The following is a 115067-nucleotide window of genomic DNA, read 5'->3' on the forward strand; positions in this document are numbered from 1 at the left end:
CGATAGCTGTTAAACCAAAATATCAAAGGACCAAGGTGGCTCCCTTGAGGAACGCTTGAGTTTGCAAAGATGAGATCAGAGATTAAGAACAACAAAACAATCTGACCCATGAAATAAAAGAGTGCACAATCAAGAGCTTTAAGTTTAAGATAAACAATTTGCTGAATGATTAAAGGCTTCACTAAAATTTGTAGTGGTAACGTCCACTTTTTTCCTTTCTCTATTTCGTTTAGAGTTTTAGACACAAATTCTGTAAGATTGTGGTAGATTTGCTTTTGAAGAAGAAAGAACAGATCCAAATGAAAATAGCAAGAGAAAGTCATAGGCAATTTTTTTCAAAAAGCTTGGGTATTGAAAAAATTTAGCTATAAGGCTTTTGTTCTTATATGGGTTAAGAAATCGATAGACGAAACAGTGCTTACAGAGGTTTACATACGAAGCAGACTTAATTTTTTGGCGACAATATCATCACTTATTTCAAATCATTTGTATGCTTTAAAAAGTTCATAGACATAAGTTCTTTCCGTAATTTTACTACCATTTCTATTTCGTCATTACTGTTGTTCTCTCTAAAATAATTCAGCATACAGATTGTTCTAGTCTTTATGATTTGGAGAGCTACTATCTTTTAAAGTCGGTTATCATCCATTTTTAAGGCTGTCATTATGTATTCCACTTGCATTTTTCAGGTTCGTATAAAAATAGGTGATAGTCCTGTTTCCAGCATGATGACGTAGTTAGATTCGTTTGCAGTACTTTCGTAGAAGTCTCTGAACCGTTCCATATCTTTTCGTTTCTCAAGTCTGTGTAGCTCCAATTATTTTGAACTTGCTGTTACGATCTTTATTTTTGTATAGAAACAACTATTCCATGTTAAGCTAATCGCGCTTTTCGCCACACTTAAATTTCGCGTGAAAGTAAATCCAAGATGTTTAAATTTTCTCTTGTGTTCGGTCCCTGCCTGTGCCATCTAAAGTTTTTTTTTCACGGGTACTGCCTCTTGTGAGGAGTTGATAAATTCTCCAAGAGTAATTCTTGTCATGAAAGGAGCTTTCTGAAATTAGCCGTTCCGATTCAACTAAAACTGTTGGTCCCTCCATTCCTGACAACATTACTCGCACACAGAAACGGTTGAGAGAAGTAATTCACTAGGCCCTAATTCTCAAGAAACTATTGCGCGACCTATTTTATTTATTTGTTTATAACAGCTTCGATGATGCTCTGACCACTTTAGTGTCAATTTCCGTTTGCATAGTTAACATAATGTACTTAAAACATATCGTTAGAAACGACGATTTTCCGGCCAAAACAATTGTCAAATTCAAGCTGCTGTAAAGCTTGAACTGCGAAGAGATAAATAAGCAAATGGAAGTGATCCTCCAAATAGTCAATTGGACCTTGTAAGGAAATAATCAGAGATAATTTTATTTCTTGGAAGTATAATACTGATTGATAATTTGTTGAGCTGTCAAGTAAGTTGTGAAAATAAGAGTTCTTAGAAAAATTAAAAGAAAGTGAAATTAGTTCAGTCTTTAAATATCTTTTTACACTGAAATTGAATGTTTAAAACCTCTGCTCAACGAAAACGTTAAAATTCTGAGTAAGTTTTAGAGAATAAGACACTAACTTCGCAAAATAAAACAACTGCATCAAAGACTAAACTCTAACCTCAACAAATGAACAAGAGGGGGCTTTCAGACACTTCTCCAGAAAAAATAGTAACAGAAAAAAGAGGATCGAGCTATTACCACAACATGGGAAATGACAATATTGTTTTTAATAGGGATATACTAAAAGAAATCCTCCGTGAAAATAACGCCTAGCTTGTCAGGGAACTTCCCACCAAAAACGACTTCCAGCATCTTTTCACAGAAATAACAGCATTGAAAACAAAACATGCAGAAATATCAGCTAAAGTTTCGCAACTCGAAGACAGAAACAAACAATTAGAATCCCAAATTGATAAGCTGTTGAGAACAATATTGACATGACAGAAAAAGCTTAATCTGTTTGCTCGAGTCTACTTAACCTTAACACAATCAGCGAAGTTGAAAGTGCCTTCAAAATACAAGGTCAAAACCTAGGTAAATCAACAATAATTGTACAAATGAAGACCCGTGAAGTAGCTTCTAGGATACTGCGTAACTCTGGCAAACTTAAGTCTACAGGTATCACAATAAGTAAAGACCTTCCATATAACGTGCGCCAAAGAAGGTCAAAATTGTATGCGCTAATGAAACCACTGCGAATGGAAAATCCGGAGAAAAAGATTGTCTTGAGGGACGATAGGCTGCATGTTCAGGATAAAATATTCACATGGGATACGTCGGAAGGTTTAAAATGTGGAAATTTAGACGGAACACAAGTTTTGCAAGAAACATTAGGGAAATTATCAATAGGTGCGAAAAATGTAATAATTGAATTAATGAATGGCAACGTAAACAATGTGCAAACACAAGAACTGTCACTGTCAGGTTCGGGACAGGCTTCAAGTTCAGAATTGTCAGGAGGCAAACTTGCAAAAACCGAAACATCCGCTGTACACACAACTGAGAGTTCAGATGAGCCAATTTTCTGAGAAACTGCCGTCTACCAGAATCAAGAAAATAAAACATTTAAAATTTTAAGTTATAATATTGCTGGAATGAAAAATAAATTAGCTATTGTAGATTTTTTAACTATTTAAAAGAATTTCATATATTTTTATTATTTGAAACACATTTATTAAATTATGAAGAAAGTAGGTTCAGCAATATTTTTATGAATTATGACCTTAAATGGATAAAAATAATGTATTTGGAAGAGCGAGTGGAGAACTTTTTGCGTTACGTAAAAATCTGGGAATCAATTTGGAATTTGAATTGATAGGTGATACTAACATCAACTTGAAGTAAATATGAATAATTTGTATATATTACCTATTTATCTTAATTGTAATCACTTGCAACGCGATTTTAATACTCTGTGAACTGTTAAATACACTAGAATCAACAAATCTGATACTAATTGGGGACTTTAACGGCCGAATAGGACTTTCTCGAAACAACTTTATATCTGGGACAAACTCCGCGCTTTTATATTCCAATCGTCAATCCAAAGATGAGTTATGTGATAACAAAGGATATAAAATAATCGAGCTCTTAGATTCCTTCGACTGCCAAGTTTTGAACGAAAGTTGTGACGGAGATGTTTCTGGTGAATACACATTTTTAAGAGGTACATCGTGTTCTGTTATAGATTACTGCTTTGCTACTGGAGGTTGGCACGACCTCCTTTCGGACTTCAATTTGTATTAGCAACTAATGGAAACATGATTAAGGCAAAAGAGCTTACTCCCTTGCCGAAGTTATACTGGAATGAAAAAATGTTGAACTCCTACCAAACAAATTTAAAGTTCGAACTTCTCCATCTGTATACAGTCGGGGAAACTCCGAGTATAGATCAGTTGACTGAAATTATCAATAAATCAGCAAAGTATCCTACACAATATCGTGGAAGGAATGGACAAAATAAAAAGTGGTTCGACAATGACTGCATGAAGGCGAGATCGAAATCATTTGCTTTTCATAAATTGCTTAGAAAATATAATACAGATATTTTTAAAAACCTCTACGGCAAAGCAAACAAAAACTTCAAAAGTATCTGTCATGCTAAAAGAATAGCGTATCAGCAACATAATATTGGAAAGATAAACTGTTCCCGATCTTCCTCAGACTTTTGGAAAGCAGTCAATTTTTTAACCGGAAGAAAAAATCAGATTTCGGATGGTCTTCGAGCCCAAAAATTATACATACACTTTAGAGAACTTTTGAACACGCCACAAACATCACCCAGTATCCACTACGTAGAACCCCAAATTAACGATGAGTATCTAGATTTATACCATTTGAACTAGCTGAAGTTATTCAAGTCATCAAGAACGCCAAATAAAGGGTGATTTTTGTAAGGTTAGGATTTTCATGCATTAGTATTTGACAGATCACGCGGGATTTCAAACATGGTGTCAAAGAGAAAGATGCTCAGTATGCCTTGACATTTCATCATGAATAGACTTACTAACGAGCAACGCTTGCAAATCATTGAATTTTATTACCAAAATCAGTGTTCGGTTCGAAATGTGTTTCGCGCTTTACGTCCGATTTATGGTCTACATAATCGACCAAGTGAGCAGACAATTAATGCGATTGTGACCAAGTTTCGCACTCAGTTTACTTTATTGGACATTAAACCAACCACACGAATGCGTACAGTGCGTACAGAAGAGAATATTGCGTCTGTTTCTGAGAGTGTTGCTGAAGACCGTGAAATGTCGATTCGTCGCCGTTCGCAGCAATTGGGTTTGTGTTATTCGACCACATGGAAGATTTTACGCAAAGATCTTGGTGTAAAACCGTATAAAATACGGTGAATGGCGATCGCTATCGTTCAATGCTAACAAACTTTTTGTTGCCAAAAATGGAAGAACTGAACTTGGTTGACATGTGGTTTCAACAAGATGGCGCTACATGCCACACAGCTCGCGATTCTATGGCCATTTTGAGGGAAAACTTCGGAGAACAATTCATCTCAAGGAATGGACCGGTAAGTTGGCCACCAAGATCATGCGATTTGACGCCTTAAGACTATTTTTTGTGGGGCTACGTCAAGTCTAAAGTCTACACAAATAAGCCAGCAACTATTCCAGCTTTGGAAGACAACATTTCCGAAGAAATTCGGGCTATTCGAAAAAGTTACCCAAAATTGGACTTTCCGAATTGACCACCTAAGACGCAGCCGCGGTCAACATTTAAATGAAATTATCTTAAAAAAGTTAATGTCATGGACCAATCTATAACGTTTCAAATAAAGAATCGATGAGATTTTGCAAATTTTATGCGTTTTTTTTTTTTTTAAAAGTTCTCAAGCTCTTAAAAAATCACCGTTTATAATAAAGCATTAGGAGAAGATGGAGTGCCTTTCGAATTTTATAAAAATTGTTGTACTGAATTCGCCCAAGCCCTTACAGATAAGTTTAACCGACTTTCCACAGAGCTTTAAAAAAACTATCATATACCCGCTTCATAAAAAAGGAGATTTTACAAATCCAGCTAATTATAGGGGGATATCCTTCCCTAACTCTGTATCCAAATTGTTTACCGCTCTAATCTTCAACAGACTAACGAAATGGATTCAAAAAAAAAATATCCTACACGAATTCCAAGCTGGCTTTAGAGAAAATTATTTCACAGAGGATCAAATCTTCACGATGCTTAACATTGGCCAAATATATAAGCAAAAACATAAGAAACTTTATGGTTTGTTCGTAGTTTTCAAATCAGCTTTTGATTCCATTCCACGGGAGGCACACTTTTTCAAACTCTACAGGATGGGGGTAAGCAGCAAATTGGTTTATATAATAAGAGCTTTGTATGAGAACAATAAAGCAGCGGTATGGGATGGATTCTTCTTGTCTGATGAATTTCCAACGTCGATGGGTGTGAAACAAGGTTATATTTTGAGCACGCTACTTTTTATACTGTTCATCAACGATATAACGGATGAAATTGGGGGTGGAGTGGAAGTTAGCCGTATAACAATACCAGGCCTTATGTATGCTGACGATTTTGTCTTCCTAGCCGATACAGTTAATAGTATGCAACTGAAGATCAAAAAGCTTGAAAAGTACTGCAAAGCCTGGAATCTAACGATAAATTTAGAAAAAAACCAAAATTCTGGTGTTTAGAAACGGTGGAGGTCGATTCTCGAGAAACGAAACCTGGACTTACAAAGGGGACCCTATCGAAGTTGTTAGAGAGTACAAGCATCTGCTAGCAAACAACGCAAACTGAAATTACACAGGCTTCACTACAGCAGCGTTAAATATAATTTACAAGGAAACACATACTTTTTGGATAGGAATAATACTGATATGATAAGAACTATTATTTATTATTTATTATTTATTTATTTATTATTTATTTATTCAGTAGCAGTAATCAGATATTTGTACAATTTAACATTTGTATTTTAGAGATTTAGGATAAATGAAATTATTCCTTTACAACTATAATTAATAATGTGTATAACGATATATATATTTTTTTATATTAGACAGTTTAAGGGAAAGCTACAAACAAAAACCCTCATACAAAACTTAAACCTAATATTGCAACACTCCCATATCAAACATTGTTTATTTAAATTATTTACCATACCATACATTATAGAGGGTAAGAAATTTGAAGTTGGTTTATTAATACATTATCAGATAAGTTACAATTTTGATAGAATTTTTCATTTGAGATATTAATGAGAGTGTCTAAAAAGTTGATATTGGCCAAATCATGTAGTCTCTGTGTTGAGTAGTAACGTGGTAGATCAAGTATAATCTTAAGTATTTTATTTTGACATCTTTGAAGTTTTAATTTATGTGTTTTGGCACAGTCGTACCAGACAGGGGCACCATACAAGAGTATCGCTTGAAAGATTGTTTTGAATATAATTAGTTTATTTTCTCTACTGAGTTTAGAGTTCCTACAAATCATAGGATATAGAATTCTAATGTATATATTTATTTTATCAATAGTGGTAGATATATGTTTATGGAAGTTTAATTTTGTATCAATCATAATGCCCAGATATCTACAATGCTCGGACCAATCAATGTTAACCGAACCTAATTGAAGTTGAACATTACCCGGTAAAAAACATGCTTTCCGGCGACGAGTAAACCAGATTGCTTGTGTTTTATCCGGATTTATTTTAATTTTCCACTTGAAAAAATAATTTTCTAATTGAATTAGAGAAGATTGTAGTTTTTGGTGGACATCTGAATATGTAATCCCTGAACAGAAGATAGCCGTATCGTCGGCAAACATAGCAATTTTGACTTCCTCTCCAAGAAAAGGTACGTCAGATACGAAGATATTGAAAAGTATGGGACCTAGCACTGAACCTTGAGGTACACCAAATTCAATATTTTGGATAGAGGATGTTTCGTTTTGAACTTTAACTAGGAATTTTCTTCCATTTAAAAAGCTTTGAATTATTTTAATTGTTGGCAACGAAAAATTTAACACATAAAGCTTATGTATCAATCCGTTGTGCCATACTGTGTCAAAAGCTTTAGCAATGTCTAACAGTATCAAACCTGTCGATTCTTTTGAGGAAAATTTTTGAGATACGTGTTTTTTAATCCTTAAAATTTGTTGGATTGTGTTGTGGTTGCGCCTAAATCCGAATTGAAAGTCAGGTAAAATATTGTATTCAGTTAAGTGATTATTAAGTTTTTCTTGTATAATTTTTTCAAATAACTTACTAACACAATTAAGTAGGCTGATGGGTCTGTAGCTATTAGCATCATCCTTGGGTTTGCCAGGTTTAGCAATTGGTATAACCAATGCTGTTTTCCAGCTTTCAGGATAGTAACATATTTTGAGACATATATTAAATAATGATGTAAGGTATTTTATACCAGAGGGAGGAAGGGCTTTTAGAATTTTGTTATTGATGCCGTCCAATCCAGCTGATTTCTTATTTTTTAAGGACTTGATAAGTATACGTACTTTTTCGGTATTCACCAAATAGTTGTCAGGAAAAACAATGTTAGCTTGGGCTATGCTAGTAATAGATCTAGAAACTGTATTGAAAGTATTACTGTCATTAAGGTTAGCAGTAATGTTGTGGTTTTTTGCAAAACTTGTTGCTAGGAGATTAGCTTTATCCTTTGGAGCAATTAAAAGCTGATTTTGTGCTTTAAGAGGTGGAATATTAGTACCTTTTTTCTTTAGTATTTTAGTAACCTTCCAAAACGGTTTACTAGATTTGTCAAATGAAGATAATAAGCCATTCCATCGGTAGTTTTGGAAATCTGAAATTTCTTTCTCAATTATTTTGTTAAAATATTTGACATTTTCAAGGAAAAAGTCGTAACGATAGCGGAGCCATTTACGTCTTTCAAAGTTTCTCATACGAATTAAGAGCAATATGTTGTCGGGAAGTTTATGTTTTTGTCTATGGGCTGTTGTAGATAGCTTAGGGATTGCAACTTCGGAAGCCCGGTTAACAAGAGATACAAAATTGACACATAGGGAATCGACTTGATGCGAGCTGATGTCAACGTTAGATGCGAAATCATTCATTCTACAGTTAGCATTAATACAGGATTTAAATAGATTCCAGTTAGCAGCAGAATAATTGTAAATAAATGTGTTCTGCTGAACAGGGTGTACATTGTCTAAAGTTATATTTACGGGAAGGTGGTCGGAACCAAGCTTATTATAAGTAAATGGCCTGGTGCAGTAGTTGGGTATGTTAGTGACGAAAAAGTCAAGGGTAGAGGGACTCTTGCCTCGAGATGTGGGGACATAAGTATAGTTAGGTGGATATAGCAATGAAAAGCTAGGATAAACTTCATTCACTTCGTATAGTAGATTGCCCCAACAATTGGCGCGAAGACAATTCCATTGTTGATGACGACAGTTTAAATCGCCTCCAACAATAATTTTGTTGCGAAGTCTAAAAATTTTTCGTAAGTCACTTTTAAAGTCGCGAATTTTCTCGGCGGTTCTATTTCCACCAGGGAAATAGGCGGAAAAAGCACTAATTTTGGAATTGTTACCTAAACATATGTCTACTCCTATTATCTCAATACACCGTAGATGTAAGTTAGTATGAACAGTGTGTTTAATTTCTTTTCTTACTATCACAGCGACACCCCCACCATCTGCGTGCTTCCTGTCAAGACGATAGCAAATGAAATCTGGATGTGAAAATGATTTATCAACTTTTAACCAAGTCTCTGTAACTAGGGCAATATCAACTTTTTTATTTATAATGAAATTGAAGAATTCAAATTTTTTCTTGAAAATGCTTCTTGCATTCCAAGTAATAATTTTAAGAGAGGAATTTAACATATTAGTTTGAATAGACATACTTAATAGCTAGTGATGTAATTACGTTGAATTGATCGGATTTAGTGAGGCATGAGCTTAGCTTAGTCATGACTTCAGTTAATAGAGAGTTAATCTCTTCGAAAGAGAACAATTTGTTGCTATCATTAGCGTTAATAGGTGAATTGTTCTCAAGAGGAACATGTGGATTCATTCTAGTTTTTGATGACGATGACTTTGTAGTTGTTGGTACTTGTTCAACATAGCAATGTTTAGAAGGTTGAGGCAACGTAGGAAAATGTGAAAGAGAAAAACGATCATGTGAGACTTGGTGCTGCACTTTAGGTAAGGCTTGAGCTTGAATGTTGTTGACGTTATTGATTTGACGACGAGAATAAACTTTTTTTCGTATATCCAAATATTGTTTACGACTTATGCAGTTGGGATCGGATGATTTGTGCGGACCGTTGCAATTAGCGCAGCGACTAACATCAGTCGAAGTACAGTCATCAGTTTTGTGGGAGCCGGAGCAGTTTGCACAAAAACTATTAATGTGACAATTTGAAGACCCATGACCATAAAGCTGGCAATTATGACACTGTGTAACCTTCCCGGGGTTATGTTTTTTGAAGTCCCAGCGAACAATAGTGTTAAATATGCTAGGAAAACATCGCCTTAGTTCATTTAATTTGGTAGTGCCTCGTTCAAAGTAAACAATATATATGTAGCTTTTGAATTGATTTTTGGTAGAAATTGTTTTTACATCGATGCATTTTAAACCAAAAGAGATGAGTTCTTCTTTGATCAGTTTATCGTTTATTAAGTCAAGGCCTGACAAAATAACCTTGAGAGGTCTGGTTTCCTTGCGTGTATAAGAAAAGAATTGACACTGTTTATTTGTTAATTCAGTTTTGATTTTCTCATAGGTTTCGAGAGAGGGTGATATAATTTTTTGCCCGAGGGAGATATTCTTGATTAAATATTTGTCAATGTTTAAGTCGTTCAGAATGCCACGCACTTTTTGATTTGTAGATTTTAAAACCACTATTGGAGGAACATTTTCTTTAATGACGTTCAAACGTTCATTATTATTTTCACTTTCCATTTCGTTTGTATCGGCCATAAGGCTTTGCAACGGTTGGTAATAATTGTGTTTATTAGACATTTCGGAAAAATTATTATAATTACTTTTGGTTATATTTATAAGCTTACTGGGAGGGCGGTCGACGCCTTCACCAGAGTTACTACGAACTCTTTTACGAGTAATTGTAAGGTTTATTTGCGGATGACAATAGGAAAGCACTTGCACTCACTACCGAGTTCGGAGAGAGAATGATAAGAACTATATTTATGGTAAGAGGTGAACTTATAAATCTTAACTACATGCCACACCGTCCTGAGCTGATTATATTGTGCGATCTATGCAACCGTGATGAGAGGGAGGACGTTTACCATTTTATTGCTGTGTGCCCAGTTTTAAATGCAATTCGTATATAAACGGTGATTTTTTAAGAGCTTGAGAACTTCTTTTAAAAAAAAAAACGCATAAAATTTGCAAAATCTCATCGATTCTTTATTTGAAACGTTAGATTGGTCCATGACATTTACTTTTTGAAGATAATTTCATTTAAATGTTGACCGCGGCTGCGTCTTAGGTGGTCCATTCGGAAAGTCCAATTTTGGGTAACTTTTTCGAGCATTTCGGCCGGAATAGCCCGAATTTCTTCGGAAATGTTGTCTTCCAAAGCTGGAATAGTTGCTGGCTTATTTGTATAGACTTTAGACTTGACGTAGCCCCACAAAAAATAGTCTAAAGGCGTCAAATCGCATGATCTTGGTGGCCAACTTACCGGTCCATTCCTTGAGATGAATTGTTCTCCGAAGTTTTCCCTCAAAATGGCCATAGAATCGCGAGCTGTGTGGCATGTAGCGCCATCTTGTTGAAACCACATGTCAACCAAGTTCAGTTCTTCCATTTTTGGCAACAAAAAGTTTGTTAGCATTGAACGATAGCGATCGCCATTCACCGTAACGTTGCGTCCAACAGCATCTTTGAAAAAATACGGTCCAATGATTCCACCAGCGTACAAACCACACCAAACAGTGCATTTTTCGGGATGCATGGGCAGTTCTTGAACGGCTTCTGGTTGCTCTTCACTCCAAATGCGGCAATTTTGCTTATTTACGTAGCCATTTAACCAGAAATGAGCCTCATCGCTGAACAAAATTTGTCGATAAAAAATCGGATTTTCTGCCAACTTTTCTAGGGCCCATTCACTGAAAATTCGACGTTGTGGCAGATCGTTCGGCTTCAGTTCTTGCACGAGCTGTATTTTATACGGGTTTACACCAAGATCTTTGCGTAAAATCTTCCATGTGGTCGAATAACACAAACCCAATTGCTGCGAACGGCGACGAATCGACATTTCACGGTCTTCAGCAACACTCTCAGAAACAGACGCAATATTCTCTTCTGTACGCACTGTACGCATTCGTGTGGTTGGTTTAATGTCCAATAAAGTAAACTGAGTGCGAAACTTGGTCACAATCGCATTAATTGTTTGCTCACTTGGTCGATTATGTAGACCATAAATCGGACGTAAAGCGCGAAAACTGAACACTGATTTTGGTAATAAAATTCAATGATTTGCAAGCGTTGCTCGTTAGTAAGTCTATTCATGATGAAATGTCAAAGCATACTGAGCATCTTTCTCTTTGACACCATGTCTGAAATCCCGCGTGATCTGTCAAATACTAATGCATGAAAATCCTAACCTCAAACAAATCACCCTTTAGTACTTTGGAGAAAGGACGCTTGAAAAAGAGGATTTGATGGGTGTTCTGAATGGCGACCGTGTTTGGGATGTTCTATACAGATACACAAAAAGTGCACTTGATTACAGAAGGAGAATTAGAGATGCTGATTTTTAGAAAGAAAAAAGATTGTTTCTATTTCCGATAAATTAAGTATATTAATAAAAAGTCATTAAAACTAAACTAAACTAACTAATACTGAATTTCCGCCAAGATTTCATCAGCTGACAGCCTTAAAATAGCCTCATTGAAAAGAAGCCACTATATGAGCTCCCTTTCATTTTTAAAGAACTTTCTTATGTGAATTTACTCAACTTAAAGGAATTTACCCAAGTATATGAAATTTCTTAGAATTTCAAACTGAAATTCCTTCCTTACAGAAATTGAGACACATCACATAACTTAGATGAATTATTCATGCATAATATTAACAACAATCTGTCTTAATTTCTGGTTGAATTTCTTTACACCCAACGGGCTTGAACTTTAAGTCTATAAATAAAAGAAACACACATTACCATACTAAAGAAGGTCCGATACAAACATTTTAATTGAAATGCCCTTTACATAAATTTAAGGTTCATATCTCGGGATGTTTAGTAAATCGGGCATTTATTGATTAAACGTTTGTTACACAATTCTGTAATTTTCTACTACAATTGATTAAGTCTTTGGTAAGTCATTTGCTTGCTTATGGTCAACATGTACAAAACCGAATTTGCCACCAAATTATTCCAAAAGGGTGGCAATAATCAATTTAATAACATATATTGCTACATTCCTAACTTTACCATAAGTTATATAGCTTCATTTTGTTTGGTTTATTTGAAAACGTAGATAGCTGGTAGTATATTAAAACCCAAACACGTCTAGCACTCGTAAACAATTTAATTTCGTTTCGCATTTCACTTGAGTGCAATTACAATTGTCTGGAGTAATTCTGCATGTCTTGTAACTTAACTACCGCACCGCAACAAACACAAAAGATGACAAGTTTTTAACCCCGACAGCTAACCACAAGGCACAGTGGAATATACATCCATTTCCAAAGATCTAAATTACCCGAAAAGTATTTAAATCGGATCAAAAAGATACACAATTGAAATAAAAACGGGATTAAAAGAGGTTTTTATTTAAGAGGCGTGTCTGGGGGCGGTAATTGTCGGTATTTATTCTTAATTGTTTCAAGCGACATATTCAAAAAAAACTTGAAAGCCATCGCACCTTATGCCGTTGACACTCTTAAAAATTTGATTTGAATTTTACGATCCAAAATTTTGGTAGCGCTTTTGATAAATTAGGGAAAACGGTTCGATATCTTTTTTTTAATCATACATTTTTACAAATTTTGCAAAGAAAAGTAATCTTGCTATGTCAAAAACCCTCAGTTATTATTGAAATTGTGTCCGTTCTCCATATAAACTGCCCACTGTTCAATTTATTATACGCATTGTCGGAAGTGGTGGTGGCTGATGGTGTTCCATTAAAGTGATAATATATACGACTACATCAGACTGCGATAACTCACAAAACGTTGACCTCAAAAAAATGTGCTACATGCTATCGATTTCATGAAAAAGTACGGACGGATGATTTGAAACAAAAGAAAAATAAAATAAAACAAAACAAAAAACAGCTGTAAATGGGAACGATGCATAAAAGATGACAACAAAAAGAAAACACATTTACTACAGATTCAAGTCTTTGTTATGAAATTTAATCGAACGTTAAATTAATCGCAGTCGTCGCTCATTGTCCCGCATCAGGTCGAAAAAAAACACTTGTCCAGTGCCCAGCTTAATCGGGGCAGAGCGCGGAGAGTGTGTTACAATCAAGCTTATCAATTACAATTTTTGTATTCTGCCACAAAAGTATCAAATTGTTTTCTTTTTTTATTTTCGTATAATTTTTTTGTCCGCAGTGAAATATTTGTTGGTATCGTTTTATTTTGGTGTAAGGGAAAGATGACGGTTTTGGGCAAAAGGTTTAATGTATGGGATAAATTATATTATTCGTACCTTGTCACTTTGATACTTTAAGCCTATAAAAGCGCTTAAGTACATTATTCCATGTTTTTGATCCATTTTTTAAAACCTTTCACAATTTATGTATATTTGTTTACTTTTGTAGTTGTGTAAATGTAGGCCTCAAAAAATTAAAAAATTGACGTTAAAGAAAGTACGGAAGCTTAATGTATGTTCAAGGCCCACAAAATGTTCCATAAACCGATAAGCAAATAAAATTGGCAAATTCTCGTCCTACTTTTTTCAGCTTGACCTTTAATTTTGGTGGGGCAGCTTCAACCACATTCATTCGGATTAATTCAAGGAATCTTATTTTAACTTGCAAATTAATAACCTTCTAGCTTAACTTGCAGCTATTTGAAGGAAAAGTTTAGGAGAAGACATTTTAAGCAAGAAATCGAAAATTATTTGTAGGATGCGTGTAAAAAGTTGATTTGTACTATTAAAGGTACGCTGGGTTGGAAACTAGAAGATATTAGATCTTTATGATAAAGATGAAATTGAAATGACGAACAGGTGTCTCTACGTTCTTCTAAAGTTTTTAAAATGAATAATTGAAGGATCATGAAAAGGTACAACTCGAAGAACAAATCGGTGGAAACGTTTTTCAAAATCTTGAAATGTATGTACTCGAGAAAGAGTCGAACAAAGCTGCTTTTTGAAAATTTTGTTGAGCAACGTTTTACAAAGCCGAGTGTAGAATTGACTGAAATATTATATCATCTATATATATGGGTTAGAAAATTGAGCTTCCAATAATATAAGAGCCCCAGGTCAAGTATAACTTCCACAGAGGAAAGGGTTGATTATTGAGAAAGTATTGACGGCTCTGTTCAAAGCATTTTACTGACATTTTCTTAAATTTAAATATTAACACTTTTTTTTGACAGCAGACTCAGAAACTATCAAGTTTCCAGTTCAAGAAAAGAAGAGTCATCCATCGACGTAATAATCTTAAGAACGTTGCATCATCAGCATTAAGTCAGATATGCCAGTCTTTATCATTTTCATGTTCGCGCACCTAATTTGCGCTAAGACTTTATGCACTTATGGTTTGCAGGATGAATTCAGGTACGGAGGCGGTTTATATTCTGGTTGTTGTATGTTCGCTAAATAAGGAGCATAGTAGCAGCAAGAAGTTGAGTTAGATGCCTTCTTGAAATCTTCATTTATAATGCTTCTCTTCTTGTCTTCAAGAATGCTAACATAGTATTGACGAACAGGTAATAAGTTTTGCTGTTCCCATATATCCATAAAATTACTCATTAAGGCGGCCTTAAATTTTGTTGCCCAGTTTGGTCGTTGGGAGTTGTTATGGGTTCTCAAGATTTCGTTGTAACACTTTTTAATTAGGCGCTCATCAGAGGCATTCAACAGTTTTTCCCAGAAATGCAAAGCTCTTTTCGCTATCTCGTAATCTAATGGAAGTGTGCCAGTTTTTAAGCGAACCACATTGCTTTCTGTGTTTTTAGATAGACCAAGCAACTTCTTTAAAACTGAAGTTTGAATAACTTCAATTTTGTCTCCAGCTTCCAGACCTCATATCTCCGCACAGTATAGGAAAGTCGATTTAATTGTTGAATTATAAACTTTGATTCTTCCTTCCCAGTTTTCCATGTAAGAGCTCCTCATAGCTTTTTCGGTTACTGCAGCTGCTGCTCTTGCCTTGGTTTTGAAGACATTCATGGTTTCAATCCAAGATCCAGTTCGACTCAAGGTTATTCCCAGATATTCAAAGTTATCTACAACTTCAATTGAGTCTTCTTTATATGTAAATCTTTCCGGGCATGATGATATTTTTCTTTTTGCAAAGTTTACTATCTTCGATTTTTCAGTATTTAATGTCATATCTTTTGCTGTAAAATATTTTTCAAGTGATTTCAGAGTTTTTCTTAAATGAAGCTCAGATTGAGCGAAGACAGCAATATCGTCGGCAAATGCTATCAGGATAACATTTGTTGTTTCCGAAATGTCTATTCCTGTAAGGCCCCCGATTCTTAAGAATTCTTCCAAATCATTTATATATAAGTTAAATAGGAGGGCACTTGATGGATCACCCTGTAGAACACCCTTTGTGACATTCGCTTCTTCTGTTAGGCCACTTGTTGTCTTAATAGCAATTTTGGTTTTCACATATATGTTTTGAAATGCATGTATTATTTTCCAACTTGCTCCAATGGATCTAAGGTGGGTCCATAGCTTATCGTGATTCACACTATCGAACGCTCCTTTAAAGTCAACGTCATATTATTGTACGACACTTTGAGGAGAGAGCTCATTTAAACCAATCGTAGCAAGTTTTACATGGAACACGTTGGACTAGTCTTAGGCGTTGTTTAAATCAAACACAAATTCCCCAAGATTACTGCCTGTAGACTTATTCTTTTTAAAACTATGTTGTCTAGGAGAAATTCAAATATTTTTCTAATATGGGACATTTTGGGACCTTTTTTATGTGTATTGATAACCAGATTTCAATAATATTCGTATTCTTTCATGTTCATACTTTTAGCTTTATTTTCATTACATTTTTGGTTGTCTTATGATCAATATTCATTAACTCGACCATTATCGCATTTAAACTTAAATCAAAGCCTATTAGACAATGTTAAAACAAACATTGATATTTTGTTAGCGCATTTTTACAAATAGGGTAAAATAATATACCCGTGTTTTTTTTTGGGATTCCGTATATAGTACAGCGAAAAATAAAAAAAAAACTACCCACGTTATTCCGCAGAGGATTTCTTCAGAAACAATAAGGAAAAATGTAAACCTATTTAATTTGTTCTCACGTTTTTTATTTTGTTAATTGATGCTGATGATGAAAGCGGTTCGTTTGTAGATTATGGCCAAACTGTGTGTAGGCAGATGGCGCTGTATTTGTTGACAGTGACAGAACAAATATTCCAACTCATGTCTATTTCCGTAAATTAAATAACTTATTGTTAAAGGTAGTCACACTAAAGTTGTTACTTGGTCGCTAAAAAATTGTGAATGACTATACAATAATTAAAAACATGCATTTACACAAAGATTAAATATTAGTTAAGTTGTCAGCTTATTGATAAAACACACAGGTAACTTAATTAGCAAACATTAATTTAAATAAATTGAAAAGAAATTCTGTCGAAAAGAAGAGTAAATTTTTAGCTTTAAAATGACGTCATTGCACACTTCGCTACGGACACATCCATCAAGCCTCAAGGAGGCATCAAACGTACCAACTAACGTCTAAAGATTAAAAACTTGAAAAGTGTTACTACGGATGGTTTTCTTCAAAAAAAAACACTCCTATTATACTTGATACTCAGAGCATTCAACAAAGAAAATCAAAGATTTCTAGACAGAATTAAATGATATCTAAGCTGTTCGTTAAATTAAAACTGGAGAGCATTAACAATAACAATCTTGAGATAGTAAGCTAAATTCAAAACTAAACTAGTTTTTTTCAGGAATACGATTTTGTGGAAATTCTTTTCTGTCGACTTATCAGTATTGGTCTGCAGCTTCTCTATTACGACGAATCGTTAATACTCATCAAAAATAATTGCACTTTGCCATTCGTTTTAAATAGAAAATAGAACACAATTCAATCTAAATCATGTCTGTTTAAGCACCCGAAGAAAAGAAAGAACTCATCACGAGAAATCTTCAAGAATTTCTTTGCTGAAGGAAGGTGTCATCAGAATCTATGGGGGAACAACTACGACAAAAAAGCCACATGTCGCTTTCTTTAATGTACAAAACTTTTGATTTGCTACTTGAGGTGACCGACCGCTTTGCTGATCTGGACAGCAAAAATGCCCTTGGTCCATTCTTAAATTTAGGACACATCAGTACTATGAACAAGCCATCAAAGAAATTCTGACTTAAATTGGAGTTAAAACTCGTTAAGAGAACAAATTACAAACTTTCGAGGACGTACACACTTGGCGTTTATGAACTCACTTCCGTTGTAAAGAGCACGACGCGAAGAAAGTTTAAGCCAAAGTAGACTATCAAGTCCAATATCAACTATTGTGTGCCTTCTCGTATCCTGGATTTACAACGTCATCAAGGAACTGCTGCATCCGCTCATAAAAGAAGCCTGGACCACCGAAAGCTTCCCTGATGAGTGGAAGAAGAGAATGATCGTCAAGGTAACAAAAAAAGGAGATCTTACAAATTGTGAGAACTGGAGAGGAATTCGCGTATTAACTGCGTTGTCAAAATAATAGCAAAAGTCATGCTGGAACGCATCAGCGAACACCTTGAGGCCACACTCGATGACGAACAAGCAGGATTGCGCGCTGGATCCTCCTGTATTGATGATATCAACACCCTGCGTATCATTATTGAACAGTGCGTTGAATATCGATCACCACTACACCTGCTGTTCATCGACTTCGAGAAGGCCTTTGATAGCGTTAAAAGGTTTGATTTGCGGAGGAGAGGCATCTCAGAAAAACTTATTGCTATTATTAAAGCAAAATATGATGGATCGGTGGTAGGTTGTCAGATGATATTGAAATCCGTAGCGAAGTCAGACAGGGCTGTATTGTGTCGCCAATATTGTTTTTTTTGGTGATAAGCGATTTACTGCTCGCAGCTTTGTCAGGCAGCAAAGAGATCCAATGGACTTTGACAACCTATTTTAAGCACTTAGACTACGCGGATGATGTTTGATTACTCTCTCATAGGATCATGGATCTCCATCAAATGACAACAAGTGTGGAGAGAGAAGCAGAAGTTCTTAATTAATTGTTAATTCCAGCAGAACAAAAATGATCAGCCTCGGAACCCGACCATCCTCTCAAATAAATATTTCCTCGCAACCGGTAGAAATCGTGGAGAGTCACCATCGAAGGCGGAACCGAACAAAGGTCATCTGCTGCATTGGCAAAGTAAAAGCGGCGTTCGGTATGTTGTCGAAAATTTGGAGAAATACCTCTATCAGCTTAAGAACAAAGCTACGACTGTTTCGCACAAATTTTGAATCTGTGCTCCTTTATGGGAACAGTACTTGGAAGGTTACTTCAGGCATAACACTTGAATAGATGTCTCCGTAATATCCTAAGGATTTTCTGGTTAAACCGTATATCAAATGGGGTCCTTTATAAAAGGACAGACCAGGAAACTATAGACTCTATAAATACAAAGACGTAAGTGGCAATGGATTGAACGTACCCTTCAAAAAGGTAACGACTGCATTGCAGGCCAAGCAATGCAGTGGAATCCGCTCACACAAGAAGGGAGAAGAGCTGGACAGCCGAGAAGCACATGGCGCAGGACAGTCGAGGGAGCTGAAACACATCTCCGGAAACCGTACACGATTGCGCGTAGGCGTAGTAAAGGCTCTATGCCCCTTAAGGAGTTCCCAACGGACTTAACAGGTCTAAGGACCTAGGGAAGAAAGTAAGTAATGGTTTAAGTGGTGAAAAGATGTCCTCATCTTAGGAAAATTCCAAAATTGACTAGCTTGACTTCCAGGCCAATGTCAAGAAGAAGCTGAAGAAAGCTTTCTACGATCCTGGAAACATCACCGACAATCGTCTGACGTCGCTTGTGAAACATGTAATATGATTACTTTCCAAAGACGAACGAGAAGAGCGGAGATAATGTCATATTGAAGACATACAAGGAAATTAAGGGCTGTTTCTCCCAGAATAACTTGCGTCCTGCAGATTTGAAAGCCACGGTGGAGAATCAGGAAGATATTCAAAAGTCCTAAACTTAAACTGATCGGTGTGGACTGGGTGTTAACCCACACAAAACCGATCTGGTTTTATTTTCGAGGAGATACAAAATTCCATTTGTCAACCCTCCTTATATTTAAGGAATCTAATTAAAATTCTCAGACGAGGCTAAATACCTGGGTCTTGTCTTAGACAAAAAACTAAATTGGAAACGCAACGTACAGGAAAGAGTCAAAAAAGCTACTGTAGCTCTCTTTTCTTGCAAAAAAGCTATTGGTAATAAATGGGGTTTACAACCCAGAATCACGCATTGGCTATACACATCGGTAATCAGACCGATTTTAACGTACGGTGTGGCAGTATGGTGGACTGCTTTAGAAAGGTATAAACAGGGATAAGTTAAATAAAGTCGAACGTTCAGCCTGCCTATGTATAAGCGGATCGCTTCGCACGACCCCGTCTGCGGCACTGGACACCTTGCTCTACCTTACACCTCTTGACATATTTAGCAAACAAATTGCTGCAAGCTCCGCCATTGGCCTCAATGCTTCGTCGCAGTGGACTAACAACAACATTGGCCACTCCGTAATTCTAAGGTACTTAGAATCAATTCCAAAGCACACAGACTACACCATCCCAGAACTAAAATTCGACAAAAACTTCCATATTTCTATACCTACCAGATCTTTTTGGGAGGATAGGACATTCTTGGAGGATGAGTCAATCCATTTTTAAACAGATGGGTCAAAAACCAAAGAAGGGGTTGGTGGAGGTGTATAGTCTGAACGACTGAAATTAAGTTTCTCATTTCGCCTTTCCAATCATTGTAGCGTGTTCCAGGCGGAACTTTTGGCGATTAAAGAAGTCTTGTCTTGGCTCAAAGAAAACGTGATATCAACATCTGATATCCGTATTTTCTCTGACAGCCAGGCCGCTTTCAAATCTCTGGACTTTGTCTCTACAAACTCTATAACAGTCCATAACTGTCGATCATCTCTAATGGAGATGGCGCAACAGTTTAATATTTACCTTTGCTGGGTGCCGGGCCATAGAGACATTCCAGGTAACTGTAAGGCAGATGAACTCGCTAGGAACGGTACAGTACAGCCCATCCTACCACGTTTGGCAAGTACTGGCATACCAATCGCTACTTGTAAACTGCTGCTAATGCAAGACGCTGTGAGGAGGGCAGACACCAGGTGGAACAACATGACCACGTGTCAAGCCACAAAAAACATCTGGCCAACATTAGATTTAAAACGTTCAAGGTGCTTGCTCTCTCTAAGCAGATCGCATATAAGCTCGATAATAGGTGTCATAACCGGACACTGTCTAATAGGAAAGCACGCCACGAGACTAGGCGTATTCTCAAATGACTTTTGCAGAAGCTGTATGGACGAGGAAGAGGAAGAAACGGTTCTTCATCTTCTCTGCACATCCCCTGCTTTAGCTCGAAAACGCTAGAATTACCTAGGAGAATTCTTCTTTAACGATCTAAACTATCTAAATCATATCGGTATAATCAGTCTCTCACGTTTCGTAAGGGACTCAAGCTGGTTCCGTTGAGCTTAGGAGGAAGCCTCAAGATTCATGTTCCATTAAACTGGCCTAAGTGTATCCGTTTCCATCTTGGACAGCCACTATAACCTAACCTAACCTAACCTAACCTAACCTAAACTTCAAAAACTAATTTTTGAAGCATTTGTTTGATATGAAGGCAGTGTATAAAAAAATAAACAGAAACAAACTTTGTTTTTATTTTACAATAGAGTTTAAGCTTTTAAAAAAGAATTTTTCCAATTTAGCTTCTGAATTTTCTAATTGTCTTTTTTTAAACTACTATGCTAAGAATATTATTTTTGTTTACTCATGTAGTGTAACTACATAATGGTGTATTTACTTATCAGCACTTCATGGAATTAATTATTCATTTCTAGTTAAATCAATCTATTGTTTCGCTGTTTGTTGAAGTATATTTGGGTTCGCTGTTAGATAGTTCTCAAATATCTCGCTTATCGTCATGAAATGAATTATGAATGTGCTCTATCTATATTTTTTTGTTCTCTGTAAAAATGTCGTGTCTATTTATAACTTAACAGTTTTTTTTAAAATCAAAGTTGTTACTCTATTTGAACATCAATTAATATTCGCCAATAAAAAAAAGCCCGTGAAGGCCATTAGACAGCATGTCAAATCAAATTTCTCAAAGCCATCAACACTTAAACAAAAAAAACATAAACAATTTGAAAACATTTAAATAATTAACAAGCTTTGTTGGTAACAACAGTTTTGCTCGAAACAAAAAAAGAAAATAAATAAATAAAATTAATTCGCATCAGGTTCTTTTTTTTAATTCCCTGTGCAACAACCAACAACGACTGTTTTTGAAGTTTTCCCATAAAATGGTTTTATTTTTTTATTGGAAAGTAATCCGCCCACTTTTGTCATACACCGCCAAACAACTTTGTTAACATAAAAGGTCAGGTGGTCACGTGAATATGTGTTTTACCAAAATAACATTGACAACAATAAAAAAAAATAATTTTATAAAAAAGAAAATTAAAATACTTTTGTTGCCATTTTTATTTTATCATTTTCAAAAAAAAAAGTAAATTTACATTTTTGATGAATTCACAAAACTTATCATGCATACTTTTTTCCATATATTATACCTATATACATAAATATGTGTACATTTGTATATTGGTGGTGATTAAATTTGCATGATTATATTTCGCTTAAGTACCTGGTTTTCCGTTCGTCCATTCGTCCGTCCGCCCGTTTGTTCGTCGTCAATTATTGTCGGTCTTCATGCATATTTTAAACTTCCCATGAAAATACATACCTATGTAATTTTTCACAACTTAACAAAGTTCTCATGCTTTTTTTTAATAGCTGTAAAACACTTTCGTTTTTATGTCCATAATGCTTCCATGGGTCGTATATGGACAAGTGGCATTAAACGTGCATAATACAGGGAAGGATTTTATCCAGAAAAAAAAGTGCACTACAGTATTTTCCAATAAGAAAACTGGTCAAACATTCAGGAGCAGAACATTAACATTACCCGTGACATTCTATAAATAATATAGTAAAAAATATCAAGAAAACGCATCGGCAGTAGTCAGATTTTTGTATTTAAAGGTTGGCACAAATGAAAGAAACCCTGTCAGAATAATAATAGAAAAAAAACACAAGCAAAAGAAAGTTTTGTGAAAATCAAAACTTAAAATTAACTTCAGCAAAAAAAAAAACTAACTAGAACGCGCTGAGCCTGGCAAAAATCCAAGTTTCAAACCCTCCCAGTGGGTGCCGGGCGGTAATGTTCACCACAGTTGTCTTGCATGTTATCAAGATGGAGATCAGCTAAGGTGAGGTTGAATTGCTGAAGTTTCCTACTCCTTAATAGTAGCAAGCTTTAGCAATGCAATTTGACCATAGATACGGGGTCCCTAATTTCAGTGGTGGTGTGAGCGTCTTACATAATCCGTGCCGAAGAATGAAAGGCTGGGGGGCAAACCAGTCGCTAACGAGCTCATTCGGATGCCTTGGCAGGGTCCGTCTTATCTTCTGCCTTACCCCGGTACATCGGCTCTGCCGTGTGCGGACAGGTTTTCTAGGGATTTCCTTAGTGAAATCATTACTAAGGTTATCAATGACTGGGAGGGCTTGAAGCTCAAGCTTATCCCAGCTAAGGACATCCCTAGACAACCGAAGGTTTGCATTTGGTTGCCGCTCATAAGCATAAAGCCAAGCGGACAGGACCTGATCCGCGGTCTTCAGAGGCAAAATCCGCTGGTCCCCATGCACGATTGGGCTTTAGTTAGAGCAGAAGAACCGCAGAAGACCAGCGCCTCTTACCTTCTGAGGATTAGCGAGGAGAGTCTAGGGGCTCTCGAAAAGGCCGATAGAAAACTCAGTTTTGGCATAAGGAATGCCAACATTATAATTCTGCGGAGTCAGGGAACAGACACTGACAAAGCTGATGACAACGTCGAGGTCGACGATGTTATAAGCGGAGTCGAGATCCCCAGCGAGTTGCAGGGCCCCAGCTCTGCAGTTAAAAATAATTAAAAAACGCGTTGAAGGTCATCCAGATTAATCACACTCTAAGTGTGCTTCAGATAATCTGAGAGTTTTCCTTAGGGAGGTAAACTTCGACATTGGCGTTATCCAAGAACCGTGGTAACGGCCTCAAGGTGCGAGGCCTCCAAGACAACCAATACCACCTCTTTTATAAAACGGCAGATCAAGACCAAGGTAATCCCAGAACTTGTATTTTCCGGAAGAGGTGTGCAAAATTCATAATCGAAGCTAAAATCAAAAAGGCAAACCTTCTGATGGGAGGCGACGCAAATGCTCGGCATACCCTTTGGGAAGTTCTGAGATCAACGAACGAGGTGAGTTACTTTTTGATTTTATTATTGAACATAATATGACCATTTGTAACAGAGGCAATACTTCCACTTTCGTCTTTCCGAGCTCGGAAAATTATGATGGATGGGAGGATGTGCTTGATTTTACTTTAGTAAACAACCGTAATTTATTAGTGGATAATTGGAGAGTTTCCCCTTTGAATTCGTTTTCGGATCACAAGTGGATTCTTTTTCATATTAATTTCGAGTCGAAAAACCTTTCGCCTTATAGAAATCCGAAAAGAACTGACTGGAAGAAATTCAGTCAAATTGCTAATTCCAAACTAAGCAACTTACCGAATCTAACTGAATCGATAGGAGACCTTGAATCATAGGTGAAAACCTTTAAAGCTTTTAGAGTCTCTTCCCCAGTTAAATATAGCAGTAAACCCCTTCCTTCTTGGTGGAATGAAGAACTGTCCAGTCTTAGGAAAATAACGAGGACAATTTTCAATATCTGCCACAAACATAAGTTTTACCAACCGTATAATGACTCTCTTAAAATTTAAAAGCAAGCGCTGTCATCAGCCAAAAGACAAGGCTGGAGAGAATACTGTCAATCAATCGAAGACATAAAGGACTCCGCAAGGCTCAGCAAAGTTTTACCGAAGGAACATTGTAATCCTTCATTTCTAAAAAAGCCTGATGGAGCATGGACAGCCTCTCCAGCCGAACCTCTTGAGCTACTGAAGAAGACGTACTTTTCTGGTTGCGAGAGTGATAACCATCGCACTACAGCGCAAATTGGATCTCAGGGTAGGTTGCTTTGAGATCGCCATTTCTACATACCTAGAACTAATAAAATGGACAATTTTCAAGAAGAAATGGTAAGAAAACATCTGGAAATGGAGATTCTATATAAAAAGTTCATTTAACAATTGCTGCAAGGAAGGGGTTTGTTCGTAGACTAGTGCATTAACATGTTGTGTTGAAGCAAGCTTAAAACTCGCCTCACTTCCTTATAAACCTGAATCGAGTATGAATAAGCTTGATTCGATTCCTTGATTGATTTCGGAGTTGAGTAATTTTTTTTTAAGAAAAACCTGGGTGTAGGAGTTGGTTTTATTTGCATATTTGTGTACAAAAAATATAGTTTTGTTTTAATCAAATTAAAAAACAATTTGCACATGGAGTAGGGAACATATTCTTTTATGGTGCTGAACTATTCAGTTCTACATTGTTTAACACGAATCAAACTATTTCACTTGCACTTCATAAGAAACATCGAAAAACCATTTGCATTTTAGAAAGTGCTGTCAAACTTAATCATTTTTAAATCTTCTTGTTTGGTGGAAACACCAAACAAAATTATTTAATCTAAACTGAGATATACCTTTGGTGGAAACATAGCAAAACTTAATTATCTCTTATATTGTTTTCTCTTGCAAAATAATCCCAGTTAGTTCATTTGTACTAACAAAACTAAATAATATCAACAGTAACAGATTGATTTTTTCCCCAATGGAAAACACATGATTACAAATGCAAAATTACTCAACGAACATAGCCATCGAGATACAAATGCAATATCAATCGTACCAACATTTGAGAATGAAATATGAGTCTCGAAATCCATTCGAGACTCGTATAAATGTCAAAAACCCATCCGTAGTAAGATTCTACTTTAAATTTTATCGGTAGTGTTCATACTACGGATATTGTTTTTGTTATTCGTGTAAAATCCTACTATACTGTTGATAGATTTTCCAACAAAGAACGGGTATTGAGTAATGCAATTTTTGAATCTATAAAAGCAGTTGATTACAAAATGGAAGAAGGCGGAAGGCCCTATTATAGTCTGTCAAAGGTCTTTAAACATTAACATACATATAATTTGTAAACAGACCATGTTTCTGCTAGTTTTCTTTTGCTTTCGAAGTCAAGTTTGCAGCAAATTTCTAACAGTAAGTTAATAAAGGCAGAAACAACATTTTTATTAAAAGAACTCTGATTTTTATTGGAATTAAATATTGAGATGGCCAAAGCATACGAAGGACACTATAACACTTACCCACAGTTCTATTGATATGATCCTCCAAAGTCAGGGTTTTATTAAACAAAACACCGAGGTTTATAGCTTTGTCGACATACATGATGGCATTTTCTTTGAGAGCAACTTGAGGAAAACATGACACATCCATCTTATTCCTAGCGATGACGATGCATTTCGATTTTATCAGGTTAAGCAGCAAGCAATTTTCTTTTGACCATTGATCGATTCTTCTTAAATCTTCATCAATACATGCAACGTAGTGTTCAATCATCCCTAAGGGACAACTTAGGTACAGCTGAGTGTCGTCGGCATACATGAGAAAGGAACAATTTTTTACAATACTAGGCGACTCGTTCACGTACATTGAAAAGAACAAGGGGCCTAATATTGACCCTTGTGGAACACCATTCGCTGCAGGTAAGAAGATCGATATTTGTTGATTATGTTCAACCGCCTGTTCACGTTCTGTTAAATAAGAAAACAATAGATCGACTGCAGATTAGGAACATTTGAAATAATTTGAGAGCTTAAGGCAAAGAATGTTGTGATTTATCATATCGAAGGCCTTAGAGAAATCGAGAAGAATTAGAAAAGTAACGTTGTCCATATCAACTGCTTTTCTGATATCCTCAGAAACACTTAACAAGGCAGTAAATCAGCTATTTTTCTTTCGAAAACCGGAATGTTTTGAGGTCAATAAGTCAAACCGTGTTAGAAACTCGTTTATTTGCTTTTGAAGTATTCTCTCAAAAACTTTCGACAATAAAGGCAATATAGACATAGGTCTTAACTCATCTCTTTTGGAATTTTTTGGTATAGGAATAACCTTTGCTTTTTTCTTTAGAGAAGGAAATTCACGTGTTCTTAAAATCGAGTTAAAAATGAGTGTGATAAATGGTAGCAAGGTAGGGAGAACAATTTTTAAGAACTTAGGGTGCATCATGTCGCGTTACTTTTTATCGATAGAAAGGCCTCAACTACATCCTCCGGGGTAATGGGAGAGATGTCGAAAAGGGGTGTATTAGGCCTAGCATTTGATAAATTATTCTCCGATGAATTAACCCGGTCTGGAAAATGCGAAGTGCCTCTCGTGCTTGAGACGAAAGATAAGTTTAGGGCATTTATGTCAAGCAAATCTGTAGATTTTTTATCGAATTTTCCAATTCCTATGTTTTTCACATTCTTCCAAATCTCTTTGCTTCCCTATGCGGCATTGAAACGTGTTGAATATGTTTGAGCTTTGGCCTTGCGTATCTCCCGAATAATTTTGTTTCGCAGTTTGGAATAATTTACATAAAAACTGTCAATGCGAAACAATTTCCAGCGTTTGAAGAATAAATCTCTTTTTTTAATGAGAGAGAGAATACTTCTCGTTATCCACGGTTTGCTATTTGGACTGAAAGTTTTAGTTCTTAGGGGCACATGACTATAATAAAGTTCATTATAGGGCGAAGATATGTATATCTAAAAATGAGTTCCAACTAATAGTATTAAGATTTTGTTCCAAGGCGGCGTAGTTCAAATTACGAAAATCCCTGTATTCGATGGTATGGTTTTGCTAATGTCTTTCAACGTGGAAATCATAAACTAAGAAAATAAGGTCGTGTTTTGAAAAAACAGGAGCAGATAGTTGATCGTAGTGAATAACTTTATTTCGATCACATACTAAAAATAGATCCAACAATGAAGGATTACCATTTTTAGGGAAATGTGTAGGCTCAGATATGTTTACAGAAAAAAGATTAAGCGTCAGAAATTGGTCATACACGTTATTTTCCTCTAAGATATTGCAATTGAAATCACCACTTAGGATTATGTTAGAGTACAAAATTGAAACCTCTTCTAAAGTAGAGATAAGAGGAGAAATACAAACGTTTCTGTTGGGTCGATATACTGTTAATTGGCTAAAAAATAAAAATCGATCTTACAGCATTTTGAAATACAGAATTTTGAGGTTCAGTATTTTGAGATAAAGTATTTTAAATACAGTGTTATGATCCATACAGTATTTTGGCTCCAATCCAAACAGCCTATAGCCTATAAACAGCATTTTTAAAAACGAAATTTTGATATACACAATTTTGAAACTCTGAGATACAGTATTTTGTACAGTATTTTATGCATACAGTATTTTAAATACATTATTATAAACCATACAATATTTTAAATACAGTATTATAAACCATACAGTATTTTAACCCCAACCCTTTAAAATCCTAGTTATGTTAAATAAAACACGGAATAATTGAAACGATTAAAAGCAAAGGACCTAAGTGGCTACCTTGAGGAACGCCATAAGCAGCTTAAAAAGTATAGGAGGGAGTGCATCTGAGCGAAAATTCTATAGATGAGTCGTTCTTAGTAACAAATCTATATCAAGAAAACTGGTCCGAATACAGAGGTAGTCAAAAGTATTTACATAACAAACTATTTTAGTGCGCATTCAATTAGAAAAGCTTTTTCTTATTGTTGTTGTTGTTGCAGTGCAACAAAATGCTATGTTGTTTTAAGACTTATGTATGCCTTAGCGACCAAAGTCTATTTGGTAAGGATAACGGTACATAGGGCAGAAAACAAACCAAATGAAGTGATGATTAGCGGTAGTCAAAAGTATTTACACAAATTTTTATTGCGTCAAAAGTATTTACACAATGCAAATTATTAAATTAATTTTTCATTTATTTTTCGGCTTTGGAGTTAAGTAAAAATTTATAAAATTTCTAGAAAAACTGTTTATAATTTAGTTAAAAAGAAGGAGACGAACAATTGCTTGGATAATTGAAAGAGAACTACGAGGAAACCGGTGATGACTCAAAGAGAATGCAGAAAACTGATAGGCACAATCATACAAAATCTCACAGTAAGTTAAGTAGCATCGAATCAGCTTATTGGAAAAAAGTCAGTGATGCTACACTGCGCCGGAGATTAAAAGAAATTAACATAAACAAGTACGTTCTGAGCAAAGTGATCGATATTTCTGAAAACAACAAAGCGAAACGCCTTTCAATTACATCCGAAAGCCTCCACAGTTTTGGTATAATGTGTTGTGGACAAATGAGGCTGCATTTCAATTCCAGGGCTCGTTTAGTATACACATTATGCATTTATAAAGTGAAAAGAGGGAAGATGCAGTTCAGCCGCTAAACAGATTCGGAGATGGCACGGTGATGTTTTGGGCATGTTTATCTTACTACGGTTTCGGAGATTTGGTTCGAATTGTTGGCACTCTTAAGCAGTCTGGGTATACAACAATCTTAAATGACCATGCCTTTGTATCCGGCAATAGGCTTTTTCCAACTATCGACTGGATTTTACAACACGACAATTCTCCATGTCATAAAGGATGGTTGCCTACAAGACTTTTAAGTGCAGTAAATCAAGTTGTTCTTCTAAACATAATTGAAAATGTTTAGGCTTTCGTCAAACGTCAGAGGACAATTGATAAGAACCGAAAACGCAATGACACAATTGCTGAAATAACCGAAATTTGGTCCAAATTAACAGTTGAATTTGCGCGCAATTTGGTTGGATCAATTCTAGCCAGATAGCAGGCAGTTATTGATGCCAAAGGAGATGTAACCAATTATTAATTTCATATCTAAAAATAATTAGTTAAGCTAAACTTCAAAATTTAAGAATTATCATTAATCTGGAGCATAATAATTAATTTAAAGTTTTGTGTAAATTCTTTTGACGCAATATAGATAGATTCATGATAATAAGTTTAAAGGATATTTTGTCGAAGGCTAAGATTGAGCTGAAAAATCCCAGCTTTACAATTCGAAATTTAAGGTAATTTATAATTGGATAAAATGTCGTAACAGAAATAAATTACAATGTTTGTTTCTTAACTATCTCCAATTGATAGTCAAGTTATCAAGTTAAAAACGGCTAAAATTTATTCTAAAAGAAAAAAAAATAAGTATATAATTAATAGTGGTGAATTTTAAGTAAATAGAGCATGAGTTAGAAAGAAGACTACTCGAAATGATACCTCTTATTGGAAACATTTTATAAGTCATACTCTTTTATTAGCCGCGTTTTATTATCACCGTGATCTGATCCGGATCAGATCATGATAATAAAACAGCATTGGATCATCATATTTTTTATTATTTAAAGTTTGGTAGCAGTGTCAAATTCGTTCTTTCAAAAGTGACATTTCGAAGCAAAAAAAATATAAACAAATATTCATTTTTATTTCTTTTCTCTATTAAAAACTTTTATAATTTGCAGTTTTTATTTGAAAGTGATGAAAGCGAAGAATCAAACAATTCAATTTTATCCTTATTGAATCTTATCGATGATGATTCAAGTTTCAGTTGTAGCTCCACAACTTCTGAAAATGTGCAAATCACAAAAATCAAAAAATGTTGAAAATACTTTTACATGGGATTTTTTTGAAATCATTCTTTAAATTAAAAATGGTTGTAAGAAACACTTAGGTGACATAAATTAGAACTCAGAACCGTCTAAACCATCTCAATAAGGAGAGCAGTTTTGAAATGACAGTAGTTTGTATGTAACACTTCCAAGAATTTCGAGAGAAAATCATACAAAATTCTTAAAAGTGTTACATACAACCCACCGTCATTTCAAAACTACTCTCTTAATTGAGATGGTTCAGACGGTTCTGAGTTCTTATTTATGTCACCTAAGTGTTTCTTACAACCATTTTCAATTTAAAGAATGATTTCAAAAAATTCCCATGTAAAAGTATTTTCAACATTTTTTTCTGCTGCAGCTTTCTCGATTTTATTTATGTTTTTTGACATTTAAAGCAGGGTTGCTAATAGAACATTTTGCTCAATGATTTTTTTTGTTCCTTTTTTTTTTGGAAAATAATACCCATAAATTATGTCAAATATACATTTTTTGGACTTAATTATTTGAATTTCACCAATTAATTAGTTTTGTTAAAATATCTAATTATTTCATGGATTATATACCAAATAAATAAATATAAAGCTTCTCGCTTTTTATTTAAAAAAATATTTTATTTCAGTCAAATTAAAATGTTTATATGGCAATACAGGTTTTATTTAATTTGTTTGCAATGATACCAACATTTACATGTGAAATCACAATGATAGAGCGCTCCTTGTTGTGAAAAAAAGAATTAAATTTTGGATCTCAAATTGAGATCCAAACACAAAGCAGGATCTTGTGTTGTTGTTGTAATGCATGTAAATCCAAGATCCGGATCAGATCATGGTGATAATAAAACGCGGCTATTATTAGGTAAATAGTGTACTTAGTTTCAAGACCCTCTTAAATCTCAAAAATTAAAAATAGTGCCTAGAAGTAATTTACATATCCTCCATGTGATGTAATTCCGCCCATGAAACAACTTAGTGCGGTGGCAAGTTTAAATCCTTTATCTGCCTTTTTACTTATGTTAGGATATTGCGCAGGACTACGACCTGTACATTGTACGACCTTATCCATCATCAAAAGCCACGACCTTTCGTTGTCGACTACCATAAAATGAGAGTATAGAAGTTTAATGGTGGTCATTACTTGCAGGGAAGTGGGGGATGGTGGAGATATAAACAACTGTGTGTAAAGGAAACTACGTACATACATACCTATACATATTTAAGGATTTAAGGATTCTTAAAAAAAAAAGAATGCCGGCTACGATTAAGGGATGTAAATTTAAAAAGGTAGTTAAGTTATACAACTAAATTTATATTGTGAGTATGCTATGCATGTGCTATACAATGAAGAAAAAATGTTTATAAAATATCCACTAACTATGTTTTTTTTCTCTTCTAGTTTTATTGTAATTTTAGGGAAAAAGGCAATTTTTTGCAGGTTGCTTCAAACCTTTTTGAAAGGTCAGCATTTGCGTAGGTTTTGTCGGTATTTGAATTTCGTGTTTGATGGCAATTTCGAAAAAGTTTTACAATTTGTTTTGTATGAATTGTAGACATAAAATAAAACTTTATTCTCAATGAATAAAGATAAAGATTGACAAAACAAAAATATGTTAAGAAAAAATGCAAACTAAACTTATCTGCTTTCGTCTGCAATGGCTAATAAAAAAAAGAAGAGTTAATCTCGTTATTTTAGTGCTTTTTGTGTCTGAATAGCTCATCTTAAGTAAATATAAGTTTGGAAATTTTATGAGATAAGCTATGCCTTAATATGATTTTATTTTTGACACGAAGTTTTTTTTTAATTTGGGAGTCCTTGAAAATATGGTTTTTAGGGTCAATAAAATGATACCGACACGTGCTGTATGAAGATGATAAGTGTACAGAATGAATTTTGAGTCATGACTCTTTCGAACTAAGAATTCTGGTAAAATTTTCCACAGATCCACAAATCAGCAATTAATTATATGGTTTTGTGGAGTGCAAAATATAGTTCTTTGTGATAAATTAATTTTATTTTGTTTCTGATTGGGTTAGGTCACCCTAAAGAACTTTTTATTGATAATTTTTCATAAAAACTACATAATAAATATCATTCAAATTTACAGAAATGGGGTTTATTAAACATTTTATTGAATGGTTAGAATATTTTATTTAAAGTGATTAATTTCAAAATAATAATTTTACGAGCCGGACTAGCTGCTCCTATCTATAATTTTTAAATTAAAATGAGTTAGAAAATTGATATATAACAACTGCTAGAATTAACGCTGTCGGGTTGTGTCAACAGGCAAAATAATATCTGGCGGAGAAGATACAATCACGAACTATAAAAGCTGTACAGCGACTTGCTCCAGCCGGAAGGATATTAAAAGCCAAGCATTAGGGAACCAGAAGCAGAGGTAGACCGCATCCCCGGGATAGTGATCAAGTTGATGCCGGCACACGCCAATTTGGTATTTATAGACAGCCAGCTAGAGATCGAGTAAGCTGATGGGATCGATTACTTAAGGTCCAGGAGAACAATGTGCTGGAGCGCCAACTAAAGTAAAGTAAAGTAAAGTAAAGTAAAGTAAAGTAAAGTAAAGTAAAGTAAAGTAAAGTAAAGTAAAGTAAAGTAAAGTAAAGTAAAGTAAAGTAAAGTAAAGTAAAGTAAAGTAAAGTAAAGTAAAGTAAAGTAAAGTAAAGTAAAGTAAAGTAAAGTAAAGTAAAGTAAAGTAAAGTAAAGTAAAGTAAAGTAAAGTAAAGTAAAGTAAAGTAAAGTAAAGTAAAGTAAAGTAAAGTAAAGTAAAGTAAAGTAAAGTAAAGTAAAGTAAAGTAAAGTAAAGTAAAGTAAAGTAAAGTAAAGTAAAGTAAAGTAAAGTAAAGTAAAGTAAAGTAAAGTAAAGTAAAGTAAAGTAAAGTAAAGTAAAGTAAAGTAAAGTAAAGTAAAGTAAAGTAAAGTAAAGTAAAGTAAAGTAAAGTAAAGTAAAGTAAAGTAAAGTAAAGTAAAGTAAAGTAAAGTAAAGTAAAGTAAAGTAAAGTAAAGTAAAGTAAAGTAAAGTAAAGTAAAGTAAAGTAAAGTAAAGTAAAGTAAAGTAAAGTAAAGTAAAGTAAAGTAAAGTAAAGTAAAGTAAAGTAAAGTAAAGTAAAGTAAAGTAAAGTAAAGTAAAGTAAAGTAAAGTAAAGTAAAGTAAAGTAAAGTAAAGTAAAGTAAAGTAAAGTAAAGTAAAGTAAAGTAAAGTAAAGTAAAGTAAAGTAAAGTAAAGTAAAGTAAAGTAAAGTAAAGTAAAGTAAAGTAAAGTAAAGTAAAGTAAAGTAAAGTAAAGTAAAGTAAAGTAAAGTAAAGTAAAGTAAAGTAAAGTAAAGTAAAGTAAAGTAAAGTAAAGTAAAGTAAAGTAAAGTAAAGTAAAGTAAAGTAAAGTAAAGTAAAGTAAAGTAAAGTAAAGTAAAGTAAAGTAAAGTAAAGTAAAGTAAAGTAAAGTAAAGTAAAGTAACTGCTAGAAAAACAAGTAGGATTTTTGCGATCTATTGATTTTTTTTTCAAAATGACGCACTTTTAAAGTTAAAAAATTCAAATTTGTCTATAAAAGTATCGCATAATTATAAATAACATATTTAAAAAGAAAACTATGTAATACGATTTTTTCACGAAAGTGAAAGTAATATCTTTAAACTCTTAAACTTTTTTTCTAAGCAAGTCCACTGCGTGATTAACCTTTTCGAAATAACACGGAAACTTTTTTTGCTAAATTACGAATATTTAGTTGCTTCTGGGTGGTACGCAGGGTCGTCTAGTTGAAGAAAACGTCACCATAACATCGAGATCTTCCAATTTCCGTAAATAAGAAATCATAAGCTTTTTTTTAGTTTAGTTAGTAATTTAATTAAAAAAAATTAAATTTACTTGCATCCCAAACGTTTTACTAAGAAATGAATAAGGAACGTTTCGTTTCGTTATGAGATTTCTTTATATCTTAAACATAGATATTATAGCATCATGTTCAGGAGTAACCCTTCATATCACTTTAAAGTCAATTGTGGTGTACCTCAAGGGAGTCACCTTGGTCCATTGTTGTTTATTTTATTTATTAATGATTTACTTTTTTTTAAATAATTTTATATCGCAAATCTTTGCAGGTGATGTTAAAATATATCGAAATATTAACTCCATTAACAACGACTGTAAGGAGCTATAAGAAAATCTAAGTAAATTTTGGGACTGGCGTAGCAAAAATTGTTTGATTTACGAATGTAAGATAATATTTTTTACACCTAGATGTAATATAATAAATTTAGACTTTATGTTGAATTCGTCACGCTGAATAGAGAATTCAGTTTTTCTAACCTTGGTGTTGTTCTACACTTGTGTGGGCACAACTATTCCGGTCATATTATTAGAATGAAAAATATTCAACGCAGATTTTTAAGATTTTGTCTTCATTATTACCTCCATACGCACAAAGGGTATCATTAATAAATGTCTCATTTCTTTCTGGTTACAGAGTATTTGCAGTTCTGCTTTATAGATGATATTAGTCCTTAGAACTATTTTAATCAGATTGAACTATGGCGCTTATAGTGCATTTAATCAATTAGTCATCATTGACAATCTCAAATCTGCGTTTGTGAAATTTAATTTTTTGCTAAAGTAGTTTAAAATATGTTAGTTTTTAAATAAGGTAATTGAAACGTAAAAACAATTAAATTGCTTAACAACCTCATATTTTTTTTGGTTTCTGCAACTTAATTTACTAAGGCTTTTTTCCAGTACTGAATATTCTTATCAATTTAAAACTTAACCTAAGAACATTTTAAAATGTTTAAGAAAACAAACCAAATGTTCTACACTCCTACGTGATCAATAACATAGTAGCGTTATCTTTGCACAGGAAAAGGGCCCTTTCCTATATTAGAAGCTCCATTCAATTCTTTTTTCCAGAGTGGCTTAGAATCCAAGTTTTCGATATCTAGTGTTAATTTTGTAAAACAAAATTAGAATAGATGTTATTTTATTAGTGAACTTAATTTGTTTAACATTGGATTTTTCAATTAAAATATAAATCATTAACGATTAATTAAATTTTAAAACACATTTCGACTGAGAGGTGACGAAAAAAAATCTAGTTCTCCCCATTCGCCTTTAGCTATAAGCTCACCAAGATCTATCTACATGCAAAGTATGAAATAATTACAAATGACACACCTTCGAGTGCAATTTTTACCACCCTTGTCAGCGGTACAAGTAGACAGATTTGGTGGTCTTTTTGTCTACATCTCGAGAACTTTCTTTTGATATGACTAAGACATGTTTTCAAATGACTGCACTTTTTTTTCGGCAGCTCTTAGGATAAATTATTATTCAAAACATACAAAAATTAACACAAACTTGGGTTTTGTAATGAGTTTTTAATATGTAATAGTGATAGTCTTCCCAAGTGCAAAAACAAGTAATTTTGGAGCTCTTAAAACGTTTATTATGAATTTCATGGAAACAAAATCACGAATTTTGAATGTAAAATTTGAAACGTTTTTTTTTGTTTAATGAATTTTAACAATTAAAATGTTTTTTTTTTTAAGCTTTTATTGTTTCATTTTTAGAAATAGCTAAGTTTTTGCCAAACTTTAGTAGTTGACGGACTTATATCTTATTGGAAAATCATTCACAATGATTTGTGTCCAAAAAAAATACTATTAAAAGCTCCGTTCGATATTTGAAACTATTGACCATTATGAACTACGTTCTAACTAACTAATGCTATAATTACCAATACAAGTGCTTTCTCGAATGTTAAGTTTTATAGTCGTTTGACCTTTTTTTAATAAGAAAATGTTTTTACTAAAATACAAAGTTACTTGTCAAACAAAATTCGTAGATGTGAAGAGCAACTTAATTTAACCTGAATATCTTTTTTTAATTCATCCATTTAACACGTGTTTTAATAAGCGATTCGTATTCCATACAGGAACTTTCGGCGTTCAGCTTTCTTATGATTAATGAATCGCTTCGCACGACCCCATCTGCGGCACCGCAAACCCTACTCTACCTAACACCTTTTAATATACTTAGCAAAAAATAGCTGTAAGCTCTGCTATTCACCTCAAAGTTTCGTCCCAGTGAATTAACCACAACATTGGCCACTCCGTAATTCTTAGGTATTTTAAATCAATTCCAAATCACCCGAACTACACCATCACCCAAATGCAATTCGATAGAAACTCGCAGATTTCTACACCTTCCAACAAAAACAAAAGAAGGGGTTGGTGGAGGTGTGTAGTCTGAAGGACTGAAATTAAGTCTCTCATTCCGCCTTCCCAATCGTTGTAGAGTGTTCCAGGACAAATTTTTCGATGAAAGAAGTCTTGTCCTGCCTTAAAGAAAACGTGATATCAACATCTGATATCCGTATTTTCTCGGATAGTCAGGCCGCTATCAAATATATGGTCTCTGTCACTACAAACTATTTAACACTCCATAGCTGTCGATCATCTCTAATGGAGAGGACACAACAGTTTAATATTTACCTTTGCCGGGTGCCGGGCCAGGTAACTGTAAGCCATATAATCTCCAGCAACGGTACAGTACAGCCCATTCTACCACGTCTGGCAAATGGTGGCAAACCAATCGCTCCTTCTAAGCTATTGCTAATGCAGGACGCTATGAAGATGGCAAACACCAGGTGGAACAACATCACCACGTGTCAGGTCACAGAAAACATCTGGCCTACATTAGATTTGAAGGGATCAAGGTGCTTGCTATCTCAAAGCATATTAGGTCGATAATAGGTGTCATAACCGTGCACTGTCTAATAGGAAAGCACGCCACGCGGCTCCGCGTATACTCACATGACTTTTGTAGAAACTGTATGGACGAGGAAGAGGAGGAAACAGTTCTTCATCTTCTCTGTGCATGCCCTGCGCTAGCTCAATAATGCAAGAATTTTACCATAACAGTCTAAACGATCTAAATCTCATTAGCATAATCAGCCTCTCACCCAACTAGTTTCATTAACTTAGGAGAAAGCCTCAAGATTCATGTGGTATCACAATGGGCCATTAAACTGGCCTAAGTTTGCCCTATTCCATCACGGACAGCCAATTTAACCTAACCTAACCTGGCCATACAGGAGAAGGAGAATTTCAAATATGTCCACGAATTAGGCACAAAGTGGCACTTTTTTTTTTTATAAAAGCCCTACACAACCATGAAAACCTTGGTCGAAATGCAAACACAATTTCCGAAAATTGTGTAAATATTAAGGTCCATAAAAACATCCTGATGTGTTCTTTTTTTACTGCTATCTTTAATAAATATCTATAAAATTTAAAAGGTTAGCTTTTCCCAATTTCGAATGTCTATTTTTTCTTCTTGCGACTGAAAATCTCTCTTGTTTAAGGGCTTTTGGAGCAAAATGTTATTTTTTTTTCAAACTTCAAATAAACATACTGTCTACCTACAAGCAAGTAGTTACTATGTATGTTTCCTTACAATACCTATAACGTATTTATGTACATACATACATAAAAATATAAATCTACGAAATTTTCATAAATACACATTTTAATTTATGTAAATATTTATGTATGTTTTACATATCTCAATTTTTGCTATCCAACCAACAAACTATCATGAAATAAAACTTCTGTAGGTAAATATGTACAAGTTTGTGTTCTAGTCATGCATACAAATATACAACTTTTTTCTTTTTAAAGAAATACATTATGTACCTTTTATAGCCGTTAGCAAATAAGACTGAAACTAACATTTGAATTAAATAATCATGAGGCACGTGCTTCGAATATGGTTGTTTTTTTTTCAAATAAAACCTGATAAATTATTTGTCGTTAGTTATAAATTTCAAATACAATTTAATGGAAAGAGTATGTACATACAAATTTTTCAACTGGGCCATTGAACTACAAAATTTAATTTTAAATTCAAACGATTATTTTTAAAGATAGGTTAGAAAGTTAAACTTTAACACAAAAAATCTCTAAAACGTGTTTTATACTGGAATCTCCAGCCAATTAAGTATCCATACAAACGGTCTCACATAATATAAGTCCAGCCAAGACTAGTTTAATTGAATAAGCGTTTAAAGCTGAGGGTGGACAACTTATCAAACCAGTTTTAATTTTTAAATTGATAGGTATCAAACTTTAATACATATAACATTTTAGGGAAGTAAAAAATATTGTGATTTTGTGACCATCTTCCGCTAAATTTATTTGGAATATAATTTATCTCGAGGTTAAACGATAGACAAGAAACTCTGATTGCATTCAATGAAATTGTATTAATTTAATTTTCCTAAATTTGTTTAAAGTAAAACCTTTTTGGTCTAACTTCATAATAACATCTAATATAAAAAATTCTCCTGTCGCAGTGTTAGTTGCCATACTCCTCCGAAACGGCTTAGCCAATTCCAATGAAATTTTGCATATACATTCGGTAGGTCTGAGAATAGATTTGTATCTATTTTTTATATTCCTAAATGCTTTTGTTTAATTGCATCAACATCGTACACTGTGCAACGATCTTACGATTGTATTCAGTGACGCTATGTACAATAAAGCATTGATTGCTATCGAGGATCTTTGCATCCATTTCGGTATGCATTCACCCTAAATGCATCTGATTTAATAGACACTAAATTGAATCGTGAACTACAATACCATACTGTTGTAATGGCAGCGATTGTCGCTCGTAAAGTCCAACTAATGAATGAAGAACAAACAACCATTTATGATCTCACCATGCTCGCAGTTGCGGCAGGACAAGGTTAATTTTTTTTCTTTGATGCACCAGGTGGAACTGATTTCAACCATTCCTTATTTCGATAATTCTTGCTAAAAAAGAATCAATTAATGGTATCGCATTGACTGTTGCATCTTCTGGCATTGCGGCAATTTTATTGGATGGGGGCAGAAAGGTTCATTCAGTATTTAAACTACCACTCAATATTCAAAATAACTCAGGCGCGATGTGCAACGTAGAAAAACAATCATCCATGGCCAGTGCTGAAAAAGTGTAAAATTATCAATTATCAATTGTGCCCTACAGCACACAAACATTCGCTTAAGGCGTTGAACAGGACATTGAAAGATATAAAAAAACAACGACAGACTATTTGGCGGCACTCTTTTCAGGTGATTTCAGACAAACACTTCCCGTTATTCAACATACGCCAATGAGATCAAAGCGTGCTTTAAATCATCGCCACTGTGGTGTAATGTTGAAAAAGTACAACTGAAAGTTCAAGATCCATCAGCTGAAACATTCTCAAAGCAACTGTTGTTTATAGGCGACGAAAAAATTAAAAATTAAAATGAATTCTGATCTTAAAAAGATTGAGACTTGGATGAACGCGCAAAAACTATGTGTAAACGCCCGTAAAACGAAGTATATCGTATGCACCAAATCCAATACCCCACTACGAATTGTGTACCAAGAAGATGTAGTTGAACGAGTCAGTGAATATAAATATCTTGGCCTCTGGGTGGATTCAGCGTTAGATTGGAACTTCCACATTTCGAAACTATCGAAAAAACTGTCTTCGCTTGCTGGAGTTTTTGGTCGAATCCGATACGGCGTTCCTGAAAATCTAAAACGAACAATGTACTTTTCTCTTTTTCATAGCCATTTGACCTATGGAATCAACATTTGAGGTACAGCAGTTCATGGCCTTTTTCGTTTGCGTGGGTTGTAAACAGTGAATCCGTCCGTATCCGAGGCTTGTTGTTGCTTCGAAACTATGATGTTTTTACTTGGCCAGGATGTCACCCCGACGGCACAACCCCCAACCTGGAGGGCCAGATCCTTAGTATAACTCCAAGGAAGGGGAGCCGGATGAAACGCTCCTTATAGGCCTGGGCTCCGAATATGTCGAAGAAGCCCTATAAGGTGTTCACTAAGTAGTTCGACCATACTGGAACTGTAGACGCCACTGTTGATTCTATCTCGAGAATTCGTCCGCTGCCGCCTGGATAAGGAGAGGTGCCTTAGTGGAAACACCTCTCTCCCCCTCTCTCGTTTGCTGCCCCCAACAACTTTCCACTGGGGTTGGAACCCAATCTCCAGTTGAAATACTAGGCACCCGATGTTCACCGCGGGGAGGTGAGAGTAGGAGTTGATAGACAGAGGTGGGTTTTGAGAAAAACCTGTGGACGCTTGTGTCCGTTTGAATGCACATGTCTACCATTTGAACTTCAACAATTCCGCCTACCCGACCTTGACGAAGTGAAGATAGCTATATCTAAACTTAAGTCAAACAAAGCTGCTGGAGCTGACGGCATCACCGCCGAACTATTCAAAGCAGCAGGCGATGACTTGGTATTGAGCATGCACCAACTCATCTGCAAAATTTGGTCGGAAGAAAGCATGCCCGATGAGTGGAATCTCAGCATAGTGTGCCCGATACATAAGAAAGGAGACCCTCTAAACTGCGCCAACTACGGAGGCATCAGTCTCCTTAACATTGCGTATAAGATCCTCTCTGCCGTATTATGTGAACGTCTGAGGCCATTCGTCAACAACCTGATTGGTCCTTATCAGTGTGGCTTCAGACCAGGAAAGTCCACTATCGACCAAATATTCACACTACGGCAGATCTTGGAAAAAACCCAGGAGCTTCAAATCGATACCCACCATCTCTCTATCGATTTTAAAGCCGCGTATGACAGCATCTATATGGAAGAGCTCTACCGAGCAATGTCTAGTTTTGGCATCCCTGTCAAACTTATCCGTTTGTGCAGAATGACGATGGAGAATGCACGCTGCTCTATCAAGGTCGGTAAAGATCTTACCGATGCATTTGATGTCAAAAAAGGTTTTAGACAAGGCGATGCACTGTCATGCGACTTCTTCAACATCGTTCTGGAAAGAATTGTGCAAAACTCAACCGTCAACACTAGAGGCACAATCTTCAAAAGATCCATCCAATTACTCGGATACGCAGATGATATTGACATAATTGGAAGATCAAAGCGTGATGTCAGTGGAGCGTTTTTGAGCATTGCGACGGAAGCGAAGAAGATGGGTTTAGTGGTCAATGAGGGCAAGACCAAGTATATGCTGTCATCAAAAAAGGACACTGAACGACGACGTCTTGGAAAAAACGTCACCATGGACAGCTATAACTTTGAGGTAGTTAAGGACTTTGTCTACCTAGGCACCGCTATTAATGCAGACAACGACACCAGCGCTGAAATCAAACGAAGAATAACTCTTGCAAATCGCTGCTTCTTTGGACTTAGAAGGCAATTGAGAAGTAAAGTCCTCTCTCGAGCATGTAAAATCACCATCTATAAGACACTCATCATCCCGGTTCTCATTTATGGCGCTGAGGCCTGGACCCTGTCAAAGAAAGATGAGAGCGTCTTAGGATGCTTCGAGAGAAAAATTCTTCGGGCGATTTTCGGTCCCGTACGCATAGATGGAGAATGGAGGAGAAGATATAACGACGAGCTGTACGGGCTGTACAGCGACACTGACCTAGTTAGCAGAATCAAAGTCCAACGGCTTAGATGGCTAGGTCATGTAGAGCGGATGGACACCAACGCTCCAGCCCGGAAGGTCTTCGAATCCAATCCCGAGGGACGGCGCAGTAGAGGAAGACCGCGACTCAGGTGGCGCACCCAGGTGGGAGAGGACCTCAACCAACTTGGCGTGCGAAACTGGAGACAGCTAGCTAGGGACCGAGCTGGCTGGAGACGCTTGTTGGTTGAGGCCCAGGTCCGCCCCGGACTGTAGCGCCACAAACCTTGCAAGTAGTGCAGAATAAGGCATTAAAAAACTTGTTCGGATTTGATTGGCTTACAAACACCTTACGGATTTATAAACAGCTGCAGATTTTAATGGTCAAAGATGAAATCGAAATAAATATGGTGACTCACATTCACAAGATAGTGCTTACGGAGGTTCATACAAACACCCAGCTGACTACAAGAAGTAACTTACACCAATACAACGTACGGAGTCGAAATAACATACACCTAGACAGAATATACTCAAAAAAATATGGAAGCAGCTCAATTTTATACAAGTCTATTCAGTATTATAACAAACATTCTGATGAGATCAAGAAATGTAATACTTTAAAATTTAAACTTCACGTTAAAGCCATGCTACTGTCAAAATACAATGTTTAAAAGATCAATGTTAATTGTCATAGAGTAAACTGTAAGAATAAAATTGTCTCCTTTTCTAAATTTTTTTCTCTACTGTATCTTAGTATGTCACACAAATTTCTTTTTTGCTATTCAATTGTTGCTTGATGTTTAAATTTCCACTTTTTATTAAAATTTTGTTTGTTGTTCCCATTGTCAAATACTTATTGTACTTATATTTAACACTTTTTAATTACATAATTACATACAAATTATTGTAAAAACTATACAGCCTGTTACGAGATTCATCTCATAAGGCATTCTGAATAAATAAATAAAAAAAAAAAAAAAAAATTACTAAAGTATGATTTAGCGTAGCTCTTGACTGCAATGTTTTTCTCGTCCCACTGTCTAATAAATTTAACAAAAAAACTCGCAAAATAACAGAAAATGATATTTGCAGAAAATACTCACTGTTTGTTAACTTTTTTAGTTGAATTATACTTTATTTTATTGATTTTAACTATTTTATGCATTAACGCTGCTATTATTTTGTGTGTCCAAAATTTGCAATTTTTTAAACAAAGGGCCGTTATTTTATTGATATAATGCATATTGATATGATTGATGGTGATAATGAAAGCGTAGAATAAGAGTTTCAGAAAAAGCTAAAGTTAGAGAGAAAAAAGCAATAACAAAGAAGATATGATAAAGAGAAATGAGAAAAAAAGTAGCGCTGCTATTATTTTGTTGACAGCTGTATATACCACATCCTTGCAAACTTGCAATAAGTTATTTAATTCTATCAAAATATTCTCTAAAAATTATTTTTAGTTTTGTTATAATTATTAAAATATTTTCAATGTCTGCTTCGTTAATAAAAAACAAATAAATAATTATACCAATTAACATAAAAACAGATTAAAAAAATAATCGAAACATGTGCATTTAAATCAATTTTATTAGAATATACATAAATATAATTTAGGTATATTACAAATTTTGTCAAAATTAATGACATTTCTAAATTAATCTTTTTGTTATAAAAGGAGCTAATAGTATATGATTTAATTTAATTGGACAATTTTGTAATAATTTTAGTGAGTTGATGGATTGTCTGGTCCAAGACATTAATAAAGTTATTTTAATTGGTGATTTCAATATTGACTGGTTCGATGAAAATAATATTTATAAACGCGATCGTTATAGAATAATTCTTGAAAATGGATGTACCCAAATGGTAAATGAACCAACAAGAATAACGAGTACTTCTAGAACTTTAATAGATTATGTTGTTTTAAATTGTTCTCAGTTGATAACTAAAGTTAATGGTGATTTTGATATTGCAGATCATGAATCCATTTGCGTAAAACTTCCCCTTAGAGAAAAACCATATCCTGAACCGAAACTTTAGAAAGTACAGATTTTGAAATATTCCAAGGCTAATTTACAATTAACATTTGATCAAAGTCGTATAAATTTGTATGATGGTACTGATGTTAACGAAATCGCGGAACATTTTGTAATTAAGTTGTTCACTGTTGTAAATAAGTTTAAAATCACCAAAAACATAAGAAAAAATGAAAACCCACGGTTTAACCAGCACTTAAATTCGCTTAAAATTAAAAACGTGTCGTAAAAAGAAAATCTATCTTTACAAATTGTCTAGACGATTGGTGTTATTTCAGAAATATTCGAAATACCTATTCCAAAGAACTTGACCGTGCGAAAAATAACCATAAAGAAAGAAATCTATCAAACTGTTCCAATCAAAAAGATATGCAGAGAACCTTTAACACATTGGTACTACAAGAAATAAAAAAAGTTGAATTTGGTGGTGATGTTATCACAGATAACAAAGAATTAGCAAACCGGTTTAATAAATTCTTCATTTACAGTGTAAAAACAATAAATAGTGCAATTGACAATGTCCCATTCATAAATCAAATAGACTATGTTGTTGAAAATCCCTTTGTATTTAATTTAATAACGATACATGAGTTAAAGAAAACGATTAAAGAGCTAAATAATAAAAAAGATAGTGATCTTCTATCCCTAAAATGTCTACTAGATGCTTTTGACGTAGTTGGTCCTGCTTTACTAAAAAAAATCAATACATCGTTAACAGACGGTCAGTTTCCATCCACATGGAAAAATTGAATTGTGACACCTATTGAAAAAATAAAAGTGTGAAGAATTTAGGACTATTAACTCATTGCCTGTATGTGAAAAAGTTCTTGAAAGAATTGTGTATAAACAACTCTCAAAATATCTGTCTGTTAATAAAATAATTATTGAAAATCAATCAGGGTTCCGTCAATCACATTCTTGTGAACTTGGAAAGAATCTATCTCAAAAGGTAAGAAAGTTGTATGCGTTTTTCTTGACCTTAAATGAGCTTTTGAGACAGTCGATTCTTATATATTGCTGGAGAAATTGTGCAAGTATGGAATCAATGATGTTGCTCTTGATTGGTTTCGTAGTTTTTTATTGGGACGTCCTCAAAGAACCAAAATCAATAATGTCATATCTGATCCTGAAACTATTGATCTAGGAGTCCCACAAGGATCAATACTGCTACATCAATGACATGAAAAAAATTATTAAAAATTGTGAGCTTGCTTTGTTTGCAGACGATTCCCTATTATTTGTTGAAGTGGAAACAACCCAGGAATGTGAAAGACTGTATGTAACAAAAACTAAGTGTATGGCTTTAAATGATAGTGTTAATCTTAACGTAACTATAGATCAAGAAATTTTAGAACAAGTTTTACAAATAAAGTATTTAGTCTAATTATTGACTATAAATTAAGATTTGAACAACATGTGCAATACTCCGATGTAGTAAATATACTTCAATTTAGTTATGTTAAATACTTTAATGTGGTTGTCTGTTAAACAGCGTATTTATTTCAATGTTTTACTTTTTATGTTCAAAATCAAAAACAATTTAATACCAACATACTTGTCAAAATACATTCGTTACGTCAGAGATGTTCAACAATATTTGTTAAGAAATAGGGATTTTAGAATTTAGACTGCAAACATTTAGAAATGCAAGATCTCAAACTAGTTTGATATATAAATAATTTAAACCTTTCAATGATTTACCAAATAATGTTAAACAATTGACTAATAAGTTCGAATTTTAAAAAGAAAAATTAGGTTTTGTTAAACAATCTATTTAAATGTTAAATAATCTATTAAAATGCCAATGCCATTGTAAATAACATATATTTTATATAATAATATATAATAATATTTTTTTTATTTTTCTTATCAAGATGGTACTAATTTGTATAAGCAATTATATCAACTTTTTAATGAATTTATTTTTCTAATTAAAATCAGATAACAACAAATATTGGAATTCCTATAATAAAAGGAATTTTGCGCATTTTTCAATGCTTTATAAAAAGTGTTACAGTGATCGGATTTAGTTCAAATAAGCGCTGTTTTGTTTGATAATCTGTTGCCATCTATATGGCAACGTCATAATATCCCCCTCGTAGAAACCCTCCCTTATTATTTGTGAAGATCTCGGATAGCCACTTTTCAACAAGCGGCTTTTGAGTTCAACTTTACACCACCAGGACAGGAACAGGTGGTAATCATTTGGCGCTATGTCCGGGCTATATGGTGGATGAGATAAGTCCTACCATCCGAGCGCCCGTAGCTTCTGACGAGTCATTAACGAAGTGTGTGGTCTGGCGTTGTCCTGGTGGAACACTAAACTCTGCCTGTTGGCAAATTCTGGACAGTTCTGGTCGATTGCCTGCTTCAAATCGGCCAGTTGTTTCCAGTAGATGGTAGAATTAAACGTCTGGCCTTATGGGAGCAGCTCATAGTGGGTGACTAACTAGCATCTCCTGGGCAATGTCACGAGATTCCACATGCCGATTTAACTCTATGTTTTCCATGATTTGATGGGTATATTCAACGGTCTTCGGCCGGCCGGCTCCCTTATCCATGGTTTCGTTTTCACCGTCTCTGAATCGTCGAAACCATTCCTCCGTTGTTCGAAGTGATAGATTACGTGCTCTGAAGCGCTTAGTACATGGTCGCGAAATTCAAAAGGCAAAAAGTAAAAAATGGGTCCGTAAGACAGGCTGCCAAATGGATCGAGCAATTAGTATGCTGGCCAAAAACGACCGAAAAATAAGATCCACAGAGATACAACGCAAACTTTCAGTTGCATTCGATGTCCCGTTAGGCACCCGCAAAATCAGAAGAAGATTGGTGAAAGTTGGGTTACATTGTCGTATTTCTCGAAAGAAACCATTAATAACCGCAAGGCAACGTAGACTAAGAATAGAGTTCGCAAGATCACACGCCAACTGGGCAACAAACGAATGGAAGTACATAGTTTGGAGTGACGAAACTAAAATAAATAGTTTCGGCCAAGATGGTGCACGATATATCCGAAGGCCAAAAGAAACAGCGCTCCACCCTAAATATGTTTTGCCAGTAATTAAGCATGGAGGCAGCTTACTTAATTCTCGTTAAATACATTAAAATTCTTAAGGAACGATTAGTGGATTGGACCGATAAAAACATGCCAGTGATACCCCAAGAACACTGCTGGAGTTACGAAACAGTTTTTTAGGGACCGATCGATAACAGTTCTGGAATGGGCATCGTTGAAAAACTGTAAAAACTGAAAATAAAACCAACAATGGTGTTCTTTTTAAGAATATCGAAGCAAACTTTCAACCAAAGCCTCACATCGTGACTTTTAAATTGCATACCAAGCATTTTGAATCTTCTGCCACAATTGTGTTAAATTAATTGTTTTTTATTGCTCAATGTAACGTTCAACATCATTCCACAAATTCTCGATCGGGTGATTGTGCTGGCCACCGCTAAGGCACACTTCACTAACTTTAACGACTGTTTAGGGTCGTTGTCGTGCATGAAGTGCCACAATAACGGCAAATTGTCTTCTGCGTAGGGTATAATATGATCCAACTGGATGTTTTTGTACACGTTCGGGTCCATTTTGGTATCAATTTTTACGACGGGGCCAACGCACGCCGTGCCATGAAAAAGCAGCCCAGACCATAACGTTGCCTCCACCGTGTTTCACCGTCTTAATGGTGTACCTTGGATTATATTCCCTGTTTTTTGGACGCCATACATATTTTTTCCCATCCGATCCGAACCGGCAGAATTTGGGTTCATCTCTCCAAAAACGTTTTTCCAAAAACTAATTGGTTTGTCTAGGTGAGCTTTGGCAAACTGTAACCTAGATTTCAGCTATGTTTTGATACAAGCGGTTTTCTTTGAGCAAAGAACCCACGTAGATTGTTTTCATTTAATCGGCGTCTTAGTTCCAGTTCGTTGAAAGTTCGCTTCGAATGGCACTGGAGTTCTTAAACGGATCCTTGTAGTTGTCTTTCTGGCCCGTGGAGTTTGTTTAACGTTTTCAATCACTCCAAACTTATTGAAATGACAAAGGCCATAAACCAGCTTCCTGGAGCATTCTAACAACTTGGAAATTTCTTTTTTTAAATACACAATATTCATTTTTCGCAAAACGGTATTTTACTTCTAAATCCTTTACACATTTTGATCACTATATAAGGTAGTCATAGTAACAACTTAAAAATGAACCGTTACTTGCAAGTAACAAAGAATTAAAAGTAGAAAATACTTGTACTCTTTTCAATGTGCTAAATTCGTGTCCACCGCTGTACATTTTAGAATGAGACCTTATAAATCATATTTATTTTTATAGAATTGTACTTTGTTTCATCGTTAATTGCACTAAAGGTATTGACCCAAAAGTCTTATCATAAAATTAATTCCACGACACTTTTGAGCGTGTGTCTATAATATATCTCAATAGCTATAATACATGCCACTTAAATATTAAATCAAATTAAAGCCTATCGCAAAACAAAAATGATTTCTTCAAGTACATAATCATGTACATATGTATGTATACGCAATTACAAAACTGTATATTGCAATTCATACATTACGCTACGCAATGGAAAATTTTGAAAATCAATTCTATAAATATCTCGTGTTCTTAAACCGAAAATAGTATTTCAAACAGCTGAAGCCGAATGAATGATCACTTCACTGGTCTGTTGAAACAACCAAGACCACTGAAACAACAACAACCAACATACCTTCAAATGTCGTCGCCCAAAAAGAATAAAATGAAATAAATCAAAAACATAAATAATCAAGGAGATCCACATCACCAACCTCACTCAACGATCATTTTATTATTGTTTATTTAGGTTAGGTTAGGTCTGTGCTTTTTTTTGCTGCTGCTACTCTTGTGCATTTCTAGTCAAACAGATGATGTTTATTTTTATTTTTAAAGAAGTATTTATAGGCAGGTAATTTTTAAAATTTTCTTTTGACTTACCGTTCTTTGCAAAAGATTTCGTTTCCTTATCAATCCAATAGGTATTCCAATTCAATGGCCAAGTAGAATATTGAAAATAAATTAAAAAATTGATTGTGCAAATGGGATGAAGCGAGAATGGATTATTCAAAAAAGGAACACAAAATTATAAACAAATCACATTTTAAAATTAAGAAGTATTATGTCGCGGTTCGAAAATAATTATGAAAATATTTTGACAATTTTGTTCCACAGTCCACATTCACTGCAGTGCAGTTTTTCCTTTTCACTTCACTTCACTTCAAAACTCAACTTCAACCGTTGCTCTTAACAATAAAAACAAACATAGCAGCAAGAGGCAAAGAGTAATAAACTGACAAAACAAACTCAAAATTAAAGTGGAGAACTAAGAGAACAGTTAGACTTAACTTCTGTTAGCTACTGCCACCCACAAAAGCAGTTCACGACGTCCTCGTCGCCGTAGTCGTTGAGGGAAAAATCAATGGGTGTACGCAAGGGAGAGCGACACCGTCGTGCACGCACTTTACACACAGGCGCGCAAAGGACGCAATGCTTCAAAAACCCGTCCCGTATCCGATGCGATATAATTACGGTTACGGCACACTGTACTGTAGTAGGAAGGAGGACGAGAGTGGGTTGTCGGCGTTGGGCGGTGGTGTTTTCTGTTTTCGTTTTGTTTAAAGCAACTTTGGATTTTCCTCCTGCACCAGCTCCAACGATAGCGAAGAGAAGGAGCACAGCGGTGGTGACAGGATGTGAAAGAAATAGAAAAATGCAGACAATGGGAGGGGATTCTATTCTTCCTTTTTTCCTTCTTTTATTTTAAACTATTTTGTTTTTTCGAATGAAAATTATCCCGGATTAAGGAGTTTTTATTCTCCAATTATTTTGTTTTCTTTTTGCACTTTAATAAAAAAAAAATTATAAACAAACTTTGGCGAGGATGGATTTTCTCTCGATATATTTTATAAAAATGTAACAATATATTTATAACTGTGTTAAATGGTGCACAATGGCGAAAAAGAGTCGCTGCAGACTATCGCTGGATAATAACTTGCCGTGGCCGATGAATGAACAAAAGTGACAAGACAAGAGGAAAAGCGAGACAGCGCAGCGCAGCAGCAGCAGCAAGGCGATGGTAGAGAGAAAAAGAAACATTTTCATGTGATAAGAAGAGTGGGTAATGAAAGAATTTTAAAAAACAGTTGCCGATGGGGAAGAAACATATGTTTGGTTATTGGGAGTTTTCACCACATCAACAGATGTCGCTCAGAATGGAAGGAAGAATATTTTTGCTAAAAATGAATGGATTCAGAGAAGAAGAAGTTTGTTTTTTTAAAGATTTTAAGGCGGAGATACATGAATAGAGTATATTATATGAAAATCATGAACAAATTTTTAAAAAGTTTCCAATAAGAAGTGTAAATTATATAATATCTGTCATCTTTTGACAAATTAAAATTACACAATTACTCTACATGGAACCACATACACAGTTAAACAATGCATTGAAATATTTGAGGTCGAAGCTAGCTTAAATAAAGTACCTTTGTGTTATTGTGAAGCAATAATTTGGTAGGCGATAGTAAAACTGTTTGAAAAACTTGAGGCAAGTTCGTAATATGAGGAATAAAAACAAATCAAAATATTGCTGCTGTAGCTTGAAGTCCGTAGTGTTGGTGAAAAATAACGTTCGTCGATTCTTCCTCGATATTTGAAATAAAAAGATACAAAATAAAAATGAAATAAGAAAAATTAAGCTTGTAAAGTTCAGTTAGCATAATATAAGCCATCTAAAAATTGTCTTCAGTTATGATGCCCTTTTTAACGTCTTAAGATGCGTTTATAAGCAGAATTATTACTTTTGGGCTTCGGAAGTCGAAGAATTGGCCCGTTTATATATCTAAGTTCTCACAGATTTCCGTACAAATGTTTCACTTTTGTTATAAGAAATCTAAGAATAGAATTTTCCTGAATCAGTTTATCAAAAATGTTCTATCGCACAATTCAAAAAGGATAAACAGAGATGCAAAGCATATTTGATTATAAAGTGAGAACTATGTTGATATTTCATTCTCCTGTTCTGACAATCTTTTTGAAAAAAAGTCCCAGAAAGCTAAGAAATATAAACTGTCCAATAAATGATTATTGAAAGTATTTGCATCTTAAACGTACAAAACTGTTCCCTTGGGCTGAGTGATTGGACTGTACTTTTTAGAAAAGTGCTAGAGATAGTAATACAAGAAGATTGGTCTTAGTGGAACAATTTAAATTGTTCATAAATGTACAACCGAGATGTTCTAATTAAACTTTTTTATACTTTTTCTTTTGGAGTTATGTGAAATTTATGCTCTATGCTAACGCTTCACACTCAATTTAAGACCTTAAAGGCAAACATAGCTTGAGTTAAATTTAGCTTCCATTAAAAATTCTGTCCAAAGCTCTGTCAAACTAAAATATAGCAAGGAATTTTAGTTGAGTCGAAGATAAGTGACTCTATGCGTTTGTTTTGAGGTACATTTTGAAAGATAATTAGAGATCTTACCTAAAAGGGGAAATTGATAGGGTTTATTCTTCTCAGACAATTTGTTTTAACAGATAAAGATAATATTTCAAATAGAAACTTATCATATCATCTGCTCATAGAAATTAAAAAACATATCTTAAAGAGTATTCTTTTTGGAGAACAACTGTATTTTCATTTTTAAAAGAGTTCTGTCATTAAAATAAACAGTATTTTTCGCATTTATCTTCTGGCAAGATTAAATAAAATGGATATTTACGAGAAATAGCTGATGAAAATTTTTTTTTTTAGATCTGTCGAGAAAAAGAATTTGGCGAATGTGCTGAGGCAACATTCCTGAATTTACAACTTCAAGAATGGTTGCCACTTGATCAATTGCATTTTTTTATCATCGATCTTCTGTCAAAATTTAGTTCAGGTTTTGGCTGAAGCTTGGAGAAAACGTAAAATAAATTTCAATTCGAGCTGCATACTACCCTCCAGCGGAAATATGTAGAAACTTTTTAAATTGATTTTGATGTCCTTAGTTTCTTTGCCAAAAAAAAAAAAAAAAAACGTTTTGAAGCAAAGGAACAAGATTGTATTTTTTCCACCAAGGGAAGCATAGCTAAACACATTAACATGTAAGTGCACCATTATGATTGAACGAAAACTGTTTTGCTACCGTGTATATTTTTTAATTGCCTTCATTGCGTTAGCAGCTTAATTGAGAATGAAACAGAACTCTCAAATTCACCACACAATTTCGAAGAGAGGAAATTCGTATTTATTTTCTTCGAATTTCGATTGGTATCACTTTTTTTGTCTTGCCAAAAATATTTATGTCAAAATAAGAAAATTTGTTTACAAAAAAAATATCGTGACTTCAATTTATTTTTTTGTATATAAGAAAAATCAAGTTTACACATTCCTAATATTTTATAGATTAGGAATTAGAAAAAAAGATGATGTCCCTAGTGGCTGACTACAGCTCTGATAGCGAAGATAGTAGCCAAGAAGAAATCTCACCTCGAGGACCGTAAGAACGACAAAATTTTCACTTATTGTAAACCAATTATCTAATTTTCTACTTCGCCTCAATTACTATCATGATTCTTAGGGAACCCGCTGAAAAACCAAAACTTCCAAGTGCCAATCTTTTATTTGAGAACTCAGCTGGTGGAAAACCTGGAGAGGTCTTTAGCAATCCCTATAAACAAGCTGAACAAGCTAAAATTGCGTTGCTAGAGCGTCATGTGAAGATGGTCAATTCGGATGAACATTTAAAGATGAAAAACGGGAAGAAGATCTGCTGGAATTATCGCAAAGGTCGCTGCAGGTTTGGCAGCAATTGTTCATTTGCCCATGACTCCGATTTGAATGAAATTCCAACTTTGGCTGAAAATAATGCAGATGCATTGAAGAATCCAGGGAAACAGGTGAGACTTTTTTTTGAAAAAGAAGTAGAAAAATAAGCTTTATTGAAATTGATCGATTGCAGGACAACAAAATTCCTGCAGCCACAAAAATACAACAACGCCTCTATGGAGGCACTCAAACCCCAAACGACAGCTTTAACTCTCCCGAAGAGTCACCAACAACAATCAACGCGAAAAAACGCAATCGTCCTGGTCTCTCCGAGACCATTGTGCCAAGTAAAAGAGTTCTAAAATCATATTCTCATCAAAAACAGAATTCTTCGAATAATTATAGCCAAAGAAAACTCACCTAGTGCATCCCAGTGTCGGCCACCGTGATTGTGCACTCGGATCCAGTTGAACTAAAACAACTCTTCGCCACTCGCACGATGCGTTGATTCTTGTCCATGGTTTCAGCTGAATTCCGAGCTTCGCCAGTTCGATTTTGAGTGGTAGACACTTCATTTAGCATAGCTTCGTAGAATGGATCTTCAATTGTAAGGCGTATTGTAGGCACAGCATCCCAACACTTGCCCAGCGATGGCTTCGAGTTTGATTTTGAAACAATTGCCGGTTCAAGTTGTTGTTGGGAATGTTGATGCTGCTGATTATTTCCGGCCAACTCGAGTCTATCTTCTATGTCCACTAGTAGCCATTGTCATATTATTATTTTTATACAGATTGAAGAGGATTTGCAATAAATAATTAAAAAAAAAAGGGAATTTAGAATTAGAAAAATACATAGTAAAATAAATAGATTTTTGAATGAAGTTTGTTTTTTTTTAAGATTATAATGAATAACTCTGAAACATCTTTATAGTTACAAAATTTCTTACTTGCAGTGACTGGTTCCTCTTCGTTTATATTTCGCACCATAACATTCACACAGATTACCAGGAGTTGGTGGTCTTTAGCTATTTGCTTCAGAAGGTAGGCACATTGAGTTAAAAGTGTCTTACCTGAAGAGAGAAACGCAAACTATCACTATTCTTTATCTTATCAGATTCATCGTCTTTACCTTTCTTAGATCCATCTTCACCATGAAAAAGATACCAAACTGAGGGTAGGGAATCAACAATGACAAGTTTTGGTGTAAACGATTTATTTCTCAAGCCTTCCAACAACTTTTCCAAAACATTTATTAAATCACGAAGGCTATAACATCGTTGGACAATGATTTTATGCATTATTCGACCAATTTCATCTTTTGATATATTTCTTGCAGTTAACATTTTGTGCATTCGTGTTCCGGAGAAATCTCTTTTGGTATCTAAGTAAATGACATCGGTTGAATGGTTTTGAACAAAATTTAAAGCAATTGTAGTGCAGAGAAGGCTTTTTCCCGTCGCTGAATAGCCGCAAATTTCGTAGATTCTTCCCGGACGAAATTCATTGCCTATCAATTTATCCAAACTGAAAAATATAGAATTAACCATAAAGCATAATTTATATTAAGACTTAATTAAATATTGGATGCTCTGTTCAATGTTTATAAACATAGGAATATTTTAAGGAAAATAGTAGTAGTAGTAATGTGTGATTTTATCAAGCAGAAAATTGATTTACGTTTGTTTTAAAAATTCACAAAGTATAACATTGGCTTTTGCCGTCAGCTAGAAAAAAACGGTTTAAATTTGTATACAAAGACATGAATGTATTCTATTTATAGTTTTAATGTCAAAAAGAAAATTGAATGAGGTATTCGATCATTACTTATTAAAAAGTTTGCTTGATAATTTGTTTTCTATAGTTCAGCGCCGTGCGGACGAAATTGGACAATGCTGTCCAATTTTCACCATTGAAATGATTAAAATGATATCGTCAATGTTGAAGACGTTTTTCTCCAGAAAGCGCGTCGGATCGTTTGAAGGATAGGAAATGCGTTACATTTTCGGTTTCTTAGAGATTACATAATGTGCACCGATAGTTGTCGTTGGAGCCGTGTGGTTGGTAATTTAAACGCAACAATTCCAAACAATTAAAAATTAATGGTGTACCTTGGATCATATTCCCTGTTTTTTGGACGCCATACATATGCCATACGATCCAAACCGGCAGAATTTGGATTCATGGCTCCAAAACACGTTTTCCCATAAACTAATTGGTTTGTCTAGGTGAGCTTTGGCAAACTGTAACCTAGATTTCAGATTTTTTTTGAGCAACGCACCCTTGAGGAAACATTTACTCCATAGTTCGTTGAAAGTTCGCTTCGAATGGCACTGGAGGTCTTAAACGGATCCTTGGTCGATAACCTATAAATAATTCTATCTCCATTTGTAGGTGTCTTTCTGGCCCGGGGGTTTTGTTTAACGTTTTCAATCACTCCGAACTTTTTGAAATGACGAAGGGCATTATAAACCAGCTTCCTGGAGCATTCTTACAATTTAGAAATGTCTGTTGCCGTCCGCCCTTTTTGACTTCATTTTCAAGATCACACTTTTTTTTTTCTTTTGAACACCATTTTCCTTTTGCCATGACTAATTAATTTGTTTTAATTTTTTTTTAATATAGATCATTAAAAAAATATTTGATTACCTCAAAAATTATGAATACACTCTTTGCTTTCAAAACGGGCTAAATTTATGTCCAGCTAAAAACAACGCAAATCACAAACAATCTTCATTTTTCGCAAAACGGTATTTTACTTTTCAATCATTTACACATTTGTATTACCATATAAGGTAGTCATAGTAACAACATAAAAATGAACCGTTAATTGCAAGTAACAAAGAATTGAAAGTAGAAAAATACTTGTACTCTTTTCAATGTGCTAAATTCGTGTAAACCAGTATAGGTAGGTGTATTTTCTGGGAACTGGGAGCCAGAACATTTTTTTAATAAAGTATCTTAAAAGTTTCTCTACGTCCTCATACTGCTGAAATCCCAATACCTGTCCAGCATAGAATAAGAACGATCGCATTACGGCCTCAAATAGTTTAAACTATTTAAGACTGCTTAAATGTAGACACTTTTAATGTCAAATAATACTGTAATTTTCATGGCGATTGAAGCGACACGTATCGAATGAATGAACAAACACAATACTCTAACCCAAGTTGAAAGCTAAATATGGAAGATATTAAGCTGGCAACTTTTCAGTACAGACGTAGACAAATTTGAAACAAGTTCCAGAGTTTAAAATACTGGTAACCAGGGAAAACAACTTCAATAGATCGCACATGCAACAAGTTGTTCATTAAAGTTACTTATGAACGTTACGTGGCGCTGCAATCACCACCGCTAGTAAATAATGCTTTTAAGTATTTGAACTTTTGAAATTTCTCTAATCGTATGTCTTCATAGAAGAAAGTTATATAAAATAAATATATAATATATGTATATCAAAGTTAACGCGGCGTGATGGTTAGGACGTATGTATGACTGTCAAGCCAGAGGTTTTGGGTTTAATCCCTACCTGACAAGAAGAATTGACAAATACTCCAAAAGTAATTCTTGTTATCAACAATGCTCTCTTAACTTAGCCGTTCGGATTCGGCATAAAACTATAGGTCCCTTCCATCCCTGATATGACTCACACACAGGAATGATTGAGAGTTGAAAGTCATTAGGATTGGTTTTATACGGACTGTTGCGTCACTTATTTATTTGTTTAGAATAGACATTTTTAAGGATTTCGAGTTTCTGTCAATTAAATTAAAAAACTTCAATAGCAAAATGTTGTTCTATAGAATTATGGACGTTAAGTGGCGCTGCTATCGCTACTAGTACTTATCTTTTTGATATATTTGCACTGTTAATATCCCTCTAATCCTATAAATTCATAAGATCCAAAATAGATACGAAATAATTGAATAATCTGGCTGCTCTGTTATTTGACATTTGTCACATTTGAAGTGTCATAATATTCATTTGCAGTTAACTGCATTCTTTTAACGTTAATTTTGACTAAGGCAACTAGATAGTTTTTTAAGTTTCATAAACTTTATGCTCGGAACTTTACTTACTACCCTTTACCTTTCGTTCATACTACTAAAATTATTATTAAATAAATAAAAGTGCATTAAAATTCAGCTTTCAATTGAAAAAACAAGATGTATGTTATTTCGACATAAGAAGACTTGACTTGATAGCTAGGCAGATTTTTTGTGACTAACTTTCCAGTCAACTTTCCAATAAAATTGCCTTAATTCGAAGGAAATTTTTTGGCAGCTGGCCAATAAGATACCAGAAACTTGTCTTGCTTTCAAGTCCCTTATGTAGTCTGAACCCGCCCAATGATTCACTTAATAGTCCAAAAACGCGATGAAATAAAAAAAAAATACTTTACAAAAATGTTGTTTCAAACGTAGTCACTTTTGGTGCATTATGCGATTTGTATGACTCTTAAAGAGTGGAGAGTTTATGTCATGTGATTTGACACTGTAAAGCCTAGTACATACTTCCTCGTGAAGTGAACGTTCGCCAGTGGAGAAAGTAAACTTTTGACATTGCTCACTGGTACACACTTGTGAGTACACGATGTGAACATGCGGAAACCAAATGTCAAAGCTTCACCAACAGTTCCCGTACATTTTGCACGTGAATTGCCCGTGAACGAAAACTCTCCACTTTGTTCTCCACTCAGCTTCACGAGCAAGTTCACGGGTGAACCAAAAACTGAAATGTGTATGGGTTCACGAGATGGTTCACAAGTATAGCCTAGTACATACTTGTGAACCATCTCGTGAACCCATACAAATTTCAGTTTTTAGTACACCCGTGAACTTGCTCGTGAAGCTGAGTGGAGAGTTTTCGTTCACGGGCAATTCACGTGCAAAATGTACGGGAACTGTTGGTGAAGCTTTGACATTTGGTTTCCGCATTTTACAACGTGTACTCACAAGTGTGTACCAGTGAGCAATGTCAAAAGTTCACTTTCTCCACTGGTGAACGTTCACTTCACGAGGAAGTATGTACTAGACTTATGTACTAGGCTTAAAACTTTGTCTGTGAGGCTGAGTGGAGAGTTTATGTCATGTGATTTGACACTGTAAAATTCTGTCTGTGAAGCTGTGGAAAAGACAAGCAAACAATCCTCTAACTACAGACGTTTTAAAAAACAAAATTTTCCAAACTATGACCGAAATTCTGACCGGAAGTGTAAAAAAAGTATTTTAAAGTTATGTTTTCACAATAAATTATAGTAAAATTTTATAATTGTGTTTATAAAAGTGTTTCTTGCTCTACTTTCAAATCACAAAATAAATAACCCTGCTTTATAATCTGTTGAAGGATTTTCTAAAATTTCTACTCACCTTTCTATTCCAGTAATGTATTTAACTTTCCATTGTGGACTACAATAATGTAAACCATCAACAACTTGAGGACCATAAAGACGACGTAACTTAATTTTGATTGCAGCAATTTGGGACTCTGGTAAATTTGTAATTTTGCACAATTTACTGTCTTCACTTCCAAGAAATTCAATTGCTGTGCTAATATTATTTTTATGCAGCAAATTTATGACGTACTCATTAAGTTCTGTTCCATCGATCGATTTAAGTTGAGACATTTTGAAATAAACTTTAAGGTAGCAAGCCTAAAATTAAAAGTTTTATAAAGAATTATGTAAAACATTTTTAAAATCAAAGGAGCGACTCAAATTTTAATTTTGACATATTTAGCATATTAAAAGTGTCAAAAACTCACTCCGAATCCATTCGTCGGATTCTGTAATAGCCATGAATATTTTGACTGATTCACGTAAATTTTTCAATATATTTAAAAATTATCAATGTTCTAAAGTTCTAGGAAGATAAATGTAGTAAATGTACCTACCTTACAGTTTTTACCGATTTTACGTCAATTAGCAGTATACTCGTATTTTTGTTAACAGAAAAGGGCTGTTAAATTGTTTAAAAAAGGTTGAACCACTGTTCAATAGAATGATTTGGTATTTAGATACAAAATACTACCTTTGAACATGCATAACACGTTTTTTAAAACAATAACATTTAAATTTAATTTAATTTCTTTAAAATATTACCCACAAAAATAAATAATAACACAAATTATATGAAATAAATTAATAATATTCCTGGCAGCACTGAATAAAGTAAATAACAAAATGGCATTACTTTTTTCGAAAATCCCGCACAAAAAAGCCACGGCGACGAGCGGTAGTCGGTAGAACGAAAATATTTTTACACCACAGTTTCAGTTTCCGTCTTGTTCTCGTCGGTTGTGGTTTAATATATAAAAAAATCGGGCAGTTCAACAAGGCGCGTCGCATTCACTCAAATGAAATTTCACAGAACGAACAATCGAGCATAGAAAACACGATTCAGTGAATTTCGCAAATAATGTCAAACCGATTTAGTGTACTTTATCATAAAAATTAATGAAAACTTTTACGCGTAAACTATTTAAAAATAATTAAATTAAATTATTTTCACAATTAAAATAACCGATGGCACATTTACGAGCGGAAAATTTGTGATTGAAAATTTTTTCTTGTCTGAGGTATGTAGCAAGAAAATCCAATATGGTGGCCAAATGGCGGCTTGGTGAAAAAGTAAAAAAAAAAAAAAAAAAACGAAGAAATGTTCCCCTTTTCTTTTTTGGTTATTTTGCAAAACGAAACAAACTAGTGATATGGAGTGAGAGTGAGGAAGATAACCATATAACCGGTTCAGTGGATAGAGATAGTTCGTTTGTGTGTTTCTGTTTAACTTTAAAAAAAGCGTTTTCCGTGTGAAGTTCTTTTTCTTTTGTACTTGCTTTGGTTTTATGCCTTGCTTTGCTTCGACTTTGTTCGGATTTTAATTTGGAAAAATTAAATAATTTCTATTTTTAAAGCTGTGGAATGAGTGCGAAGATAGCAATAATTTAAATGGGATTTTCAAAATTGTATGTTAGTTTTTTTTGAAGGTTTCTTTTTGATTCGCACAAAGATTGGTTATCTTGGGAGTACTCGAGACTTTTTTTTTAATTCGTTTTGCTACTTTTGTTGGTTAGAGTTGAATGCGGGATATAGTCGAGTGGATGTTTAAAGATTCTTTGGTCTTGTTGAAGGGCGGCGACGAGCGTACGGCAGCAAGCATCAGCAGAAGTTAAGCAAAAGAGTATTTTGGCTTCTGGTCGTGTTTCTTTCTCAAGTTTTGGCAACTCATATTCTTCCCGCCTCTCGTAGGGGTTTAAAAAAAGTTTTGGATTTAGCCGGTTTCCGTTTATCTTTGTACTTACCTACGTGGTTTTGATGAAATTTTGAGGTTAACTGAAACGTCTTAGGAGCACATTGTTTTTAAGTGATTTTGTCTACTTGGTGGTAAAGTGGGTATTTTGTTGATCAATAGTAGTTTTACATTTTCCTTATATAAGAAGAAGCAAATGCGCTCTGTCATCGTGTGAAATCAATCTGGTGAAACTCATTCAAAACCTTGCGAAAATGAATTGAGCAAAACATGATGTTTATGTTAGACTGATGCAATATTTATATGAAGTCAATTAATCTAGGCAAGGGCACTCTGTGTTACAAGAAATTATTGATATTGTAAAACAATTTGTAACCTTGCTAAATAAAATATAGCACAACATCTTAAATTGTCTCTTAAATAGGAGATCAATTACGAATATAGTGCAACAATAATAACTCCTTGAAAGATGAACAGAGGACTGTGATTCACAAAATGACAAGTAAATAGGTATGCTCTGAGTTGAGAATGAATTTGAATAGATGTGTTCGCCCTACGATAGGTCCCTCTTAAGCAAGCTTTGTGCGGATAGATTTGCTTGAATTGAGAACCTTCATTTTAATTGGTAAAATTATTCAACTGAAAGACTTTCCGACTACTCAAAAATAATAATGTCAAATAGTCTAAACGTGATAGAATTTGAAATTTTCAACACAGTAAGACGCGTTCAAATTTTCAATCATATAGCTAACTAAAAAGCTTGTCGTCGTCATTATCATCGTAGCAATTAAGCATAAGTCGCAATATATGCACATAGTCTCCTTATCTCAGTTCTAATCATTGATAATATATTTACCTAAGTTATCAGACTATGGATGTATACCGAGCATAATTTGTAAGTTTTCGGTCCTCTCCTTAGAACTTCTCTTACTTCTAAGGAATTTTTGATATAAGCGGCAAATTTGATAAGTCAAGCTTCGTCGGAAAAGATTCGTATTGTTAGATTATATTTCATTTCATCGGTGCCAATTTCTTGCCCGAGAGCATTCTCTTGAGGTCTGAGAATAAGAAAAAAAAGTTGGTTGGATGCGGAAGCAATTTATGCCATTTAGGCATCGGCTTCTTTTATTTCTGAAACGGTACACTGTGGTGACAAAACATCACAATCAATCTAAGAAAGGGCATCGTTTTTCTATTGTAAAAAAATTGTAACTTTGCCAGAAAAAATATCACAAATTTTTGATTTGTCCTGTTTTTCAAGGAATCAATTTGAATATAGTGAAACATTTTTATACAGCCGCGATCATCTTCTAATGGAGTCGTTTTTACGAGATTTGGTTCTTCAAATGATCCAATAATGCTTATAATGACCGCTATAAATGGCTTTTGCCTTTTTGTAGGTTTATCTCGAATGACTGTCGATAGGAGTGCGGAGTGAAATGATTTGGCCATGGTTCATCCATTGTCAAATATCGACTCGAAAATTCTTTTTTACTCTAAAACAGCTAACAGCTCCAAACATCTGCGAAGCATAAATTATTAGCGAAACCTATTTTCTCGAGCTCTACATCACCGTTACGAAATTTAATTGAAGGAAAGAACATAGAGTATACAAAAGAGCTGATTTTGTTTGCAAAATAATACAAAAAAGTATATTTCAAGCAAGGGCACTCTGTGTTACAAGAAGATTTTAGTATTGTAAAACAATTTGTAACCTTGCAAGAAAAAATATCACACATGTTGGATTTGTCTCCTTTTTCTCAAGGAATCGAATTGAATATACCTAGTGAAACATTTTTATACAGCTGTGATCAATAACGAGGGTTGATCTTATATTTCCGGCCTATTAATTATAGCTCAGTAGGTAGGTAGTACCTATTAAATTTTGAATGGTTTTATTTAATCCCTAAGTACATAAATTCATCCTTACATGCTTTTGTATCAATATTGTTTTTATTCAGAGGTAGAAAATCGAAATTTATTTTTGATATTGGGAATAAGAAAAAGTCCTTACAACAATCGATATAAGCTATTTTTGGAGCGAGTCCTAAATTACTACATGTACTTCAACTTAAACACAAATTTTCCTAAGGTTTTGCACATTAGTTATGCATTTTTTCTAGAAACAACAACAGATTAAGGACGGAATTTTACGAACTTCATAGCTGAGCGATTGTGTTTTTGTTATAGGATCGGCTTTAATCAAAAGTGTATTTCAGAGCTAGTCATTGTCGCTTCTCGAAAATGATTACATACATATGATGTGTTTTCTTTTCGTCATGCAAACAAGACTTTTAACTTGCTGTAAGCTAAGAATTCTTGACAAATAGAGCAACCCTTCTTTTTTTTATATTGTTTTCCATCATCGTAAGCTTAATTCTAGTTTATATTTCTTATTTTTACATACCTATTTTTAAAGTTATAGTAAAGTTTAAAAAAAAAACATACAATTCAGAAAAATGCATGAAATCTTTATTTGAATCGATAGTACGGTCCATATAATTTAATGTTTGAAGATTATTTCATGCAAATATTGACCTTGACTTAGCCTTACATGGTCCATCCGCTTAGTCCAATTTTGGCATATACTCTTTCCAACATTTCTGCCGGTATCTTCCGAATAAATGATTTAATGTTGTCTTGTTATGCGTCAATTGAAGCGGGCTTGTCTGTATAAACATGAGCTTTAACATAGCCCCACAATAAAATAGTCACCGAATTCGCATCTAAATAAGTCCATTGTTGCGGGTGCTGTGTGGCTTGTTGAAACCACATGTCATGCAAGTCAAGCTCTTGCTATTTGGGCAAAAAAAGTTGGATATCATCTCACGGTAGCGCTTACCATTCACAGTTACGTTACGATTCGCATCATCTTTGAAGAAGTACGGTCCAATGATGCCCCCCATAAACCGCACCAAACTGTGACTTTTCTGGTGCATTGCATCCTTCTAGCTGATATTCACTCCAAAATTGACAATTCTGCTTATTTACTTACCCACTGAGCCAAAAATGAGCTTCGTTGCTGAACACAATTTTTCGGTAAAAAAGTGGATCTTAGGCTACAGCTGTATTTTGAAAGGCATCACCTAAATCCTTCCACAAAATTTGTAAACGTTGTTGAGTAACAGAGGCTTAATTACTGCGACCAGCGCCGAGCATATTATTAAATAATTTGCAAGCGTTGTAGACCAAAGTGAAGATGTTTGACAGAGAAACAAAACTCAAAACGTGCTTCATCTGTTTAAACCAGTGTTGCCAAAAAGATGATGGCTAAAAATCACCCTTTATAAAAGCTCAACCATAACAAATATATAATCCAAGCAAGGGCACTCTGTGTTACAAGAAAAACTTAGTATTGTAAAACAATTTGTAACCTTGCCAGAAAAAATATCACAAATTTTGGATTTGTCTCCTATTTCTCAAGGAATCAAACATAAATATAGTGAAACATTTTTATACAGCTGTGATCTAAACTCAAGGCTTGTTCTTTATATGTGCGGCCTATAAATTAATAAATAGTTGTAGGAATATTTTAAGTAGAATTTATTTTGATTTTGCATCAATTTTGTAAACATTTTTCTTCTGACGTAGAAAACTGTTATTTTTAATACTCTCAGATACAAAACAAATCTAGTTAAAACCAGAAATTCATTTTTTCTATATAAAACTAATTCATTGTACGTAAGGTTTTATATTACTTATTAATTTTTCGTCAAAAGGAATAATCCAAGCAAGGGCACTCTGTGTTACAAGAAAATTTTAGTATTGTAAAACAATTTGTAACCTTGCAAGAAAAAATATCACTAATTTTAAATTTGTCTTCTGTTTTTTCAAGGAATCAAATTAAATATAGTGAAACATTTTTATACAGCAATATAATAGCACTAAAGAGATAAACCCCTCACTGAAGTACACCAAATATTCAAGTTTCTAAATGAGATAAACTTAAAGTAAGAACTAATTTTGAAAGATTATCCAGTTTTTTATCACAGTTCATTAACCCCGCTAATTCATACCCATTTAATTTAATATTAAGTTATATTTAATTAGCCCTATATTCATATATGTATCTAGTACAAAGTTTGAAGAAAATCTACCAGCTTTTTAAACACCTTTCTTTATGGCTTCACATTAATATTTAGTAGGAATCTTCCATAGTGATTTTCTATTTATTTGAGGTAAGATGATTAGGAAGGTATTGAACCGAAAGCACTGAGTCTTTTCTTTTGTTCTTGCTAGTGTGGACTCGCACACTAATGTGGTCTTGTTGGTGGAAAACATATTTGATCAGAATTTCTTCCCCATCTTTCGACAGTTTAAGTTCCTGTAGAATGTCAACGTAAACATGATAATCCATTCCACCATTTATTTGATAAGTACATAATTACTTAGGTCCTCAGACCTATTAAGTCAGTTGGGAACCCTTTAAGGGGCATGGGGTATCTACTACACCTACGCACCATCGTGTACGGTTTCCGGAGATGTGTTTCAGCTCCCTCCAACTCTTGCCTAGTGACGCTGATTCCGCCTCGACTGTCCTCCGCCATGTGCTTCTCGGTCGTCCAGCTCTTCTTCCTTCTTGTGTGAGCGGAATCCACTGCATTGCTTGGCCTGCAATGCAGTCGTTACCTTTTCGAAGCGCATGTCCTATCCATTGCCACTTACGTCTTCGTAATATAGATTCTATAGGTTCCTGACCTGTCCTATGAAGGACCTCATTTGATATGCGGTTTTGCCAGAAAATCCTTAGGATGTTACGAAGACCTCTATTCACGAATGTTTGCAGCTTTCTTGTTATGGCTGAAGTAACCTTCCCATAAAGAAGCACAGATTCGACATTTGTGCGAAACAGTCGTAGCTTTGTTCCTAAGCTGATAGAGTTATTCCTCCAAATTTTTGACAGCATACGTACGCCGCTTTTGCTTTGCCAATGTGGCAGATGACGTCTTGTTCAGTTCCGGCTTCGATTGAAAGGATACTTCCAAGGCATTGAAATCTCTCCACTTTTTCCACCGTTTGCGAGAAAATATTTATTTGTGAGGATGGTCGGGTTCCCACAACTTCGGCTTATCTCTCCACACTTGTTGTCATTTGATGGAGATCCATAATCCTATGTGAGAGGAAGCAAACATCGTCCGCGTAATCCAAGTGCTTTTAATAGGATGTCAAAGTCCATTGGATCGCTCCGCTACTTGACACAGCTAAGCGCAGTACATCGATAAGTACATGGCCATTACATAATAGTATAACAAGAAACCTCATACTATTAAGCTGAAGTTCCCATGTTTTACGGTTTTCCCCAGGTTTGTATTTGTTGGGAATTGTGCATATTGACAAGAACCCAAGCACGAATAATTAGGAAAAAAGTCGCCATTTAGTAGAATATTTGTCTTCTGAGTTAGTAATGGAACAAAATGTATAATTACGCTGTATTGTGTATAGTATTAGAAGCTTTAACATGAAATCTAAATCATATTGTCAACTGGAAGGTAACACTGCTATTACCTTGACCTTAGCTGCTTATTTCTATGGAGTCTGGTCAAAACAACATAAGTCCAAAATCTTAGTTTTGAAAAAAACGCGTTTAAAAGTTCAAATTTTTTTTCTAAATCCCGTTGTTGTTATTTCAGAAATATTTTGATGCAATATATCTAGGAATGATGATATTTATATGAATATAATGTTTTTATTTCAAATCTATGTTTGTACATATGTTTTAAGGGAGATATGTTGTTTTGACCAAGCGGATTGTTCATTTCATTTTAAATTGGTGGAGATAATTTCCTGTATTGAAATAAATTTTGTAGACTTAGATACTTTTTTTAACAAATAAATTTATTTCACAGCAATAAAAATAATAGCAAAAACAACAACAAAGTAATTACAAAGCTTGAATATAGTTTAAAAAACATAAAATAGGAATTCTAAGGTAAATTATAGTGTTTTTGTTGATACAACTAATTTCCTTCATCAGATGAATCAACTAGATCATAGTCTTTGTCTTCTACCGTCTCCTTTGACTTCAATTTTTTATAGAAATCATGGAAAATTGTTGGAATTAGTGGTAAAAGGGAAATTATGTCATTTTTTTTTCTTCAGATATCGGTGGCGGTACCACATTTTCCAAAACAAAGTTCGACGAATTTTTTCCTCTTCGTTTGAAACTAACACGTCGAAAATCCGTTTCTTCATTTAATGTTGTCTTAAAAAACATTATTCCTGGATCTGATTTCAAATATCTTATCCATTTGATTGTTTGGAAACCAAACATATTCCCGTCTTCGTCTTTTTTGCGGACAACAAACCCCGCTTTAGCTTTCAATAAGTTTGAAAAATTCCAAACTTCTTCCGGCTTCAATTCATGAACCAAGAATTTTTGCTTTTTCCCACATAATTTCACAAGCTGAAACCAATCATAAGGATGGTATATTTCGGAGTTAGCATATTTCTTTTTTTTTTCGATGATAGCGTGATCAATATCGCATTCCATATGCGTGTGACCAGGAACTAAAAATTTATGCTCAGCTATCTCTATTCCAATTGTGGATGTTTGCATGGACAGTAGAAACATTGCAACAACTATTGTGTTTTTATTTTGCCCTCCACACGTGTCTGAATAAAACTTAACTGATTTGATTGTTGTTGGAAGATTTTTAAGATGCAGAAAAAGACACGAAGCTATTTCATTCGCCTCTCTTCCTGCAATTCCTTCATGCCACATATAATTTTTCGATGTTCCATCTGACAGGTCATGTATGGTAAGATTAAATGTCCAAAGCTGCCTTTTATAAAAGGCAACTGATGTAGACAAGCTTGGTGTTGGAAGGCATTGTTGCAAATCGAAGACAAAACAAGCCTTCGTTCGGTCTTCTTGAGCTTCAATCTTGTCTCTTTTTTTCATTTTATATGCCATATCTGCCTCCTCATGATGGCTTTCCAGCAACATTTTAAGATGGTCTAATTCATCACTCTTTTCTTCCAATGCAACCTTAATTTTCATTTGTAAGGTATCACAGGTGTTACATGTATCCTGTTTGGGTCTTTTAAAAGTAAATTTCATTTTATGAAATTCTCTCTCGTAAATTGTCCTTGATACATATTTTTCTTGTTCTGTGTGGCGAACATTTTTGCCAGAGATAAATTTGCTGGTAAAATAAGATTATCGTTTGTCCTTCGTGTGTAGTGGCTCTCATATGAAGGAAAGGACTTTATGTGATCCTTAACTGACTCAATCACATCATCTGAGGTCTTATTCGGTGGAGTGTGGCAACCGCGTTGATCTGCATGCACAATTCCAGTAACAGATGATAGTTTCTTTTGCAGCACAGTTCTTATGAAGGAGTCAGTTTCATCAAGAGTTGCCTTGAAACAGTTTTTGCATACCCGTTCTCGTTTTCCATTAATTTCGAAGAAATAAAAAAAAGACCATGCTCTGTTTTTAGGATTTGATGTTGGAGTTGAGCGACTGCGTTTCTTACTATCTTGGTTAATTAAATTTCCAACAAAGGATGCTCTTGCATCATGAGAGCCAAGGGACCAATAGTCATCGAAAATATTTTGTTGTATGCTAGGTATTACAATTTTATTACAACCGTTGCGACAATCTCCCAACATTCTTGATACTCGTGCACGCTTAGCAATATTTTTGGCAGTAGTATATGATTTACCTGTGTTTCGATTTAGTTTACGTTGGCGTCGAATAGATCGTTTCCATGGTTTACGTTCCACGTTACTTGTTTCCTCTTGATTTACTGTGTCATTATCATTTTGCGATTCCAGATCTTCCTCATTGTGAATCTCACCAACTGCTTCTGATTGCGGTAAAAAATTTGGATCCGCCACGCTATCATCAGAAAAATCAAGTAATTCCATCAATTCCGATTGGATGTCTGGCACTGATGATGAATCTTAAAAAAAAAAGCCTTTTACAAATCCTTCCTTTAAATTTAAAATCTTCACCCCTTACCTGCTGAAGACGTCCTTATTGTTTTGTTCCAGTTCTGATGGGGATGTCGATGTGCTATAATTTTATTGAAAAGGAAACATTTTTAGAGAAAATATACATACATACATAACTCCTCTCTATTAATTCGTTATTACAAAATTAATTTTTATAAATATTACTTACCCGATCGAGCTAATTCTACAAGCATTTTGGCTCTGCTATGCATTTTTGTTCTTTTTATAATTTTTTTTAATTGCACTTCACAATAAAATATTTCACTCTGAAAAAAATGATTGACTGCACCACAAGACGTTACCTACTCTTCAATGAAACAAAACTAATCATGTTTTCCACGCAAATCGCGAAGCAAAACTGCCTACCTACTATGATTAATTTTTGAAAATAAACCGTGTGTTACAGAACCGCCAGTATTTTATGTAACGACAAAAAAGCGAAGAAGATTTAGTTGGAGTTATGTTGTTTTGACCACATTGTTATTTAGAAAACAGAAAATTTTTGTTTGGTTAAAACAATATAAGTGAAGTTAAGCCGTTTTGACCAAACACAATTTCAAATAAGAAATGTAAGTGCGATTAGGACCATCGAATATCTTTTCAATCGTTTTAGATGGACTTACACTGTTAAGACCAAACGAAAGTAGACTTTTTTTCTTACAGTTCTGTATACTTAACTCAAATTTGACAAAAATGGACTTATGCCGTTTTGACCAGACTCCATAGATTTATGCTAGAGGTCTTGGGTTAAATCCTTGCCTTGCCACCTAATGTTTTTTGACAGGTTTCCTGTTGCGGGGATTTGACAAATCCTCCAAGTGAATTCTTGTAATGAAAAGTGCTTTCTCAATCCCCTCCATTCCTGAAATGACTCGCACACAGGAATGGTCGAGAGTTGTAAGTCACTAGGCCCAAGTTTTCAATGGAAGCTTACGTTATGTTAATTTATTTATTTTTATGTCAATTAAATATAAATTATAATTGTATAACGGTAAATTACTCTTGGTTCATCTTTGAAACTTGTTTTTAAAAATATTGAGTTCTAAATATTTATTCATTTAAAAAATAAATAAATTGGGTGGCGCAACAGTCCGTTGAGAACTAGGACCTAGTGACGTACAACTCTCAAACGTTCCTGTGTGCGAGTAATGTTGTCAGGAATTTCTTTACTTTCTGTAAATTTCCTAGGCTATATTATTAAGTTTGTTTTAAACTAGTTTAAGAGCAAAACTAGTTTAAAAAAGGGTTGAGAATATCGAAATTTGAAGAAATGTCAAACAAATAATTATTCTTAAAACACTTTCAATTTTAACTTGACATCTAATAACTAATTAAAAAATAATAATTCGAAACCCATTTAAATCTATTTTTTAAGTAAAACTAAAACTCAATAACATTGGCGTTAAACTCGGTGTATTATTAAGTTTTAAGGACTTTGATCTCGATTTGATAAAACAAAGTTTCAACGAATAGTGTATTTTATTTTAATTAATTCAAATCTAGTTGCTTACCTACTTAAATATATTTAATGTGGGTACATATCAGTTTTATTTTCTTTATTTTATAGCAAATATATTTTATATTTCAAGCAAGGGCACTCTGTGTTACAAGAAAATTTTAGTATTGTAAAACAATTTGTAACCTTGCAATACAAAAATTCAAAAATTTCAAAATTTGTATCCTGTTTCTTAAGGAATCAAATTGAATATAATGAAACATTTTTATACCAAATTTCTCAGGTCGAGGTCTGTGTTTTTTTGTTTCTTATCGTGATTTGATTCGATACGAAAAACGTGAATTTACTACCGCTTTTTCCTACAAAAGATATTAAGTTTAGGCTTTTTAAAGAAAGGAAGTGTAGTTGCATTTCATTCCAAGTTAAAATGGGCAAACCATTGATTTCAAAAATCCTAAGCAACAGTGAAGATCAAACAAAAAGAGTAGTAGTAGTAGTAGTGTATTCTAGATGTAATTTCCTTTTTACTTATTAGTTTAAGCTAAAGGGGTAGGTAGTTGGTAAGCCAACACATTTAGGCCACTTGCTCTGTTTTGATACCACACGGATTTCAGTATATTCCATACTCGTTAATTGTTATAATAGAAATATCTTAAATAAAGTTTTCGTTTTTGTGAAATGGCAAGAAGGACATGTTTATAGAAGGTAAGAAACTTTCTCCTCTTCTTCATCCAAAAATCATTTGCTAAAACCAACACACAGTTAAGGCACTTAACACAAATAAATATTGAACTGTTTTGCATTCTCCACAAGGGATGATCCACTATTAAGGGCTTTCATGGCTACTTGACTTTCTGCGAAGATCCATCTAGATATCTAGGTAAACTTGGAATGTATTTACAATTTCAAATATTTGTTAAATTGTCGATCGTGGTAGGTGTAGACGATGTTATTAGTTAAAGATGTGAAGGAGTAAAGAATAGGTAAATATCAAATATCATTTTTGAACCACTGTCAGAAGGCTTTAAGCCGAATGACTATATTTGAGGCCGATTATTGGCTGAAGATGTCTAGTGGTATATGAAGAAATACAGAGATTGGTAAAGCGCGATGACATGACATGACGCGGACATGTTCATTTGCGTTAGCCCACACACGACAAACACAACGACAACTTTTCATTTCGGAACGATTGTTCAAGAAAGAAGGATGTTTAAAAAACAAGCGCAAGTAGTTGCCCTTATGGCAATTTATTTATTTGAAAAATAAAAATAAAACAAAAATAGCTTGTTGATGAAAGAGTGGCTTCAGAAACGTTATATGTTAATTTATTGAGAGAACTGGAGATAACTTCACACGAAGATTTAAAAAAATGTTTGCGAATGGAAGCCAAGACGTAGGTATAGGCAACTTCTTTACATTTAATAATTAAAACAGATACTGTTATGAGAGATACCATAATGCCTGATAAAAGGTTATCTGCAACTTTGCAATACCTCGCAACTGCGCAAAGCTGCGAAGATCTGAGATCTGTTCTGCACAATGCCTGGACAAAATTGCCATCTTTCGCAATGCTCACTCGTCGAAATTCATATCAGAAATGAGAATTAGTTCGCGAACATCACCATACACGACGAACATGACAGCAAACGAACATGCAAAAATCAAAAATTTTCGCCAACAACGAGCGGTTCGCATACAGCGAGAAAACAAACAGTGAACATGAGCAGATTCGCCGAACATGTTCATCCTGTATGCCCAGCTTAAAGGTGGCCACAGACCGCGAACATGCTCTTGCTCGCGCTAAATTCGTCGTATGTGGTGTTGTTCGCGAGCGGCTCGCTGTTGCCGAAAAATTTCGATTTCATCGTGTTCGCCGGTTTCAATGTTCATCGTCTGTGGTGATGTTCGCGAGCAAAACTTCATTTTTATTCAGATTTTCGTAGAGTTCACATCGCGGAATAAAAACAATGGTGACAGTAAGCCGTGATTTCATTGATGAATTCATCCAAATTTTGAGCGGTAAAGATGCGATTTGGAATTGTGTGTGCGACAGTTATAAGAATAAAATTAGAAAAAAACAAATTTGGAACAATGTATTAAATGTATTTGCGTGCATCATACAGGCGAGAACTTGCTTGATTTTCTTCCTTTCGCAAAGGTAAATCATCATAAGGGCAACGACTTGCACTTTTTCATCACACATGATGTTTCCTCCTCGGAGATTCAAAACGAAATGAATGTTCGCCGTCTGCGGAGGAACGCAGGCGAGCATGTTCGCCGTCTGTGGCCACCTTAAGGCACGTATCCCAACTTGGTTAGTACGGCTAAAAAATTACGATTCTTTTACTTCGGTCAAAGTTGGGTTCAAGTTTAAACTACTGATTAACGTTTGAACTTTTAAAAAAGAAGAATGAGGCTACCATTTCAGTAGAGCTTAGTGCATCAAAAGATTTTCTCCTGGAATTATTGTAGTTTTTCATTCGTTTTACTAATACCCATATTACAGCGTTTCAAATGTTCTTCAAGTAGTGGGCACCATAAATGACTTGCAGCTGAGTAATAAAAAATGCATTGTCAGACTTTTTTTTGCATATTCAGCATTGTTTGGACAAGTTGTTTTATTAAAACATTTTAAATACTAGTTTTCCATCAGCTAATGTAGTAAATGAAATGACACTCTAAAACTATATTCATTAAATATGTACATGAACAACTATGCTTTCAAACGACAGCATTGAATAATAAATAACATTATTTAAATAGGCACAATAAATATTATTGATTATGCGGTATATTGAGAACGACTAGATTACATATCTATAAAACCCCCATGAACCTCCAGTTTTAATAACTACAAAATTTTATAGAAATATTTTGTCTTAGCTTTTAGTTTTAGATAGGTACACATGCCTGCTTGTGATTTTTAAATGAGCTTTGTTATTTTCGTAAAAATTAATCTGTATTTGATAACGATTATTTCATATAATGATGCTATCAATTGATGAGATTATTTGTTATTTATTGTTGTTACTTTTTTTCTTATTGTTTTTGATGTGAACCGATTCATACTGCAAATAAATGAATACTTGATCGGATTTGATATACCATATACTATCAAATCTGTATTTATTAAAATACAAACATGATTTTCCAGTCTTATTGTTTTTATCAAACTTATTGAAACAGAAAAAAAAACAGACGCCAATGACGTGTTACTTCTTTTAATTGCGAAATGATAAAATTGCTTACACCAGCCGCAAATAAATTTGTATTTTTTGCTTTTTTCTTTTCAAACATGTATTTCCAATTAATTTATGTGTCATCATAAACCAAACATTTTATAAACAAAATCTTGTTTTTACTTCTTCTCGATAACGTAGTGTTGCTAAATTAGGTATTGGTATTTTTTCTAATGAATTTGACTTTTTACAGGACAAATTTTGTCATAAGTTCCAACAAACCTAAACACAATAAATAGTACTAGGTAGTTTATTTTAATCAATTAATTTCCATGAGTAGAGTTATACGCATATACAGAGCTTATCAATTGAAATAAGTTACATAATCTTCAATGGAATTGAACTTTCGAAATGATGATAAAATGTCACTGATTAGGGCTTTGGTTTCTATTTTTGAAATAATTGCCTATTGTAAGGATGTTCGCTTTTGCGAGGCATTTGTCTGATTGAGAGACTTCGTAGTCAAGTAACAAGTTATTAAATTTTTTGATCTACCTACTTACACAAAATAAAAATTGAATTTATATATTTTTAATTTTGTTTTATAGATGCATCAAACATGAATGAAGGTGATTCAGCAGGAGGGGGGCAGCAAGGGCATAGCCCGGCCCCTCCTGCTGTGCCAGACCGCAGATCAACTATACCAACGACAACAATTTCAATAGCAACTTTACAAACCCTTTCGTCTCCCCTATCTACATCATCGTCATCATCTTCATTGATCTCTTTAACATCTCAAAAAAATTCAACAATTATTGATAACAACACCACAGCAACATCATCATCATCATCTAGTTTTCAGCAAATCTTTAATCAACAACTAGGCATACAAAATCAACAAACAACACCAACAGCAGCAACAAATAGTGGATCTGCGGTAACGTCATCATTAGCATCTAATTCCAATTTGTCACAATATCAACAACAATTACAACAGCATATGCAAACATTGAGATTTGCTGCAACAGCATCGGGCAATTCTTCTTCTAATAATAATATAAATCAACAACAACAACATCAACGTATTTTACAAATACAACAACAGCAGCAACAACAACAGGCAACGGCTTTAAACAGTTCCTACAATAATAACAGTGCAGTGAGTAGTAATAATCCAGGAGCAAGGGCAGGACTTCCTGCTAACAACAACGTTAATCTGACACCAACACCTACTGGCTCTTCATTGGCAACATACAGCAGCTCCCCAACGGCGCAGTCACCAAATCAATCGCCGTTAAGTAAACGCATTAAGCTAGAGCTACCGGACGGCAGTAGTGCGGGGTCAACGTCCCTGCCTACCATTGCCGTTCCCTCTATTCCAAGTGATTTCAACGCTCTGAAAAAACGAATTTTGGAACACAAATATTCTCGCATAAGAAGCTTAAAAGAAAAGTATGTTTTAACTTTCTCAATTTTGTATTTTATAGATTTTAATTTATATTCTATAACAGATACTCTGAAAATGTTGCCGAATTATTTTATCTACAAAGCGGTGGTAATATGATGGACTATCCCACGTGGAGAAAGAAACCACCAAGCCCGCAGTTTATTAGCTTTAGCAATGCATATCGGTTAGATCAATTAGTCAGTGAGGAGACTAAAACGGTAAGTTATTTTTTTTTTTTTAAATACATTTCATAAAAGTATTTGCATTCAAATGATGATAAAATGTCACTGAAAGGCTTTTTGAAACTATTTTTGTTTTAATCGGCTTTAAAAAGGATGTTCGCTTTTGCGAGGCATTTGTCTGATGGATCTTAAAAATACATAACTGCGTTAAAAATGTTGTTATCTTTTTTAAAACTACAGCTATCGAACAAAAAAATAGAACGCTTTAGAAAAAACTAGTTTCAAATATATGTTGAGTAGAACGGTTTAAATAATTTTTCCTCTAGCATGTTGTCTACATAAAATAATTAGGACAACCAAGTCTAAAAAGTACCGTTATCTTTGTTATTTTTTTTTGCTCTTGCCCTACTACAAAAATAGCAAACACCATTTTAACTGATAAGTTTTTATTTTGTGCTGGAAAGTTACTATGTTTTTGTTAAACGTCATTTATTTAACAAATATGTATACAAAATGTGTCTTGAAGTTCGTTCATTGCATCTCGGAAAAAAGGACAATTAAGAACAGTGCCGATTTAATAAGTAAGAGTAAATCAAGGTTTTGATTATAAGTTGCCAGGCCACCCCTCAAAAAACGAGTGCGATAATTTTACGTCGTCTCGCACCAATATGAGTGAAATATATAAATAAATCTGTATGGAACCGAAAGTCGAAATATACGGATACTTATCGAAAAAAAAACATTAGAAATCCCATGAAATCAGCCAAAAATAAGAAGAAACAAAAAAAAACATTTTAACTTGGAGGAGAAATTTTAATGGTTAGGTTCTGTCTATGGCCCCTCTTTTGCTAAGAAATCAGCTATTTAATTTTTCTAGACGCTAACGTGCCCTGGTACCCGAGGATGTGAGACTTAATTGTACTTGCCCAGAAGTTTCTGTGGTCTTTCAAATCAATGGTCTTTCTCTAGTACCTACGGTTTTTCCTTTGACCGTTCCTTCGTTGGAAAATCTCAATAATGTGTCCGGGCCAAGTTGATAATGACTTCCATTCCTGCTCCGGGACAGGTTCTCATAGCTCCAGTGATGCATATACTAGACATGACATTCTTTATATTGTATCTAGTTTTTTTTTTTTTTTTTTTTACTATTTATATTTAATCCTACTGATAGACACCATTAACTAGTTATACTCCGTCCTTTTTGAATAATGTCAAAAAGAGTTTCTTCAAACTTCTCTTCTGCTGAAAAAATGTTATAAACAAAAACCGATATATATGTACATATTATGCCGTGAGAATCAAGAAAACCTCTTCCTATGGACACCCTCCAGTTGTGATTAACTCCTTAACTGATTTTTCTGCCTGTGCCTCTGTCGCCCTCCTACCTAACAAGTTAAAATTTGGAAGACAACATTCAAAGTTGCAAACGATTCTTGCCCGGAAGCTACTCCTACTCCATCCCACAAAGTTTATGTCAAAAATTCATTGGTAAGTCAAAAAAGTACTACAATTTTGAGCACATATCTTTGTAATTTGAATTGAAATCAAACATTTTCTATTGAAATTAGTCCTTAGAAATCAATTTATGTCTTGAAATAAAAAATAAATTATTAATTGACAATTCAACAAAAGATTTTGTATGCATTAGAAAGCTGATAGTAAGACTTTTTATCTTTAATGGATATTTTAATAAATAATTACAAAGAATAATAAGTAGTAGGACTGTCATGCTAGAGGTCTGGGCTCAATCTTTGCCTGTATCTACTACCTAAAAGTCCATTAAGAATAATTCTTCTCATGAAAAGTGTTTCTTTAAATATCCGTTCGGGACTGGTTGTAAGTCAAACATTTGTTATTTATTTAGATAAGAATGATTGTGTTATATTTGTTTAAAGCCAATAGCTTATGATTAATAATTTTGGAAAATACATTTTTTTTTTGTTTCAGCTTCAGAATACGCAATCTCAAACCATTGGTCAGCAGGGCGCTGCTTCATCTGCTACACTTCCATCGTTGATAACACCATCCACCACATCCTCGCAATCAACACCTGTAGTATCGACAGCAGCAACTAGTTTCCCTCAAGGAGCTGAAATTAAAATTCCAGCTGTTGGAGCAACACCTGTGGCAGTTTCAACACAACTACCAGCAGCGGTGGTTCAGTTGACGCAGCAAGGTAATTTTTTTTTATATTTCTCTATTTCTTTATTTTCTGTTTTTATTAACTGTTAAAATCATTATTTATAAAATTAATTTTCTAAAATTTATTAACAAAACGTTATTCTTCTTAACGAAACCAAAAATAAAGTATGGATAAATAAAAAAGAAAACATACTTTTTGTGTCATAATCTAAACTGCACTGAATTTTTTAAATGTTTTATGTTTTTTTTTTTCATTTTGATTTCCTTATTTTTATTAATATGGTTGATTTCATAATCTGTTATAATCCTCGTTTGGCTGTAAATATTTAAAAAAACAAATAAACTTCTTTGTACTTGTATATTTAAAATAATATAATCTAGTTAAAGATGTCTTAAGTCTATAATCCATCTCACAATAATCTCAGTGCATTATAAACGAACGAAAAAGTAATAAAAATTCAGTTTGATTTCATACCCTTTCCCACATTAAAAAAAAAACTTAAATTGGTTTCAAAATTCAAATAGAAAAAAAGAAAGTTCAAGAATTTGTTTTATGTTTTTATATTTAATTTTCGAATCATTTTAATATACAAACAAATCCTACGACGAACGTACTACAAATATGATTTTTTTAAGAACAAACTTAAACAAAAACAACACCAAACGAAAAAAAACTACAAACAAAATGTATTGGATTCCATATTTTTCCCATAGGTCACATACCCGGTAGACCTTTAGGAGGTCGTCACGGGATGGTCTTTGGTCAAATTCACATCCCACCTGCTGTAGGAAACTCTTCCGTACCTCTTGTACCAGGTGCCTAATCAAACGATCATTCTCTCTTTATTTTTTGTCATTTCGATTTCAATTTGAATTTCTTTTTGGATTTTTATTTTTCTTAGTTAATAAATATTTTTATTTTGATTTTATTAGAATCGATAATAAAATAAGCAAAAAACAAATTTATTTAATTGGATATGCGAAAAAAAAATCAAAGTTATTATTTTGTCCTCCATTTTTGTAATATACATACATATATTTTTAATGTATATTTTAAAAATAAATTTTCTTCAGTTGTGTTTTTGTTTATTAGTTTGTGAGTTGAGATTATTTTTTGCAGTTGGAAAACAGCGTACAATGTTGAATACGCAGAAGCTTTCTCCCATTGTTTTTTTTTTTGTGTTCTTCTTTAATAATTTGTAGAGATTGAAGATTTATAGATTGTATAATACATAGTTTTGCTTAGGAATGTTTTATTTTACGTATCAAATATTTAGAAAGCATGTGATGATGGTAGTTGTATTAAATTGACAAAAAATATCAACAAATATTATGAATACTTAAATTTTAAAACTTCGTAGGAATTGTAAGAACTTTAAAGAATGTTTTATAAACTTAGTCGTGCCATATGTTCTTTTACAAGCATAAACCACCATAAGACAGGACCTAAAAAAGATGTCCATCGGAATATTTTAAAATTTAATGTAAAAAAACTTGTAAACCTTTGGCTTGAGGTATCACCATACAAATAAATCGCAAGGTGTGAGGTGTCTCATTACTTACATACTTGCTGATCAGTTTATTTGGAAAATTGCCTTTAGCCTTTCCATCGATACCATAGCTTTGTAAGGAGTGTCATCGTGCTATTAAAATTGTGTTCGGTTTAACACAGCTGCAATTGTAACAATAGAAAATAAATAATACAAATTACCCCGCTCGCTGAAATGCAACACCATGTTGATGTTGTTTTTAAACAATGTAAACGTTTTTAATGGCGTTCTCTAAAGTTTTTGAGCATCAATATCGCATTTTTTGTTTGTCAACATATCCATCAATATAGATGGATGCAAGCATAAGTGCTGTCTGAAAACATCCAAACATTGTTCTTGTGAAGGATTCTCCCAAAGGATAGTCGCTTTCTTTGAGATACTGAACAATTTTGCAATCCATCTACGTGGATTTCAAATAATTTTATTTCGAACTTAAAAGGCACGTGTTCAGGCGTTGTTGCTGACGTTATTGGTTCAGAAATAGGTCAATTGATCATTGTGTCTTGCTTGAATCTTTGTACCCGCGTAAATTGTACATATTTTCAACGTTAAAAACAATTTTTATTTAAAAGATGCTCGATTTATCGCGTGAAAGCCACAATAAATTTTTAGAGTCGAGGGGTTCAACAATTATCTGTAGACCATTGATGGCCCTTTATGTGTAAATGTCCACTAATCAGCTCAGAAATTAATCTACGTAATATTTCCAATTCTGGAGATTATCTTTCTCTTCTGAAAGGGTTTAAGCTTATAAATACGGACGAAACTGGGATATTGGGGTATTATCGCGAACCCAAAGAGAACCCGCCTCACTTTATGTCAACAGAATCCAGACTAAATTATAATTTATTCATTGTTTACTATGTAAATGTTTATAATATTAAAATAACTGTTTATTATTAAATGGATGTTTTAAGCAACAAAGTCTTTAAGTTTTGTAACTGAACTTATGACACGACACAGATGCATGAGGTTGGGTCAAATAAAAATAAACAAGTCAAAATTCATGAATATGAAAGACTGAAAGAAATACCGAAAGGTGTTTATTCAAAAGTTTACGGTGGCTAATTGTGATCACCTCCCCGAGAAATAACACGACTAAACTTTTCAAGCAAAATATAGCCAATGCTTCTTTTTTTATGGGCATTTTACATTTTCAAATAAGTAAAGTTCAATATCTCGTCGTCATCTAGTCCAACAACTGTTGTAAACAGTTGTACGTTTAAAACAAAGAGTCTTTCCGACAATCATTCTTTGAATGAGAGAGTCGTCTCTAACGTATCCTCGGAGAAAATGATCTCCGTTACTGAAGATGATTTTTCGATCAATTTGAACTAGTCAGCCAAGATACACTAAGATAGTTGGCGATAAACCGGCTAGAGTTCTTGTAAGTTGAATTTTCAATGCCTTGAGTAATCAACAAGACTGGCTTTTTGTCAACAATAACTGACAAATAAGGTTTCGATTCTTCACGTCACTAAAAGCAAACATTTTCCCACGAGTTTCATTCTACTGTCGACCGAAAAAAGCTCTACAAAATGTTCACCATGTTTGTAGTAGACGACTGCACAAATATGTAGCTATTCAAAATTAAACCTCTATTCTGAAAACCCTTTAGAATTCCAGTGATAACTAAAAATCCCTGAAATTATTTTTGCGATTCAACTAAATTGACGGAAACTTGAGCTTAATTTTCTGGGAAATATTTAATTATGAAAAGTTTGTTCTATAGGAATATATAGGAATGTTATATTTTATGCTTCTAAAAAAAGAGAGAACCTATTCCGTTTTATAAGGTGTTCTATTTTATTCATTAAAAAAAAATAATCTCAAAGCTTATAAACTCTCGAGTGAGATTTTTAAGTAACATTTATGTTTGCCGAAGGAAAAGTTTTCAGCGAAAACTTAAATTCAAAATTCAGAACTATAACATCGAATTATTGGGCGAATAATAATTGGTTATAAAGTCTAGTAAGGCACTTTGTTTGTTCCTTAATAAGTGGCTCTTTATAAGTCATCACTTTTATAAATAGTGTTAAATTCAAAGTATTATGAATTGACATTCTTTAATTAAGGCAAGGGCACTCTGTGTTACAAGAAAATTTTAGTATTGTAAAACAATTTGTAACCTTGCTAAATAAAATACAGCGCAAAATCTTAAATTGTCCCTAATTCATTTTGGGTTAGTTATGAAATTAGTGCAACAATTTAATATTAATACAAAAATCATATATCACTCCATTTGAACTTCAGCTGATTATGTATGGGTTACTCATGTTTATGACTGCGTTCCTTAGCTCAGGCGCTAAGAATTTGGAAAGCCACTTATCAAAACATTTTTTTTTTCGAAGCAATATTGAAAGTGGTTTTTCGTGTTCGTCATCATCATCATGATCATAAATCGATTTTTTTTTTTAATTTTGCCTGAATTATTCCTTTTCTTTCTTTTTGTTTGTTTTAATATTTTTGAAGGAATGCTTTTTCACTTAACATTTTTCCAAAAATGAAAATCTGAGAGAGTACTAAAAAAAATATATCTACTGCATGATTGTTGTTGTTGTGATAAGATAAGAACAAATAACCTTCAGTCTGAATTTGTCTTCGAAGCTATAATCAATATTAATTTATTTTTGTTATTACTTTTCTGTTTGTTTTAAAAGGTGGAACACCACTTGTACCTAGTGTATCTGGTAATTCAAGTATATCTGAGAAACGTAGATCAATATCAAATGCTGGTCCTGCTTCAGCTATCGCCCCATTGCCAACAACAACACCCGCGTCTGCAATTTCAACAACAGTACCATCATCAGCACCATCAACGTCATCAGTTCATGCAACGTCATCAGTTGCAGCGACCTCTGTTACCACGACCAATGGTGCCACAAATTCGTCCGCTGCAACAGGTGCAGTGGGATCTTCTTCGCATGCACAAAATTCACCCGCACCACCCACCACACCTAATGCAACGTCGGGCAATGGATCTGGCCAAGAATTTTCATTCAAAGCCAAACAAGAGGTGTACGTGATGCAGCGAATAACAGAACTACAGAGAGAGGGACTATGGACTGAAAAACGCTTGCCAAAACTTCAAGAGCCCAGTCGGCCGAAAGCCCACTGGGATTACTTGCTGGAAGAAATGGTATGGCTGGCCGCTGATTTCGCTCAGGAGCGTAAATGGAAAAAGAATGCGGCCAAAAAATGTGCCAAAATGGTGCAGAAATACTTCCAAGACAAGGCAAATGCAGCTCAAAAGGCCGAAAAGGCCCACGAATTGCATCTGAAGCGTGTGGCCGCTTTTATATCCAAAGAGGTCAAGATGTTCTGGTCGAATGTTGAAAAGCTTGTCGAGTACAAGCATCACACGAAACTCGAGGAAAAACGGAAAAAGGCTCTGGATCAGCATTTAAGTTTTATTGTCGATCAAACTGAGAAATTCTCACAGCAATTGGCCGTTGGTATGAACAAGAGTGTAGTTGAAACCAGTGCAAATCCAAGCATCAATTCCAGTCGAATATCTTCGCCAAAACGTGAAACTGCTTCTGATGGTAAGTAAACTTAATAGAATTAACGTTTTTTGTTAGAAAATAGAGTTTGAATGATGATAAAACGTCACTGATCGGTTGGTTTGATCTATTTTTGAGAAAACCTGACTGTATAAGGATGTTCGCTTTTGCGAGGCATTTGTCTGACTTAAAAAAGCTCTACTTGTTATGATAAGATATCTTTGAAGGCTGGTTTTATTTTAAGATTTTCACTTCTTATTACAGATGAATTCCGACCAAGTGAAGAAGGGTCAGAAGACGACGAAGAGACCATTGCTAAGGCCGAAGAAGAAGCTGCAGATGTCAATGAAGAGGTTGCAGCTTTAGAGAAAGAATCCCAAATGGACTTGGATGATTTCTTAAAGGGCTTGCCCAAGGATTATCTTGCGAATCGTGATAAAATTGTTCTCGAAGAGAATAAAAACGAAGAAGCTGAAGATGACGAAGATGATAAGGAATTCCAAGCTCACGATGAGCCAAGTGAAGATGATGAGAATACAATAAGTAAGCAGGAAGCTGAAGAGGCAGGTGTCGATCATAAAAAGGAATTGGATGAATTGGAAGTGAGTGTCGATATTACTTTTTATAATGTGGTAAATGTATAGAAATTGATAACTAATAATTTTATTTTTTTTTAATAAAAAGGCTGACAACGAAATGAGTGTAGAAAAACTTTTGGAGAAATACAAATCCGGAAAGATGGGTTCTACATCAAAAATGGAGTTGGACTCTGATGACGATGAACAAAGTAAGAATACAATTTTTTCGGAAAAGAAAATATTTAACTAACCGCTTTTTAAACTTAATAGGTGCTGATTCAGATGACGTCGAAACGGAAGAATCGGAAGATGAAACTATGGCCGATGAAACAGCAGAATCTTCAGCGTCCGAAGAAAACGAACAGGATGGCTTAAAAAGTTTAGTTGAAGATGTAAGTACATACAATTTTTTATTAAAACTCACTGCGGATTTTTATTTTAAATTTAAATCATTCAAAAATGATGATAAAATGTCACTGAATGTTGGATTCAATCTATTTTTGAGAGAATCCGACTAACAAGGATGTTCGCTTTTGCGAGGCATTTGGCCGATGTATGATAAACAAAATTAAACACAATAGTCAAATTCTTATTATATTATAAAATTAGTTATACAAAATACAACCTATTGCTATTTTAATTGAGTGTAGAATAAGTAATAAGGGATAAGGTTTTGTTTTAAGGTTTAAAATGGAATAGGTTAATGAAGAAATACATATGTAAACAAATCTTTTGCACTTATCCAAAATGTTCTCTAACAAAAAGTGTTATTGAATATTCTTCCCAAAACTGTGCTAGAATAATTCAATTCGATGAATGCCAAATGAGTGTTTACAATAAAGAAACTAACTCATTCTAGATCGTTGATTACAAGTTCCTATATTTTGTGGAATATTCCTTAATCAATATAACCATAAGATGATTTGAATTGTTTTAGTGTTGTGCAATAGTGTTCAAACAACGATAAAATGTAACTAAACGTTGGACCCGAACTATTTTTAAATGTATCGAATAACAAGAATCTTTGCAAGGCATTTGTTTGATGTAATAACTCACAAATAACCCTTTAAGCTATAAGATTTTTATAAAATATATACTCATGCCATATTTTTCCAGAAATTCTAACTTATTTCTATACCAAATAAAGTGGAAATATTTTCATGCACTTTTCCAAAATTTTCTCTGACCTTACATGTCTTTGAAGATTCTTCCCAAACTGTGCTAAATCAATTTATTTCGACGAATGCCAAATGAGTGTTTACAATAAAGAAACCTACTCATTCTAGATCGTTGATTACAAGTTCCTATAAATATAAAAATCCTTAATATTGTTTGTAATGATAACTTTCAAATATGAAAAAATGTGTTTGAAATGATTTGAATTGTTTTTGTGTTACAAAATGCTGCATATGATGATCAAATGTCACTGAATGTTGGACCCAATCTATTTTTGAGAAGGTCCGACTAGCAAGGATGTTCGCTTTTGCGAGGCATTTGTCTGATGCAATGGAAAACACAAATTAATATTTGAATCAGCTATAAAGCAATAAATTTGTATTAACCCTTTGTTTCATATTGGTTATGCTGTAGAACTAGAAAATGTTCACTTATTTGATATGTGTCTAAAGGTTTTATGACGAAAACCAAATCCATTTGTGCAAAATGTATTTGAAACCTTCGGGAACAAAGGGTTAACAATATGTAACTAAAAGCTGTTCGCTGATACGAAATTAATGTATTTTCCACATTCTGAAATTGTTTTCTTTAACAAAGAAAATTTATTTTCTATGCACTTATCCAAAATGTTCTTAAACTATAAATGTTTTAGAAGATTCTTCCCAAACTGTGCTAAATCAATTTATTTCGATGAATGCCAAATGAGTGTTTACAATCAAGAAACTTACTCATTCTAGATCGTTGATTACAAGTTCCTAAATTTTATGAACCATTCCTTAATCCATAAAATAATTACACTGGGCGACAAGGTTTTTTTTCAATGGCCTTAATTCAAATCCGTTTTCAAAATAATGCTTCAAGTCAAGTTTTTGAGATATTACTTCTTAAAATTCGAAGAAAAAAAAACACTTATGTATATAGGGCTGTTATAGGGCTATCTAAATTATTTATGAAGTAGCTTTTTTTCAATAAAACCCTTGATGATTTTCCAAATCTTGAATTTTTTTCTTCAATATTCAGTAAAAAACTGTATTATTTTCGAAAATACTTCACCTGTCTTACAAAAATCTGAAGGAAACACTAAGTAATTCAACGCTAAAACTGTTTTCAACATAAAAAGACAAAACGTTTTGTAAAGAATCAAGTTTTTGAAAGATATTAAAATTATAAAAATATTGTTGAAAACGGGTATTTTTAAAACCTGAGCCTATGGTTATTAAATTAAAATTTGGTTTCGTAATTAGAACTAAAATTTATCTGCAAAACAAATTTTTCAAAACTAGGAAATTGTTAAAATCAAGGTTTGTTCAAAACTTCCTATGAAGACTCATAAGTCATAATTAATGAGTATTCCTGTGTATGTACTTCAAAACCATCATACACAATTTATTATTAAGAGATATTTTGAGTTAAAACTAAGACTTAAAAACACTGTGTTTGATTGTTTAAGCAGCATATTTTAAAAACCCCATGTGGTGGAAAAATTTAAAGGCGAGATTCAAATTTAAAACATCTTAATCCTTTCAAAAAAGTATTGTTTTATTTGTGAAACAGAAAATAAAGGAATTGTGTCGATTAGTGTTATCGTTTGTGTCGATTTAAGTATTTTGAATTGTTTTAAGTATTGTAAAATCGTGCATATGATGATAAAATGTCACTGAATGTTGGATTCAATCTATTTTTGAGAGAATCCGACTAGAAAGGATGTTCGCTATTGCGAGGCATTTGTCTGATGTATGATAAGCAATGTAAACAAAAAATCAAATTATTTCCTAAGAGACATGTTTCGATTAAAAAAGCTAACGATTCTCTATTCTATTCTTTTAAAAACATAATTTATGAAAGTTGTTAATCCTTAAAGTGAAATATTGTGAGAATCAAATAAGTAAACAAATGTCTTGCACTTATCCAAAATTTTCTCTGACCCTATATGTCTTTGAAGATTCTTCCCAAACTGTGCTAAACTAATTTATTTCGATGAATGCCAAATGAGTGTTTACAATCAAGAAACTTACTCATTCTAGATCGTTGATTACAACTTCCTTTGAAAGGCTTAAAGCTTTTATATGGTTTATTTTTTGCATGCACTTTTCCAAAATATTCTTGGACATTTAGTGTCTTTGAAGATTGTTCCCAAAACTGTGCTAGAATAATCTAATTCGATGAATGCCAAATGAGTGTTTACAATCAAGAAACTTACTCATTCTAGATCGTTGATTACAAGTTCGTTTAAAGCCCGTCTTTGCAATGGTTTGAATTGTTTTTGTGTCACAGAAAGTTGCATATGATGATAAAATGTCACTGAATGTTGGACCCAATCTATTTTTGAAAGGGTCCGACTAACAAGGATGTTCGCTTTTGCGAGGCATTTGTCTGATGTAATGATGAGCACAAATACTGATCATTCGAATCATTTAAAAAGCAACAAAGTTGTTTTTTTTTAACAGGTAACTAAAAGCTGTTTGAGAATTTTTTAACTTGAGAGGTTATTTTTCAGAACATAATAAACTATAAATTGGAACGTTCAAATAAACATTTAAGTTTTGCTACTATATAGGGTCTAAGCACAGTTTATCATTAGGAATTAATGTAAAACACGATTGAACTCATTAAATTTTGTAAGGTACCTCAAATTATGTGTCTGTAGTATGGATCCATTCTCATGCTTTCTGCGGCAAACAGCTTTTTGTACATCCTTCATCCGGAGTTCTTGTTCACTAAAATGAATAAATTAAAATTTGTATTAACCATTTTTCTTGCACTTATCCAAAATGTTCTTAAGCTATAAATGTTTTTGAAGATTCTTCCCAAACTGTGCTATATCAATTTATTTCGATGAATGCCAAATGAGTGTTTACAATAAAGAAACCTACTCATTCTAGATCGTTGATTACAATATTTTATTTTTGAAATGACTTGAATTGTTTTTGTGTCACGAAAAGTTGCAAATGATGATAAAATGTCACTGAATGTTGGTCCCAATCTATTTTTGAGAGGGTCCGACTAACAAGGATGTTCGCTTTTGCGAGGCATTTGTCTGATGTAATGACAAGCACAAAAAACAATTTTATCATTTATAATGCAAGAAGGAAGTTTTTAAATTATTAAATTAAAAGTTTTGAGCGAAACGAAACTTTAAATTTTAATTATGTTGTATTATATCATAAACTATCATACAAGTTCATAAGTTTAAATGAAGCTTTTAAGATTTGTTTGTTTAGGGATTAGGAAGGATCAGGTTTTTATTAATAATAAATGTAATACAGAAGTGAACTCAATACAATTGTTTAGGGTGACTCTATTCTTTTCTTGGCAAAAAAAACCTTTTTTTAATTCATGTTCCTGATTTTTTTATTTACTAAGGTTTCTAACTTGAATATCAATCAATAGTTTATTTTGCACTTTTCCAAAATTTTCCTTGATAATACGTATCTTCGAAGATTCTTCCCAAACTGTGCTAGATCAAATTATTTCAATGAATGCCAAATGAGTGTTTACAATCAAGAAACTTACTCATTCTAGATCATTGACTACAATTGTATATTGAAATTTTTATTCGTTATATTCTACGCAGTTTTAACGAGTGTACAAATTTTTAATAAATTAATAAATAATCAAATTTTCTGTCTACGAAATGAAAATTGTTCACATAAATTCAATGTTATTCTGAACGCACTAAAATCAGTTGTTATTCTTATTCAATAGAATAATAACTACGCTTGGGTGCTGATATAAATAATCCAAGATTTTTCTTAATGGTTAATCGTATGAATGTGCGAACATGTTTTGTGGATTTGTAACACCGTTAAGAAACAGATATACAAAAAAGAATATTCGAAACTATTTTAGGAGTTTTTTGCGTAGGTAGCTATTTTTGTTTATTTTTGCGGGTTAAGTGATTTGAAAAGTTTTAATTCCCTCAAAGTAACAAAAATGATTGTTTGAATAAAACTAGACAAAGTAGGTTCTTAGTAGTTACTATAAAAGTACTTTGAAATTACTATAAAAAGAATCTTGTCTCAGAAACTGAGCTTTGAGCAGTTGCTACATCTTTTTTATAAAATCTAAAACTAAGCTTGGAGTTGGAACGAGTATTGAATTGCTCATTTAATATAGTCTGGTTAACTTAAGATCAATAAACGCACTAAAATCAGTCGTTACTCTCATTTAATAGAATGATTACTACGCTTGGGTGCTGAAAGTAATGATCCTCGCGATATTTCTTAATAACTAATTTTATGAATGTACAATTATTTTGTTTTGTGGATTTGTAACGTTGTTAAGAAACAATTATTGCAGAAAGAATATTCAAAACTACTTTAAGCTCTTATGCGTAGATGGATACTTTTACAATCTGCTACGTTATTCAATAAACGGCTTTTGTGTTTTGAATAGTTGTACATTATTTATTTAAATTAACAAACGGAAGTTTAAAAAAAGGGAAAATGAAGGCTTTCAAAACATAAGTCTCAGCTATTGCTATACAAATACTTGACCATATAATTTAGTCTGCTTAGCAAGAGTTTAATGAACGCACTAAAATCAGTCGTTACTCTTATTCAATAGAATAATGACTACGCTTGGGTGCTGATAAAAATGATCCTCACGATATTCCTTAATGGCTAATTGATTGAATGTGCAATTTTTTGTTTTGTGGATTTGTAACGCTGTTAAGATACAAACTTTATTCAGAAGGGTTTGGTTGCAATAGGTTTTTTTCTTTCATTTATTTTGTAAAATCTGAAACTTAAATAAATTCTAGGTTTAAGCAAACAAGAGCTATTATAAAACAATTTGTTTATAATTATATATTTATACAATTTTTAATGGTTAACTTTTTGTTTTTGGATTTTGTTACAATAGCATACTGAGAACAAAGACGACATTTTCAAAGATGCAGCCGCTCTGGCCGAGAGTATACAACCGAAAGGTAATACTTTGTCTTCCACAAATGTTGTGACACCGGTGCCGTTCCTTTTAAAGCATTCCCTGCGAGAATATCAAGTAAGTTATAAACTTTTATTTTTGGCATTCCAATTCTAATTTGTATTTATTATTTTTTTTTTAAACAACCAGCACATTGGCTTAGATTGGTTAGTGACAATGCACGATCGCAAATTAAATGGAATTCTAGCTGATGAAATGGGTCTTGGTAAGACAATACAAACAATAGCTTTGCTTGCCCATTTAGCATGCGTCAAAGGAAATTGGGGACCACATTTGATTGTTGTACCTTCATCTGTGATGTTAAATTGGGAAATGGAATTCAAAAAATGGTGTCCGGGATTTAAAATTCTGACATATTATGGTGCACAAAAGGAACGCAAATTAAAACGTGTTGGTTGGACAAAACCAAATGCTTTTCATGTGTGTATCACTTCTTATAAATTGGTTGTGCAAGATCAACAAAGTTTTCGTAGAAAAAAATGGAAATATTTGATTTTGGATGAGGCACAAAATATTAAGAATTTCAAGTCACAAAGATGGCAGCTGTTATTGAATTTTTCTACTGAAAGGTATGTAATATTTTTTTTTATTGACTTTATTAATTGAATATTTTTTTATTTTTAAAGGCGCCTTTTACTAACTGGAACACCATTGCAAAATGATTTGATGGAATTATGGTCATTGATGCATTTTCTAATGCCATATGTTTTCCAATCGCATCGAGAATTCAAAGAATGGTTTTCAAATCCCATGACAGGAATGATCGAAGGAAATTGTGAATACAACGAGACTTTGATAAGCCGTCTGCATAAGGTAAGAATCTTAATACATACAAAATAAATACCCAGTAGGTTTATGTAAGCCCTTAAATAATAACACAGATGATGATAAAATGTCGCTGAACGTTGAACTTTTTCTATTTTTGAAAGAGTTCAATTTAAATAGGATGTTCGCTTTTGCGAGGCATTTGTCTGATGTATACCAATTTCTTACGAACTTAGTATAGAAACGTAAATTGTCATCACACTCGTAAACTTGCAAGTGTACTGAAAGACCTTGGCATACACAAATAAACTGCACCGAATATAGTTCATTGTTTTGTTTTGCTTTTTCATCTTAAATATTCTTCAGTTCTCGTTGCGAGTAGATGGGAAACTGCATTTACCTAAGCAAGTCTGAAGTTCATAAAATAAATGCTGATATTCCTCAGGGCTCTGTTCTCCTATATTCTTTCTCGTCTCTTTTTCATTTATATTTATGATAAAATACTAACCCATTAAACTGCGTCACCTCTGGTAACTGTGTCATCTGTTATTCATGTTCCTTGTCCTTCAAATCTGGAACTTCCAACTTCTTATAATTTAAAAAGGCTTTATATACGTTTTAAACTTTCTTTAATGCCGAACATCAAGAATGTGGAATGTTTTACCCAACTCCGATTTTCCATTCCATTTTGATATTCTAAACTTTAAGGCTTCTGCTTAAATTCTTCCACATTTTCCTAAAGCTCGCACTGTGTTTTATGCATAAAGAGTTACTGACGTCTTTATTGAGTGCAAATAAAAATAAATGGTTTGAACTACTCCAAATAACCATAAATAACAGTTTACGTTTCTAAACTTTGCACTGAGTTGCGAAATAAACTAACAACTTGATTTAATAATTTTGTAATCATTGAACAAAAATATAACCTTTTTTTATTTTCAGGTAATTCGTCCATTCCTCCTTCGGCGGTTGAAAAAGGAAGTAGAAAAACAAATGCCGAAAAAATACGAACATGTTGTAATGTGTCGCCTTTCCAACAGGCAACGGTATTTGTATGAAGACTTTATGAGTCGCGCAAAGTGAGTTTGTATTTTGTTTATTTATTTTCTTTATTAAATATTTGTTTTTGCTTCAACTAGAAAAAACATAATTACAACGTATTTTAATATCATTTTCAGAACACGTGAAACTTTATCGACGGGTAATTTCCTTAGTGTGATCAATGTCCTTATGCAACTACGAAAGGTGTGTAATCATCCGAATCTATTTGAAGTTAGACCAACGATATCACCCTTTCATATGGAAGGAATAACATATGCAGCGCCACATCTTACATATGGAGTTATGGATTATGATCCCTTTACTGTAAGCTTACCACAATCATACTCACAAAAGAAAACTTACATTGATATTTTCCTAAATAAATAAATAAATAAATTAATTTATTAATTTCCTTTAGCAAATTGATTTAAATTCGGTAAATCTTATGTTAATCAATTTGGAGATCACACTTACGGCGTATGTGTCGCATAAAGTACGACTACTTGCACCCCAAAGGAAGCTTATCGAAGAAGTCGATCAACTACCCGAACCACCGCCACGTTGTCCTACAGGAAAATATAAATTCCACATTCGAATACGTGATACTAATGTGCAACAAAGTATAACCACGCACAGCAGTAATAGTGGTTCAGTGAAAGTGGGCACAAGTCCAGCCATGAAGACTGAAGGAAACAAACTAGTACCAGTTTGTAATTTAGAAAATAAATTAAAGAAAACCAATAGTATTAATCCAACTTACCCGATAAAATTGTTAACGTCCGAAAGTGTTGGTAATCAGCCATTAGCAGCAAACACAGTGGTGACATCATCAGCATCATCGGGAGCAGTGGGCAGTAGAATGGTCAATCCATTGCTGCGACCGGTGAATGGAAGTGCTACTACAACTGCGACTGGTGCGCCGGCAGGAGGAGCGACACAAATAGCTAAAATCGTTCAAATGAAGGGCGGCAAACAACATTTTGTGTTGACGCCAGGAGTGGGGGGTAGTGGTCATAGAATAACGCTAGTGTGTAAGACGGGGAACAACCTGGTGACGACGGGTAATGTGATATCATGTGGGAAACCACTGACAACAGCAGTAAGTGCAGTAACAACGAACAATTTGGTGGCGCGGTCGGGAGCAATTACCGCCACCAGTGGGGTCTCAAGGATGACCACAACAATGTCGATGTCAGCTCCAACTTCGATTAGCGGGGCAGTAGACTCAGGACTGGTAAAAGCGCTGGCGCAGCAAGTCAAAACCACAGCCCAGTCTGCATTGGTTAAAAGTGCGGCAGCTGCAGGATTGGAAAAAATGGAAGTAGACGAGGAAGACGGCGAAGAAAATGATCCATCTTTTGATATGGCATCAATAAAGCAGCTCTTAAAGGAACGGCGACAGAGTCGCTTGAATTTGATGGCGCGCATAAATAATCGCCGTTGTGATGCGACTCCCATTTATGGAGATGATTGCAGGCAAACGATATCAAATGCAAGGCAACCCATCAGAAAGGCGGACTTCAGCACTTGGCAAACGAGTAGTTTTGCGAATTGCCAGACCGCAATGAGCAGACGCGACAGTTGGACTCTAACCAAGATCATCAAGTCTTACGTGGATAGAACACAAGAGCTCTTGACTATGTTCAATAACTTTGTGATATTTGTGCCGCCAGTATCGTCTCCCCTGCCGCAACTGCACGTTCATCACATGCACCCATCTACGGTCAATGCGGACCGTGTTCGCGAACAGATGATCGTTCAAGAAATGTCACCCAAACTATCACTCCTGCATCCCATTATTTCGGCTATGAACACACAATTCCCCGACCCTCGGCTGATTCAATACGATTGCGGGAAATTGCAAACTTTGGACCGTCTTCTGCGCACTCTTAAATCTGGTCAACATCGAGTATTGATATTCACTCAAATGACCAAGATGCTGGATGTTCTCGAAGCGTTTTTGACACATCATGGTCACATCTATTTGCGGCTTGACGGTTCGACGCGTGTCGAACAGCGGCAGATTCTGATGGAGCGTTTTAATGGCGACAAGAGAATATTTGTGTTTATTCTTTCGACGCGTAGCGGTGGTGTTGGCATCAACTTGACCGGCGCAGATACTGTGATATTTTACGATTCCGACTGGAATCCAACAATGGACGCTCAAGCGCAAGATCGTTGTCATCGCATTGGACAAACACGAGATGTGCACATTTATCGTTTGGTCAGTGAGAAGACAATCGAAGTGAATATCCTCAAGAAGGCTAATCAAAAGCGAATGCTCAGCGATATGGCCATCGAAGGGGGTAACTTTACGACGACATTCTTCAAGAGTACCACCATCAAAGATTTGTTCGATCTTGAACCGGCGGAAGGTAGCTCTTCAACATCGAACGAACCACAAGCTTCGTCGTCATCAAAACATGTCACCGATGGTCAATCTGGTGGTGGTGCTGTGATGCCAATTCAAACGGATAAAGAGAAACAATCATTGCGAGCTTTCGAGACTGCTTTGGCTAATGTGGAAGATGATTTAGATGTCGAAGCAACTAAAATAGCCACCGCAGAAGCTGATGCAGATTTGGAAGAATTCGATGAGACGATACCTTTGGAAGAGACAGAAAGGCAGCAACCGGGACCGGAGATGAGCCGAGCTGATTTGGAAGTTCAAAATCTTGTTAAACAGGTGAGTCTAATTTTTATTGTAGTGCTATTCATTGTTTTGCATATTTCGGCACTGGTGGTTTTTACAAAGCTCTGTCTTGCAGCTTTGAGCGAAATTAGCGGTGCCAAGAGAAAACTAGGCGTTCAGACATAGTTCAATGTTATCTATTCTTGGATTATATCACTCATCGCCTTACAAAACTTTTTTTTTAACTGAAAATGTTGATTAGGAAGAAAAAGTTTACATTGAATGTCTAGAAATTCTAACTGCTGCTTCTGATAGTTAAAATATTTCTTAGATAATTACACCAATTTCAATATCTTATTTCAACTAAAGTTTGTAGCAGATCAGTACTTTAACTGACCAAAAATAAGGAGCCAACTAGCTATGTTCCTTTCTTAACTAACAAAAGTTACGTTCAGTAACTTTTATATATTGTTATAAATTGTCTTCAAGAAAAACCACTTCCGTCGGAATGTGTTACTCATTCGGATATGTGGAACTCAAAGTTAATTCTCTTGACTAAAATTGTTATCGTAGGGAAATTTGCCATTTATTTCATTTTATTGTTTGAGGGACGAGTGAACAAAATTGATACGAAAAGATTCTTAACCGGATTCCTAGACGTGTCAGACTTAGTCGCAAATAGTTAGTTTTCCCTTAGCGTGGTTGCCAGAAGGATCGATCCCTGTCTGTGCCACCTAAGAAGTTTTGTTCACGGGTACTGCCTCCTGCTTGTCCTAAAAAGTTCTTTCTTAATCTTGCTTGTTCGGACTTTTAGGATCCTCCATCCCAGAGGAATGGTTGAGAGTTGTAAGTCCTTAAGCACTTGTTTCTTGACGAGCTGAAGAGCAATCAAATTTAATTTATTTATAGTTGATTTACCAAACTCATCAAGTAGCAGGTTAGATCTTGGTTTAAAACTCTTGATTGGAGCTTTGAAAGATACGATTTTTAATGGCCATATTAAAGTACGTGACGTTCAGACAGTTGAATGTGCTCTGTAGTTGGATTATATCACTCATCGTCGTACAAAAACACTAGGTTCGTTCCGTTTTTCTGAAATAAAGGATTATGGTATGACCTACAAATTACATAAAATTAGGCGAATGTAACCTATTCGAAATTTGCAGTTTTAAAATATGTTATTTATTTTGCAGTTTTAAAATTTGTTATTTATTTTGATACGAAGCTTCGATTTGCGATTTATAATAGGACCATAAAGATATCGAGAAGACATAAGGAATACTAAGCAAATTGAAATCAGGAAGGGGTTCTAAAAGTCTTGAGTAGTGCTTTCCATTGTAGCATCGCCAAGAATTTTGGGGCCCATATTAAAATGACGTTCAGACATAGTCCAATGTGCTCTATAGTTGGATTATATCACTCATCGTCAGACAATACGTCTTCCCGTTTTTGTAGGTATTAAGATATGACTTTCGAATTTCCACTAAAAAAATGCGCTTGTGGCTTTGCGCCTGTATTTTGGGAAGTTTCTCTTTGATAGTGGTAAATACCACGACACAAGTTACAATTATTCAATAATTAAAATGGGGCTTTAAAAGTCTTGAGTGGTGCTTTCAATTGTAGCACTGCCAAGACTTTTGGGGCCCATATAAAAATGACGTTCAGACATAGTTCAATGTGCTCTGTAGTTGGATTATATCACTCATCGTCAAACAAATTTTATTCCTAAAATTTATAGAAGCTATTTTCTGCTGTTTTGCAATTTTGCAAAATTTTTAATCAATTTTAATTTATTTCCTTCTTCCAGTTAAGTCCAATTGAAAGATATGCAATGCGTTTTGTAGAAGCAACTGGTGGTGCTTGGACAGCAGAACAACTCCGAGCTGCCGAAGCTGAAATCGAAGCCCAAAAACGTGAATGGGAAGCAAATCGATTGGCTGCATTACAAAAAGAAGAAGAAATGCTTAAGGCAGAAGCTGAAGCTGATGAAGTCCTCACCTACAGCCGGAAGGATGCCAAGAATCAGGTTAATAGTCGTAATAATAAAAATATCAAAAATAGTAAAAATAAGAAATCCCTTCAAACTAACAACAACAACAAGAAGAAGCAAACAATTAAAAACAGATCAATAAATAATGCCCGACGAGGCAGAGAACTTCAAAAGAGTAGGTTAAATAGAAATAGAAGTTTACGTAATAGAAATACAAAGAATAGGGCTGATAAGGCAGAAGGTAATAGTATTAAAGGCAGAAGAAGAAGAATATCAGTTAGGAATAGTCGATCACCCAATGAGAAAAAGACGAAAGCTGGTTCTGAAAAGAAACAAAAAACAGTCGAAGCAAGTGATGAAGATGATGACGATGAAGGTGATAAAAATACAGAGGGAAGTGAAGAAGAAGAAGATGAAGTAGGAAAAGAGGAAAAAGAAAAGGAAGATGATGAAGAGGAGGACGATGAGGACGAGGAAGAAGAGAATGAGGAGGAGGAAGATGAAGAAGTGGACAAATCAGAAAAAGAAGAAGAGGACGACGTAGAAGACATTGAAGAAATAAAAGCATCGCCGAAGAAGAAAAAGCCGCTTAGAATTAAGAGTAATAATCATAACCAGAAGGTGCTACTCAGGGCAAAGGCTCTAAGATCGAGAAAACTTCGAGCGGCTACTGAAATGAATGGTCCTGCCAATAAAAGACAAAAAATCGAACAAATAAAACCCAAAAAGTCTGTCAGTCGTGGAAAGAATATGAACACAAACACAAATAAAAAACGTTTAAGAAGTGGTAAGGCAATTGACAATGCTGTTGATGATGATGAAGAAGAACAAGAAGACGATGATGAAGATGACGAAGAAAAAAATGAGAAAAGTAAAACATCTGATTTATCATCAGATGCGAGCTCTAATCAAGAACACGACAGTACCTTGGTGCCCGAAGAAGAAATTGAAGATCAAAGTACTGACAATGACAAAGAAAGTAGTCATGCAGTTGAAGAAGAAGATGATGAAGATGATGATGAAGATGGTGAGGATGATGAAGAGAGTGAAGACGAAGAAAATGATAAAAATAATGAAGAAGTTGGTAGCGGTAGTGAAAAGGCTAATCACAGCCCCACCATGGATGTCGAAGAATGGACCATTGATGCTGTCAATCAAGATACAACTACGACAAACTCTACCTACTATAATGTATCCGATGAATCAGAAACCGATGAAGATTCCCAAGACGAAGACAAAGACAATACTATGTCGAGAACTAGTAAAAAGCCAAATGTGTTTGAAGAAAATCACGTTGATGTAAATAGTCCCCGGACTCGATCTAGAGGTTCGGTGAAAATAAACCTTTGGACTCTTGATGTAAGTCCAATTCTACCAGGCGTAAAACCAACCAAGAATCAGACAAGTCGACTGAAAGAGAACACAAACAATGATACAAACGATACCAATTCCTCACTGCCTCCTCCATCAACACCACCATCATCCACATCGCAGAACAACGAAAGTCCCTCAAAATCGAACAAAACACTTAAACAATCAAATGATCTGCATCAAACAACCCCTCCTAAAGCTCGAGTAGCTTTCAAGAGGCCATCTCAGGGTGGCGGTGTTGGTGGAGGCGGAGGCGGAGGTGGACCTGCTAAATTAAACTCTAGATCAACACTTGACCACTGGTTGCTTAAAAAAAGTCCCAAAGTAATACTCAAACAAATTGATATCGACAAAAAAGTAACCAATCAACAAAAGGATGATGTTGTAGACACACCTCCTAGCGAACCAACGAGAACTCGTCAAAGTTCAAACGGTCCGTCTTGATCAACGGCCAACGTGTCTAATTAGAGACATGGGCAATAAGCAAAGGTTCGCAACGAAGTTTTGGTTCAAAGAGCTGCTGCTCCGCCTCTGCTGTGCAGCCAGAGATTGCTGTCATAATGTAAAATATAAAAAAGATACAAAACTTCTCTCTACTCTTCTTCACTGAAAATCAAACTAACTAATAAAGTTAAGCAAATTCTGTAAATACAACCACACACACACATACGTTGTTCGTAAATGATAAATATTATTATTGATTTAATTCCTATGGATTGATAGTTTTTAGAATAAAATAGTTTTTCTTTTTTATAAATAAATATTCAGTTGGTAGTTAGCAATAGGAATTCTATATTTAATTCATTAAAACCATACAAGAAAAAGAAATCACATAGAAGTTTGAAATATTTTTAGGCATCATGGCTTCTTCAAAACTTTTTTTTTAAATATATTAAATAAAATAAAATTTAATTTAATTTAATAATAAAGAAAAAAAAAACATCTCTGTACAAAACTAAACTGTGACCTAGAAATTAGATAAAAAAGAAAAAAAAAAAAAACAAAACACAATATTTAAACCGCAAAACTCTAATTATAGTTCTTTATTTGTTATTTAATTATAAATTATTTTTTAAACTGACTAAATTAAAATTAAACTAAACAACAATAATAATTATATAAAATAACCACATTAAAAACAAACCATTGAGTAAGAAGGTGAAACAAACAAAACAAAATTTATTAGTATTAAGTCTAATCTAAAAGAAAAAAGAACAACAAATAAATCGCCGTTATTTAAACTACTAAACAAAAACATCAATAGATGTTTAATAAGTTAATATTGTATGGAAATATTATAAAATTTAAAAAAAAATATATAAAAATATATTTCCTCTGTAAAAAAAAATCAAACAAAAGAGAAATTAAAGTTGTGTTGTTTTATTTTACTACAATTTCCTCCTCCTTATATCGATTGATTAATTGATTGATTTTTGTTTGTTTTTTAACTGTCGATTGTCTCTGCGCATTAAAACGACACATAATCTCTGGCGTTTTTAGCATCGTTTGGAAAAAAAAAACAATCCTTGTTGTAGAAAAAAAAAACTAAATAAATATCTCCCTTTTAAATTATCCTCGGGCAAGAGAGAAGTCATTAAGAATAAATTAAAATATCTGTTTTGGTGTCTCATATAAAAAGTTTAAATTTTTTTTACATAAATAATGATAAATTATTATTAAAAAAAAAAGAAAAAGAAAATTTAACTAAAGAATTAAAAAGATAAAAAAAACAAAAGAAAAGAAAACTACATTTCCTGCTACTGTGTTTTAGAATTTTATTTATTTTTTTCATTTATTTATTTTAAATACAATTTAAAGAAAAAAAAAATCACTTGTTTTCTAAAAAAACAAACAATTTGTCAAGTTTGGTTACTTAGAAATGGCAAATGTTTCTTGTGTTTTCTTAAGCGGCGGGCACTTAATTAATATTTTTTTGATTACATTCAGCATCATTTTTTATGTAGATAAATTTATAAAAAAAAAAGAAAAAAATATATATATATTGGGCACCAAAACAGCCTTATTTTTAGTCTAAATGTTATATTTAGTAATTTATGGAAAAATGAAAAAAAAATATTTGCCATTTTTTTTCCAAACGGCCACAGATAATAAATTATATGTCTATTTTGTTTCTATTTATGTTTTCATTCACATTGATTTTCGACTTAAAAATAACATTGAATACGAAAAAACTAAACAAATAAAAATAAATCAATAAAATTAATGATATAATTTAGAGAAAAGCAAAGTAAAATTTTACAAACACAACTTGAAAAAGAAGAAAAATAAACACAGGCGCATGGAAAGTAGTTTTGTTTGATGATCTTTGACTAAGACATCAAAGATTAAAGTAACCTTTAACTTATACACATCGACCGTATCCATCATTTTTAGTTTAAAACCCTCACTAGCGTTATGTATTAATTAAGAAAAAGGCTGACATTTATCTTAAACATCTTATTATTATTAAGGACCTTTTAAACATATTTTTTATCAAGCCTTTTCATACAAAAAAACTCAAGTTTTTAACAAAGGAGACAAAAATTTGCATCTTCTGATTCTTGTAGAGTACGCCTTGTGGCGAACTCATCATTTGCCATTTACGATAATGGATCGGTTAGCAATCGAACAATGCGATAAAATCATTAAAACTTAATAAAAAAAATTGTTATTCAAACACAGCCAATTTTCCCACACTTCACGATTACTTCTAATTAACTTGTAATTGAAGTCTGCAGACCACTTACAAAGCAGCTGTAGATACGCATTCTGGGTGTCAGAACAATAGACAATAGAAAAACGTTTTCTTTACCGACCAACCATCGTGCTTACACAAATAATCTTCAAAATCTAGTTCCCTTACATTATAGTAGGATGGCTTCACCAGATCTTGGGCGCTTTAATAAATCTATGGAACTTAGACTCGGATGGTATCTCCGCTATTGTTCTGAAGTAGTCAGTGTTCTTTATCTATCTTAAGAGCGGGTGGAAAACAACATTAGTCCATTAGTAGAGCTCACGCTCTAATTATCGACCTAATAAACTTGCATCCCTTTTTCGAATTGCATGGAAACGCTGATTATCAGCTTAAAATATATCCCGAAGATCAAAGGGTTCTTAATGACTGGTGATTTCATAGTTCATATTGCTGAACAGTGGAATAAATTTTACATCGATTTTGAGCAAGTACGTTTTGATATTTGACAGTGGCTCAGCATCATTCTGTGTTATCGAATTCCTCCCCTTGGAATGGAAATTACCTTTTAAAACGTTCAACACAAGTAGTGGATGGGTAAAATAAGTGCCGGTGTGCCCCAAGGCTCTGTTCTCTCTCCGATACTCTTTCTCATTTTTTATTAATGACCTCCTGTCTTTAACTTCAAATCCAATTAATTATTTCGCTGAAAATAATACTCTTAGGTTGTTGAACTGCTACAATAAAATACAATAAGTTCATTATGTAACGAACTAAAAATCATTGTACATTGGGGAATAAGAAACCGCGTGGAATTTAATCCTTCGAAAACCCAATGTTGTCTTGTATCGTCAAAGCGACATATTCTCCTTACCTTACAATTGACATCTCGATATTTTCGGTATGTTCAACGATCATATGGGTTTTCTGAGACTTTTCAAGACATTGCTCTAGTGAAAAAGCCAGTTAAACAGTTTAACCGCAATGCTTGCGATTCTAGGAATGACCATCAGTTTACTCTGGTGCCCTGCTTCGTTCAAACCGTGATGTATAGGGATTCGTTCTTTAGCCGAACTACCAGAATGTGAAATGCAGTATTACACTCTGTTGATATTTCTACTTTCGGAATAGTTTTGTTTGAATGATAAGTGCGTTAACACTTATCAACTTTACCTGAATAAACTTGTTAATAATTCGCCCACTTCTCACAGACATATAAAACATGTTCATAAATTCCCACACGATTTCTGTTGCTGAGGGTTTTACAATTCTTTTAAAGCCAGTTACTGAAGTAGAAATATTAAAGAAAATAAATGTCAGCCTTTAAAGTCATATACAAATTAGATAAATACAAAAACAGATATTTTAAAACTTTATATCACAAAAATAAGGAGATATTTAATGAGTTTTTTTCTTCGCATATCTTTCTTTTCTTACTTTTAGATTTGGATTTCTGATAACACAATGGAACAAATGCCGGTAAGTCAAAATGTCCTTTTTAAACAGTTCTGTCCTTTGTTCGCTACAAAGATGAAGTTGTAGTCGAACATTAGAAGCCTCTTTTGGTATTTATTTTATGTTATATTTTTTGTTTTGTTAGATGTGGTGTCCACCAACTCCGCCACAAAACGACAACGACATCTACATTGACCATTCATTGGGTTTTATGTATGATACCGAAGTCCTCACCGAGTCACATCTGCCGCCGGTTTATGTTAAGAAAGAATACAAACGTTCACGCACCGAAGCTGGTTTTCTATTGGATGGTCGACGACCGCCAAAGATACGCAAAGATGACAATTTCATTGCACCACGATCGTTGTTCGATCGACCATCGGGTGCAGTGGCGAAGATTCGGCGTGATTTGAAATTGCAACGTTATCGTGGCATCTTCAAACCGAATGTCCAAATACCGGGTTTGAAGCCGCAGACCACAACCAAAAGTCTGGTTGAGCCCGAGGGAATGGTTGAATGGAGTATCTATGAGGATATAGCAATTGTGCATGTTTTGTCAAACTTACAAGGTCTGCCAATTAATTTGATGCTTCTATCACCGGGACACACTCCAAACTGGGATTTGGTGGCTGAGATTGTGAATATGTACTCGAAAACATACCGTTCTCCGAAGCATTGTCGTTGGCGTTATGAAGCTGTTATTGTGCCCCGTGAAGAGGGCAAACTTTTGGAAAGTCCCAAGAAGCAAAAGAAAATGAAGTCAGTGATGAAGGCTTGCATAAAGGGGGGCGTAAAGTCACTGCGCACATCGCAAAACTTCATCGCGGACAACAATAGTTCGTTCAGCAAACTTATGAAATCCAAATTCGATGGTATTAAAACGGCATTCCTGAAGAAGGCCCCACCACCGAAGAGGCACTTCAGTGCGCCAAGTCCAATGAATCCCAAACACGCAGAAGTTCTGAAAGAATTCGGAATTGCGAACTATGATAATCCCTTGAGCCCGCGAAATATTGCAATGCTAAAGGCGAATAAGATGCGTGAAAAACAACGGACTACCATGCAAATGCCTGCACAAAATCGGGTTGCCGTAGCAGCTCCTAGTCAGGAGATTGTGAGTCATTCACCACAGCAAGCGCAGCAGCCGCAACAACAACAACAGCAGCAAACGCAACAAATTCCCCAACAGATTCAGGTTCAACAGGCATCTGGTGGCCAGCAGACGGCGATTGTGCTTCAACAGGCCCAACAGCAGATGCCAAATGTTATTCAACAGCAGGGTGGACAGATAATGCAGTCCCGAGCTGTTCACCAGCAAACCACGCAGATTGTGAAAACTATTGTCACCCCACAATCGGGCTTGCTGCATGGACAAATTCAGCAATTGACACAGTCTGGGGCACAACAGATTCAGCTGCAGCAATCTGGAAATATGGTCACCCCTTCATCGGTCTCCGTTGTTCTAACGACTCCTGTCTCGACTATGTCCAATGTGCAGCACCAGGGTACCCAATCGGCGCAGATTGTCTCGATCCAGCCTCAGAGTATAGTTTCCTCAGCATCTTTGGTGTCGTCGCAGTCTCAAATGGCAACTTTGGTTCAGACTTTGCCATCACAGAGCATGCCCCAAGTGGTATCAGTGTCGCAATTGGCTACAGTGGGCACAGTTCTTACTACCTCGGCAAACATGCAGCCAAATGCAACTGTAACAACCTTAAACGCCTCCGCACTAAGGGCGCAAAGGATTGTGGCAGCTCCTGGATGCTTGCAAGATGTAGTTCTGCAACAACGTCAGAACTCTCAAAGTCCTACAATAGTATCGATGAATAGTCTTGGACAGACTGTGACGCAAGCCCAATTCCAGGGAGCTCAACTGCGACTCTCAATGGCAGGAACACAGCAAGTTGTCACCAAGGGAATCCCGGTGAGCTCCTTGCAACAAACTGGTAAACTCACCAACCAGCCTGCTCAGATTCAACTCTACCGTCAAAGACAGCAATTGAAAGTCTTGCAAACGCCCGGTCAAGGTGGACAAGTTGTCCAAACTGCTGGTGGCCAAACAACTTTAGTAAACGCAGCCGGAACAATTATTCAAGGCGGTGTCGTACAAACCGGGCCCACAGTTCAAGTGCAAGGCCAAAAGGTATCTGTTGCTACCGTCAGTGCAGCAAACGTAACTCCTGGTGGGGCTCCTGGTGTTGTCACGTCAGTAGCCACTGTTCAAGTGGCTCACAATCAGGGTCGTACGCAATTCATCAAACAAGTAGGAGGCAAGCAAACAATAGCTCGCCAGGTGAATGATAACGAAATGTTGCTGGTCAAACGACAAGTTATAGCACAACCCAAGACTCAAGTTCTGCAACAAGGTCAAATATTGACTCCAGCCAACGTACAGATACAGCAACAGCCTGGTACATCTGGCCAACAACAGATTGCGACTTTGGTCAAGACATCGTCTGGCAATATGACCACAGCATCACCGGGCGGAACCATCAACATGGCTCTGTCACATGTCAAGCCAGGGAGTCAAATCAAGGTGACAATGGCAAATCAATCACAGATGCGACAGTTGCATGTGCAACAACATCTGGCTATAGCGCAGCCAAGAAAACTGAGTAAAATGACTCAGATTGCCCAGGGCGGACAAGTTGGTCAGAAACCCGGTGTTCAGACTCAATTGGTGCACATTCAGAATACGAAAACCTTACCTGGTTCAATGACGGTACAGCAAATTCAACAAGTGATGCGTCAAGGGCAGCAGGGAACACTCTCAGCTGCTGGTTTGGTATTGGGAAAGACGAGTGTGGGTCGAGTTATCCCAGTTTCGGTGGCGTCACAAGCCAATGCACGTCAAACCATCCAGGTGAGTTAGAATGAAGAAAAAAAAACAGCTCAGAAAATTCATTTTCAGAAATTACTTATGCACTTTTAAAATTTTTTTTTTTAAGGTTGTTTCGGCTTCTTCCGCACAAGCATTGACTGCAGGAAATATTCGAGCACACGTCGCTTCAGGTCAAAATATCGCAGGCACCATAAAAGTGGCCCAAGGAGCAACTCAGGCTCAAACACAGCAAGCCCTAATCAATGCCATACAAAACCAACAAGGCCAGCGGCAAAACGCCAGTCCAGCCCGACTTCAAACCACCGCTGGTGGCAACTTGGTTGCTGTCACCGTGCAACAATCCCAAGGTATGCAACAACAACAAGTGAATGTTTCTTCAATGAGTAACATGGGTGGCAATGTACAAGGAATCACAACTAATGCATCATCCGTTGGACAAACGACCGAGGTGGGGTCTATAACCATAACAACGCAACAACAACAAAACCAATCGCAGAATGTTCAGTCTGTACAGCAGCAGCAACAACAACAGCAGCAGCAGGTTCAACAACAACAGCAGCAACAAACAACACAACAACAGGTACGCACATTAGTCAAAAAGAAAATTATGCAAATTCGTAATGAAAAAGAGTAATGAATGCATTTTTTTTTACTTTGATATTAATTTTTGTTTTCTTATCACTCATTTTTTTTTGGCTCATTTGTCTTATTCCATGTTTCGTGTTTAAAACTTGTTGCTTTTTTCATTTTTTTTTTGTAAATGTTGCGCATCTTTATTATTTTTCTTTTCTTTTCAAATTCTTTAATTTCTTTTTAGTTGCAAATGCAGGATAATCATTTATTCTTTTATGTTTAAATTTGTTTATTTTATTTTTTTCCTAATAATATGTGTATCATATATAATTTGTGTATCAAAAATAATTAATAACGCACAAAAAGAAAATGGTTCTAGTATCAAGAGAAAACAAAATTTATTGAACAAAATTTAACAAAAATTAAAAAGAACGAAAAACAACAAAAATTGGAAAATTTATAAAATTGATTGGCTTATTTTTTTTTGTTGAAAGAAATTTAATTGAAAGACAGATAGATGAGGAATGAAATTAATAAAGTGGTGGGTTTGTTGAATTTTTCTTTTGTTAAAAAAATTTTTCAAAATAATTTGAGTATAATTTCTTTAAAAATTATAAAAATGATTAAAAGAAAGTCATTCAAAAATCATTTGAAATATAATTTAGGCTCTTATACCATAGTGAAGTCGAAGTCTTAAAAAAGGGGTGGACAATCGCAGTCTGTTTAACAAGATAGAAGTATTTAAATGTTCACGAGTTATTAAATTTAATAAACATAAACTTTAAGACTAATGCCTTGTATCTATTATCTCCATTTGTATACTTAATAGTTATTGAGAATCGTTCCATTTAGTGAAATCAGTTTTTCTTTTTTATTTAATTTTGATTTAAATTACATTTTTGCATTCTAAAGGAAGTCTTAAAACTATAATAAATGACAATTCAGCTACGAAAACAATAATTTTGTGTAGCCCTTTAGTTAACATCTAAGTAAGCATTTGTAAAATTCTATTAAAAGAACTTTTACACATTTCATTAGAAAAAAAGTTGTGAAAAAAATACCCCTATTTTGAAACCCCTTGGAAATTTTATTTCCCTCGGAATTTTTCCCTAACCTGGAATCCTCCTGGAAATTAAATTTCTCCAATAAAAATTCTATGCAATGACAGCTCAATTTCCCTAGAAATGTTTTCCCCATGGCAAGGAAATCTTTTAAGCATTATTTCCGTTCTCAATGTTCGAGAGCGGGAAAACCCCAATATGTTACTGTAGTTGATTTTTTCGTTTTCAGTTAGGTCAGTAAAAACTTCAGGGTTAAAGTTTTAATTAAAAATAAGCGTTATCACGAGCTTTATTGTGTATGGAAACATTTTACGAACCCCAAATAAAACTAAATCACCAAATATAATTTGTATTGGAGAATTTTATACAATTTTAAATTACGATTCGTAACAATTTCTGATTACGATGGAAAATTCATTATAAATTTGAATATCTATTTATCAAAAACCCTGCATTGTTACAAACCCTTTCAAAGGAATATTGGTACTGCGAATGACAACAATTAAGTGTACTAGGTAAAGTTAATGACGACATCGTCACTTTCAGATCAATGTAGCTCTATTTGTTATACCGTTAAGTATTGAACTTCATTCAAACAAAAATATTTGTCTCGCTATTTGGAGTTCATGGAATGTGGCACGTTTAGTCTCTAATTCGGTGCAAATATCCTAATTAGGGCAGTACGAATGCTCTCCAACAGGACATGTGTTAAAGCTCAATATGTCTTAAAAAATCACACACTCTCAATGTTCAACAAGTCGCCCTTCCTTCTCAGTATATTTTTCACAATAACTACCAAACTTCGGCAAAACAAGGTCGGCAATACGAAAAAATTAGGCTTTTGTAGTTTAAAAAGAAAACAAATTATTAGAACAATACAAAAACCAAATTTATTGAATTAAATTGTTCAAAATTGAATGCAGCAATACACAAATTCCAAAATATCACGAAAATAATTTTAGAAAAAAAGGATTTCTGAATTCGAAACAAGTTATTTTAAAATTTTAGATCAGGCGCATCGTCTAACTGAAATTCCTGATAATTCGTGTATTGTTAGAGTGAAATTTGTTCATAACAAAAGAAAGAAAAAGAAGAACACCCAAATTTAAAAAAAAAATATGTATATACATATACTGAGTAAAAATACTCCCATTCGACAATTCAAAACCTCCCACTGCCCATCACATAAAATCATAAATCTAGAACCATTCTATGTTAAATGTGAATAAAAAACATAACAATCCAAGCTTAATGCTGTTGCATAGTGTAAAAATTAAGTGTTTTGTAATTAATAAAAAAATATCAATTCTCATTTAATTAGACAAAAAAAGAATTTACATAAAAATCAAAATTAAAACTAAATTAAATATCTTATGCTTTCTTTTAAATTTCTTTTTTGGTTGGTTTTCAGCCTACATAAAAAAATATGCCAAAACTAATTGCAAACCAAAATAAAAACAAAAATAAAATAAAAAAAAAAACAAAACGAATCTCTTCTCAGTTTTAATCTCTTCCCAAATATACACTCTCTCCTCCCTCTCTATCTCTCTCCACTAACCGTATGGATAAATGCAAATTTAATTCAAAATCAAAAATATAATTTCGTCGCCAACTATGCATAATTTATAATAACATTAACTGAATGCGTTTGCAAATGAAAAGAACAACCATCAAAGGACATTCAACAAGTACTTAAATAAATAATAATATCTAATAAATAATATAAAACATATATTTATTAAAAAAAAAGAAAACAAATTATAATTCTTAAAATAATTTAACAAGCTAAAATAATAAATGTAACCTCTTTAATTAAATTGAGGACTGGATTAATCTACTAACAACTGATATGCTATCTTTCAATCAAAAACAAGGGATTTTTAATTATAATTTTAACTTACACTAAAAACAAGAAGAAAGAAACAAGACAAACAAAAATATAAAATGTAGAATTTTAGATAAGTCAGAGTTTTAAATTATAAATAAATTCAAAAACAAATTACGGGCTTATAAATTATTTGAACAACGCATTGGTGTGTTTGAGTAAATTATTTAAATTGATCTTAAAATTATTATAAATGGAAAATGTAAGTATTACTAGAATATAAAAAAAGTTAAAATTAGAACAAATATTTATGTAAAAAAAGCAAAATATTAAATTAACTATTTGATTATTTCTACTATTCAAAAAAAAAAAACAAGTATAACTCAATAATGATTTATATAAAATTCAATAGAAATACACCGATAGAAGAAAATAATTTATAAGTTATAAAAAAAACGGGTAATTTTTCAAGCTATGTATTATTTAAATATTTAATTTCTTACCAGAACAATACACAAATATTAATTTTATACATAAAGCAGTTTTTTTCAATTACTACAAATTCTTGTTAATCAATGAAATATACCAAAATAGAAAAAGAACTTGTAAAATTTAAATTGTTTTCTTTTAACTAATGTAGTTTTTTTTTTGTCGGAAACAAATGTAAATTACATACAAATTAAGTAATTTTATTAAACAAACAATAATAAATTGTTTTATATGGAAATGTTGGAATACATTGTAGTGAAGAAGATAATTTCTTTTAAGTTTTTTTAATTTTATTTTAATTTTAAACTGTTTTATTATTTTAACTTCTTTTTTAAGAATTTAAATTTAATTTTTGTACACTAAATGTATATATCTTACATTAATATTAAACAAATTAAAATACATATATTTAAAGAAAAACATAGTAAATATAAATAAATGTGATTAAAAATGGAAATTAAATGATCTTTTATTTGATTTGTGGTTTATTCTTTAATGGGCATCTATTTGTCAGTATATTGAAGTTTTTGCAGCAGTAAATCCCTAGCCTTTATGAGTCGTCTTTTAAGCGCATATGTATTTGGATCTCTTTGGCCGTCAGCTATAATTTTTATTGATACTCTACATTTAATATTCTTATTGTTCATTTTTAAGTATTTAAACAAACTTAAACTTATAAATCACATCGGTTATAAAAACAAATAAAAGTCCCTGGCGGCAATAGTTAACTATTTAGTAAACAATTTTCACTATGATGGCCAAGAAGGTTAAGACCCGCGGGAACAGTGAAGGTTCTAAAACATTTTAACACCAACTTAAACTTCTGGAACTGTAATTTTACCGTTGTTTTAATAAAACAAAATGGTCAGAAACTTACTAATTCCGAAAAAAAACTATAACTAAATACAATGATTTATAATTTTGACCAAGTTGATGTTTATGTTTGATTTGAGAACAATTAAAGTGGTGATTCTCATCGGCCAAACATATAACTAAATACTTTCATAGGAATTCGTAAAAGTTAGGAATTCGTAATAGTGATAAGTTTCTCATTCAAAACATTGGGTGGTTTGCGAAATGCTTTATCTCAGTCAGTCGTAAATGTTATTATTTTGAGCTTTCATTTACTTTCAAATGCAAAATAATTTTGCGACAAATCTCACAAAAATAAAATCGATCTCATCGAATCGATAGCAGGAAAGAGCTTTGTCATTTGAAAGTAGATCTTGTATAATATTGAAACTGTAATTTTTTTTAATGAGTGGAAATACATTTTTAATACAATAATTACAAATTTTTTTGATTGTCGTTTGATTAGAATGTTGGTTAACTACGGAATGGTTGAAGGCTTCGGAATCATTCAGAGAGACTAGAATACGTTCACGAACATGCTAGAGGAAAAAAATGAGTCCGGGAAAAAAGTATGCATGTAAAGGGTGATTTTTTTGAGGTTAGGATTTTCATGCATTAAGCCTAGTACATACTTCCACGTGAAGTGAACGTTCGCCAGTGGAGAAAGTGAACTTTTGACATTGCTCACTGGTACACACTTGTGAGTACACGTGTGAACATGCGGAAACCAAATGTCAAAGCTTCACCAACAGTTCCCGTACATTTTGCACGTGAATTGTCCGTGAACGAAAACTCTCCACTTTGTTCTCCACTCAGCTTCACGAGCAAGTTCACGGGTGAACCAAAAACTGAAATTTGTATGGGTTCACGAGATGGTTCACAAGTATGTACTAGGCTTTAGTATTTGACAGATCACGCGGGATTTCAGACATGGTGTCAAAGAGAAAGATGCTCAGTATGCTTGATATTGGTGTAAAACCGTATAAAATACAGCTCATGCAAGAACTGAAGCCGAACGATCTGCCACAACGTCGAATTTTCAGTGAATCGGCCCTAGAAAAGTTGGCAGAAAATCCGCTTTTTTATCGACAAATTTTGTTCAGCGATGAGGCTCATTTCTGGTTGAATGGCTACGTAAATAAGCAAAATTGCCGCATTTGGAGTGAAGAGCAACCAGAAGCCGTTCAAGAACTGCCCATGCATCCCGAAAAATGCACTGTTTGGTGTGGTTTGTACGCTGGTGGAATCATTGGACCGTATTTTTTCAAAGATGCTGTTGGACGCAACCTTACGGTGAATGGCGATCGCTATCTTTCAATGCTAACAAACTTTTTGTTGCCAAAAATGGAAGAACTGAACTTCGTTGACATGTGGTTTCAACAAGATGGCGCTACATGCCACACAGCTCGCGATTCTATGGCCATTTTGTCAACATTCAGTTAAAGTTTGAAAAAATCGAATTGACAGTTTTTTTTACATAAAATAAAAACCTAAAAAAAAATTTATAAAAGTTGGTAAAAATTGATTTTCGACTCAAATATCTTTTCAAAACTTTGAGATATTGGCTTTTATTTACTTTTATCTTTCAAAAAATCTTGTTGTCAACATTCAGTTAAAGTTTGAAAAAAATCGAATTGACAGTTTTTTACATAAAATAAAAACCTAAAAAAAAAATTATAAAAGTTGGTAAAAATTGATTTTCGACTCAAATATCTCTTAAAAACTTTGAGATATTGGCTTTAATTTACTTTTATCTTTCAAAAAATCTTGTTGTCAACATTCAGTTAAAGTTTGAAAAAAATCAAATTGACAGTTTTTTTTACAAAAAATAAAAACCTAAAAAAAATTTATAAAAGTTGGTAAAAATTGATTTTCGACTCAAATATCCTTTCAAAACTTTGAGATATTGGCTATAATTTACTTTTATCTTTCAAAAAATCTTGTTGTCAACATTCAGTTAAAGTTTGAAAAAATTCGAATTGACAGTTTTTTTTACAAAAAAATAAAAACCTAAAAAAAATATATAAAAGTTGGTAAAAATTGATTTTCGACTCAAATATCTTTTCAAAAATTGTAGATATTGGCTTTTAACTACTTTTATCTTTCAAAAAATATTGTTGTCAACATTCAGTAAAATTTTGGAAAAAATCGAATTGACAGCTTTTTTTTACAAAAAATTAAAAACCGAAAAGAAATTAACAAAAATTGGTAAAAATTGAATATCGATTCAAATATCTTTTCAAAATCTTGAAAGTTAGACTTCAAACTTATTTTATCTTATAAGAAATATTGTTTTCAACATTCGATAAAATTTTGAGAAAAATCGAATTGACAGTGTTTTTATCAAAAATAAAAACCTTAAAAAAAATTTTATAAAAGTTGGTAAAAATTAATTTTCGACTCAAATAACTTTTCAAAACTTTGAGATATTGGCTTTACTTTACTTTCATCTTTCAAAACACTTTGTTGTCAACGTTCAGTAAAATTTTGAACAAAATCGAATTGACAGTTTTTTCACAAAAAATTAAAAACCGAAAAAAATTAACAAAAGTTGGTAAAAATTGATTTTCGACTTAAATATCTTTTTAAAAATTGTAGATATTGGCTTTTAACTACTTTTATCTTTCAAAAAATATTGTTGTTAACATTTAGTAAAATTTTGAAAAAATTCGAATTGATAGTTTTTGTAAAAAATAAATAAAAATACTGGCTAAAAAATTATTTTATTTTACAGAAAATATTGTTTTCGATATTCAGTGATTTTTATATAAAAATCCAACAGTCCGTTATTTCATAAAAAATAAAATCTACAAAAAATAGTACCAACGCAAATTTGGTAAAATTGATACCAGTACATATAAACAAACTTTGAAGCAAGACAAATCGACAGACGGGATGGGACGTTATCAGTGTGGGTCGCATCCCAGCCTCTTTTTGATTTAGTCGTTTGATTAGAATGTTGGTTAACTACGGAATGGTTGAAGGCTTCGGAATCATTCAGAGTGACTAGAATACGTTCACGAACATGCTAGAGGAAAAAAATGAGTCCGGGAAAAATTATGCATTTATAAACATACTGCGTTTATGCAACTTAACTACAGTTAATCTATAAGTAAACCAGGGTTTTGTAAAATATTGCTTTATTTTGGTCAAGAATTGCGTCAGATTTTGGGGGTTCTACCATTTGGAGATTTTAGTAGGTAAAACTTATTTTTATTTTATTACGACAGAAGTTTCAGCAAATCACCGTACTATGTGAACTTATTGACAGGTCGTTTATCAATAAAAATTTCTGTTATTGAACAAAATTTCCTGTTTGAAATCTAACAACGAATTTTTACTGACAGAAATTGTCATTTTAACACAAATCAGTGGAACGATTCATATCAGCTATTCAGGAAAATGAATTTCCGTCCGGAAAATAGAAAAATACATTTTCAGAGAAAAATAAATGCGCAATTACACTTTTTCCCTCAAATAAAATTTTTTCTGTAAATCCCGATCAATCAGATTATAATTTTCATTTGTAATCAAAGGAAAACACCGTGAAATATCGATTCAAAAAATGTTTCGGGTCGATTTCGATGATAGCTATAACTGGCCCCTGAGACTATCAGACATTCTCCGACTTTTTTTTCCAGCCCGTAAGTTGTATTCCCCCTTTTGAAGTAAAAAATGTTAAATAATATCTTTCTTTTTTCAAAGTGAAATTTAAAATATCGTTTTGATTAGAGGATCAAGATTGTCGAAAGAAGCTATTAATGGACCCATTTGGGAATCTCTAAACAAAAATATTTGTTGGTATCGTGATATAAATATATTTACTTCGAAAAATATCCAATGTAATAACATCCAAATTTCCTTGGAGTATTTTCTTCGAAGCAAATCAATTCTTAAGAAATTTGTAGATAGGAAAACATTTCGATTTTTGGAGGTATATGTTTCAAATTAAATCAAGGATCCTCCTATATATCATATATATTAGTCTAAAAAGTCTTCGCACAGCAGCTTTCTTATTGTTGATTCTGAGATAAAATATTTATTATAAAAGTACATTCAAAACATTTTTTTTTTGAAAATCACATTTTTTTTTTAAATTTGATAAAAAGGTAAGCGTGGAAACTAACTTTTTTTTAATGTAACCCTTTTCCTAGTTTTTTTTTTGAAAAAAAAACTGAAATTAGGCTGCTGTACTAGATACATTCACCATAAATAAAAATTCCTCGAAAAACGTTTGCCCGTTAAGCTAGTAAAATTTGCATTAAAAAAACACAACATTTTCTCTGGGAACTTATTTGTATCGGGAAACAAGTTTCAAGAGAACTGCATTATAATTAATTTTCCATGAAATTGAAAACATAGGTATAATATGATGCTCGACAGAAGAAATTTAAATCATCGAAAAATGTCTAGAAAAAATACCAGACGATCACTTACAAGGTGCTTAGAATTGGCTTTTTGTTCAAAACAAACAAATAGTCTGGACGAGACAAAAAAAACCTCTGAAAATTCAAAAATTATTAAGAACAACACTCATGTTCTTAATGCAGGCGTCTCTACACAGGGTGATTGGTTATTGGTATAAGGTGCACCAGGAGGTTATAACGAGTAGCTTTTATCTTTTTTTTGAGGCATATCTTCAAATTAACAAATTAACAGATGGCTTTTTTCTCCAGAACAGAAGGTTTTGAGGTATTGACTAATAATAAATATGAAGTCTAGTTAAAATAGCTTATTTGATTTTTATTATTTTCTTAAAAACTTATGGTACCTATACAATAAAAATAAAAAAAATATAATCTTCTTATTTAATAGCTGGGTGGAAACAAAACATTTTTTTTTTTTGAAAAAATATTCTTCCAATAATTTTTCAATTTCTCAAAAACTTTGATGCATATATTATCACCCAGTTTTCTGTTTTCCTTTGAAAATTAAAATGAACATTTAATTGTGAACTCAAATTTAATTGCAAGTCAGTTCGCCGAAAATTCCACCTTACCAGATAGTGTCATGACTCCCCCAGTTCTTGAACACGTAAATGATTCTATGGGACCAATCTTTTTTCGTACTCGAACTGTGGCGAGAGTTCTTAAAGATCTCAACATTCATAAATCCGCTGGCCCAGATGGTATCCCCGCTATTATTCTGAAGAGGTGTTCTTCCACGCTAGCAAAACCACTGCGTAAGCTTTTCCATCTATCCTATTCTTCTGGGCTCGTTCCGAGTAGTTGGAAAACTGCATTTGTTCAGCCAATTCCAAAAAAAGGCGAATCTTCTTCTCCCACAAATTACCGACCGATAGCACTAACGTCCCTTCTTTCTAAGGTCATGGAAACGCTGATTAATTATCAGCTTAAGAAATATCTTGAGGAACGGAAGCTTCTTAATGACCGGCAATACGGCTTTCGTAGCAATAGGTCCACTGGTGATCTCATGGTTCATCTCACCGAACAGTGGAACAAATCTTTACATCGTTTTGGAGAAAGTAAGATTATTGCACTTGATATTTCAAAGGCATTTGATAAAGTTTGGCATCTTGCTCTCTTATCGAAAATGCGTGCTTTCGGTACCGACGAATCTCTTCTTCGTTGGATTAGAAATTTTCTTTCGAACCGTTCAATACAAGTTGTTTTGGACGGATTCAAGTCTGAAACTCATAAAATAAACGCTGGTGTGCCCCAGGGCTCCGTTTTGTCTCCGACCCTCTTCCTCATTTTTATAAATGATCTCCTGTCTGCTACTTCTAATCCAATACATTGTTTCGCTGACGATAGCACTCTTAGCTTTTCATATTCGTTTCCAGACTCACAACCCTCCTCTTCGGATGTGGAACTGCAACGGCAAAATATGATTAGCTCATTAAATTCCGACCTACACAGCATTGTACAATGGGGAATAAAAAATCGTGTGGAATTTAATGCTTCGAAAACGCAATGCTGTCTTGCATCGTTAAAGCGAGATAAACCGTCTTTGCCACTATCTATGAGTGTCACTTGCATCAACGAAACAGAAAATCTTGACATCCTCGGAATGTGCATCAGCAACCACCTATTGTGGAGCGATTACATACGCGATGTTGCCAAAAATGCCGCAAGATGTCTAGGTTTTTTGAGACGTTGCAAGAAATTTTTTTCTCCGTCTGATCTGGCTACAACCTACAAAACCTATATACGTCCGAAACTTGAATATAACTCTCATCTCTGGGCTGGTGCTCCAGTAACTTATTTAAGCCTCTTGGACAGTATTCAAAAAAGAGCTTTTAAAATGATTGGTGACATTAACATCATCAACTCGTTTACATCACTCTTCTTGCCTCAACCTTTTTTAATGTTATTTTAACGGACTATGCTCTAGTGAAATAGCCAGTTGCATTCCTCCCCTTAAACGATTTAACCCATGCCCATCAGTTTACCCTTGAGCCCAACTTCGGACGTGCTATGAAGTACAGAGATTCTTTTTTTAGCCGTACTACGCGAATGTGGAACGCCTTGCCGCGCTCTATCTTTCCCTGTCATTGCAATGTTCAGAAATTTAAAACCAATGTACACCGACACCTCCTATCCAACCCTTCCCTCTTTTCATAATGCTCACACTGTGTCTTTGGCATATTAAAGGTATAAAAAACCCTTTTAGTGTTTGCTAATTATAAAAAAAAAAAAATTGTGCTTCGTTATATAAAACCTAGAAATACAAATTATTTGATATTATTATTCCCCCTATTATTCTGAAGAGGTGTTCTTCAACACTGGCAAAACCACTGCGTAAACTTTTCCATCTTTCCTACTCTACAGGTCACTTTTCGAGCGGATGGAAAACAGAATTGTACAGCCTGTACCTTAGAAATGCGTATCATACTCCCCCTCTAACTATCGTCCAATAGCACTCACGTCCTTTCTTCCTAAGGTCATGGACTCCGTTTTGTCTCCGAGTCTCTTCCTCATATTTATAAACGATCTTTTGTGTACCACTTCTAATCCATTACACTGTTTCGCTGACGACAGTACGCTCAGCTTTTTAAATTCGTTTCTAGATTCACATCCTTGTCCTTCGGATGTGGAACTTAAACGGCAGCGTATGATAAGCTCATTAAATTCTAATCTTGACAGCATTGTACAATGGGGAATCAAAAAAAGTGTAGAATTTAATGCTTCGAAAACTCAAAGCTGTCTCCTGTCGTTAAAGCGTAACCCACCCCGATGCCGCTATCCATAAACGGCATTTGTATGCAGGAAACTAGTTAACTTTCAGTACTCGGTTTGTGTATCACAGATCACCTCTTATGGAATGATCACATATTCGATGTTGCCAAAAATGCAAGACATTTTTCACTCCTTCTGATCTGGCTATAATTTACAAAGCCTTCATTCGTCCCAAACTTGAATTTAACAGGATCCAAAAAAGAGCTTTGAAAATGATTGGCGGTAGAACTATAACCGAAACAATAACGTCACTCGAACACCACAGCAATTTTTCATGCCTTTCGTTTTTCTATCAATATTTTTATAAAGAGTATTCTGTCGAATTAGCCAGTTGCATTTTCCCCTTCAAACAATTCAGCCACAATACTCTTACTTCTAGGTATGGACATCAGTTTAACATTGAGCTCAATTTTGGACTTACTGTCAAGTAAAGAGATTCTGTTTTTAACCACACATCGA

General features: G+C 34.0%; 3 protein-coding genes and 16 non-coding genes across 22 annotated transcripts; 18 read left to right on the top strand and 1 right to left on the bottom strand.

The window, feature by feature from the left end:
• Window positions 1-52105: 52105 nt before the first annotated feature.
• Window positions 52106-53333, top strand: LOC129950871 (uncharacterized). Its single transcript, XM_056062798.1, has 3 exons — window positions 52106-52184; window positions 52266-52584; window positions 52647-53333. Exons 1-3 carry the CDS (start codon window positions 52111-52113, stop codon window positions 52875-52877), a joined length of 624 nt encoding a protein of 207 aa, XP_055918773.1. The 5' UTR covers window positions 52106-52110; the 3' UTR covers window positions 52878-53333.
• LOC129950870 (DNA repair protein RAD51 homolog 4) lies at window positions 52672-58755 on the bottom strand. The gene is made up of 6 exons (XM_056062797.1): window positions 58641-58755; window positions 57819-58102; window positions 53582-53976; window positions 53400-53522; window positions 52874-53208; window positions 52672-52811 (listed from the first exon to the last, which is right to left on the bottom strand). The coding sequence occupies exons 2-5, from the start codon at window positions 58073-58075 to the stop codon at window positions 52874-52876; spliced, it is 1110 nt and encodes a 369-aa protein (XP_055918772.1). The 5' UTR covers window positions 58076-58102; window positions 58641-58755; the 3' UTR covers window positions 52672-52811.
• Window positions 58756-58885: 130 nt separating this feature from the next.
• Window positions 58886-106726, top strand: LOC129950869 (helicase domino). 4 transcript variants are annotated; one of them, XM_056062794.1, is made up of 19 exons: window positions 58886-59025; window positions 72902-73745; window positions 73805-73958; window positions 75870-76098; window positions 80275-81159; window positions 81382-81719; window positions 81802-81904; window positions 81966-82087; window positions 87735-87875; window positions 87948-88387; window positions 88445-88631; window positions 89526-89662; window positions 89762-89948; window positions 90043-92310; window positions 94064-94282; window positions 99756-99791; window positions 99913-102630; window positions 102716-103189; window positions 105906-106726. In XM_056062794.1, exons 2-19 carry the CDS (start codon window positions 72913-72915, stop codon window positions 105945-105947), a joined length of 9513 nt encoding a protein of 3170 aa, XP_055918769.1. In that variant the 5' UTR covers window positions 58886-59025; window positions 72902-72912; the 3' UTR covers window positions 105948-106726. The 4 variants fall into 4 exon arrangements, with proteins under 4 accessions (XP_055918769.1, XP_055918770.1, XP_055918771.1 ...); XM_056062795.1 differs by lacking the exon at window positions 105906-106726 and adding an exon at window positions 103427-105813; XM_056062796.1 differs by lacking the exon at window positions 105906-106726 and adding an exon at window positions 105655-105813.
• LOC129953015 (small nucleolar RNA psi18S-841/snoR66) lies at window positions 60018-60102 on the top strand. The gene has a single exon (XR_008782445.1). It is a non-coding gene; the product is annotated as a small nucleolar RNA psi18S-841/snoR66 (small nucleolar RNA).
• Window positions 61357-61494, top strand: LOC129953013 (small nucleolar RNA psi18S-841/snoR66). Its single transcript, XR_008782443.1, has one exon. It is a non-coding gene; the product is annotated as a small nucleolar RNA psi18S-841/snoR66 (small nucleolar RNA).
• On the top strand, window positions 63016-63150 carry LOC129953011 (small nucleolar RNA psi18S-841/snoR66). The gene has a single exon (XR_008782441.1). It is a non-coding gene; the product is annotated as a small nucleolar RNA psi18S-841/snoR66 (small nucleolar RNA).
• Window positions 63426-63560, top strand: LOC129953009 (small nucleolar RNA psi18S-841/snoR66). The gene has a single exon (XR_008782440.1). It is a non-coding gene; the product is annotated as a small nucleolar RNA psi18S-841/snoR66 (small nucleolar RNA).
• Window positions 69243-69377, top strand: LOC129953014 (small nucleolar RNA psi18S-841/snoR66). The gene has a single exon (XR_008782444.1). It is a non-coding gene; the product is annotated as a small nucleolar RNA psi18S-841/snoR66 (small nucleolar RNA).
• On the top strand, window positions 72699-72806 carry LOC129953006 (small nucleolar RNA Me28S-Am2589). Its single transcript, XR_008782437.1, has one exon. It is a non-coding gene; the product is annotated as a small nucleolar RNA Me28S-Am2589 (small nucleolar RNA).
• On the top strand, window positions 74005-74111 carry LOC129953003 (small nucleolar RNA Me28S-Am2589). Its single transcript, XR_008782434.1, has one exon. It is a non-coding gene; the product is annotated as a small nucleolar RNA Me28S-Am2589 (small nucleolar RNA).
• On the top strand, window positions 79689-79824 carry LOC129953012 (small nucleolar RNA psi18S-841/snoR66). Its single transcript, XR_008782442.1, has one exon. It is a non-coding gene; the product is annotated as a small nucleolar RNA psi18S-841/snoR66 (small nucleolar RNA).
• On the top strand, window positions 81204-81310 carry LOC129953004 (small nucleolar RNA Me28S-Am2589). Its single transcript, XR_008782435.1, has one exon. It is a non-coding gene; the product is annotated as a small nucleolar RNA Me28S-Am2589 (small nucleolar RNA).
• On the top strand, window positions 82149-82254 carry LOC129953005 (small nucleolar RNA Me28S-Am2589). The gene has a single exon (XR_008782436.1). It is a non-coding gene; the product is annotated as a small nucleolar RNA Me28S-Am2589 (small nucleolar RNA).
• On the top strand, window positions 82647-82745 carry LOC129953007 (small nucleolar RNA Me28S-Am2589). Its single transcript, XR_008782438.1, has one exon. It is a non-coding gene; the product is annotated as a small nucleolar RNA Me28S-Am2589 (small nucleolar RNA).
• On the top strand, window positions 83099-83204 carry LOC129953002 (small nucleolar RNA Me28S-Am2589). The gene has a single exon (XR_008782433.1). It is a non-coding gene; the product is annotated as a small nucleolar RNA Me28S-Am2589 (small nucleolar RNA).
• LOC129953000 (small nucleolar RNA Me28S-Am2589) lies at window positions 84506-84611 on the top strand. The gene has a single exon (XR_008782431.1). It is a non-coding gene; the product is annotated as a small nucleolar RNA Me28S-Am2589 (small nucleolar RNA).
• On the top strand, window positions 85150-85255 carry LOC129952999 (small nucleolar RNA Me28S-Am2589). Its single transcript, XR_008782430.1, has one exon. It is a non-coding gene; the product is annotated as a small nucleolar RNA Me28S-Am2589 (small nucleolar RNA).
• On the top strand, window positions 85814-85919 carry LOC129952998 (small nucleolar RNA Me28S-Am2589). Its single transcript, XR_008782429.1, has one exon. It is a non-coding gene; the product is annotated as a small nucleolar RNA Me28S-Am2589 (small nucleolar RNA).
• On the top strand, window positions 88694-88800 carry LOC129953001 (small nucleolar RNA Me28S-Am2589). The gene has a single exon (XR_008782432.1). It is a non-coding gene; the product is annotated as a small nucleolar RNA Me28S-Am2589 (small nucleolar RNA).
• Window positions 106727-115067: the final 8341 nt, after the last annotated feature.

This window comes from Eupeodes corollae, chromosome 3, assembly GCF_945859685.1.
Source record: "Eupeodes corollae chromosome 3, idEupCoro1.1, whole genome shotgun sequence".
In the NCBI taxonomy this organism is placed as follows: Eukaryota; Metazoa; Arthropoda; class Insecta; order Diptera; family Syrphidae; genus Eupeodes; species Eupeodes corollae.

Coding starts and splice junctions, on each gene's coding strand:
- LOC129950871 (XM_056062798.1), top strand. CDS start 52,111: ATGATGTCCCTAGTGGCTGACTACAGCTCTGATAGCGAAGATAGTAGC. Junction 52,185..52,265: donor GAAATCTCACCTCGAGGACC/GTAAGAACGACA, acceptor CATGATTCTTAG/GGAACCCGCTGAAAAACCAA. Junction 52,585..52,646: donor TGAAGAATCCAGGGAAACAG/GTGAGACTTTTT, acceptor GATCGATTGCAG/GACAACAAAATTCCTGCAGC.
- LOC129950869 (XM_056062793.1), top strand. CDS start 72,913: ATGAATGAAGGTGATTCAGCAGGAGGGGGGCAGCAAGGGCATAGCCCG. Junction 81,720..81,801: donor AGGAATTGGATGAATTGGAA/GTGAGTGTCGAT, acceptor TTTAATAAAAAG/GCTGACAACGAAATGAGTGT. Junction 87,876..87,947: donor ATTCCCTGCGAGAATATCAA/GTAAGTTATAAA, acceptor TTAAACAACCAG/CACATTGGCTTAGATTGGTT.
- LOC129950870 (XM_056062797.1), bottom strand. CDS start 58,075: ATGTCTCAACTTAAATCGATCGATGGAACAGAACTTAATGAGTACGTC. Junction 53,977..57,818: donor TACATTACTGGAATAGAAAG/GTGAGTAGAAAT, acceptor TATATTTTTCAG/TTTGGATAAATTGATAGGCA. Junction 53,523..53,581: donor TGAAGATGGATCTAAGAAAG/GTAAAGACGATG, acceptor TTCTCTCTTCAG/GTAAGACACTTTTAACTCAA.